Source organism: Parus major, chromosome 2, assembly GCF_001522545.3.
Source record: "Parus major isolate Abel chromosome 2, Parus_major1.1, whole genome shotgun sequence".
NCBI classification, from domain to species: Eukaryota; Metazoa; Chordata; class Aves; order Passeriformes; family Paridae; genus Parus; species Parus major.
Genome location: NC_031769.1, coordinates 133,254,004 through 133,383,410, shown reverse-complemented (window position 1 = coordinate 133,383,410; position 129,407 = coordinate 133,254,004). Strand labels below are relative to the sequence as shown.

Below are 129,407 nucleotides of genomic sequence, written 5' to 3'. Positions count from 1 at the left end.
TCTATTCCATAGGTTTATTTTTGACCTAACCAGTACTATTTGTTAGGGCTGTGCCTTCCTTACTGCATATGTAGGGAGAGGTGTATTTCAACTCCTTTTCTTCCCTTTTCCATACTTCATATTGCCTTATAAATTTCCCTGAAGGATCTAAAACTCAGGGCATTCAGGTTCCAAAGCTTTGAAAGTACTTATTGGAAATTATTAGTAGGAAAAAATATAATCCAATATTTTGTATGATTTGAATATAAAACAAATGTTACCCAGAATGGGAAATGTCAGATAATTTCTGTGAGTCTCCCTCCAGGAGGTTCAAATTAGGTTAAAAGTAACAAGAACACTCATCTATTTTGGCTTTCAACAAGGTTAGATATTAGTTTCCTGGATAAATTCAATGAGTGTTTTCAACAAATACAGAGTTTAAACTATAATTGCACATCTTAAAGGTACTAATAATTTGCAGTGTCCCCGCCAAGTAAACAGCATTTATGAGAGAGAGGTCAAGCACTTGTGATTATTGAGTTGTTACTGGTATAGCCAGCTATAGATTGAGGAACTTAATTTAGACAGCCACATCATTTCAAATTTTGGCTGCATATACTGGAGTGATAGAGGAGTCTTTTGGATCAAAGTTGCCTTGTTTCAATAGTACAGTGAAGGAATACTCCTGATGTGAAATGAGCTTTCCATTTTGACTTCACTCAATCCTCATCCCTCCAAAAACGATCTGACTGCATCTTGTGTATATAATTTATCTGTCAATTCTCTCAAAAAGGAGAGTTTATGTTACTTGGAGTGCCTTCATGCCAATTCCAAAATGAAAAGCAATACACACTGCCAATACAGCAATTGCCTGCAGGCTTATTGAATTTCTTTCTTCACTCATACTCACCACCAAAACCAGCTCAAGGAAAAAAAAATCCCCCTAAAAAGCTTGTTAGAAGTCAACATAACTGAAAGCTGATAAAATATTAAGTGTTTTGCTGGGGAAAAAAAAAAAAAAAAGGAAAAACTAGATATTAAACATTACTAATGAGCTATCATCTATGTGCTTTGCTCTTGAATAGAGCCAGACTCAGCAGGACTGCTGAACATGTAGGCAGGGGGAGCCACAAAGAGATATATGTGGTGTTAGTTTAAGGCCACATATTCCAGTATCCCACCATGTTCTCTTTATCTTCACTACCCCTACAACTTCTGACTTGGTCCCACGAAGGGACAACACAGCCCTCCCCTTCCCTCTGCTGGTTAGTGCTACACTTGTGAGAAAAGTAATTAGGATATAAGGGGATATCTGTCAGCTGGCAGGCTCCATCTAGGTAGCAAGTGTCATCCATCCACTAGTTAAATATCTGTGATGCAGGAACCATCAACTCAGTATCTCTGCTTCTGGAGTAGCAGGGAATTTGAGATGCAGTATTTTCCCCCTGTGGTTCTTCCCATCTGTATTGCTCTCAAGCTGAGGAATTATTATGGACCCATTTAAGGCAGTAAAGATAAAGGAAGTGATGGGAAGTCATGGGAGAAGCCTCTATTCCAGAAGAGTGTTTGAAAAGGATGTCTAAAGAAACAGAAGGCAAAGGGAGGAGGAGCCTGGGGAAAGTACAAGGACAGTGTGAAACAGCATAGAGCATACTATGAAAAAGAGAGAGAAAAGAAGCTGTCAGATAAGAAGAATCAAAAAGTACTAGGCAAAGTTTGGAAGAAATTAGAACAGAGATACAGACAAGATAAAAATTCCAGATAGCCACATATAGTCTGGAGAAGTGTTAAATTTGTATCAATGCATGGGGAACATCGGCCAGTGACATTGATTGAAATGTAATTTCTAAATATTTGTTGGTATTAGTGGTAATAACTGGGACATAAAACCTGGATAAAACACGATGGGAGAACAAAAAAGATGAAACATGCTCTGCTGTTTGTCTCTTAATTTTATCTGTTTTCTGTGTATTGGCTCATTAGGTATCCTGCCTGCCTGCCAAGAGAGAAACCATCTTGGGTTTGCATAGTTGTAACCATATGGGGAAAAGAAACTGTGTTCTCCCTGAAAAAAATTGTTTTCTCTCTACTGTAAGATAAGATATTTTGGATACACCATGCTGTTTGCATATTACAGCTGAAGAGTTACATGGCAGAAACAGAAATGGAATAATAAACTTGAGAGAAGTAGTCTGGTTGGCAGCTTATTGGAGGTTTTGGTTAGTATTTGTGACAATCCAAAGGCTTCTAGTACCACAAGCGTCTTTCTTTTCTTTTTGGTTTATTTGTGATGAGAGAAGAATGACAGAAAAGATCCAATTTTAAATTTCCAACATATTTATATTTTTTCTCATGTGTTTGGAATGGTGATTTATTAAGTGACAGGGAAGAAGATTTGCCACTAGGGGAATGGCACACTACAACTCTTGCTATCCATTGGACAAAGCCTCCAAGCTCTAATTTGCACAGGAGCTCTTATACAAAATGCCACAAATAAATAACATAATGTGGGGATGGCTGAGAGCAAGAAGTCACTGCAGTCCAAACCTCTCTGAGCTAGAGAAGTCTGGCTGAACAAACCTTTGTTTCAACAAGGGATAGAAGGCTTCTCATGTTGGGGCAACCTGCCAGGAACCTTAAGAATCAATTTATTACTGCTAGACTGATCTTAAATGAGGATAAAAATTTCCAGAGCATAGTTGTTCCAAGTGCTATAGGTGGCTTGTGTGCCTTGATGCTGTCAAATGGCCTGGAATATGGAACTGGAAATGGAGTTGTTGTGTAAGTCAGGAGCTTTCAACTCCAGACATGCTTTCAAGATCTTCCACATGGTGCTTCCAGATGTATCTGTCAAACTTAGGGGTGGAAAAGGTATAAAGTTCATTGAAAAATTAGGGCCACAAGCCTATTTACATTCTCCTGATCTGCCCCTAAAAGTTTTAGTAAATAGCCTCAGGCTGCCTCATAAAGATATTAGTAGCAATGAGGGTGCTGTGTTGCAGGGCTTGGTGCAGATGAAGAATCCCAGGAAGGCCTGGGTGTTTTCAGCAAGTGTGCACAGCCCATGATGAATCCCAAACCAGTGGCACTCTGCTAGCCCCTGTCTGCTGGCTTAGCCTCGGAGCTTCACTTGCAATCTGTGTGTTGAAAGTCCCCTAAACTATAACAATGTTGGGATTACCCTGTAAATGTCAGAAAAATAAGGATGTGCTGTATTCCTGCAGTGGTATTGCCCTAGGCACACTGTTTCCAAAATTGTCTTGCTTTCAGGTGAACAGCATAGCTATCTATACTTTTATGTCTGACATCGAGTCTGTGACAAGTTTTCTGCAGTCTTTGCTCGGATCTTCTAAAACTGAGAGAATGGTGTTTTATAGTTTTTTGTTTCCACAATAGTTACTGATAAAGAAACCAGAGGAAGAGATGTGTTAGTTTGCAGAAAAGGTTATATTAGTTTCATGGGCAGAAATGTGTAAGAACACAGTATTCAACCACCTTTCTTCAGCCAGATAGTAGGATAACAATTAGTGGGGAATGTCTTTAAAAACATTACCCCAACTGTCACCACCCAACAGGCAGAATTAGTGATAGAAGATCATTTTATTTTCAGGTGCCTACATCCAGAGTTTAAACCTGCTATGTCTTCTACAGCTGCAATCTAACCCTTGAGACTTCTGTATTCCCCATGTAGGTAAATTCCCAATTTCATACATGCAGGCTGAAATTTGCAGGAGCTGAAGCTGTGTTCCTTTTCCTGGCATCCATCCTACCTGAAGGGCATTCTCTGAGACCTGTCCTATCAGGAAAACAAAGAAGGAAGATAAAGAGGGATTTATCAGCTGTATAGCCCGAGTGCATGCCTAGAACATTTAGCACCAGGCTTACATCCCTCTTTTTCCTGATTTTAGAACAAGGATTTCAACCTCAACATTTCGCCTCTCACAGAGCACTAGGATGCTTTTTTGGTTTTGCAATTCCTAAATGATTTTTGGATCAGGTCTGCTCCAGCAGGTTTGACAACTGCTCCCTTATAATCATGTAATTAATATAATTAGTGTGATTAATACAATAAAGTTTAAGTGCTTTTTTCAAAGCAAACCACCTATATCTTTGAAAAAGGAACTATCTATTGTTTGGAAATCCAATAACCCCAAGATAAGTTTTCTATACCTTGTATACAATATGATGCAGTTTATGGAAAGGGTTTGGTATAACAAAAACTTTCCAGCAGTGTAAACAAAGTGACCAAGTGGATTTATTTTAACTGAGGTATCAGCTAGTGATATCTGAGAGATAAGAGACATCTGCAACAGGAATCGTTCTTAGCAAAGCTATGCTAACTGCTTACTTCAGGTGATTGACTCAAAGGGTGGCTTTCTTCTACTGTTCAAACAAGTAACAAAGTATTGCAGGAAATTTTGTCTGCATTCTCACACTGGACATGTATGATGGATATAGTTTGGTTTTTTAACATTTTCTTAAAATAAAAATATTAAATTATTTTCATTAGCTACTCTGGTGTATTTTCTCTATTAACATACCACTTTCTTTTAAGAAAAACTCTCCACTTTCAGAATATCTTGCTGGAAGATTGAAAAAGCAAATCATGAAAATTACTATGTTGTCTGTGTTGCAGAGCCAAATGGAAAAACAGTTGTTGATAATTTGGCATTTAATTAAACGTGCTGCAGCTACCTCAGCCAAATCTCTCACCCAGTGCAAACAACGCTACCAGGTTAGATGTTAAAATAATATTTATAATATAATTTTTATGGCCTCTGTTCTGCCGGGTCTGGGATTGTGTGGTTGTGACAGTTTATCAGTCTCATTAGACTGTCCACAACCAGGTTCAGAGCTCCTGTCCTCAGACTTCCTAAGCAGTCTCAGACCTGACCCCATTTCACAGAATGAAAAGTGTTCATTTTTCTTTCTGTGCCAGATCAGAAAACCCACCACTCATTTTCCCAGTTCAAGAGAGGCACAGAGATGCTGGAGTGAGCCCAGCAGAAGGGGACCAGAATATCTCACCTGGGAGAAGAGGCTGAGAAAGCTGTGACTGTCCAGTCTGGAAAAGAGAAGGCTCAGGGGGATCTTATTCGTCTGGATAAATAAATACCTGGTGGGATGGGATGAAAACAAGAAAGCAAATCTTCCCAGGGGTGTCTGGTGACAAGTTGAGAGGCAATGGTCACAAAGCTAAAAAAACAAATTCAATCTGAACACAAAACCCTCCACTTTTTTTCTCTGAGTATGATCAAACACAGGCTGCCCAAAGTGTTCCTTGGAAATATTTGAAAGCCATCTAGGCAAGCAGCTGTTGCTACATGAGCAGGGAGGCTGGAGCAGGTGACTTTCAGATGTCCATTCCAACCTCAGCCATCCTGCAACTCTGTGATAATTTCGTCATACATGAGACCACTGAACGGAAATGTGCCAGTACTAAACACTGCAATATGTAGCCAGATTTAATACAAAACTATAACATGGCAATGCAGCTGTTCCAGAACTAAAGTCAGGCCCCAGAAATTGCTAGGAGTGTATTCTCCAAGGCTGGCATGACATGGGTCCAAGGTCTCCCCTACTACAAGCCACACACACAACAATAATTGAAAATGTCCAAAATAAATTTCTCCTGGCTATTTCAATTTGATTGTGGCCAGGATCTGGCACAGGACAGGACAGGGCTGAGTTCTGATACAGGTCTGAAAGAAAACTTGGTTTGATGGGTCCTCTGAAGATGGAGTAGTATCTTGCTTCTGTTGTGAACATCTGAGTTATATTGTGAGCATAAACATGAATAGGAGTCCTGGAGGAATCATCTTCATTTAAAGGTAGTTTGAATTTTGCATTTTACAGGAGCAAAGGGTTTTTTCAGAGCAAAGCATTTTTCAAGAGCGAACTTTAATGTAAGAATGATATATGACTAGAGAGAGTGAGAAAAACATCAGTGAAATGGAAAAATCTGCTCTAAGTCTTGCCAAGAGTTTCATGATTCTACTCTACTGCTGCTACTGACACTGGTAAGCATGATTTGCTACCTTCCCTCCCCGTAAGCTTACATAAGCTTTTCAAAACTTCTCCCCTCTTTCCATATTCCCTTTTAATAGTGGCTGATCTTACAGTTGTGAGCTGTGGTTTCCTTTGTTTTGACAGCTGCTGGATGCCCTGCTGCTGGCTGGGCAAGAGCTCCTGCTCCTGTCCCCTCCATGGATAATGCCATTTATCTTTCTCCAGACTTCCTCCAAGCAGAGAGTGGTCATTTTGGATAAAAGGCTAGCAGGATAGTTCCCTCACAACGCTGTGATCGTATTGTCCTGGTCTTAGACATCTTCTGTGCCTACTGCTTTTTTTGCTCCACCTTTTTGCCTCACCTCCAGTCCTGGGGGCAGTTTTGGCTGCCACAATGAGAAAGATATTAAACTATTAGAGAGTGTCCAAGGAAAGGCAACAAAGATAGTGAAGGGCCTTGAGGGGAAGCTCTATGAGGAGTGGCTGAGGTCACTTGGTCTGCTCAGCCTGGAGAAGAGGGCATTGAGGAGAGACATCACTGTGGTTACAGCTTCCTCATGAGGGGAAGAGGAGGGGCGGACACTGATCTCATCTCTGGTGTCCAGTCACAGGACTCAAGGGAATGGTCTGAAGCTGTGTCAGGGGAGGTTTAAGTTGTATTTTAGAAAAATGATCTTCACCCAGAGGTTGGTTGGGCACTGGGAACAGCTCCCCAGGGAAGTGGTCACAGCACCAGCCTGACAGAGTTCATGGAAAATTTGGACAATGCTCTTGGGCACATGGTGTGACTTCTGGGGATGGTGCTGTGCAGGGCTGGGAGCTGGACTCAGGGATCCTTGTGAGTCCCTTCCAACTCAGCTTATTCTGTGGTCCTGTGATTCTGTGATTCTGTGATTCTGTGCAGTAATTTACAGCCTGAGCCACTCAGTTGTGGGGTGAGTGATGGTTACTTCAAGAACCTTCTCAGCCTCAATGTACACGCAGATCCACATCCACTGCTCCCCAAGCACTGGTAGCCGTGTGTTTCCCTAGCTGGAATCAGCAAGAGGTGCATTCCTGCCTTCACTTACAGCAACTTCACAGACAATGTTTGCAGACAGAGCTCGTAGTGAGCTGATTGCCCCAAAGGCAATTTATAGCTGAGGCCTCTCAGCCCCCCATTCCAAGGTGGTTTTCAGTAGTGGGACACATGTAGTATTTTAGGCAGGAACTGATAAATGCAAACATAAATCTTTTGGTGGACAAAAATCAGGAAGCCATGCATGGATCTTTCCTATAATGTTGGCTTCTTTCTCCTACTTCTTTCTAGTCTAACAAATCCTGATTTCCTGGGATTGTTTACATCACTTTGTCCCCATCCTGCATTCCACTACTGATTACTTAGGATACATTCAGTGATGTAGGTTTTGATATCATGAAGCCACCAGGAAATAATCAGTTGTGTAGTGTTAGGGTACTAACACCAGTACTGTTAGGGTAGTACACTAGTACTGTTGCTGTCTAACGAAGAAGTCACCACATGTTTTGCAAGGACACCATTCCTGGATATTTTCTCAGAATGCATATAATAAACCCCATTGGCAGGGCTAGAGGCATAGACTGAGAATAGTGATACACATTTCATGTTTGTTTTGCATTTAAGGTTTGATAATGTGTCTGCCTTTCACATTTGCCAGTTTGAGATAGAAGCAAAACCTCCAGGATCTTTGAAATCAAGTTAAATGGTGCTATGGAGCTTAAAACCTCCAGCTGAGAAGCAAGCCAAGATAAGGGGGTCTTTTTATTATTGGTTATTTCCATTTTGGATTTAGGTGCAGCAATTCAGGTAAAATTTAATTGCAGACATTCAAATATATTTTTCAAGGACTTAGCCCACAGTTTCTATCCCATATATATAAGGGACAAGAGACCTTATCTTTCCCTAATATTTAAAAAAAAATCTTAAGTTTTGAAGGTGACACTTTGTAAGGGGCCAGCAATAGCACAACAAGAATTCCCTTTTAAAAATCCCTTGCCTGAAATGGTCCCAGCCACATCCCTCTGCATCCCTTATGAGGGGCAGATAAAATGTGGATTTTGAGACTTCAACAATTGCTTACTGTGCAAGATGCTGTTCCCCAGAAGTACTAAACAGCAGGGAGTGGACTTGGGCCCAGAGATATTATTAGTTGTATTCACCAAGCCAGCTATCAGTCAGAAAATATTCAGCTGCCAGCTGTGTGCCAAACCAGCACTGGGGTGAAGGAAGGTTTGGGACTGTCATGAGGGCATTGAAGATGATCAGTAGCTGTTTTTAGACTGAACCATGTGATTTGTAATAGTCCCTCTGTTAATTTTCATGCTAGTTAAAAAAATCCAAACTTAGTATTTTCCCCAAAGAGAAAAGTTGACATTAAATAATGAAAATCAACACAGAGGTCCAGCTGATCTGAAAATATCCCTCAAAGTGATGATAAAAAACTTCAGTATTGAGTTCAGGGGAAAGGAAAGTGCATATCTGCATTTGGCATGGCCTCACATACTCCTCTGCTTTAAAGGGCTCAGTGGACAGAAAAAAATGTCCAAAATAAAGTAGAAATTAAATCTTCTAGATTATCATATGTATTATTCTGCCAGTACATGACTGAGTCCTTTAATACTTATTTAAGCCTTTCAGTCCCTAAGGATCATGATTTATGGGCTTTCTGCTGATCATCAGAAGATAGGCATAGTTACAGGCTACAACTACTTACGTACTGTGGTTCATGCTTTTGGCTCCAGCAGTCTTCTCAGCCAGCCCCTGGGGTACTGTTGAAATGGCAGCCATCACAGCTTCTCTGCCCTATTCTCTAATTTAATTTTACTTTGAAAAATTGTTCTGAAGAATAATGACCTTAAATTTTCACTTTTTTCCCCTTACGGTTTATCTCTATTTTATTGTAAGGACAGAAATTAGTCTAATTTTGGTTCCAGAAGATAGATATGGTATACTTCTCCAAAAGTGCAATGAAGCAAAAGCTGACATTCAGCTCCTGTCATGACTGGCAGGGTATAAAGCTCGAACAAAACAATATTCTACTGTGGTTTATTGCACTTTTTTAAAATTAAAAGCTGTATTTTGTGGCTCCCACATTTTAAAAATATGTCTTCAGTTACATCTGCACAATTCCTCTGACAAAACTGAATGTAAGCTCTTTTGCTGCCCTTTCACCAAGATGCTTAGTTTCTTAGGTATTTGTACAAGGTCATGTTGGGGGCTGGCATCCCCAGTGCACCGAGATCGGCCTCCCCTTTCCCATTCCTGTCACCATTTACCCCTTCAGTGTCGGATCACCTACTGCTCCACGCTCCCTCCTGAGCTGGGCTAAAGGAGGTGACAGTGTTTCAGAGAGAATGCTCATGAGTTCTCTTCTAATTTGTTTTCCTGAGCTGTTTGTTCAATATATAAGACAAGGAGTAAGCAATGATGTGACAGTGGAAAAGTATAATATTCTGCAGATTATAAAACTGTCTTGAACATATGTTTTTTTATTACTGGAGACAATTTTACTTTTGAAACTCGGTGTAGATTAACTGCACAAATTTTAGGATTTTATCTGAGAATTCTCAACTGTCCAGAATTCTTTTTTAAACTCCCTTCTTTATTATCATTTGGCAGAGATACTTCTTGTATATTCCAACAAGTATTGCAAGCACTTTATTGCTAAATAGATATGCTGGAGAAAACATGCACTTTACATCACAACATTTAACACTTAGCATTTATTAACATTAAACACTAAATATTTCTAAATTGTACTTGGAAGACATCTCCAAAGCCAGTTAGAAGGCTAAATTAGAAAGTTATTAAGAAAATATGTTGAATACAACATATGTCTATGCTGAACAATGCTTCTGTTACAAGAAAATAATCCACAAATTCTGACATTTCAATAAAAAAGTTTCTATCATATCACTTTCCTCATTTTGAGAACCACTTTTGATTGTCATGTCTCATTGTGGTAACAATTGTATTTACAGGTACACAACCATCTTTGCTCCCTTTCCTTCTGCAACCAGCAGAAACAGTGGGGAAAAAAAATAGGCATTTCAACATTATATGTCATTTTTAAGAAATATCTTAAATATTCTCTCCATTTGATACATATGTGATAAGGGAACAGAGGAAAAGCAAAGTAGAAATAAAAAATAAACATACATTTAAAACAGAATATATTATAAACAGAAATTTAATTTTATACATATTTATTATATATATATAATTCAATATATAAATATATATCTACAAACACACACATATATATATTAAGGTATAAAAGGGAGCTTATAAGAAGATGGGGTTTGTAGAGAAAAGCAAAAGGGCAATGATTACAACTTGTAATGAGGAAAGTTTTTTCTTGAGATACAGCAAAATTTTTCACTATGAGGATGGACAAGCACAGAAGAAGTCACCCAGAGAACCTGTGGAATCTTCCTCTTTGAACTTTTTCAAACCTCAACAAGATAAAGCTTTCAGTAACCTGACCTAACTTTGAAGTTAGCTCCGCTTTGAGCAAGAGATGATCTTCAATGGTCCCTTCCAAACTCAGTTACTCTATGATTTTTTGTGGGGGAGGAGTGGGTTTCTAAGTGTATGAGAGATAAAGCAGTGATTGCATAAAGCTTAGGGCACATGATGTAAAATCTTTGTAAAGAAACTGAGCAAATACCAGCTCACCATTTCATCTTTGCATTCCAGGTCCTTGTGAAGCCATTTTGTTGAGGCCATAACTGAGCAAATTTAAACCCATATCTATGTGTTGCAAACCTCCTCTGTAGCTGTAGTGCCATGAAAAGCTTTGCAAAACAGAAAGCCTGAACTTTGGTATACGTTAATTTTTCAGTAATTTTCTGATCTATATGCTGGCAAGCTAAAACCACCATTCTCCAAAAGAAGTGGACTTTCTGCAGCTGCCAGGCTGGAATTTGAACTCTCACCTTCAGAATGCAGTATTCACACAGGATACTGGCTCAGGAGGACACTGGCTTTGAACACTCTAAGAGGAACATGGTGTCCAAAGCTGGCAGGCAGGAACTGGTAGTCTGGTGCCAGTCAAAACTGGGAAAGGATACACAGTGTTTAGAATATATTTTTCTTACTATTTTCTGTGTATCTTTCCCTTTTTTTTTTTCCCCCAGAAAGAATTGAAAATTACATTTGAGAGCTACAGAAGTTATTTTAGAGATGTTATTATCCCTTTTCCCCAATCTTTTCTTCTCTGAGCCCTTACTTAAAACATGCAGCTTTGATGAATTGATGAATTTGTTCTTTGGGCAAAATATTCATGGACATTGTTGGAAGCTCTGTAAGAGCAAATTCTGCACAGGGAGTTAAAAAAAATTAGGAGTTTGATCGTGTTCCAGAGAGGGAGAAGAGTTAGAAGGATGACAATCTTTTGATCTCCCCAGGGTTTGAATGGAAGAGACGTGAGTGTCCAGAGGTAAGCAGGGCAGTCCCCTCAGCCTGTTTTGGGAGCTCATGGGTTTTATAGGATTGACAGATCATGAAGGTTGGCAGGGACCTTGGGGGGTTGTGAGTGCAACCCCTTGCTAAAAGCAAGTACAATCAGCAGAGGCCAGACCAGGCTGCTTAAGGCCTTGTTGTAGGAAGAAGAGTCCACAACTTCTCTGGGCAAACTGCTTCCAGCACTTATTCATCCTCAGAGGGAAAATTATTTTCTGTTATACCTAGCAGAAATCTCCCCTGTTTTCAGTACATGACCACTGTCTCCTGTTCTTCTGTCCAGCACCTCCATAAGGATCCTGGCACTTCCTTCTCAGTAACCTCCTCATGTGTGTGGAAAGGAACTATTTGGTCTCCTGTAAATCCTCTCCTTCAGGGTGAACAAACCCAGCTTCTTCAGCTTTCTTTCACAGGACTAGTGCTCCAGCCCCCAAACATTGTGGCTCTCCAGTAGTCCTGCTTTGGTTTGGGGACACCCCAAGCTGAACTAAATATTCCATTATTGTTATTATTATTTCAGATGACATTTTGAAGATCTAATGAATTAAATGTGTTTTGAGAATTTAAAGAAGGTAAAAATTGACTTAGAAATAAAAAGTTTGAAGCTGGGTTTTATATAAATATATTTATTTTTGAAGGTTAGATGTAAAGCTTGTCAGATTCATTTATTTCTTTCACTGAAAATAAAGATATATCTTTTCTATTGCAATGTAAGGCTGCTAAGACTTACATGTTATTGCTGAGATTCTGGTCTTAGGAAAGATCATGATTTTCATGTAGCAATGAGTTCCCAGTTATAAGAGTATGGAGAAATTTCTTTTAAAGTCAACCTTAGCATTGTTCATTTTAAGATGATGAAGTTAGGATACTTTCTGATCAAATCATATGGAGCCCAATAAAGGATGGAAAGATTCAATTACAATTACTTTATATTGCAAAAGCAGCAGTGCTTTGGCTTTAATACAGCTGAAATGTAGAAGGTAAGATCTTTTACAGTCAGTGAAACCTCTGTGGAGCACAACACATAAAAATTAATTTTCTATGAACTAAAGTTTAGATCTAGAAAATAATATTATTTCTCAACAGTGTGTAATGAATCATGTCAGCGCACTATTCAAACGCATTAATTTGGCTGCTGAGAGTTTTGAATAATCTATGTAAAGTACACCCATTCTTAGCTATCCCCATTGCTAAAGCTGTTTCCCAGACTGTCATCATCTGGTATTTCAATCATTGCCACATCATCTACTTGGGCCTTGACTAAAGCATTCTTTCTATGACTATGTTAATTGAACATGCTCAGATAATTTTCCCAGTTCCTCACTGTGACAAAGGCTGCCTCAGAATGAGTGCAGTGTTCCTTAGAGCCGCAGTACACACAAGGTGCTGTGCCTACAGCCAATTCCTCTCTGTTAATTGAAGTGAAGCTGCAGAGACGAAGGTCTACCATGTCCTACAGAACTCATCCCAGTACTTCTTCTTCCTCTGCTTTTTAATCTCTTGGAGATTAAAACTTCTTTCCCTCTGACTGTAAAATATGTTCTGGGCCCTGCAGACTCTGGTTTGGCTTCCAGGACACTGACACCAGACTCTGAGAGACGTCAGTCATCTTCAGTGCCAGCAGGACACCTGTCAGAAAGTCCTTTCATAGTGGGGAGGTCCTGGTATTACCATTTGCAAAAAGGACTCCAAGGCTTCAGATAACTGTTGTAGAGTCAAAGTCACACCTATGGGTTTGTAGATGTGAAACAGCAAAGGAGGTTAGTTCCTGGAATCCTCACGAAAGTGTAGTTAACATCTCTGTTTGATTTCCCCTTCTTGTAGTTTGACTCTGTCTCCCTGGCATTAAAGCTTGGGAGGATCTTTAGGGTGCTGGCACACGCCCTGTTTCTGCATCAGAAAATCACAAGCACATACCCTAAGGATAGTGCTAGTGCAAAAAGTCTCACTTTTAGCTGTCTAGGGTTCACAACATGTCTCATAAAATTAGAGTGGATACAGGGACTACACATCTTGGAGAGCTCCAGTTGATAATAAACACACTTGACTGAAATAAATTATGGCCTCAGTTGCAACAAGTTTTACAGAAAATTTCACTGTGTAAGTAGATTGGGGAAAATAAAGACCATAAACCACATGGCACATGCCTTTTTTTTTTGGCATTCTTTCCCTTAGCATCCACTCCAAATCCACTTGGACACTGACACTGAGCTGGACTGACCTTGATTGACTGAGTTCTTGATTGACTGTGTTAATCACTTGACAGGTAACACCTTTGTAATTCTTGTATTATGACAACACTGAAAGGTATTGGTGCTCTCTCTCACACTGTAACCTCATAATGACAGTTAAAATAAATAAATATTTTGCATCAGAAAATACTCATATCATAGAATCATAAAATGGCTTGGATTGGAAGGGTCCTTAAAGAACATTTAGTTCCAACTTTCCTGCCATGAGCAGGGATATCTTCCACTAGACCAGGTTGCTCAGAACTCCTTCCAACCTGGCCTCGAGCATTTCCAGGGATGGGACTGCCACAACTTCTCTGGGCAACCAGTGTCTCACCACCCTCAGAGTAAAAAAAAATCTTTCTAATAGCTAATATAGAACTACTCTCTCTCAGTTTGAAGACATCCCCCCCCTTACTACAGTCCCCTGTAAAAATTCTCTCTTCTCTTTTCTTTTAGGTTCCTTTCAGGTACTGGAAGGCTACAATTAGGTCACCCCAAATTCTTCTCTCTTCCAGACTGAAAAATTCCAATTCTCAGGCTTTCCTGAAAAAGTGCTCCATCCCTCTAATCTGGACCCACTCCAACCAGTCAATGTCTTTCCTGTGCTGGGGACCCCACAGCATTCTAGGTGGGCTCTCACCAGAGCAGAGTAGAGGGACAGAATTGCCTTTGTTGACCTGCTGCCCACAATGCTTTTGATGCAGCCCAGGACATGTTTGGCTTTCTGGGCTGCAAGTGCACATTGCTGTATCTTTTCCAGACTCTGATCCACCAGCACCCCCAAGTTCTTCTTGGCAGGGCTGCTCTTGTATTGGTACTGGGGGTTGCCCCAATCCAGGTGCAGCACCTTGCACTTGGTCTTATTAAACTTCATGACATTCCCATGTGCCCATTTCTTGAGCTTGTCCAGGTCCCTCTGGATGGATCCCATCCTTCAGGTCTGTCAGCTGCATCACTCAGCTTGGTGTCTTCTACAAACTTGCTGAAGATGTAATCAATCCCTACTGTAATGTGAGTTTAAAAAATCTCTGTATTTTATACTAGTGATTAAACAAGTGTAGTGCTACTACTATACACTAGAAAAATATAAAGAATGGCAGCATGGGGATTACAGAAATATCTGAGAGCTTGGGAAACTCAGGATACAGTCTCATACGCCACTTTTGATTTCAGGCAAGTTTTTTACCCTCTTTGTAAGTCAGTGTTCAGCATGGAAACTGACGATACTGATCCTTCTCTGCTCCAGAGGAATATTATACAGTAAAAGCAGTCAAAAATTCCGAGGTCTCAGGATGGTATGGCAAACACTGTACAGTCAGACTTCACTTATCTGTGGTTAGATTGTTCAGGCCATGGATGAAAAGCCAGCATGGGTCTAACACGATATATTAGCTCAGGCACAGTGCCACATGAATGCAGTTATGCTCTTTCTAAGGCCAGCTCTGCCGTGGAAAGAGTACATCTGCTTTTGTGAGAACTTAGCTGGCTCCATCCCGAGGCAGCTCAGGTATTTCAGCACCAGAATTATTGGCGGAGGTTTTGGGGGAGGGAGCAAGAAGGAGGAGGTGAAACACCCAGCACAGACCGAGCCTCAATCCTGGATCCAGCTGGGTTTATAAGACCTGGATTTACACCAGCTGTACCAGATCCACGCTACCTCCCAGCTTTTGCACCTGCTCCATAGAGCTCCAGGTCCTACGGGGCTCGTTAGGTCAGGCACAACGGGATGAGCAGCACAAGAGTCACGGTGTGTCCATACCTGTAGTGCTGGGACACAGGCTGCGAGTGAGGAGCAGAGAAATAAATGGCACTGTGGTATCAGTGGAGTGGATGTTATGACGAATTAACAGACCTTCTCATATCAAAACTAAATTCACTTGGAAACTTTTGGCTTCCCCTTGTTTCAGCCTTCCTTATCTGTACTATTGGGATTCCCATTTTAGTAGTTTTATAATACTTTTGCCAAGGAGAGATGTGGCTAGAAACCAGTACAAATCGCTTACTGAAGTCACACTAAGGACTTCTACAGCCAACTTGCCAAGACAATGAAAGTGGTGTTTCAAGGAATAGACTTTGAAACGTGTGAGATCAGACTTTAGGAGGCCAGAGGAAAAGGGGTGGGGAGGAAAGGAGTGGGCGGAATAAATCAATCAAGGTCTTAAATCCAGGATTGAAAGACATAATTATCAAGAAGAAAAGAAAAAGGAAAGAAAAAAAAAAAAAAAAAAAGCGAAAGAACAGGACGAGAAGAGAGGACTAGGTTTTCCCAGGCTGTAAGAAGGGCAGAGAAAGAGAAAGGACGAGGAGGCTTCGCGGGAAGAGGGAGAAGCCCGCCGAGGAAGAGCCTCCAGGCGAAAGCATCAGCGTCTGACGGGCCGGGCTGGCGTTAGGGCCCGGCGGAGGCGGGGGCGCGGGCCGGGGCGGGCGGCGCCAGGGCTGGGCGGCGGGAGGGCCGGGGCCGCGGCACCACCCACGTTCCGCGGCCCCGCGCATCCCCGCGGAGCCCGCACGGCCCCGCCGCCCGCGCCCCCGCCTCGCCGCATAAAAGGAGCGGGCGGAGGCGGGCGGCCGGGGGCCCGGCGTGGCCACCGCCTGCATGTGCCCGGGAGCCCCCGGCACCCGCCCCACCGAGCCCGCCTGGGGCTGCCCCGCGGCGCGGAGCCGCGCTCGGGAGCCGGCGGCGGGACGGGGCGGCCGCGGGGCCGCGCCGCGGGAGGTACGGGGGGACGGCTTCGCCCCGCCGTGCCGCGACCTGAGCGCGTGTGGGCGGGGAGCCCCGCGCCGGGATAAATAGCGCTGTCCCCCGGCTGACAGCCCGTCCCGGGGTGCGCGGGGGCCGGCGGCAGCGCTCGCCCGCTGCGCTGGGACAGGCTCGGAGCTCTGGGGGACTCCGCTCCGCGGCCCCGCTCCTGCCACGACCCGCGTTGTGATTTTTCTCTATCTGTTTGTTTTTGGGGAGAGCCAGAGCAGGGGAGACCCCTGGTCCGAGCTTTTCACCTTTCTCTCCCTGCAGCACAGGGGAGATGCTGGAAGCGGCGGTGAGTTCGCAGCGCCGGAGAAGGGCGGCAAGAGGCGTGTAAACTCCTGCGGTCCCCAGCGGCAGCCGCTGCCCCGCGACCCTCCGCCGGCCCCTCCTCGCCCCGCACGCCGCCGGCCTCGCCGCCCCTCGCTGCCGCCGGAGGAGGCTGCCCACCCCAGCGGCCCAGGATGCAGTTTCGCCTCTTCTCCTTTGCCTTGATCATCCTGAACTGCATGGATTACGGCCACTGCCAGCCCGGCCGCTGGAGACGCAGCAAGAGAGGTGAGTGGCGCCGGCTGCTCACCCGGGACGCCGGCGGGGGCAGCTGCGGGAGCGCCCGCGGGGAAGGGCTGCTCTCCGGCAGGTGAGCCGCGCTCCGGCTCCGCGGGCACCGGGCCGGCACGTGCGGCGGCAGCGGGGGCGAGCCCGGGGCGCGGGGCCGTGCCGGCGTGGCCACCGCTCCGCGGGGCTGCTCGCCGCCGTCCTGCTGCGGAGGTCGAGCCGGGAGCAGGACGAGCGGCGTGGACGTGAGCTCCGATGGGATGGGCCCGGCCGGAGCCCCGGGCTGCCGGAGATGAGAATGTCGAGCCCCAGGAGCACGGCCCCGGCCCCCACGGTCCTGCCCCGCGGGGCCGGTGGAGCCGGGGTCTCGCTGGGAGCTGCCCACCGCGGGAGGGGCCGTAGCGGGCAGGGGACGTCGCTGATGTCGCCGCCGCTCCTCGTCCAAGGGCTCACGGCTGCCGGGGAATCGCTGTTAGCCCGCGCGGTTAAGAGTCCCGTGTCCATGGGACGGACTTTGAGGCTGCTTTCCGTGGACATTTCCAAGGCAGAGCGGCGGTTTCTCCCCTTCCCTCCTCCGGCATCGCCGTGCCGCTCCCGCGGGGCTGGCCGCCGGGAGAGCCGCGGCGGCGGAGCCTTGCCCAGCGCCCAGGGGATTTCTGTGCAGCCAACTTTCCTGAAAACGTGTAGATCTCTTTGAGGAAAAGACATAAACGGTGCGTTGGGGCTTCATCGGTTTCCCTAGACGCTGGTGTCGGGATGCCGGAGCTTGGGAGCTGGGGCGGTGCAATGTGCCAGTACAGCTCCCGTGTGGACGGAGAGGTTACTGCAGCCGGCTGGGCAGCCTGGCCGAGGCTTCGGCTGTTCTTTCTTGTTTGTTTGTTTTGTGATTTTTTTATTTTTTTTGAGTTGTAGGGTAGTTCACCTTGTTATAAAATGTTTTTATTATCCACTTACTCTGAATTATTTTTCTGTCCCGTTTCCTGTTATTTTCTCGGCCATGCATCCCCTTCACACTTCTAAGTTAGCTGAAAATCAGGTTGCTCAAGCTGCTGAGAAATCTGTATTTCCGAAAGAATTTCACTTTTAGTGGTATTATTTGGAAGGGGGGGGGGACTTTACATCTCTAATGTTAAGCTGTTACAAATAGTAATAAAACTGTGAGAAGAAAATAGTTTGCACTTTCATGCATATGTCACCTTCAGAATAGGTGCAAATAAAATTGTAAGGCAGTTTGGTTTTGATGGTTTTTCAACAGATGGTTTCCAGAGTTTAATTTATGTGTGTGTGGCTAAAACGATAGCAGTCCTTTAAAGTGACCAGACTATCTGTGCTAACAAAGGGTATACTGTGTCTTTAATTAAATGTGGAACTACTTAGAGTGCTGGCTAGACAGCGGAGGGTGATAGTGGTATTTCTGCTTTACAACAGAGCTTAAGGGCTGCATTGTGGGAGTACTGAAATGAATAGACATCTAACTCAAGTTGTGTGAATTGTCCTCCTACAAAAACTTAAGCTGGTTTTAATTGATCTCATGTTCACTGATTGATCCTAGAGCAATTGTTGTGCTTGTTGAACAGTTGGCTTTTGCAAAGGGGATTGATTTAAATTAGTTTTTAGTTTAATTATTGGATAAATACAATCAGTATTGACAGTTGACTTACTGGCACTGTTTTGTGCTGTCACCTAAGGGTTTTGTTTTGGGCTTTGAAGAATGCAGTCTTTTTCAGTTAATAAGTCTAAAGAAGTAAGCATAGCCAGTTCTAAGCACGGAAAGCACAATCTAAGAATGTATTCAAATTATAATAGATATTTGCCATGACACATCCAGTCTGAAGTAATGCTTTCGTACAGGACCCAAAATTCCAATAATTTCACAATTTTTCCATATCCCATCTGCAAATAATCAGGCAGTCACTATGGGGTACTGGCAGTTAAAATTTCTCTGGCATTCTGTTTTGTCTGTTACATGATCTCAGATGCTCCATAATATCGTTTTCTTAATGAAATACAATTTTTGGCATAGATTAAGTCTCCTGTGTGGTAGGAATCAATTGCATTCAGTCTGGAATTATGGGCAAATATCAAGTGTAGCAGATATTTTTTTTAAGCAGCTAAATGTACAATAAAAGTGTATATGCCTTTACTGGCATTTGCACGGATTTGTTGCTGATGTAGAATACTCTAGTAAAGAAGACTTAAGTAAATTTGGGGAGATGTTCCCAGAATTCCTCATTCACCATCTGCTTGCAGCCCTATCCCAAATCAAGACTTGCAACATTGCAGTAGAAGCAGAATAATAAAATAGGGTTTAGAAAGTGGTCCTTACCTTGCATTGATTTGTGTTTTGTTAGTCAATGTCACTTTGCTCTTTTTTTTTTTGATAAATATATCATAATCAACAGGCTCTACTTATTCCACTGCTGCTCTTAGTTACTTTTTCAACTCATTAAAATATTGCTTTGCATAGTTGCTCAGAACAGAACCTTACTTTCCTTAAAACACCCCACCAAATTGTCCCTCTGGAATCACTGCCCTGAGCAGGTAATTATGGCTGTTTTGCCTTTCCTGCAGAAGATACTTGAAAACCTATTTAAGGCTTACCTAGCTTAAATCTCAGTGGTGTAGTATCACAGCTGGCTTAGCCTAATCTTTCCTTTTCTTATTGGATTGTATAACTTGATTTTTTTGTTTCTCTTGTAAGCCTTCTTCAATGAAAATTTTTATCTCTGTTTCAGATTTCTCTTTAGCAGTTGGTATAAGATGGGCAGCTTCATCTCTTAGCATTTCATTGAACAGCACAGGGTACATGAAAGACCTGTGATTTTTCCCTTTGGGATCTAGTGAAATCAACTGTTCCAAAGAGTACCATAAGTCAAAATGGGGATACCTAGAAAGGAAGACTCTCAGGCTGGCTTACTGGGAGGCATGATGTATTGCTAATAGTTTTGACAGAAGAGAATATAGGGGTCATTATAAATCCTCATCAAAAAACAGATGCTAAGAAATTCCCCAAGGGGAAAAAAAGTCAATGTGATAGCAGTGCCTGCATTGATGGGAAGACTCAAGAGTCTACAGAGAGTCTCTCTACAGTTGGTAATACCAACATTGGAGTAATAAAAAAATGTGAATCGGACACATTCACAAAGTTAAACCAGAAGTTGTTTATATCCAAGAACTCAAAAACTGTGGCTGTAAAATACTGTCTTTCCATTTAGCTCCTATTCATGGAGTGTAAAGAGGGCTAAGGTGAATACTTCTCTCCTAGATGCTTACTCTGTGTTACAGGCACATAAAGGCGGAATACCTGTGGCAATGAATAAATAATGAGTGACAGTGGTGATGGCAAAATATTCAGAAGTGGAAACAGGAGTAATACCCAGGGCAGGAAATTCCCCAAGTGTTCCTCAGACCTCAGTATAGCTTTCTGCACAGTGTTTATTTAAGAATATGCATGTATGGAGGGGCACAGTCACTGGGTTCAAAATTACATGAACTGAATTTTTATCCTCTTAATGTAAGATGGGAATCTTGACCACAAACCTGCTATTATTATAGGAAGCTGGTGTATGGATTTTCAACTAGAAGGAAAACCTGCTTGGATATTGGGGATTGTGATTTAGCATTCCTAACAAGGTACTTACCTGGGATAATATTGGAACCTGTCTCAGCTGGATTGTATGGTCAGGCTTTGGGAAAAATAGATGATCTGAGTACCAGGGAAAAATAAACTATGTTGGAAATACTTGACTGAAACAAATACCACATCTATTTTTACAAGGACTGTACTAGTTCCTAAAGAGTAATTTATCTCAAAAAAAGTCACACTGCATGGTTTTTAATTATCTAGCATTATCTAAATATTCTAGCTATTATTAGCTATTCTATCTTCCTCTCTTTGAGGCTGAAATATGTTTTATGTTTGAAGGACAGTTAACTTCTTATCTGTGGCTTAAGACTTAAAATCCTATGTGGAAGCTGTACTTTGAGATACTTTCTTTCCTCAGGTGTGACATTAAGCAGTTGTAACAGAACCTGTAAAAGAACTGTTATGTGCTAACACAAGTAGTTTTCCAAACACTCATGATCAGGAGAAATGCTTTGGCACATAGCTGCTGTTCCTCTGACCTGTATTTAGGATCGTTACTAATCATTCTTTATACACATGTCATTACTGCAGCAGTTAGCATATCCTAACGCCGTAACCATTGGAAAGTTAAAACTTTTAGACTTTTGGCTATTTACACTTATTATTGGGTACATCTGAGGAAATTTCTTAAACTGCCAGAAATCAAAATTTCTGTGGGAATGAGTGAATTCTGAACTAGCTAATGATGCAGTGTTTAGGTTCCATTGTAGGTCACTTGGGGTTGGGGTGCTGGGCTAGATGGATGTGCTGGATCGGACTTTGAAATCTGTGTACATGCTTTTGTGTTAAAACCTGCTGTAAGATTTACACTATGATGAAGAGCTTAGATTTGTATGCTTGGTAAAATTATCTTAACTGTGTATTTTCCCCTTTTGGGGGATGGTGGGGATGCACATTTTCTAAGGCTTGGCTGAAAACTCTCACTAAAGCAGCTCAAAATGTGTGACAGATACTGAAAGTGAGTTTTTACACTAGTATAAGGACATTATGATGATAACAATAATGAAGTTTCTCAATTCAATGTGACATTTAGAATATATAGGTCAGTATAATTATTATGTTAGCATGGTGTTGTTTATATAAGCTGCCTTTGAAAATACGAAATGATTTAAAAGGTACAAAGTGGAACAGGTGCTTGCTATCAAAATTCAAAGAATAAAGAAATAAACAATGGGCTATTTCTTAGAGTTTTTTGCTTTCTCTTGCTCTTTCTGCCAAGACTGACTATCCCACGGAGGTCTGCATTTCATTTCTGATCTAGTTATTTTTTAGTACCAAAAGCTTGGTACTCTAGCTAACTAGAGGGACTGTCTAGTTAAACCTGCAGATTGACAGGTTGAAAATATTGTCCAGCTTACTGTACCTCCAACTTGAAAGCTTATAGCTCATCATAACATCCTTTCCATAAATGCATCCTTGATTTTGAATTCTGGGGTGAGATGCACATGACCTCAGGTAACCATCTGGAACATTTTCTTTTACAGTTGATGTAGTGCTAATTGGTGCAGTCCATCAAACTGTTGGTACAATTTAACTCATCCGATGGTGGGTGCCTGCCTTTGATCAGATAAAGCATACTAAATAAATAAGTTTACTTGATTACCTCAATCTGTAATTGAAGTGTAGTTCAGCTGTACATGTCTTCAGTGTCAGCCCCTGAATGGAACCGAGATCAGCCCCCAATGAGAAAGGATCCCCAACCTATATTAAAATTAAATGTTGGTGCAGCTCTTAACAGATACAGTCCCTGAAAGTTCTAATCTCTCCTTTATTAGAGATTGATTTAGTTTCAGGTATTTTTAAAATAAAGTCAATTCTTCAAGCATGCCCTTTCTTTTCACCTCAAAGTTTTGTTCAGTCGCAGTTGGAGAACCTTCTGTATTTGTCTAGGCTCCAAGAATTTGCTAATCCCTTTCCTAGTGAAAAGCATGACTTCATATGTGTTGGCTGTTGATAATGCACAAATGTAGCTTGATCCTTTCATCATGGACTGCTTTAGACACTAAAATTAGGTGCAGACATGGTCTGTGTACTCATTGTATTTGTAGTATGTGTTTAGCCGATGTAGTGCTTTTCTGTCAGTGTGGTGCTGCAAAATAATTCTGTGCAAGAGGAGTAAATCTATCACTTTTCGGGACAGTAGTGATGGGTTTAAACCTGTTCCCAAGTAATTTTTGGTGTAGAGAATGGAATAGGCTTTGTATCACTTTTTGATGCTTGGATTCTAGCTAATACATCTTAGGAGGTGAGGTGTTGAAGCGTCACTTGGATCTCACTTGTGAGCACCATAAGGCAGATGCTGAGCTCTCTTTCCTGCCTACACAGTGGCTTTGGTCAGGCAGCTCCATCCACAAAGATCACTTACTGATCAGCCATTACACTTGTTGAGCTTTGCATATCTGTGGGCAGTAAGGTCACTTGTAAGTCTGACTTGAATTCTAGCTGTGTCACTTTATTCTCTCAATATTTGGCTCCTGTCTGTTTTTGCTAATACTTTTTAAAACTCTGAGGAGAAATGAAGTTGAAAGGGGTCAGGGTGGCTCTCTCTGCAGCGTATGCCCCAAAAAGGCAGATGGTGGTGCAACAGTGTCAAGCATAGCAGAGCCAAGAGTGAAAGCATAAGTTTGCCAGCACTCTAATGTCACCTTTCTGATGTAGTTTCTGCAGTGGAAGGGCTGGGTGGGATGTAGGAATTACAAGAAATTGGTATTTATACATAATACTACTTCAAAATAATTGGTGTGAAACGCATGTTCTGAATATGGAATGGAAATGACAAGTGTAAGTCGTGTGAAATGATAGAATATAATGATATTTTACTTCTGTATATCTTCCTCTGAGCCTAAAAGGATTTGAGACTTTAGTTGTATGTCTTTATTTTGGGATTTCTATGTCTTAACACTTTAATTTCAAACAGCTACATGCATCTCTGACCTTTGTCTATCAAACTGGTCCATGGAGGAGGTGCTAGCATCTTCTGAATGTGTAGAGATCACAACTGCCTCATCCTTCTGATTATACCTAAATACCCTTGAATGAAGCACTCCAGTGAACTTATATAGCTCTGCTTTAATCCTATTCTATTTTGATGCAAGTGCTTGTTAATTACATTCAAATTTAAGCTTAAAATTTATTTTTAGGAGCTAGCATGCAAAAGATTGGCAGTTAAATTTTCTAAAATTTCCTCTTGTTTGTGGACTTGACTATGTAAACTGTGAAATGCAAAAGGATATAAAAAAGGAATAGAACCATGGAGTGGGGAAGAAATTAATTTTTATGGGAAAGCAGAGAAGCAGTTAGTATATGAGGTACCTTGATTATGTGATCAATGGTGGTTTTTAAGATCCCATCTGCTAAGATCTGGTGAGAAGTACAAAAAACCTTCACGTTCTTTGTTTCTATAATTAATCTGTAATGTATTTATTTTTGAAATACAGATTTGGTAGAGCCAAGCACTTGATATATCTCTAAGATTTTGTCCTTTTATGAGGAAATGTTGTCTCCTCTCCTTCCTTTTCTTGTTGATTTTATGGGATGGTCATAAGACTGTAACTAGAGAATTTTAAATAATTACAGGTTACACACAAAACATTTAGAAGAGGTGTGCAGTCCTGTAATTTTGTTTCAAACACCACTGCCCAGCACACTTTCAGTGCAATTATGTGTGTTATTTGATGGAGGATAATGGTAAATCTCATGTATAGTTAACATCAATCCAAGATATCATGAAAGTACTTCTACTGTGATTTTCTGTTTGTAAAAATATTTTTTCTCGCTAGGATTAAAATCTAAAAATTATCAAAAGAATATGGTTTAGGGACTGAGTCTCAAATTTACCTCGCAGAAACTTTTGTCTGTATTTTTGTGAGAATTGAAAAGATTTTCTCCATCTTGGTGAAAATCAGGCCCAAAAATGTAGTGAGATGGAGGAAGGGACATGGAAGATAGCTAATGTTTGTGATGTTGGCTTTTAGGTTGGTGGTTTTTTTTAATCACTGGACAGCTGCATGAGCACTAACTCCAAAGTAGACCATGTGCAGCAATGAAGACAATGTTTGTGCCTTTTTATCTTGGAAGATACTTGTGCTGCTTTTACACTGCAAAGGGACAAGTGCATTTGTGTTAGAGAACTGCAGTGCTGCCATAAAATACAAACTTCCTGATCCAAGCACATTATTTTCTTTTTTGAGTTGAAACGCTGGCTGAAATATGTTGCACACACTCATATATACTGTGCAGTCATGAATGGTCTTCTCTGCCGTATGGTTGCCACCTTTGGAATACCAAAAAACCCCAAACTAGCCACATCAGACAAATGGCTGTTGTGCATGCACAGATTAATCTGCACGTGTATAGCAGTGCTGACAACACCCATCACGTCCATACTAAACTTTATGGGCAAGATGGAAACAACTGAAACAGCAATTGTGCTTAGTAAAGGTAGGTGTTATTGATTTGCTCTCCTTTCTGGAATTACTCAAAAATTTTGGTAGATACCATATGTTTTTATTATAAACCTTCCAACTTACACAATGCTTCCACTGCCAAGCATGTGGCTGTGGCTCTTTTAAATGGGCCCTAAAGTTCCATCATCTTTTGCTTTATCTGTATTGAGATGGTACTTGAGGATCCCAGCTGAGGTGAGGGCCTGTAGAGCTAGCCCTGCTGAGAGGACAGCCTCTGAACTAAGGTCACTGGAGCAGAAATCAGAAATCTGTCCTGGATTCCCTTCCTATAGCAGATATGTTCTTTGGCCTTTCATGCAAGCTAGTTCAGATCTGGTTTACGTCTCAGTTTACACAGTGCACACCATATAATTAATTAATCACTAATAATGTGATGGGACTGGGTTTGGTTTTGACTTGGCAAGAGTAACTGAAACTTGGCACAATCACTGCGATGCACACGAGGTGCATTAGGTTGTGCTCACAGCACAACACAGCAGCTGCTGGTTTTAGTTTGCTTAAAGCTTTTAGCATTTACTGTGAAATGCTTACAACTAGCCTCTGACCTGGGATGCTTCAGTCTTGCAAGAAACCTAAATCCAAAGAGCATTGCACAGAGGGTCTGCTTATTTCTGTCCACATCAGGTTGCATGTTTTACTTTTCACCAGGAGCATTCTCAGGAGGTGGTTTTACCTCTAAATTTGGTTTCCTATCTTTTCCAAAATGGTCAGCGTTCTCTCCCCTACTTTGTTGAGTACAAAGAAAGCTGACACTGAAGGACAGCTCTGAGAAGGCACCTTTTGGAGTAGGGTAGTTGTGTGGCTATGCTGTTGTGATCTCCTGTGGCAGCAGGACAGTCCTTCAGCTTAAGTTCCTTGCCTGGGCCATGCAAAATATGCCTGGTCTGCATGCTTGGTCTTTTTAAAGTTGTTCAGCAACTATTGATTGCACATGGGTATGATCATTATTGTACATTATATGTGTGGTTTTACCTGACATGGTTCAATGTTGGGAATTCTGCCTCCCTGGTAAGAGGGTACCTTCAGGATGTCAGAGGATTGCTTTCACTGTTAGTCTTTCTACGTGTAAGACTTGTGGTTCTTATATGTATACATTAAATGCAAATGGTAACAGAAAATAAATTCAACTTTTCTGTAAATGTTAAGCAGCTTTCCAGTGTGAAATGTTAATATTATGGCAGTAGGGATGTAAATAATGTCAGCATCTAATTGAAGTGGTGCTTCTAGACAGGTGCTTTGGCTTCCAACTCCATTTCTTACAGCACTATTGCACTGTGCTGGAATGCAGCATCTTTGCTGATGCTGAAATGACACTGGGTCATGGTTTCTCTTTTTAGCTATAATGGAGTTACAAGTAGTTATCATAGTTCTTTAATTAGTCACAGAGTTTGCTGAATTTTATCTGTGGCCTTTAAAGCTGTTTTGGAATTCAGTTTTAGGAAATGTGTATGGCTGTAGTTAGGAATTAAAATGAGAGAAATCTTCAATATTTTTTGAAGTGTTTAAAGTAACTTTTTTTTTCTCTAAAGCTTACTTTGACTTCATTTTACTCTGTTTTGTTTTTTTTTTGTGGTTGGCTTTGTTTTTTTAATATAGATTCTTATAGAAGTAGAAAACTCTGACCTTCTTTCATATGCAATGTGTGGTGTGAAACTGAGAAGCAAATCTGAAAAAAATTTATATTTAGGTGAAAAGGACTTGTAGACCACCTAGTCTAGTGCTATACAGATGTGGAGTAGAAAAAATATATATACTCCTTTTGAAGGATTCAGGTAAGCAAAACTGACACATGGAGAGGAAGAAGCAGCATAGAATAACCTTTTTATTAGTGGACAAAGTTGTGTGTTTGGTCTGTAGTTTTGATTCTCAAATACATCCATATTCACTGGGTTATGTAGCCCCTCTGTGCCGAGGGCATGTGCTTGCACAAAAAAGTATTTCCTCCATTTCAGATTAGTGTTCACCTCTTTGAGCAAGAAAGACCATTTTTGTTATCATTCTGCATTCATGCTGTACATGCTCCACCCCTCTCTTTTGCATGCTCTCTGCAACCCAAGACAGAGATTTGTGTTTTGAGTCAAAGAAAATCTACTTTTGCTCAACTTTGAGTGCAAGAGGATGATACTATCTGTTCTTCTGCTAAAAATGTTATTTGCATCTTGTGCCAGCAGTATTCTGGAAAATACCCCCAATCCAAGGGATATCAACAAGCTGCAGAAATCAGAAGAAACCTCATGAAGTTCAACAAGAAGTGCAAAGCCCTGCACCTGGGAAAGAACAACCCCACACACCACTCTAAGCTGAGGGACAATCAGCAGGAAAGCAGCTTGGCAGAAAGGGCCCTGGGGGGAATGGTGGGTGCTATGCTGGACGTGAGCCAGCGATGTTCCTGCGCTGCAAGGAAGGCTCACGGTGTTCTGGATTGCCAGCAGGTGATCATTCCCCTTTGGTCAGCCATGGTGAAGCACAGCTGAATGCTGTGTCCTGCTCTGGGCTCCTTGGTACTAGAGAGAGTTCATCAAAGGACCACAGAGATGATTAAGGGACTGGAGCATCTCTCCTGTGAGGAAAGGTTGAGAGAGCTGGGACTGTTCAGCCCAGAGAAGACACAAAGGGGTTCACATCAGTGTAGCTGAAAGGAAGGGTGCAATTAGGTCAGGGCTCTTGCCTGGTGCTCAGTGACAGAACAAGAAGTAATGAGCACAAACTGAAACACAGGAGGTACCCTCTGAACAACAGCAAAGACTTTTGAGGACTGGCATGTGTTGGCCAGAGAAGTTGTGGAGTCTCTGTCTGTGGAGGTTCTCAAAAGTCATCCACATGGGGTCCTGGGCAGCTGCATTTGTTTGGCCCTACTTGAACAGGATAATTGGACCAAATTCCTTTCACCTCCAGAAGTTCCTTCCAACTTCAGCCATTCTGTGAAACATGGTTTGGAAATGTATTGGGTACCTGGTTTGAGCCTGCTTTTTTCTTTCTAGTAATTGCCAGCTGTGGAGAGGAAACAGACATTCCATTCTATTAAAGAATCCTTAGAATAAGTTACAGAATCATGAGCAGTTGCAGTCCCATTAATGCTGTTGGAGTACTAAGATCAACCCAGAGAAGCTTTTTGGTATTTAGCAGTAGCACAGGTTGTCATAAAAACAAGATTCTATGTCATGCTAGTTTTGCATCCCGTTAGTTCTTTGTTCCCCCATTTTTCTTCTTTCAAGTATTTACAGATACCAAAGAATGCACTGTGAATGTAATAATTAAGATACTAGACCCAACACTGGTCTCCCTCATTTTTTTGTAAATCTGGGGGAGGTGTCAATCTGTCTCAGGCATGGCAGATATTCCTGAGATGTTGCTTGCTCTGGGACATTGTTATCAATTTGCTGATGCTGTATTTGACAACTCTTTAATTACCTTAACTCTTTCATCAGACTCCTGGAAAAAAGTCTTGCTGCTTTCAACTTTTATTTTAGTTATTGTAATTAGCAGTGGTGTCAATATGTAGGGGTTTGTTTCAGCTTTGGAAGAGGGCTTTTTTCTAATAGCTTTCCAAGCAGGCACTAAGCGAGCCTACTGCACATTGAGCCTGATGTAACATGAGGCTCATTGGGTAAAATAACATTAGTGTGTGCTACTTAAACACACTCTGGAAGGCTTAAGGAGGAGAGGAAGGAAAATATTTGAAGAGATCAACTGGATGTGGTCGAATACATGTAATGTCACCTGAGAAGGATTAGAATTTGCCCAAGCTTGACCTGAATGAAGACCTCCATTTAGGGCTTGTGTTCCAACCAGATCAACTGCAGTAGTTTCTCTATGCACAGCTCTCTACCAGCAGTCGTAGACTGAAAGAGTCCAGTGATTTACTTGGCTTCTGTGTCTCAGCTGTAAGTTAGTTAAAAAAAAAAAATCATCTCAGTTTAACATTCCTTCTCCTTATTAGCTGCAGCTGGCTTTTTCTAATTACTAAAGTCAACATTTTTTTCATCTGCATTCTGTTGCTTTTATCTTTGCTGGGAGCTCAGTGTATACACTCTAGCTGATAAGGAGCTACATGTGTAGTTCACATACATAGATGTGAACAGCTTAAAAAAAATCATGCACTGACACTTCAAAATCCAGCAGAAAACCCAGTGGAGTAGTAAATAGCAATGATACTTCATCCACTGTGGTACTTGCTTTCTGATTGTGTGGTGTTAGCAAATCTAGTGACCTTATTCTGAATAACATGATTACTGTTATTGTGTCTTTGAAAATCCTATGTTCTTCTGTTTCATGGTAGTGTTTTAGAGTGCTCAGGATGCTTTCCCTTGCACCTCTCTGAAGTCATGGGTGTCTCTTACAGGTGTGGAAATGGAGTCCTGGGGTTACAAAATGAAGTAAAAGAGAATGACAATTGGAGATGCATAGTACCTCTGAAAAAAAAAGTCACAAGTAATCTCTTTTTACTCAAGTCTGCTACAGAATTGGGATAGAGGTTGAAGAAAATTAAATGATTGTGCCAACATCATGCAATTAGATATTCACCATAACAGGTCTCTATAGTCAATTCTGCTAAATCTGGGATTTAACTATTGAATGGTAAAGTAGGTAACACTTTTACGTAGCAATAATTTTTGGTTTTTTTATTGAGTATTTTTAAGAGAAATTACTTAATCTCATGCTTCTAGATATAGACTTGAGTATCACAGACTGGGAATACTCTTAACTGGGAAATGAATTTGCCTTTACCAACAAGAGGTTTCCGATACCTTTCTCTAAAGCATTGACTGCTACTGGAGTGAGCAGTGCTTTTGCTCAGTATAAAAACTTCCACATAAAATTTTTGTTGCAAAGTTTCTTTTTCTACACAAAATGGTAATTGAATCTATATTTTTGGGTTTCATAGCATAGCATGTGCCATTCTGGGCTTGATCTTAAAAATACTTTTAGTCACAGTTAAGTTTGGCGGATATCTACTGAGAAAAAGCACACAATGAACTGCAGTGCTGTGGAGGAATAGCATGTCTCTCAAGAGACTTATATTGCAATGATTTAATGTCAGAACTATTTAGATTTAACCTTCTTTTGCATTTACATCTTCTGTCACTAAATTATGAAATTGTGACTAAGATTTAACATTTTGTTTAGCCACAAACATAGTTATCACTTCTTGTTTCTTGTTTTTGTTTCTTGTTTTTGTCATTCATTCTTAGTTTGTAACAAAAACACTATCCTTGCAGTAATCATGTAGAGGACCCCATGATATTCTCTTGTGTGGAATAACTTTTCTTTTGTTTATGTATTTTTAGCTAAGAAGAAATCTGATTAGTTGAATGCTCTTGATAATATTCAAGTACGTCCTAGAGCTTTGCATTTGCTGTTTGATGTTCCATTTTACAGCTTTACTTAAATGCTCTGCAGGGATTGTGGTTTAGTGGTGAGAGTATGAAATTTGAATCCAAGGTGCCTGGTTCTCTTACCAACAGAGCTGGTCAGTATGTTTAAAACCAGATTCTTCTACCCCACCACCCCATAATGGATTTTTGCATGTGTCTACAAGCCTTTTTTTTTTTTTTCTCTCTGCTTTTCTTAAATAAGTATTGAGCAGCTTAAGCAGGCACTGCAAGTCTGTCTTTCCCTTCTGTGCCCCAGTACCTCTGGTGTAGTAGTAGTGTTTTGTCACAGTGCAGTTTAAATTGTATCAGTGATCTGCATGGCTAACAGGTTCTAGAGTGTTAATCTCTAGGCATTTATATGGTTATTCTGAAGGATAATAAGCACATAAATAAGTTTCCTGCTTCCAAGTTTATTGACTGAGCACACACCAGCGTGCAGAGTGTTGCATTCATGACAATGATTTAGGAGCTTTAGAAAGCGCTGGCTCTGTCTGATGTGAAGAATTTTGTGCTGTCATGTCTATCAGAACTGAGATAGCAAAATCTGTTTGACTCTAGATCAGTGTTCTGCAGTGTGCAGAAACTACTACTGCCTGTTTGCATTACTAGGTAAGTGTCTGAAAGTATTTAAATGGGGTTTTATCCTGACATTTAAACTTTCAGGTACAAAGGCTGGAGTTCTTCAACTGCAGGTAGGTATTTCCAATAGTCTGACTTAATTGTTATATGAAGAATTTATGTATTCGCAAAAACCTCCCCAAATTATGTTTTATTTCCCTCCAAACTGAGGTAACTGTGTTATCAGATACTTCAGAATTGTGAAATTAAGATGTGTCCAAGAGGCCTACAGTTAGAGTTACTAAGCTGAATGCCTTACTAAATTTACCTTACCTGAAAGTGGAAACATAGCTTTAAAAATTTAAGGTATTCTCAAAATTAAGAAATGTATATTTCTTGCATTAAGACTATAAGAAAAGGAAATACAATTTTTGTCTTTGTCTCCTCAGTAAAGGGTAGCTTCCGCTATCTTTTCTTTAATTTTCTAGTCTCTCATTATTTGCATTGCAAACATAATCTGTGTAATTTCAGCCAAATAGCTTTTAGTTTTTCAGAAACATATGACCTGTGTGTTTTTAAGACAGTATTTTCATTTCCATGGAATTAAAAAAATAAATCCATAGGCCCTTGCCAAATACTAATTCTTATTTGTGTTTGAAATGTACTGAATGGTAAGCACTCAGAGTACACAAGTATATTTAATACATTTTTATTTTCTTTATGAGGGAATTCTCACTTGAATTTAAAAAAGCCCTGTAGTCATTAAGTGCCATTTTTCAGGAAGACACCCAGCCTGCTCTGATTTAAGTGGATCTGAAATACAGAAGCTAGTACATTTAATTTCATTTTTAATAGTATTCCTGCAAGATGTGGAGATAGCTGTATGTATCTGAAAAGCAAATATGCTCCATCTGTTCTAGTTCAAGATTTCTAAGTCTGGTCTATCATCTTTGAAGTCTCAGACTGATGCCTGGGGTTGACAACAGGGAGGATGACAGAAGTTTTGGTGAATGTTTTGAATATGGCATGTACAAGCAGGATGTAAAGCTCGGTGATATTGGATTGAATTAAAGTGATGTCCTGCAGCTAAGTGTAGGTTTGTGTAGTGTGGAAACATTCAGTTTGGGTTGTCTTTTTAATATGTCTTTTTCTAAATCACATACTTAGATATTTTCAGAGTTCTATTTTTTCAATTTAGTGTTTTTCACTACGTGTAAAGACAGCTATTCTGTTTTTCTACCTTCCCTTTTCTAATTAAATTGTTTTGCTGCTCCTCTTCTCAGCCATGTCCAGCTGTGCCAGTATAAATAGCATTTATTCTTCTTTAACTGTTTGTCCAAATGTCTATAAATGCTTTAGTTTGCCTGCAAATCCAGCATTTTCTCAGAGCATATAGCTGAAAACTCCATATTTGAAATACCACCTTCTTGTCTCCCAATGTCCAAAAAACCTCTCTTTATTAAAAGTGTTTTCATTGGCTCATTTTTGCCTAGGAAGATAACTTTGTAGGAATTTTTGAAGTTTTCTAAATCTAGTAATTTGAGTTTTATAGAGAGTTCTATGAATTATGGTTTCACAATGGTTATGTTCAGTTTTGCTTAATATTTAGAGCAGGAGGACTGCAGAGATAAGAAAATCTCTTAGGTGCACAGAAGATACATTTTCATTTCGTCATTCTCAGCATGTGTGACCTTGGTGAAGTTGTTTGGAAAATGTCCTGTGTCCACCTTTCTTTTCTGGAAGATGGGACATTTACTCCTTGCATGGTCTTGTAGCAACTCTGCAAGGATGAAGACTCTGCATATCTAAGAAATAAATTCAATTCTGTTGTCTAGTGTTTTGGTTGCATTTTGCTACATACTTTTTTTTGTTCTCATGTTTATAACTTGGAAGACCTGTTCCTTAGCATTATATATTTTCTTCTTTTAGTGCCTTTATCTGGAATGTTCTTTGGAAGTTTTCTTCCTAGAAGCAACAGAAAGGTCAGAATCTCATGCTTGGACTTTAGTATTTCAGTTTGCTTCAACTGTTCTGTAAGTTCCTTCAGGCAAAGACATAGGGAGAATTCTGGCCCCGTGAGAAGAATTTCTCGTCTTATGCTGACCTGAGTGGAATGAGAATATCACCACTGATTTAGAAGTGTCAGATGAAATGTAACAGTTGGATGTATTTGTGAGAAGCTTTGCTTATCCAGTGTTTTTCTTGGGTTCTGGTAGGACTGTTCTCCTTATTTTCCCAGTAGTTTCCACATCTTACGTAGATTATAATGAAGCCTTAGGTGCCTTAGATGTAGCTGAAGTGAGCTGGAAAACAGGCTATTTCCAATAGAGAGCCAAGCTTGTTACTAATGCTCAATAAAAATAAGAGAATGGGATTTCCTTCAAGTTTCTGAATTTTATTTACTCAGCTTAGTCTTAGCATGTAAAATCTTATGGGCATGAATGAGATTAAGTAACACACGCTCTAGTTAGCATTGTTTCAGACTTAGCAATAAAGAAACTTTGCTCTTTTCTGCCTCTCAGTAGATAAATGCTTCATATTTTATTAGAGCAATTTGGCTCCTGACATGAACTGTAAGCCTGTTAAGCCTGTAATATAGTGATTAAAATTGGAAAAATACAGGATGAAAATATGTTCTTCATTATGCACTTTAATGCCAACCAGATATGTAGTGTGCAGTCTAGAACATGATAGTTGGAGTGTACTGAGCAACTAGCAAATTGTTGACAAGGCTCATCTGCTATTGGTTTGTGTTGGGGTTAGGAGCAAAAGACCTTAAGAAATTTCAACTGTTTGACATTATATGTTGATGCCTGTTGCATCTGGCTGGACACAGCTTAAACAGGCAGGGCCAGTACCTTTATTACCTTCAGCTGAGTATTCTTCATTGAAGCAAGAAACAGGGTGAACTAAGGAATATGTGAAGAATTCATCAGTAAATCTTACAGAAGAAAAAGTCTCCTCAGCTGTGAGAGTGGCTACTTTTTTACGTTGGGAATAATAATAAAAAGTAATTTGAATCCATGAAGTGGTAAATCCAAGCTGTTCTATTTTACCACGATCTTTTAATATGGGACTGGTTTTTCTTCCCAAATTTAATCGGAGAGTTGCACAGATCACTTAAAAGGTGGGAAAGAATGAATTCCTAATGATACTATACCATCTGCTGTGAGTATTTTGGAAGTGATGGTAATGGTCTCAGTTGCCAATTAATGAGTTGGTCAGTGTGGGAAAATCAGCCTCCAAACACTGGTCTCCACATTGGAATCTGTGTATCTTATCTGTGGGGAGCATGCACATGGAAAGGAAGCTTGGAAGCCTTTTGAATACAGTTTTAATTTTCCCATGCACTGTTTTCCTCTTGGATTGCTTGAAATTTGTCAAAGACAGAATATTGATCAAGAGTCCTCATTATATAATGGAATCATAAAGTCATTCAGCTTGGAAAAGACCTCTAAGATTAGTGAGTCAAGCTGTTAACCCAGCACTGCCATGTCCACCATTAAGCCATCCCCTTAAACATCACGTCTGCATGTTTTCTAAATTCCTGCATTGATGGGGACTCAAATGCTTCCCTAGGCAGCCAGTACCAATGCTTCCTTACCACAGCTACAGGAAATATGCAAGTTTTCCATTTCTGTTGATAACTCAGCAATAGAATTCTGCACTTGCTTGGATTTCCCTGTGTAAGCCACTGTCCAACAGCTCCCCAGCCTTTTTCCATCTCATCTGGCACGGCCTCGCCACGGAGAGCTTGGAAACATGGCCAGCACAGACCAACCTTAACAAGCTTTTCACTTGGTGCCAAGGACAGCTTAGACCCCTTTTTAGATCCTCTTTGCTGGATTAAATCAACTCAAGCCCCTCATGGTGTACAGAATGTGTGGGCTGGACTCACACCTCTCAGCTGCTTTCAGGAGATAGATGTTCACTCCTCCAGAAATCCCACTCTGTAAAGCTGGACATGCCCCAGGGGACAAATTGTCCCTCAGCACTGTGCACCTGGACAGGCCCTTCCTCTGGCACAGGACAGGATGCAGAAAGGGCTCAGCTGAGCCATGGCCTCCACTCCAACACGGCAGAGCCCTGAGATCCTTGCTGGCCCTGTCTGTGTCTCTCTACCAGGTGCCCAGGACCAGACTGCCCCCTCATGCAACTGCTTACTGGGGTGATTTGTGATGTTTCAAAAGTTTTTGAAGTCTGCAAATGGACCTGAACCTGAAATAGGTTCTTTCACCTAGAGTACACCAAATCCACTGTGCACCGCAGAGATATGTATTGTTTATACTGACAGCTGTCACGGCTTCTTAAATAAAGTTTCCCTTTCTACTCCATGGAGTTTGTGCTGAAGATAATTCTGTGTGTTGGCTTCCAAGCCAGACACACTTCTAGTACATTTGCATCAGTGAAAGGACAGTCCTTTTATAAATGGAGAAGACATTCTTTTGAAATCACCAAATTAATGATAAATTAATTATTGATTTAATAATGCAGCAAAATTAGTGTGCATTAGTGTGCTGCTTTATTATTTCCTTTCTCTTACAAGACAGCAGAGCAGAGATTTCAGGTCTTCATTAAGGGTTTTTGTAAGAATCAGACAAGTTCCATGGCACTGGCAATTGAGCAGTAAGAGATATGGTAAATCTGTACCCTTACTTTGTCCCTTTCTTAGTCCTCAGATCCCTCCTTTAGGACCAAGAACACTGTGCTTCCACAGCACAGAATGTGGAAAGGGTGAAGGAATCAGTGTACTTGGTGGAGGAAATTAAAAGGTGCTATCTATTGGTGGTCGTGGTTTGGCAGTAATAGGAAATCATAGGAATATATAATAGATGTATTAAATAGGAAATGAAAAAAAGCCTTTTTTCATGAAAAGCAGACAACTATTGTAGGAAGTATCATTCAGTGAAAAAAGAAACAATTGCCAAACGAGATGTCAGTCTAGAAGCAAGCAGCCCCAGAAAACTGTGCCAAATTCATTGGTGTTGTATTTTGGGGTGCAGTTTTTATAGGATCTGACAAAGTGTGCTGTGATCTCTTTGGAATGAGACTTCACAGAACTATATGAACAGCCTGCACACAGATTCAGAAAACATTCCTCTATTTGAAGTGGTTTAGCAAAATTAATTTATCCAAGTGGTTTAGCAAAATTAATTTATCCATTAAATCAAGAATTGTGTTTAGGCTGCAGGACCTGATGGTCCCCATAATGTGCCCTGGGCTCCTACCAGTCATATGTAAACTGTCTAATTGGTCTCATCTGTGTTGTAACAAATAATTGGAAACTGAATATCCTACCTGTAGCTGTAACAGTAGCAGATATTCCCCTTACTGATCATTAAAAAAAAGATGAGAACTCTCAAAAAAAGCTTGGGTTTTTTTTTTCCCCTGCTAATTTTAAAAGCTGCTGTTGCAGCATGACTTTCCTGCCTGTCATCCATGTTGCATTGTTTTTCTTGAACAAAAGCCAGTCGCCTTTTTGGCAAGTAGCTTGCCAAGTTTGCCATTTGAACAACTGTCAGTGGGGAGAGATACATTTCTGTGTTGATACAATGATGATTTTAACAGCTTGCTGATACAGTGGAGGACACTCCAGAAACTTTCCTGGAAACAGAGATCTTTGCTGCGAATCCTAGGGTGCTGTATGGTGGTCAGCCCTGCCCCATCCACCCAGTAGCCTTTCATGTCTAAAAAAACCAGTAAACAGCCATGGTAGTATTTGATGTTATTCCTTGCTCATTTTATTTCTGTGGGATGCAAAAGCAATGAAAAAAGTCATACCCGATGTTGTGTAGAAGCATTGTTTCTGTTTTTGTAACGTTACCTGATCTATTGGAATTTTCCAGATATTGAACTGGAGAACACAAATCTGCTCAAATGTTTTACAAGACCTGGGAGAGTACCCTGAAGGCAGGGCTGTGGCATTAGTTGATAGAGCTGTGCAGTCCTCTCAAAAACATAAAGGACATACTTGTGTCAAAAATTGGAAATAGCTGAACTAAAGTTGTAATGAGATCTCTTGAAAACTATCATTACGTACACTTTCATTTTAACTCAAGTATGAAATGAGAAATCTTTTTGTTCCTTCGTGGCTGTGTCTGAGCAGATGTAACTATTTTGGTGTTCTATAGTTAGCCCAGTAATTAGCTGATGATTGCTCAGCAAAGAAACCAACAAATCAAGAATGTAGAGAGTACAGTGACTCATCTGAGAATATTTGCTGTGTGTTATATTTGATTTTTAATTCTTGGTTATATGATTGCTGTATGAAGTATCCAAGGTTTTATAACTGGAGAAAGAAGATAAAGTGTAAGAGCTGGTTTTCAAAGGAAAGTATTTTCTTAGGTTCCTGTGGAGAGGATCTTTCTATTTCACATTTAGGGTAAGCCAATGAGGCCAGAACAGGAACGAAAAAGCTGCAAAAGTGTCACTGTGAAATTGCAGGTCATAGTATGATTTAAACATTTAATTGGGAACCTCACATTCATCTAAGTCTAGCTGTGTTTGTAGTGTTTAACAGGTGCTGATGTGTATTAGCTACCAGCATCTTCCAGGATATGATCACCTGCTCTTGGTCTCCTGCTGAGCTGAGCAGATGATGAGTGAGACGTGGATCTGCCGTGAAGAACCTTGCCCATTCTTTGTGGCCTTGTAACACTCCACAGGCTGCAGGCTGGCACGTGAGCAGAAGTCAGTCTTAAATTGTAGACTCATAGAATGGCTTGGGTTGGAAGGAAACTCAAAGATCATCTAGATAACCCCCCTGCTGTGGCAGGGACACCTTTCAGTAGCCCGAGTTGCTCAGAGCTCTATCCACCCTGGTCTTGAACTTTTCCAGGGATGGGTCATCAATAATTCTCTGGGCAACCTGTTCCAGTGTTAGGGAAGTATGGTCTTCTCTTCCCTCCCATTTTCTTCAATGCATCTACTTCTAATGGCCAGCATTTCTGTGAGTTTTTTTATTTGTGGACTTCCAGATTCTCTTAGAACTCGTAGCAAGAGCTGAAACTTCTTAGTATTCAAAGTATGTTAAGTTGAATCTGGTGGTCATATGGACTTGAAAATTTATAGTTGTTAGTAATAGAGGGGAGTTAGTTCCTTTACTTCCATTTATCACTTTGAAAATATTCCTTCTTAATTACTTGACCAATTTACTAAATCTTAGCATTTTAACTACATTTCCCAGTGATAAAGGGATGAATAAAAGGAAGTTTTCATGTGCTTATCTTTTTTAGTTACCCTCTGCTGTGATTTTGGCTGGCATACATTTTGATTGACAGTCTGTATATATATATATGTATATATATTGATATATATATATATACATGCAAGTGCAGTGCAGCTATTTTTCTAAGCACTGTTTAAACTTTATTTCCATGCTGTTCATTATTTGGGTAGGATGCATTTCAAGAACATGGTTCCTTTAATCTTGATCGTGCATTTCGTTCCTTGCCTCTTTGGCTTTTCTATTGTAGCTCTTATCTTGAAATTAGGTATAATGCAAGGTATTTTGTAGGTCTTTGATGAATTCCACTGAATTCAGGAACCCCATGTAAGATCAAGGTCTAAATACTTTAATCAGGAAGTCCTAAAGAGTATAAATAGCGAAACAAAAGTGGTAAAAGATGATGCTAGTGTAAGGGAGCAGAATGTAGCACCAAATGGAAAGAATAGTGAAGAAGAGAGTTTTTATTGTGGAAGGGAAATCAGTTGAGTTGATTAGTTTCATATGTGACATTCTTTCTTAAAATATTTGTTTAAGAACTAAATGGAAATTCCTTACTTAGGAATATTGTGGTGGAGCACAATTATGCATGTGTGACAGATAACAATGTATACATTAAAAAAAAACTCCAAACTGCTCAAAATATCAGGGGATTAACAGAAGAAGCACCTCTTCATTGACTTTAACAGCATCTGAATTGTGTGTCCCTTACTGAATTAGTGTCAAAGTTACTTGGATCTCATCATATTGACCTTCTATTTGTAACAGTTAACTGAAATACAATTCTCAAGAGTGTTTAGGTTTTAGGTGCTGATGGACAAAGTTTGTGCATCTTATAAATTGCATGCACTGTGTAGAACTCTTATTAATTGGTGGTGGAAGTTACAATCCATATTTTAAATAAGTAGTATAATGCAGCCATTCAGAATTACACCACAAAAAAGAGAGGGGTTTAATGGACTCCATATGTCTGCTTTTAGAACTGGTTAAGTAAAACTTTGTTATACCACATAATGGTAAACCATCAGTGCTATAATGTCCTTGGGGCCTTTTAAGAACCTCCTTTATAGACACTCTTCTGACAAAGATTAATTCATTAATGGATTCAAACTAACAGGAATATAGTTTATATTGCTACAATGAACAGGCATCAGTGTTGGTTGCATTGTCCCTTTATTTAAAGGAACTGGAAAGTTTCCTGGAAACTGAAATGCAATATCCTTGCTCATGAGGAAGAACTAATTTTGAACAAGCAGCAGCTTTTCACTTGCATTTTAAACCAGTCATTTCAATGTATACTTTGGTTTATGCTCTTTCAGAATAAAGACTAGAATAATAGATGCATCTAGGAACACAGGAACATAGAATGCAATCTTCCTGTATCAGTGATAATTCCTGATATGGAAATGTTGATAACTGTTTCTTAAAAGTTGTTTCATGGTTAAGCATTTAAATAAAACGGCTCTATTTATAACTTCTAAGTTATAAATAGCTAAGGTACTAATGGGTAGCTAGCCTAGGGCCACATTATTTAAATGGTTTGATGACCTGCATCTCCTTCCCCCCACCATTTCCCGCCTCCCCTGCCAAAATCGTGCCTACACTTGGGAGTGTTTCCAAACCCAGTGGCTGTACATGTGTGCTGCCTGGCCTAGCCACTTCTTTTATATTGAAAATCACTGGATTCTTGATCAATATTCCTGTGGGGAATACAGTAATAAACTGTAGCAATTTGCTCTCCTTCATTTGCACCCCTGGGGCACAGGCTGGTGAGAAATGTACGCCCCCACACCACATCAGGATATTCTGCTTCTCCATTCACACCATCTGGGTCTGCTGCCCTGGGGATCAAAACTGCCCAGTGGCACTAACACATCTTCTAGGGGGCTGGCAGAAACTGTCAGTGGAAGTTGACTGCAGGAATTCTGCAAACCCATAGGTGTTCCCTCATGAGACAAGCTTGTTTTGGTAGAAAACAAAGGCCGTGGCTCTATTAAAAGGCTGGAGACAGGAAGCTAATAATCTGTTTTTAAATTAAAACGATTTGTGCTTTTCAGAATAGTGTATGTAAGTGTGTGTGTTTGTAAGTATGTGAGCACATACAAAGGAGTTACTGCTTACTGTTGAAGTTCTTAATATGTTCTGTTGAGGTGCCAAAATTAATAATTTTACAAAACAGGCATATAAAAATTGTCCTTTCCAAGAAACTAATAAATATCAATATTTTTATTACTTTCATTCAAAACCTCTTTCATATTGAATTATTAATTCCATGAAATGTTAAGCTTCTTTTAAAAAGTAGACTGGCTTTGGAAGAAACTGTTTTACTACACGTAGTTGATCCCCTCAAAGTCATATTGAGAGCACTTTGTTCTTTTCAGAGCAGGTGCCCCATGTTCAGATGCATCTCCCACTTCCATAGTCCACATTCACAGTTCATCTCAGGATGGCTGCATGTGTCTAAGCGTGGTGGGGTGACCTTGGCTGGAGGTCAGGTGCCTGCCCAGCCACTCTCTTGCCTCTGGTCAGCAAAACAGTGTGGGGGAAATAAAATGATAAAGCTCACAGACAGAGATCAAGACAGGGAGATCACTTACCAAATTAAATGTTATTTTGCTATGTGGGAGTAACAGCAGTGGGAATCTGCTTTTAACTCCTGGAGAGACAGAAGAGGCATGTGAGTCACTTCTTGAGTGATATCACAGTGTTGCCTTGTCATAATGAAGTAAAACAGTTTCCTCAAAACTTACTGGAATTGCTGATATTTCTATAAAGCAAGGGAAATAAATTAAAAAAATTGAACAGTTCTTCTTGGTCTGTGTATCCCATGCATTTTTAGGGTGTTATACAATCTGACTGCAAGCTTTTGGGGTTTTTTTAAGCAGAAAGAAATGCCATTTCTTGCTCTTTTATTTATCAGAGGAATCCAGGACCTGTATATTTAGAATCCCATTCTCCCATTTCTTAAGTGTTGACAACTCCTTTGGAGGTTCTGCATTTCACCAAAAAAACAGTTTGCTGCTGGAAAGGAAATACATAACTAACAGAGAGGGACAAGAGAGGCCTCCTCTAATGCAAATTTATTTATAAGTCATCCTTTCTCCTTTCAAAAAGGGCTGATTTTAATTAATTAATTTTGTTCTTCGTAAGTTCACTTTTTTCATCAAGCAGTAGTTACTATTGTAACAAACACAATACATTAATTATTTCAGATGTTGGGATTGAATACTTGCTCCCAATTACCTTCTGCACATATGTAATACATTCTAGCTTTTTATAAGGCTGTTGGTTACAAATGGCTTTGAAATAACTACCATGCCTTCCAGCTATAAAATCCCATAATAATTAGTCATTATATCATCATCATTTTTATTATGTTAAAAGGGATTCTTCCACACCACAGCAGAATGTTGTAGAAGAGATTTCTTTTGCCCACATTAATTCAGGATTGTTCAGTACTGCAATACAGCCATATCATCTTTGTTTTAGGGAAAACTGAATGGAGTGAGAAAGCTGCTCCATGAAACTTCAGTAATTGGATTCATGTTTAAATAACTTGGGCAAAAAACCCCTTCAGCTTCCTAGCTTGATTCTTTTTATTATCTACATGTAATCTGAGTAGGTTCTAACTAGAAGTTCTCTAACAACTAGGCTAGCTGGCTTTATAGCTATAATTTAGGTATAGTTGAACAGACCTCTGACAATTCCCACTTCCTGTTACATATTCAGAACATAAAAGACAAAGATGTTGAGATGGTAATTTGTTTCTGAAAATGAATTCTGATTATTTTAACCCCTCTTCCTTAAGTTTTAAAATTATTTCTGGAGGTTAAGGCCATTTATTTGTGTTTAGTTTTTTTTCCCTTCTCTTTTATATTTAAGACTACAGAAACAATGTGATTTTAACTTAATTTTAATGTGGTATATCCTGTTATAACATGCAACTGCTTAAGCATATTTTAGGCTATAAAATACACTCATTTAAACTGCTTTGGTTCCAGAGCATCTGATTTAGATACTTGTGCATTCACTTCTTAAATAAAGTGAAAGCATATTGTGTCATACAAGATTATTTTTTTCTTCATTATCTGATCCTTATGCATTTGAACTTGGGCTTCTGTGACAAAGGCACAGTTGTTTGTCTGCTGATTGAATTTAACAAGAAGCTGGTGTTCTCTAAGTACAAGTCCTTCATTTCCTACAGCAAAACAGTACAGTAATGCTAAGGGCACATATGTACAAAAAAGCATTAAACTCCAGAAAATCCCCTTAAATCTCAAAGCTGGAAATTCAACCACTGAAAGGTAATTGTACTGAAATTTAAGCCCAAAGTAATTTTCTTACATGGTTAAGGAGTTTTAAATGTGATTAATAAACTGCAATAAAAGGGATCTTTAGAGGCAACTTCAGGGAGATTTTATGAATTCATGTGCTGATCAGTGATTATAGTTCCCAGCCAAATGTACAGCAAGAAGATATTTTAAAGCTTATTGAGAAATAATAATAATAATCCACATTTTACTGAAGCTTATCAACTGCTCCTGTTAGATATTTATGTAAATGAGGTATTTTTTGAGATGCTACCTAATAAACAGGGTCTATTGGCAAGTATCTCTCCACCTACCCCTGAGGTGTAGCATCCTTGCATTACAGCAAGCACTGGCTTAGATTAAAGTACAGAGAGCGACCCATTTCATTTAACTGTAGCCATCTGAAGGTTAGGCTCTGTCTGATTTAGCCATTAGTGAAACAAAATGGGCAGTTCAGCAGGGATGTTCATTCCCCTTAGCTTTTAGATTCCTCTCCAGTCAGTGGAACATGATGAGTGTCTCCAAAGGTAGTTTTATCCCAAAAGGCTAACCTAAGAATGAATCCTTCAGGTTTTAGCTGCTGAAGCTAGGTGAAGTATCATTCCATTATGATAAAGGATTACGGTAGAAAACCACTTTTAAGATTAAACCTAAACATGTTATTTTACATGTTTCCTGTTCTTCTTTCCTGTATTTTCTAATCACTACCTTCACAAAAGTTGGAATCAATATATCCTGCTAGCCTTCAAATGCACAAAGCTAGCACACTTCTGTGAGTGACTTCCTTTTTCTCACAACTATTAATGAACTGATGAAAATGTCTAAGCCAATGAAGAAAACTGCTTGTCTCTAATTCTGTTAAAGCAACATGAAAGTTTCAAATTATTCAGCAGTATTGTTCGTGGAACATCTTGCCATAGTACATTAAATTTCTGGATTGCCTAGACAGACATTCTGCTAAACTTCTAATCTTGCTATGTCCACTTGCACAGCAGAATTAACTTTCCCATAGTATTCTGTATCTGTAAATAGGTCATTGTTTTTCTCTGGTTCCTGTCTGGCTCTACATAGATACTACCCTGGGCTTCTTTTTGGTAGATGGGTGGGGCAATGGATTGGCTCTTAAATTGTTTTGCTTTTGGCACTGGTGCCTGACTGGCTTCTGCCTTCTGTTTAACTCCTGTTTTTTTATTTTGATTGTAGCCACTGTTCTTTATCTCTAGTACTTCCATTGTGATGTGTTTGTTTTAGAGTTCCCGCAGTGCTCGATAGTTTGTTCTTTGCATAGTCCCATATGTTCACCTACTGACTTGGACAGCAAAGAGGAAAAAGGAAAAAAATAAAAAGGAAAGAGCATATGTATTTTTTTCCAACATTTGCAGTCAACACAAAATGCACTATGGAAAACAGTTATTTCAACAAACTCAAAGCTGAGACCTGGGTAAAGTTTATAGTTTCAATGAGACTCAAGGGAACATGTTTTTGTCTGCCAACTCTAAAAAGACTTGAAAATGTGTTGAAATCTTATATTTATTGTATTTGGTTTGTCTGTGTAGGCAAGTGTTTCTGTGTGGCCCCTGTATTTCTTGATGTTCTCTACAGTTGACCTCATAGGTGGGTTTTGTGTCTTGATCCAGTGTTGATCAAAGGGAGTTTCTAAAGTGCTTTTGAAAAGTTCTTAATTTTTATTTGTATGAGGAATTTTAATTTAGTTTCTCGAGTGTTAGGATTTTTTTCCCCCCTCTCTACTGCAAAAAAAATAGCGATTTCCAATGGCATTTGAGTGGAAAACTGAGAATTCACATTTTATGATCCAGTTCCATATAACTGAGTGTGCAGTTTTGCTCATGATAAAGTTACTGGTCACATGCAGGTGAACATATTAGACTTGTACTCACCTGTACATTAAAGTAAGATGTTTAGAGTGGCGTGTGTTGCAACTTCTTACACGTCATTAGATTAATTAGTTCTTCTTCAAACACCTATTATTCCTGTAAGCAATTTGTTAGTAAATGTTAATGCAGCTAGGGAAGGATTAGGGTATTCAGTTGTGCCACTTCAGTTGTCAAGGGGGGAACAGGTACCTGCTGTTTGATGTTAAGTGAAAGAATTGATCTCTGGACTGGCTCAATTGATTGATTTATTGTCCCAAGCATGTTTGTTTGGTACCATATATTGCCTAAACTCTGCTGTAACTTTGAAAGTTCCTTTCCATGCTCATGTTTCCAAACAAATTCAGATGTGTACAGACATAACTGATTTTAAATATCCAGTGTAACAAGGCTGGTTTCAAGACCACTGGAAGTAAGGAGTGTCAGTATGGTTTCCATTTTGACCATGTTGCAGCTGTCTAATGAAATTGCTCAGTGAGGTGGATTAAGTTAGTAGTGAATTCCTCCAACTACCAGTGGAGCTGAGCAGAATTTAGCCTTGTCTCTCCATCATGGTGCTTTCTTCACAAAGTTGCTGTTTTTAATCTGTGAAAAAGCTCTGCACAATAAATATGTAAAGATGGGAGCTCTCACAGGAACATACTTAAAACTGCACCACATATGTAAGCAGATGTTATTTTGTGGTTTAGAAACATTAACTTTTTTTTTTTTTTTCTCCAGTTGTATAGCAGGATCTTCCGTTTGTGCACTTTCTGGATACAGTCAGAAGTTTATGTATCAGTTTATCAAAAAACAGTCTGTTCTCTCTTGTATTTGTGCCTGATATTGCCAAAGACACTTAGATACATTTAGATGAACTTTTTCATTTTTGGATGAGATTTTATTTGTTGATTTTGATACATGATATTTTGAGATTGCTGCTCTGCAAGAGCAGCAGCCAAAAGGAGATGAGACTAATTCTTTGTTTAAACAGTTCAAAGACTAAACTGATATAGTAACTACTTTTAGACTCTCCCAACTACTTTGAAACAAAAATAATATATTTAACTCTCTCCCTCTTTTACTAAATGCAATTTTATTTAATCATCTCTATTTGAGAGTGAGGTGATTTGGGGTTTTGTGATAGGAGTCCATGTCAGTCTGGGTTGTTGTCTGCCTTTTTTTCTCTTTAGTCGCACTGAGTCATGGTCTCCCCTCTTCCTAGAAGAGCAGGTCTCTGCTACCAGTAGTGGGCCTGTTCACCCACAGAGCTTGAGTGTGTGTTTGTGTGTGTATGTATAGCTTTCGTTTCTGGGCATTGTTTTCTGAAATTTGTATTAATTCCTGTTCCTAAGGTCAGGTACTTTTCCTTGTATTCTCTTGTATTGCAGTGTCAACACATACCTACTACCAGCAGGTGGAGATCGATTAATAAAAGAAATCAATTGGTTGATCAATCCTCTTTATCAAAAGTGATGTTTTCAGATGTGTTCAGGATATCTAACTTCTTTTTTGCTGTTCTAAATCCCACTTCACCATAACCTGTGAATTTCTGCTGGTGGAACAGTTTATGCTGAAAGGGCATTTGGAGTGAGATCTCTTGAGCTGCAGAAGCCTTTTAGGAAAAGCTGATGAATGGGCAGAAATATTGCAGTTGCCCAGGAGGACTCCAGTAACACTTTCTGTGCCTCAGAGAGCTTGACAACTCCCTGCATTTCCATATGAGTGCCCCTGTGAGACTCCTCTCCAAAGGGATGGAAAACATTCAAGATATCTCTGAGTTGTGCAAAGTGTCATCATCTATCCATCCATTTGCTACTGTAAAGCAAGAGGTTTGAGAACTTGCATTAGCAGTTAATAATTTCAGCCTTTTTGATCTGATTCCAATGAAATGTTTTTTTGATCTTCTGTTTTGAGGACTTTACAGGTAACATATTACCATGAGAGATCTCATGGTCAAGTTTTTATTTAGCCTAAGGTGGTCTGGTATTAACCACTAGGCATGTGAACTAGGTTTGGGTTTCTTCTTGGGAGACAGCAGCATCAGAAGCTCAATGAAACCTTGAGCTGTGTTGGAGGCCAAACTGTCTTGCTTCTCTCCTCATTGCCCCTCTGATAAACAGCAACTTGTAGTTCTGCTGACTCCCTTCTTCCCCTTGAGAAAACTGCAGTGCTCAGGTTTCTCCAAGGCTGTGATGTTGCGGGGTGGCAGATGCTCCCAGCCCAGCTGTGCGAGAGGCAGCTGGCTGGTTTGCCTCCTCCAGGGAAAAGGCACTGAGCCAGATTCAGCTTGTTAACTTCCAGCTGGATCTTACTAGCTAGTCTTTCCCAACATCATGTAGAAATGGCAGCTGACATTTAGGAGGTAAGCATAGAACTGCAGGTGGTTAGAGAACATACTCTGACAAAATTTGAAGCATTGAGACAACTTTCATATTATGAAGAATTCATCCAATAATCCATTGTCAGCTGTGCATCTGAACTGGGATAGGTGGGTCCTGAAGTCAATCAGCACTGTGAAACAGACTGTTAACAAACTCCTTGACTGGCTTTACCGTAGTATTTCTTTTATCTTCCTTTTTGCATGAGAATTTTGGTCTACATCCACTCCTCTGCTCACCACTTTCTTCAAGAACCTTTCTTTGGAGCCTGAGGAAGTGGTTTAACATTGGATACAGACACAGGCACACAGACACACACAGGCATAAAATCCCACTGATAGAAAAGGAGTGTGACTTCCTGTACACAGCAGGATTGATGGGGGTGGGAATGGCACAGCTTCTAAAATGCGAACAGCGGAAAGGCAATCCCTAAAGTATATAAAATTCCTATGATTTAAATGACTAAATCAGCTGAATGCTGGTAAATGTTCTACTGGTTCAGTGCAGAGTTTAAATGCATAACCCGCAGCCTCTCCATCAACCAGAGTTGGACTGTGGAGCCAAGCATAAAGACCATGGGGGTGGATTATAGAAGAAGGTAGCAGGAATGATTTCAAGTAGCTTACTACACAAACTTAATTGCCATTTTATTGTCAAGTAGATAGGGAACCTATCTGCAGCATACAAAACTTCTTTGTTCTTTGTTGAACTTTAGCCTGGGCTTCCGTGTTGCGGAATTTCTGCTCTCTTGTTAATATGCATCTCATACAGTAAAGAACTGAAGTAAAGATGCAAGTCAAATGCATCCTGGCCTGGAGTAGGGTTGCTTGTGATATATCCAAGGTGGAATAGCAGAAAAATGTGTGAATGTGATGGAGTAATTTTCATTTTTAATTTTTTTTTTTTAATCTATACTTCCTTATACATGTTCTCCTCCTGTAAAAATGTTGCACACCCATCTCCCTACAAACTGGTTGAAACTCCTTCTGAATGCCCTTGATGCTCCCATGTGCCCTCAGCCCAGCCAAGCTTATGGCCCTGTGGGGTAAAAAGTTGATGTGACTTGCTTCTCTGCTACAGAACCCATTTATTCGGGTACTTGGACATGTGAGTGTCTTGCTTCCTAACTGAGACATTCCTAATTCTCTGTGCTCCTAATTAGAAAATGCAGGTTGTTCCACAGAGATCCATGCATTGCTAGGTGGTTGTACAGGGGCTGCAGGAGTACCTGGCAAGAGACCATTTGTCTGTACATTCCTTTATGAGAAAGGAAAAGGGCATGCTGATACAGCAGAGAGGTTTCTGATGGGCCAGTTGAAGGCTTTAGAAATGTTTGTCTCTGCAGCAGACTCTAGTAGTACCTGTGCCATCAGTAGGACCAAAGCTATGAGAAAGGTCATACTCCTTTTTACATAGAAATGAAAAGCAATCAGCTGAATAAACCCAGAAAAACTCTCCAACTTTCTCATTACGGGCCAAGGCATTTCTTGCTTCCCAACCAGCTATTTATGGGGAAGAAATCCATTCTTGAAAAGTGGCATTGAAAAGATCATTTCTTTATCTGAAACTCCTTCTAAGCCTCGTGGTGGTACAGATTTTTAAGAGAAGATCTTCGATTGAGAGAGTTAGGACAAGCTTTTCTTTCTCTCCTAATAACCCGATTCTTCAAAAAGACTGTCCCAGTATCACTTTTTGTTCTCTATTTCTTTTCTCTTGTGTTTTTTGAGTATGATAAACTAAGTTTCACCCTTAGATAACCTTGTGTCCCTACAAAATTTTATTTAGAGGTCTGCATTCCTAAAAATAATGCATGAATGAAGCGTTCCAAGCAGCATACCGCAGCTTCCTGAGGTATCAGTGGCTGTAATGCAGTTTCTAGTTTAAGGATTTTGTTTTATAAGTGATATAACATTGCAGAGTCTACATCCAGTATTACTTTGCTGTGCACTGATTGTGGTTTTTTTTTACCATTTTTGGGTGCAAAGCATATGTCATTTAATTGACTAACATAAACAGAAGATTACTAAGGTGTGTTTTCTGTGATATGCGTGCCCATTCCTTAATAAGGATTCTTATCTATATAATGCTTATAGCCTGCAATCAAAACACTGCCCACAAGTTCTAGTCATATATTTTATCACTTGCATAATGAAAGTGCATTTACTTTTGTAGAGGATTTGGTATATTACTCTGATTCTAGGTATAAATTGTTTTTGTGGTGTCAAAAGCCATGTTTGCTAAAGAAAACTCTTGGGAAAACAAATCTGACTGGGATTCAAAAGCCAAAAGTTTTTTGGAAAGGCATCATAAATGGTAAATTATGATTTAAAGTTCATTTGTCTGGGACAAAGCCAAACACAATAGGTGTTATGTTCCAAAATTAGTTCAGTGACATAGAGTGGGGAGAGGTGAAGGGGAGAGTGAAGTGATAATTTGGCAATACCAAAGTACTTAATTTTCTTAACAAAGTTCTTAAATTTTAACACAATTCCATTGTTTGGACAACAACCATACACTTTTTAATTACTGGCAGTAAAACTAAGGATTTAAGAGCTAAGAGTGTTATAGTTGGAGGAAGCTGTAATTAAGGCCCTGTTTTCTTAAGGAAAGCTGAGAGTTCCAACAGAGATCGTAGTTATATGTGAACTTCTATGCAGACTATGTATTGATAAATTCATGTTCTCTACTCTTACTCCAGTGAGTTCAGCAGTAAAGTGTATCCTAAGTAACTTCTTAATTTGTGTCTCCCAATGTGCTGTTTCAGCTCTAAGGTGATTTATCTAGTAATAGTTATAATTTAATCTGATTGTAAGTCAGAATTCCTTAATTCTATATCTTTTATTGTCAACTGAGAAAAAGAGGTGTAGAACAAAGTAAAATTTAATGGATATGGTTAAGAAATAGGCTGGTTCTAAAATATGCACTGTGTATGTATTTGCACTCTATTGTGGCCTGTCTGCTTCCAGAGAGTCAGGGAGACACTGCTACTACTGAACACAATAACTGGAAGATTGTTACTTGACAAATAAATGTGGGTGTACTTAAGTATTGTCAGTCAGCAGGTCATTACATACAACTCAGTCTAGACCATCTTGGAATCACTGCAGAAACCACTGGCATATAAATCCCTCTTAGTCTGATGGGCTTCCCTGGGGCAATATTTTTTAGCTGGGAAAGATGCTGTGGAGCTGGAGCTTGGAGTAGTAATTGCGGCAGCTCCTGTGTGCTGGAGCTCTCACTTTACCACAACGTTCCAGGGCTGTCAGGGTTTTGGCTGCTTTCTCCACTGGCTTCCCAGGCATTGTGGAGAGAGCAGACTGGTGTGTCCTGGTGCTGAGATGTTATGCTGGAAGGGTGTGAGTGCCTGGGAAGCCCTGTGATGCCAGTTCCCAAGTGCCTGTGGTCCTGCTCTCAGTGCAATGAGATACTCGTGTCAGATGGGCAGCACCAGAACTTGGCTTATCTTTGAATTAATTGTTCCTATGTTATTCTGCACTGGAATGAAGACTGATTTTGACACAAGGAGGTCTGTAAAGTGTGATAATATTTTCTCAACATTCCTGCAAATGAGAATGACTGTTTTTGTACCATGGGATTTTGAACTATTAGGTAGATTCAGCTAGAGTTTGTGTAGTTAGGGAACAGAATACCTTATAGAAGGATAGTGTGACATATAAAATTTTATTCTACTTTTTCTGTATTTAACAATTATTGTTGGACTGGTAGATTAATTGTTGGTTGCAGAGTCAAGCATTTGTGGTGATTTTATTTGAGTTTTAATGGGGTAGAGTTCATGTCTCTAACATTAAAGTTTATTTTGTGAGCGAGTTAGAGTAACCAGAACATCTTGTGTGAGTTGTGTGTAAACAGAGAATTTTGCATGTGAGATAGTTTGGCTTTGAGGCAACTTCTTCAGAATCTAGTTAGAGCTGTCTGTAGATAAACTGCTGCAGTGCTGTGAAGAGGATGTGTGGTCCACAACTTAATGTCCTGGTGGACAGTGGTGGCAAGTGGTGTCCCTCAAGGGCCCACACTGGGCCCAGTAGTGTTCAGTATCTTCATTATTGACACAGAGGGATTGAGTGCACTTCCAGCAAGTTTGCAGAGGATACCAAGCTGAGCAGTGTGGATGATGTGTCTGAGGGAAGGGATGCCATCCAGATGGACCTGGACAAGCCTGAGACATGGACCCATGGGAACTGCATGAGGTTCAGCAAGGTCGAGGGCTGGTGCTGCATCTGGATTGTGGCAACCCCCAGTATCAATCCAGGCTGGGGGATGAAGAGTTTGAGAGCAGCTCTGATGAGAAGGCCTTGGGGTGCTGGTGAATGAGAAGCTGGGCATGACCCAGCCATGGGCATTTGCAGCCCAGAAAGCCAAATGTGTCCTGGGCTGCATCAAAAGCAGTGTGGCCAGCAAGGAAGGGGTTTCTGCCCCTCTACTCCACTCTGGTGAGATCCCACCTAGAGTGCTGCATGCGGCTCTGGGGCCCCAACATAAGAATGATGTTTGTGATAGGACAAGGGATAATGGTTTTAAATTAAAAGAGGGTAGATTCAGACTAGTTATAAGAAAGAAGTTTTTTACAGTGAGGGTGGTGAAATACTGGAACAGGTTGCCCAGAGAGATTGTGGATGTCCCATCCCTGGAAACATTCAGATTAAGCAGGGCTCTGAGGAACCTGCTCTAGATGAAGACGTCCTTGCATACTGCAGGGGGTTGGAATTACATGACCTTTGAAAGTCCCTTCCAACCCAAATGAGTTTGTGGTTCTGTGAAATTGTTTTTCTGTCTATTTTTTTCATATATGAATAATTTTTAAAAGCTAATGTGAAATGAACACATTTTACAGTGCTTGAGACAAAGCAGAGCTAAGCATAGCACCATGTTTTTGTACAGGTATGTGCCACAATTATGTTTTTCTCTCCAGCTCTGGAGATGAAGGAGGCAGCTGTTCAATGATGACCATAGTGGAGAGTGAGGGAAAACTGTTCTTTTGGCACCTGGGTTTCTTTTCCAGTTTTTGCATTTAACCAACCCTGGAAAAGCACACAAAATGTTGAAACACAAAGTGTTAAGAATGACTTTCCAGGTCACAGGTTATGTTTTAAAGCAGACTCATGTTGTTATGGTTCCTGATAATATTTTTGGAATTAGAAACCTGTCAGTGTTTCCATTTGGAGATAGGGAGCTATAACTGGCTATAAAAATACGTTCCCAGCCAAGGCATGCCATATGAGGTTGTTGCTGAAAAGCAATTAAAGTCTGGCAGCTTTGAAATAAGAGGCACATCAACAAGATTGGGAAATCTGCAGTTTTCTGTTGGTGCTGAATTTCCAGGAGTCAGGAAATGTATGACGATAGGTGTGTGGTGGCTGTTCAGTGTCTGCTTTTATGGGTCACTGTGCAACATCTGGTCTGGGTGGAAGATTTTGGTTTGTCTTTAGTGTTAGGTTTTCCTTGTGCTCTGGATGTCATTTCACAAATTAAGTTCTTGATAGATATTTTAACACCTTCTATCCATTTCCTAAATCTTTTGTGCAATTGGTCCTTTTCCTTTGGTTCACCACAGCTTTAAGTAGCTGCAGCACATTCCTCCAATTTACAACGCTTCCCTGACTCACCAGCTGGGCTCCACACATAGCCTTGGTGCTCCAGGAAGGAAGACTTGGCATCAAGTGAGTCTGGGGTTAATGAAAGCCTGGAGTGGGAAGTTATAAAAATCAGATGGTTACAGTAATTTTAAGGGGCTGTACACTGAGTTTAATTGCTCTGTGGGGAATGGTGATATGTATATATGAGGAGTGGAGAAGGAGAGACTGGGCATAGTAAGGTGCCATTATTTCTATATATTAATGTCCCTCTTCCCTCTCCCCTCTCATTCCCTCTTTTCAGGAGATTTGTATATTTTGGCCAGAATCCTAGTCTGACCTGACTGCACTGCATCATCAAACGATCCCTACAGAAAGCTTGCAGAGAAGGGAAGCTGCTTTCAAGATCCAGTTTTCTCCTCTGACTGCAATAAGATATTTAACTCTGATAATCACACATGATTATCTTTCCTGCATTTGCCATGGAAACTCTAAATCATCTACTTTATCTTTTACCTTGATCAGATACTTACCTATTTCATTTATTTTTTTTTTTCAGACAAATGTAAGATAAGTTTTTTTAAAAGGAAAACAGTCCCAAAGTTAACTCGGATTTTGGTTTGCCCCAAACCCAGGGTCAGAATCACATAGGCCAATGCTCCTGCTCAGGTGGAAAGAGGTAGTGGATGGAGGCAGGTAAAGGGCTGACTGTAATCACAAACTTCTCATGAAATTGCTGCCTGCAGTGCCCAGTGTGAAGGCAGTGGTGCAGACTTGGGAGTTCACAGCTCCCTGTGGAGCCACTGGTAGTTGCTGTTTGTACAGGGCTTGATGCTTCCATCCTTGTCCCTTTGTGGAGCAGATGCTTGATCTCAGTGAGCTAGACCATCAAATCTTGTCCCATGGCCCTTACTGTAAGGAGATAGTGATGTTACTTATAAGAGATCATGAAAATGAGGAGTGGCTTCATGCTTAGGGTTATTCTGTATCTTAATGATTGTAATCTGTGGAAAATGAGTGTTTAGGTCACAGTGAATAGTACTATTTGAGACATGATGATTTCAAAATTAAAAAATATAGATAATATAACCTTGTAAATATAAAAAATCTTTTATAAGATCTTCTGTGGGACTGTCTTGAATTCATTCTCTGTCATTCTAACTCCATGGTTTTTAAAGGTGGTTGCTTGTCTTGCTGGCTTTGCAAAGTCAGCATTGTGACAAAAAATTCTTGTATAGTTCAAGAAAAATGAAATAAAATTGCAACCTATATTCTGCTTTTGCTTACATCTTTTAATTATGAAGGCCATGTTTTTAAAGTAGTTTAAAAGAAAGCATAGGGAGTACAGAACCTTTGAGGGAAATACAAGCCCTTTTTATGACATTGTTTAATTAGTTATTTTGTAGGGCTGGTTTTGGCAAGCAGTATAAATGCATATGTACATGTGTGCATGTACATAGATGCACACACATGCTCATAACTTGAGCAAACTATTCTGGCAAGTCCTTGAGATTCAGCTGTGGAACACCACTTGATTGGTTTAGCAGTCATGTTTTGGAGAGGAACTGTACTGTGAAGGATATTCTAACTTCATCATTTGTTCCATTTTAAAAAAATATATTGATGTTAGGATAGCTTGTGTTCTGTATGCTTCACTATGTCAGAAAAATAAAAAAAGCAAACAAACAAAAACCCAATACTATAGAGATTATGTATCTTGAGGTTTCATTTTAAGTAAAGCGTTCAAATATACATTTGAATATAAACGTGTTTAATGATGTTTTCGCAGAGGCAAAAAATGTGTTCTGACTTCCTAAAAATATGCTTCTGGTGGTAGAGATGAGAATGTCCTTATGATTCTCAGCTGCAGCTTTATAAGTTACAAATACCCCTAAAAATCTTAGAAACTAAAAACTAAATCTGAGCTACAAAGCAAGAAATTAATTTAAATATATTGCTTTCGTCCCATGAAATAACTATGAAGAAAACAGGCTTATTAGGGGTCATTTGAGTGTACTCTCCTTCCCAGGACACGAGCTTTCATTTCACATGCAATGAAATAAATCTTTTCTCAGTCATTTTGACATCTTGTTTTGGAGCCCGGACGTACCCACATGAAGGCTTTTTTTATTACACACAGTTTTTGTGAATGGAGAACCTTTTTTTTTTTTTTAGGTCTTAGGAGGTATGTTTAGTACTATTAATTTTTAGGCTTCTCTTGTTAAATAACAGTGTGGCTAGGATTTTCTTTTCTTAGGTGTTGTTGGCTCCATTTGGGCTCTCCACAGGCTTTCTTGAGAAAGAGTTTTTGCCTATCTTAATAGAAAACACATATTGTCTGCTTTCACTGGGAATTTATTTTTCTTCCAGTTAGTTACTTTGAGTCAAAATGTCTCATAATGGGAGTTGTAATCATGAGCAGGTTGGGTTAAAGACCATAGTTGCACCAAGGCTGTACTACACCATCCTTTCTTTCTGGAAAACTACCAACAAACATTTATCATTCAGAAAACTGTACCAGGAGACTTAAAACTGGAGCATTCCTGACTGCTACTGTTTTAGTTGAAATGACTGGAGTCTGTTGATGTACAGCAATCTTGAAAACAAACCTGTTTGAATATCTATTTAGCTGCCAGATTTTCAGTGCCTCATTGGAAATTTTTTCTGCATTTTTCAATTGGTGTTTTTTTCAGTGGCTTATGTAATTTTTGTGTCTGGTGGTCTCTAGAATGAAATGTTTTGAGAAATGATAGGAGAACTGTGGAGGAATAATTTCTCTTTTATGAAATGCTCCAGAAATGAAATTGTTCTGTTTTTAATAGATTTAACTCTTTTCTCTCTTTTTAAAATAAAATATAAGCGCATGTAACTTCTTTAAGCCACTGACCCTCCTTCCATTTAGAGATAGTGAAGTTCTATAATCTCACTTTTTAGAAAGAGGAAAGAGTAAGAAAGGCTAATTTTATTTATCCAAGTCATAAAAACAGCTATGCCCAAAATATTGCTTGAACTTAGGTGTGTTTTATCCTAAACTGAGGGCTCAGTGAGCTAGTACATTCCTCCTCTCAGAGGTACAGCCTTTGTAATAAAAGGTGATAAAAAATAGTGATTTATTGAGCATATTGTTATTTGTTTTGTTTCGACCAGGAAGGACTGTTACTTAAATATGTTGACGAGTATTATTACCTTGTACTCAGATGTATGCAGACTGAAGATTCAAACCTGGCACAAAGCACTCCAAAGGTTACTAAACTATGTGTCACAGACTACAGCAGGGACCAAGCAGCCACAAACAACTTCTGGTCCTTGGAAAAGTGAGAATTACCTAAATTAAAATTGCCCAGATAGTCCCAGCTAGTAAACCATGCCACATGCTGCAAGTCTGAGCTGATTTGATGAAGAAAGTTCCTTTCTGTATGTAATCTGATAACTAGCTTGACTCTGAGTATGTTGGAGACATATATGAATTAGACATGAGTTTTGATTTAGCATATTTTTTTCCCCTCATTTTGGTCAGTCTCTGATCATTCAGAGGAAGAAAAAGAATTTTCCTTCATTCTTGGGAAGATGTATTTGCTGGCTGCATATTAAGGTTGATAACCTTTCAAGGTTATTGGCTGGGCCCTGAAGTATGAGACTATGTGTAATTTATAAAAAAATGTGTCTCTGCTCTTTTCAAGAGCTATTTCTGTGGGGAATTGTTAGCAGGTTATTGGCTAGTAGTGGATATTGTCTTGCTACTTCCCAAATTTCATGTCATTTGAGCTGAGCTGTATTGCTGCCTATAGATCTTTTCCTCTGGTAAGCAATTTTTGTCTCTTAAGATGACTCCCTTTATGTGGGAAAGGGTATTTCCAGCTGTGAAGATACCCTTTTTGTTACCTTATTTGCAGTTACAAAACATTTCTAAAATGCTTTATTTCTATTTCATTCATTGATGCTTGTTGTCTCCCTCCATGGGAACTCCTATGTAAAGAAATACACTTAGACATTCAGAAAACTTTGCATATCCTCATGTGCTGTTATCTATTCCTCCTCCATCAAAGTGTGTTTCACATCATGTAGCTCAAGCTGCCTCCTTCTTCAGGCAAGAAGTGAAATCCGGTACTTCACATGAGGTTGTAGGACCACAGGGTGAGTCCTGTGGAAGTGACCTCTCTGGCAAGATTTTGGACTTCCCTTAGCAGGACTTCCCTGCTTGAAGCAGGGTCAGGTATGATGCCAGACCAGGTTAATTTGGAATTATCTATTTGGGGCTTGAAACGGCTGTGCCTTTGTTCAGCTGTTAGGAGTGTTGTGACACCACTTGGAATCTTGGAACTTAATGAAACTGAGTAACTGTTGGAGTAATCACAGCATCCATACAGCTTTGAATTTCCTTCTTGGGCAAGGATAAGATAGTATTTCCTCTCTGCCTAGTGTTTCAGGAAAATTTTGACAAAAATTTGACTTGAGTTGTAATGGATTCAGCCCAAGAACACAACATGGAACCTTAAGAGCTCTCAGTTTTCTAGTGCAAATATAATCATTATTTACTCTCTGCCAGCTGCCATACTCAGGAAATGCAGTGCTGTATCTACACAGTACCCAACTCAGTTTCTCTTCAGACAAATCCTGTCTACCAGGAAACTACTGGCTTAGTTCTTCACAATACTCTGAGGAGCAGTTTCTTTCTGTGTGGTCAAATCATCCTCAGCCTATGATGCCTAGCCTGAAACTCCGGTTCCCTCCATCAGGCTTGGACCTTTGGAAAATCTACCTGTACAGGTGCTCACTGAAGCTTAGGTCAGAGCTAGGTTTGCTCAGTGTAAGGAGCTGTGGAACATTCCTTATGCAAAACTTCTGATACTGTGAATATAACTTTACATGCATTTTAAATTTCCCTACCTAGATATCTATATCTAAGGACATTGAATCTTCCAGACTATTCACAGCTATCTAAACATTGAATTTCTTCATTCCTAGAGGCTACCACTTTCTGTACCTTTCCATTTAATAGTGTTTTTAAAAATGAACAAAAGCAAAGCCTCCATTTACATGCTGTTCACTAGTTCAGATGTTTGGTATTTATGAAACACTAAGCAGCGTGTTCACTGCTGTATAATCTGGAGAACTGAGGCATGTTCTTCACTGTTACAGATTTACAATTGCTGTCAAGCATTTATTTGTTTCCTTTGTCATTTCCCTTATGTGCCAGTTCTGTTGAACAAATTAAAATATGACAGTATCAATAGCTAAGGTGTGGTCATTAATTTACTGGTACCTAATATAACAATGCAAATAACTACCTAGTCTTTGCTTCTGTTTATTTCTGCAGGAATTTCTGTATGAGTCCAGATTTGGTATCTATGAATTTTAACATATGTTTCATTTCATCTTCCAGGAAAGGAAAGGAAAAGAAAGACTTCACTTAAACTCCTTCTCTAACTACATTTTTTTTTTCTGTTCCTCAGTCTTTTCTACCGTTACTTTTTCAATAAAAGTATGAAAAGGTGAAGTGAAATATCAGCCATCATGCATAAAGTCTTCTTGTATGTCATTGTACTTTGTGTCTTAAGCAGAGTGTTTTGGATCTTCACGTCTATAGCTTCAGTGCTGCCAACAATGTTTTGTCTTCTGTGGTTTGGGTGGATCTGGATTTGGAACTGTGTTTTTGTTGGAATGCCTCTACATTGGATCCCTGCAGTTTTCAGTGCTTGGAAAAGTTATAACTTACAATGGAAGACAAAGTAAACCCACCATCAAAGGGGAAAAATTAAATCTCTGTTTATTCACCTGCATACTAAGATGAATCTTATTCATAGCAGCTAGCTGAAATATTCTAGATATTAAAAGACTTGGGAAAAAGTGAATTTTTTAAAATGCCTGGGACTTTGTTCTAATAGGATTTGTGTCCCAGATGTTGATTTGCACCAGCAATATTCTGGATGAAATTTGTGTTGAATATGTTATCAGATAGTGGCACAGAATATGTACATGGGAAAAATGCATTTCTGTGCAATTTTTTGATTAAGGAATAGGCTGTGACAGCCTCTGCATTTCTGAATGACTATAGCATGGGAATCTGAAATGGAAAACTCTGAGAATGGTGTCCAAGTGGCTTTTAACCATGTGAGCAGTGAGAAGACACTGCCTTGTGGACTGCACTGGCCAGGCCTCCCCACTGGCATGGTAAGAGTTTGCTGTTTTAAATTTTGTTTCCCTTTGCATCTTTCACACCAGAACTATACAAAAAGAGTTGGTCCAAGGTATAGTAAGTCCAGCTTCTAGACTTCTTCTAGCTTCCAGAAGAAGCATGACTTTTTTCTGTATTAGAAATGTAACTACCAGCCTCAGTTTGAGCTGGTAGAAGCTCATGCTTCCCAATGAAATTTATTTTCAATGGAAGGCAAATAAAACACACACTTGAAATAAGCTGGGGAACATGGTGGTTTTCATGTACTGTCTGCCCTGCATATCTCTTCCAATATACAAAGCCCAGAAGGAGCTCCTGTGCCTCATATATGGGTAAGACACAGTAGATGTAAGTGAAAAAGAGATAAAGCTGCAGTTGAGGTATGTGATTTTTCAAAAACCTGTTTGGGAGGACGCAGCAGCTAGTTTTGAAAACCCACAATTTCTCCTGTAGATGGCTTAAGGTCAGCTCCATGCAGGCTCCCTGTCTGAGCAGCCAGGCTCTTCAGTAGATACGCTCCTGGTGAGATGCACACTGTCTGCAGCAGAGCTGGGACTGGTGAGTTACTGTGTGGTGGCCTGATGGAAGGGAGCTGTACCTACCTGTCCCTTCATTGAAACCAGCCTGCTGAGCCGCTGTCCTGTGAAAAGAGGAGATTTCCTCAACCCTTAGTATTTCTTTTGTCTGACAGAGTCCCAGGAAAGCTGAGACCCTCGTGCCCAACCAGTCTGTCAGTGTCCTATCAGTGTCCCATTACTGGGACCCTTCACTGAGCAGTCCTGGATCAGAGGGTTTGACTGACTAAGGCAGGGACACACCAACAGCATAAAGGAGACCCCCCCAGTGGCTCTTCCCACTCTGAGTGTGTTACCTGCTGCCAGTGACTGCTTGTGCCCGTGAAGAATTCAACACCAACACTTTACAGATTAACACTCTTGATTAATATAAAATTGTGACAGATTAAGGTTTGAGCATTGCCAGTGATCTGACTGAAAAAATCTATTCCAAGCAATATTGCTAGTCCCCAATAAAAGTATTTAGCATGCATAGAGTGTGGTTCTTACCCTCCAGGTGTCCCTGTGGGGGGAAAACAGGTTCAGTCCATTGGCTGATCACAGCAGTTATGGCGGAGTCTGCACTAATGTTTCCCCATTCTCAGCTTATTTACTATTCCTTTATATTTAGGTGGAGCTTGAGTGGCTCTAGTCATACATACCTTTGTTACTGAGTGGTGTAAAAGTATCTTGCTTTGCTCTTAAAAATGCAGTAAAAAAATGTAGAGCACAGTGTGAGGGGTGGTCATATCTTGGAGTCAGGTAACTTTGGATGGAGATTAATATTATAGTTAGGTTACAGTGAACAGAGTTCATCAGAGGAGAGCAGTTTCATCACACTTGCTGACTCAGCAGCTGGACATCTCCTGTCTCCCCTGGCTGACAGGTGCTGTGTAGTTTATCAGCTGCAAAGTACCATCAAGTTCCCCTCCCTGCAAGGATTTCACAGAGCCTGGCTGTGGTGTCTCCATTCTGCTCCACCCTCTTTGCCATCCCTCTTGGTTGCAGGTCATGTGTACGGGGAGTCATTGTGGAGCATTCCAGCCAGGGAGCAGCAGCTGTATTTTACCCTGTAATTTCCATAGGGTTACAACTTACGTTAGGATGTGAATATAACTTCTCAGTTTCTGCTTATTTTACCCCCAGCCCTCTTTCCAGTGAGACAGAAGAGCCCTGTGGATGTGATTTTCTGAACCTGAGAGAGTTTCAGCCTGTCAGTGGCTGATCTGCTTCTCAAGGGAAAGTCTTTTGGGAAACTTTTCTCTCTCAAGGACTGTTGTGTAAATAAGATTTTAGTTCTCAAAACAATGACACAGATGTTCTGAGAGGTTTTTTTCCCTCTTGTCCCACCAATGGGATGAGAGAGGTAGTGTTCCTTGTACCAATCAGGTCAACCTGTATCGGAACACCTTATAAAAAGGGTTGAAAACCCCGAAATAAAGGTTTTTATCTTCTGAGAAAATAAAACCTCAGCTGCTGTGATATGAACCCTCGCTTCCTATTTTGTGTCCTTACACAGAGCCCCATCATTGCATGAAGGGCATTTCAGAGAGGGCTGAACATTGGGGTAGATCTGAGGGGTAGAACAGACTGTCTGTCTGGCCTCTGTCCCATCACTTGATTTGGCAGTCTTCATCAGATATAAATAATCTGTGCTGTGGCCAAAAGTCTGATTGTGGTGCTCTTCCTCCCTGTCTGAATTGCTGGGGTTTGAGGAAGAACAGCATCTTCTTTTTAATGTGTGGTTTTGGGGGATTTTACATTTTACTCTATAGACATGTAAAAGGGAGAAAATGTAATTGATGTAAAATCTAAATAACAGCATTTATGAGACAAGTTATCCTTCAAAATGTTAAGAGTCCTCTTGAGTTTTATGATTGGAATTTCTTGAGGTTACTATACATGAAGCTACTGACATTTCATCACATTATCTGTGACTTATAAAGTAAAACCCAGTGGGAGTTTATGCAAAGCTTATATCATGAATACTTTTACAGAGACTGAAGATGCCAGAAAAAAAAAAAGACTTGAGATTTGGAGTAGACAAAACTGTCCAGAGCTGTGCAAATAGTACACAACTGGAAGGTATTGTCCATGTTTAAGTACTTTTAGACCTATAGGGTTTCTAAAAAAGCATCCATATATGGATGAAACAGAGATCAGCTTGGAAGGACTCTTCTCAGTGCGATGAAATCTGAAGCAGACACTTTACAAATCAGCAACTTCAGTTGATTAAAAAAAGCAGCTGGTTAATTTGTTGTATTAATGCAGTTTCTTATTGTATCTGAAATGGATTGGCCTATAAATTAAAATTCAGAAATGGGATTGGCAACATGCACATGAATGTGCATCATGTAAGACTTTCAAATACCAAATGGGAATGGGTGGGGAACCAGGCTTCAAAAGAAATGACCTGTGAGTGGTATTTGTGAACCATTTGGTTGGTAAGGCTTGGTGGTTGTTTTTTATTTCTTTCTGGACAGGCTATTTATCTGTCCTGTTTGCATGAACACAATGGAGCAGGGCTTTTCCAATTTAATTTTATCTTTTTTTTTTTTTTTTTTTTTTTTAATCTCTGAGTATACTCTGTGGTTGTGATACTTGGATCTTTTATCACCAGAGTTTCAAGTGTGGATGTTGAATTCCTCTCAGTTACAACAGGAAGACCCTAGAATAAAACTGGTGACTCTGTGGACAGAAAATATCAATAAAAGCTAACATTTCCTAGGACATTACAACAGGGAGTGTGACACTTTATTTCTGTAGTTGTGTTTTTTAGGAAGGCAGGTCATGGGGTGGTGTTTGTGACCTGCAACAGATGTTCTATTTTTTTTTTCCACCCATGGACTTCCCATGGATAAAATGTAAATTGATGACAGCTCTGGATTTCCTTACTGGAAAGTACCATTACTGGGGAACACCAGGGAAATGCAGGAAGTCTGAGCAACCAGGCTGCCCCATTTTCAGGGAAAGAGGAAATGTCTAGGAGCTAAACAGAGAGAAATTGTTGAAGAAATTTCTCATCCCAAGTAGAAGAAGGAAGCAGCATTCATTAGCATTAAGGCAAATGAGGATTGGTAGACTGTGAGCAGCGGGCAGAAGAGGACAAGAACAGTTAAATGTTTCCAGATGACAGTAGGTATTCAGAAAGTGAGCAGTGAGAGATACCTTTAAAAGCTGCAGATGGTCAAAGGAAGAAAGATGGCTGAGATACCTCTGTTAGTAGGAGTTCATCCCAGCTGGAAAGAAAATCAGTAATGTTCTTAAAACATCTAGGTAACCAAGCATCCTGAGACCAACATGTCATTTTATTGGTAGACTTCTGAACTTGGTAGTCAGCATGCAATGGTGCTACTGTCTAGAGTCACTAAATATTGCAAAATATCTCAACATGTAGGTGATTTCTTGAGACTTGCCAGGGTGCTGAAGGAGTATAATATCAAACTGATTCTCCATGTCATGGTGGTACGGAACACCATACAGAAGATTCTGAAAGTATTCAGCTGGATAGCTGTGTAGCAGCAGTAAATTGTTTTGATTTGGAGGTGGAATAAAATACCACTGTCTTTTGAGTGTAGATGGAATGAAGACAAGTCTCTTCGATGCCTACGCTAGCATAACCAGAAGGACATGATATCAATAACGAGATAATGAAATGAGCTGCTAAGTGAGAGTAGTTTAAGCTTGAAATTGTGATATTGAAAATGTAATGAAGACCTCCAAAGGAAGTAAAAGAATAATAACCAGGCAAAATTGCTCACTTACAAGCAAAATTTGATGAGATTTATACCAAACTAATTTAAGAGAAATGCCACCCTACAGTTAATTTGTCTTCAGAGGAAGAGTGTGGAACATGGGTTTTCTCAGTTGTGGAAAACTTTAGAGAAAACGATCCTGAGTGGTGAAGGCCTGGTGCCCTGAGAAAGAACACCGGGTGATCTCCCATATAACAAAAAAAATGGCTGTGTCCTACCCAGAGCAACATGGTACTTGGGAAATAGTATCTTCGTGGTCCAAAAAAATTACATAACACATGAATGTTTCAGGAGAATAAAATCTAGGAAAAGTAGAGAAGTTATATCACTTCTTTATTTGGTATCAGTACATTTGCTTTTCCAATACTGAGCTTCTTTTGAGTATCCATAAGCCTGTTGATAAAATTGTAAGGGATTGATCAAAGTACTGGTTACTTTGCCTTGTGGTGAGACATTCTGGAATCTTGCTTTGTTTATCTTACCCATGTGAAAGCTAAGACTTGACCTGATCAGAGGGTCTGCACTGGGAAAAAACTTTGAAAGACTATTAACAAACTGGCAGGCAAAGATATAAAAAGGTCCAGTGGTTGGTCCTTGAAGTTCAAAATTCCATTGCACATTTTTAACAGTGTGAGTGATTAGCCCCTATGATATCTTAACAAAGGTTGTGGTGGTTTCCTTACCACTGACAATTTAAAAATTAAGATTGAATGGTTTCTTAAATGATATGTTTCAGTAAAGCAGAAGTTCTGTGGCTTCTTTGTACAGGGCACTGGCCTAATTGTTCATAAAAATCCCCTTTGACCTTGAATTTTAAAATTTTCTTAAAGATAATTACTAGAAACAAACTAGTCTTTTTCTTTTTTTTTTTAATAAAACTTTTCTGCCTAAAACTTACTTTTGCTTTTACAAAGTTCTAATGAAAAATAGGTATTTGTCTTGGCAAGATCAGTTAGTCAGATGTTTTTCAGCTGTAGTGAACTTCCAGGGTTACAGTCTTAATTCCTTGGTACACTATGTAGTATTGGTTTATCTATAAGGCTGTATATATTATTCAATTCCTTGGTGCCCCTGAAGACATAAGCTAAGCACAGGTGTATTTTATTGATATATGTATGGGATATCTTCAAAACAATTATTGAATTCAGGATTATGAAATCTACTACTTTGCAGTAAGCACAGCTTGTAGTTCTCATCTCCTCTTGAGTCCCATCTGCACATCTCATGTTTACAGTGGTAAGTGTCTTGGAGACATTTCTGCTAGATCTGTACTAAAATCCAGTTACCAGCATTCCTGTGGCTGCAATCCCAGTTAGGGTGAGAGTGTCATTAAGCTGGCCATTGTATCACCAAGCTCAGTTTCTGACTTCAGAGACTTTAAAGACTGCCAAGAGATACACAGCAACCAGATAGCAAGTGATACTAGGAACATAGTGAGCATGTTAGCCTGGCTATCTAAAGAAATGTTTAGGGATTTAGACTTTACTGCTTGTTTCTCTGCCAGGATCTCCTCTTTCTCCAACTGGTTTTGGATTCATTTGTCTATTTTAGCCTGGTTTTTACAGAAGCATAAAAATATCAGGTTCTTGTGGTGAGCTGGAGCACCAGGTTCAAAAGAGCTTTGTGACACCCAACAACAAGAAAGACACAAATTAGAAGCAGTTGTAGTATGGGCTGTAGGACAGTAAGATCACAGAAAATCAAATGCTCTAAGTTCTCTTGCTTACAGAACAACTTGTATTCTTGTGGGGAACAGGCTAGACTCATTTTGATTCTCTTGTGATTTTAAATAGTCATAACAAGTCAAAACTGCTTCAGCAATGTGGCTTAAATACATTTGATCTAGACAAGAGTTAAAGTAATTAGCTGACATTTGATTTTACTTGATATGGATCCAAACCATGAAACTTTGAACACCCTTAGGGTTCAGAAGTGTTTCATTCAGTGTTTGGGTACTAGTCTGTGTTCTCAAGTAACCTTTTGAAACTTGGCAAATTTAATACCAGATTTAAAATAAAGGCACTACTTGGGGAATTAAGTCTGCAAATGCTTTAAATGTAGAGGTGCTCTGGACAATAGCTGTAGAAACAGAAGGAATAGAAAATGTGTTACCTGCATTAAGGTGTGTGCTTGTGTTTATATGCAGTGTTCACACCTGTGTACATACTTATGTGGCTGTACAAAACATTATTCCTGCCGCAGGACCTTACAGTCTTAATAGAGAGCAATCATGTGCTTTGAGAGCCAGAGGATGGTGCTAACTTACAGCATGTGTGCATTTTCAGTTTTATCATGTGATGACAGCAGCACTCTGACACTGGTTAACATTTGTGGGCCTTGTGGAAGGAGCAAGTCTCCATGTGGGATTTGGCTGGAGGAGACCTGCCTGCCTGGCGCACAGAGATGAGGAGGGTGTTCCAGGCAGGGTTGAAATAAGGATGAGTAGCATGATGTTTTTACATTGCATGAGATGCAGTCAGTAATCTGGAATGTGATAGACCATATTTTATTAGCTTGTTATTTTTTCTTGCGAACAAATATAGAGGGGAAAACAAAATAAGTTATGAAGAAATTAAAAAGTAAGTGTATAGAGTTTCTGTTGAAGGCGGAGGCATTCGCTTCCTCTTCAAAGAGCAATTATATGCAAAATGGAAAAGCTGTATGTGATAGCAATACATCCAGTTTGCTGTGTTAAGAAATTGAGCTGGGAAGGGAAGAACTTGAGGCAGGGAGGATTTTGTAAGATTTAATTATGGCCTATGTATATAGGGCCAAAAGAGGCACAGTTAAGTAGGTATCTTCAAGATAACATTCTTACGTGACCCCAAAACCAGTGCTATGGTATTTGATTTGTTAACGTATGTGTTCATTGTCCAAGAAATTAGTTAGTAGATCATATCACAGTTTTCCCTGACTCTGGGAGAAATTGAAATAATGGAAAGGTTGCAGAATTCAGAGCTTCCCATGAAGCTCTGAAAAGAAAACAAGCAACAACAATGTGAAAGAAGATCAATTCAATGGTACACAATTTACAGTAACTTAATTACATGCAAATTACCCAGAAATTATTCAGTTTAATGCCTATGGAGCACAGTGGGAAGTTTTCAGATTCTTTCACAAAGTTTGCTCTTTCTAATGCAACATACAAATCAGATTATTTTCCCTTACCATTATAATTCTTCAGCGATTTTTAATTTCTTAATGTGCTAAAGACAGAAAAAAAGCTAGGAGACCAACAGTGAAATTCATCAATATGTGACCATTAATTAAGTGATGATTTTGAACACTGTCCAAATTCAATGTGTGAGTTAAATAATTGTTCATTTAAGTAACAATAAATACAATATATCTGAGGATTTCAGAGTAGTTTACAAGTTTTGAGGTTCACAGCATAAGAAAGTAAAAAAATACAGCTATAGAAGTAAAAAAATTAATTTTTTAAGGAGGAGGGTCCAGATGTCATGATTTGAAACCTCTATTAATATATTACCGAACTCTTTAATATATCTTGAGTTGACCTTAAGCTGTGAAAGGTGTGCCATTCATTTCATGGACAAATAATAGCATAGGAGAATGGAAGATCATTTTATGGTGTTAATTCCTTTTCTATGGAGCTGAAGCCCAGATGAGTCAGCATAATTCAATTTTCCTGCAGAAAGAAAGGGTTATCAATAAAGACATCTAACCAGAAATAGACAGAAAAAGTGCTTGGGAAGAGTAACATGTGGCAGTAATAAAGGAAAATTGGACAGTAGAGTCAAACTCAGACACATTTTGTGGCCAAGAAATCAGGATTTTCATGGAGATCCATGAGAGAAGGTGGCAAAGAAACCTACATGGAGGCCTGATATATATCTGCTCCAGAGCCTAATTCTTGCTCCACAAGATCATGGAATCGTTTAAGTTGGAAAAGACCTTTAAGATCATTGAACACAGTAATTAACCCAGCACTGCCAAGTCCACCACTAAACCATGTCCACCACATCTACATATTTTTTTAATAACTCCAGGGATGGTGATTCAGCAGCTTCCCTGGGGAGCCCTTTCCAAGGCTTGACAACCTTTTCCATGGAAAAATTTTCCTAATATCCAATCTAAACCTCCCTGGCACAACTTGAGGCCATTTTCTCTCATCCTATTACGCTTGTTACTCGGGAGAAAAGACTGTACTCCAATTTGCTAGAACTTTCTTTCAGGTATTTGTAGAGAATGATGTGCTGTCAGACCCTCCTTTTCTCCAGTCTATACAACCTCAGTTCCCTCAGCAGCTGGTCATAGGACTTGTTCTCCAGACCCCTCACCAGAAACATAGCCCTTCTCTGTACATGCTCCAGCACCTCAGTTTCTTGTTATAAGGAGCCTAAAACCCAATGCAGGTTTTGATGTGCGGCCTCACCAGTGCCCAGTACAGAGGTACAGTCACTGTCCTGGTCCTGCTGGCCACACTGTTTGTGACACAGGCCAGGATGCCACTGGCCTTCTTGGCCACCTGGGCACACGCTGGCTCATGTTCAGCCACTGGGCAGCTTTCCAGCCAATCTTTCCCCAGCCTTTAGCATTGCATGGGGCTGTGACCCAAGTGCAGGACCCAGCACTTGACCTTACTGAAACTTTTACTATCAGCCTTGGTCCATAGATCCAGCCTGTCCAGATCCCTCTACAGAGCCTTCCTACTCTCCAGTAGATCAACACTCCTGCCCAATTTATGTCATCTACAAACCGACAGAGGGTACCCTCAATCCCCTCGTCCAGATCATTGATAGAGACATTAAAGAGGGCTGGCCCCAGTACTCAGCCCTGGAGAGCACCACTGGCAGCCAGCTGCCAGCTCTGTTTACCATCACTCTCTAAGCCTGGTCATCCAGCCTGGTTTTTTCTGAATAAAGAGTACACCCATCCAAGCCAGGAGCAGCCAGTGGGAAATGGTGTCTAAGACTTTATGAAAGTCTGTGTAGAAACATCCACAGCCTTTTCTTAATTTATTTTGTGGATTGTCTTGTCATAGAGGAAGATGAGGTCAGCCAGGCAGGACCTCCCTTTCATATCATGCTAGCTGGGCCTGATAACATGCTTGTCCTGTGTATGCTGCATGAAGGTACTTAAGATGATTTGCTCCATGACTTTGCCCAGCTCTGAGGTCAGACTGATGGGCTTGTAGTTCCTTTATAGTCCTTCTGATTCATCTTCTAGATGGGTGTCACATTGGCCATCTTCCAGTCAGCTGGGATCTCCCTGGCTGACCAGTAAATGGTCCTCCACCAGCTCCTCCAGTATCCTTGTGTGGACTTCATCCACATAAAATTGGATGGGTCTAAGTGGTGTTGCTGACCATCTCCCTGTGGATTAGGAAAGCTTCATTCTGGTCTCTGTGCCTGCCTTTCAGCTCAGGGGGCTGGGTACCAGAAAAAAACTGGTCTTATTACTGTTACAGAGTGAAGAAAAGAAGACATTATGTACCTCAGCCTTTTCCTTATCCCTTGTCACTGTGTTTCCCCCCACATTCAATAAGGAATAGAGATTCTCCTTAGCTCTACTGCTGTTGCTGATATATTTATAGAAATATTGTTACTGTTGTTTATGGAAGTAGCAGATGAAGTTCTTATTGGGCTTTTACCCTTGTAATTTTTCTGTGCATAACACCATGATATCCTTGGAGTCCTCCTGAATTGTTCCCCCCTTCCTCCAAAGGTTATAAACTCTGATTTTTCCCATGCTGCCCCCCCCCCCCCCCCCCCCCCCCCCCCCCCCTCCCCCAGTTCCTGCCAGAACTCTCTATTAAGCTAGTCTTCTTTCCCCCTGGATCATCTTTTGGCGTGTGGCAACAGCCTGGTCCTGTGTCTTTAGGATTTCCCTCTTGAAGACTTTCTAGCCTTCTTGGACTGTTGTCAAGGTAGAGGTTTTGGTGACCCCCTTCATTACTTCACCAAGAACCAGAAACTTGCCATTTGGTGATCACTATGCCCAAGATGGGCATAGTGACCTCCAACCATCACATCCCCCACATGTCTTTCTCCATTCCCAAACAGCAGGTCCAGCAGTTACCTTCCCTAGTTTGCTCCCTCACCAGCCCTGTCAGGAAGTTAAGTGCCCCCATGTTCTAGGAATCATCTAGGCTCTTTCCTCTTTGCTGTGTTGTGATTTGAGCAGACATCTGGTAAATAGAAGCTCCCCATGAAAACAAGGGTGAGTGATTGTTAAAGTTCTCCCAGCTACTTTGAGAATATTTTATCTGCTTCTCTCTTCTGGCTGGGGGGGTCTGTCACAGACTCCTGCCATGACACCTGCCTTCTTGGCCATCCCCCAATTCTTACTCACAAACACTCAACCCTATCCTTACCATCACTAACCTTTAGAGAACCAAAACAACCCTACTTCGAATGAGAGAGCAGACTGATAGACCTTGCTAGTACCTTGTCCCTCTGGCGTTGGCATACTGCTCTCAGACTTCAGTGAGCCTTGTTTTATCCTTTTCTCCCTTCAAATCTCTTTAAAGCTCCTTCAGTGTGATTTTCTAAGTGCTGTGGAAAGATCTTTTTCTCCCTTTGAGACAGTTTTACCTTGTCTGTTGCCAGCAGGCCTGCTGTTTACCCTTTAGCTATATTCATATGTATAGCAGTTATCTGCATCCTTATGTATATATCCATGTATGCACACAGACACAGACACACACACATAGAGTAGCCTTTAGCTATATTCATGCTGTTCAGCAATTGGCCTGGCCCTAAGTCAAAATTATATACATGATTTCAGCTGTTTTGAACTCCAAAAAACACTCTGAGTAGTGCGTAAGTTCAGGCATCTTGCATCCTTGCTTTTGCTTTTTTTTAACTCTTTTGTTATAATCCTGGCTTCTCTGAGGAGCCTTGAATAAGCTGGAGGTAAAGGTTTACTGAGAATGACATCCAAGGAGACTAAAAGAGAAGTCAGAAGTCTACAGGATTGCCCACCATGTGTTAAGCAACAATTGCTTTGGCATACATGGTCACATTTGATGTGGTTCCAGTAAGGCAATCCCTGCCGACAGTGAGAGGAGGGATACATTCATGCCTAGTTCATCATTTGTTTGTTTGTCTTGTATATCTTTGAAGAAGTGGGTTGGGAATGAAAACAGTTACAAGATGAAGTGTAGGAAAAATTTTATCTCAAGTCTTTTGGGCAACAGGAGATGGGAACTCTTTTAGGGGTGTAAGGCTGTGGTCCGTTAAGGAGTCTCATTACAAAAGGGTTAACAGAGTGCTGAAGAATCATACATATATCATAAAGGGTAAGGATTCTTTTCCCATCAAGAGGATCTCACCTAGTGAGACTTGTACTGGAGGACTCCAACACTCAGAAAATGTCCCAGTGACTGAGCTGTTTCATACCAGATTGCTTCACTTCTTGTCCTGCTTGCCACCCACTAGGATTGTTTGTACAAGATTGGAGTTGAATGCTGTCATGCTGAACTTAGTGAGTCCCGTGTGGGGGATGGGAGCAGAGAGGGAATTGGAATGTGGTGTGCAGATGTGTGAAGGTGAGAGTAAAGCTTATCAGCTACTGGTTCCAGAGGGTGGTGGGCTTTTCCTTGTTTTTTTTCCTGACTCTGCTGGTGAAGTCATCAATTGAAGAACCTCAATTATCCAGCCATACAAGGTAAAAATATCAGATCATTACATATGGGTGTAAATAATTTTAAATATTTAAAAATATAAGAATTAAACATAGGCCCTTTTGGTGAGCTGCTCCCTGGGTGGCTGCTATTATAAACCTCTTGAGACCCCAAAGACACTTTCCTTTGTTGCATAATAATTTTCTTTTGTTTTCAGTAAACCAGGTTTGAACGGGCAAATTTCTGTCCTGTAGCCAATTTAATATTTAAAACAGACCTGCAAAGTTATGCTGGCTTCAGGAATGTCTTGAGTCATCCTCCCTCTGCTAACCTACTGTGCTGAACCAGCACCTGAGAAGGACTCAACGGCCCATGGGGACAACGGAGTATTCTGCAACTCTGCAGAAAGGCAGGATAATAAAAGCTCATAAGAACAAAGAATGATGTGGCTGAAGTTTGTGTTGCAGTTATCAGCCAAGTAATTTAAAAGAAAAAAAGAAAATAATTCAACAAAATCAGAGCATAGACTTGATGAGCACAGCAGATGGTGACCTAAAATGGTAACCTGCACTAAATGTGCTCCTTTGGTAATGTCTGTGCATATGGTTTTCAGCCCACTTTGAGTAAAAATTTGTAGAAGGCTCTTTAAACTTAAGACTGCTTCTTTTAAAAAAGAAAATAAAAATTGTCTTTATACTCCAATCAAGAAGAGTCATCAAGAAGACAGCTCTTAGGACCCTTAGGAGAGTGAGGAGACAGCCCCCATTTCTAGTGCTGTACCTGTTCTGCAGAGACTTCTCTACCCTGAATATTGCTGACTTCACAAATCAGAAATTTCATTAGTGGTGTTGCTCAATTTCCATGGGCATATCATTCCATGTGCATATATTAGGCTACTGAAGTTCTTGTTTTTTGTTGCTGTTGTGTGTTTATGTCCCCAGCTTCAAACCATAATCCAGCATTGTAACTTTATTTAACTTTATACTTTGAGCTTTATGTAGCTTGGTCTCTGCTTGCCTGTGCCTGTATTTTAAATGTATGTAAAATCATTAAACCGCCCTACATACAAATAAAAATGTAGAGATTGTGTTTCTTTTTATTCAGTGTCAGTGCAGATGTCTGAAAGTGAGTGCACTTTCAGAACTCTCTTTTCAAAACTTTTTGTAGACATGCAAAAGATGAGTAGCCTTTAAAGGATAGAAGACCTGCAGACAAAATACTTTTCAAATTATTTTAAAGTGTAATTTATCTTCTTATTTTGCAGCTAACTATGGACCAAATCCAATTTGCAAAGGTTGCTTGTCTTGTTCAAAGGATAATGGGTGCATCAGATGCCAACACAAGTTATTCTTCTTCCTGCGAAGAGAAGGGATGAGACAGTACGGTGAATGCTTGCACTCCTGCCCGTCGGGGTACTACGGACTTCGAACGCCAGATATGAACAGATGTTCAAGTGAGTTAGTTCTTGAACCCTTACACTTACTTTTGTAGGAAGGCCATAATTCATGCTCAGTTTTTAAGATGGTATGTTGTGAAACAGAGTTGTATTTTCACAGATGTCTCAAGATCATCTTAAAACTTCTTTGCTAAAGAAGGCCTCAGCTCATTTTGAGATATAGAACATTCAGCAGGTTAAGTAGTTGATTATTTGACCTTGATTTTTTTGTTATTATTATTAATTAGATGGGTTATTTAGGGAAAAAAATATATGATTCATGCAGATACTCCTAGTTTAAATAAACAAATTCCCTCTATATGAAAATAAAAAGGATTCAAAAGGAATTTAACATGTAGGTACTTGTCAGTTTAAACACTAATATATGGGTGGGCTTCTTGTGATATTTTTTGTTCCCACACAAATTTCAGGTGACCAGACACCTCACACCAGACATGTTTTAATATGTAAGTGTTGCTAATTTAATAAAACAGATGTACTATTAAAAACAAACAAACAACCTTTCACTTTTAGTGAAACATTTTATTTGGAAATTTACAACCTGCTAATGTGCAACAAGATTCCCTGTTTGCATGTTTGTGCCTAGAAGCACAACTGTTAAAATCCACGAGTGCTCTGGTATCTCGCATTATTTCACCTCTGTCTGGCAGTTGTGCCGATTCATATTGATTTTTCCATATGCTCATATGTGGAGTATTACCCATATGGATTATTAATCATTGCACTTACCTCTAATTCCTGTTTAGGGGGAGAATGTTTTTGTCATAGTCTAACCAGAATCAGGTCACCTGCCATAAGAACCTGAAGTGAGAAATAGCTTTTCTTCGTTTCCTGCAATAATCAAGTGTCTGTTAAATGTGTGGCACTTTTCCTCTAATGCTGTGCCATGTCATTGGGAACACTGAGTTGTGAGAAAGCCTGTGCTGGTTTTCACATCACACATAATCTCAAGTCTCACATGAGGTCACTCAGTGGCAGTCTGGGCTGGATGACGAGCACTTATGGCCATGCTTGGACCTCTCCCAAGCTATCCCACCTCTTTCTCCCCGTTCCCTGCGTGGGCTCCATGGATATAATATATCCAAAGTGCTGTGTAATATTGCAGAGTGCTGCCTAATCTGTACCAGGTGGTTAAGTTTTGATAAAAAAATTAAATGAGACAGTATATGGTTTATGCATCCATTCTGTAAAGTAATTTAGAATCTTGGTCTTAATTTTTGTAACACATTTGTGAAAGCCAACAACTTCTGTACTCGAAACCTTTCAAAACTGGGCTGTAAATACCCCCCCATGTAAAAATATTTTTGAATATATTTGTAGGGTAGGAAATAGATTAATTTATTAGTATTAGCCTGTACTGTGCTTGTGTGAAAGGCAAAGTAGTCTGTATTGGCAGTATTCTTTACTTTCTTGAAAAGAAAAAACCAGAAAAGTTAATTGAAGAAGGTGGAGGGGGAATTCAATGTAATATTTTTTTCTGGTTTTACCACTTATGGAAAGAGGCCCTTTCTACTGAATTACAGGACTGATTTTGAAAAGCATAAATGCATGTTGTGTCTAACCCATATTGGTGTGTGTTGACCACTTGATGTTTATCTCAGACTCATGCCTTTGACACTCTCCCTCTGTGAAAATAATGATACAGTTGCATTTATGGATCAGTCATGGTTCACTTATGATGATTTTTGTATTGTGTATTTTTATGTTAGTGTACCTGCTAACTGGTGTACTTATACATCACTTCTCTTTTTTTTTTTTTGTCTTGCTTCAGTAATCTTGGTTTGCACATATGAAACATTGTGGAGACACAGACATTTTGTTGATTGAAGCTGAGTTGAAATAGTCATCCTTAAAATTTGAATAGGTTTCTTCCTACTAGCTCTTCTTAGGTATGCTTACAGATTCCATTGCTCAGATAGTATTATCTCAGCTAAAAATAATAAAAAATTTTGGCTGTTAAAAGCCTTATGGGAGTTATAGGGCTTGAATTGCATAAACTGAATATAATTTCTGCCATAATAATGTCTTCATAGGCACAAAATATTTTAAATATTTTTTTACTGGAACACTTCACCATTTTTGTTAGAGAAGCTAGAGAACATATTTTTATGGAAAATGTTGTCTTGATTTTAAAAGCCAAACATGATCAGTGCCAAATGTAACACAATAAATACCACAACCAATGCAGCAGCTCTAAAATGATGGAAATTTTGGATTAAGACAAATTTTCTTTTCTACATGTAAACAATATGCGTGCCTAGAATCTTCTAAGTGGTTCTAGACTGTTTTTCTAGTAACAGTGCATTGTGAAATTTGAGACTGCTTGTCTCTAGAAGTCAGTGTGGAGTATGCTGTTGGATATGATTTCCACCTTGAACACTGCAGCATGAGAATGCAGTCCTTTTGGACATGAACTTGGAAAGTGTTGAATATTCTCTGTAGAAGAATGCCCAAGAGATGAGCTATGATTTGTTAATTTTCCAATAAATTTTTAATAATTAATGACTTCGAACTCAACTGCTCCAGCAACAGATAATCTCATGAGAAAAAAAAAAAATAGAACTGAATTTAAAGAGTAAGATGAAACCTGTCAGTTTGATGGTTGGACTGATTAATGGATCAAGCCTATCTTGAACCTTTCAATTTAGTCCATGGTCACAGTAACCTTTATAATTTTAGGAGGAGAAACCACTCAGAGGTTAAAAATTACAGCTCCCTTCAGATTTGGTTGACTACTTATTTGTTTGTCTTTCTCCTAGGTGGGCCCAACATTGTAATTTCCCCTTCTATTCACCTTCAGTAAAAATGAGATAAAGAGAAGCTTTTAAACAAATTGAGCATTTATTAAACATGTGTAGTTAATTCAGTGCATTAAGAAAGGTAATGATTTTTTTTAACAGTTACAAAATAGCAAGGCTTCATTTATTAATGCTGTTGCTTGAACTATACTTACATAAGATAGTAGAGCAGTCTCTGAGCCTGTTGTAATTGCAATTGTAGCAGTCAGGGGATTCAATTGCCAAAAAATTCTGGAGAGAATTAGCACAGAAGGTGTTGCTGGTCAATGACAAATCCGTGCAGAGTGCCAGAGGACACTTTGGGATGGCAGTGTGAAGTCAGATCTGTAGCACCAATGCTGTCCTAGTGAGCAGCAGAGGGATGGGAGCAGGAGTTGGAAGGAGTGTCATGGTCATGGGGACAGTCTGGGGATTGGTGAAATTTTAAAATAGTCAGGTTGTTGTCACTCCTAGTTTATCTAAAGCTACACTTAAATTATCATTATGATTAGCACTCAGTAACCCTAAGCATTATGATGAATATTGCTCTGATGAATTAATATTTTAATTTCAGAATTCTTAGGTATTCCTGATACTCTTTCACTATTTTCCCCTAAATTGCAACTGATACAGATTAAATTTGGAGTAGTTCACTTTCATAGGAAAAAAATGAAAATAAACTGTCTTGGTGGAAATCTCCACCCAAACCTTCAACCAACCCTCACACCACCCAACCTTCACCTACTAAAGCTTTTCAAAGATAGTTATCTCAAGGACTCTACTGTGACACAAAAGGAAACTGGGACTGCAAAGAAAGCAGAAAATACAAACAAGATGGGAGTTATGAAGTATGATCAAAACTTAGAGGATTTATTCATTCATTTAATGTTGAAATATGGGTTATTCACATAGGTACTTATGTTAAATAGTGATAGTTTTATGGAGGGAATCCCCAGTGTAAAGTGAGGCTGGCTTCCACACGCCAAGTGTGTCTGTATCATATCAAACAGTAACTTCTGTTGAAAGATTTTCCTTTATCCCCTCTTCCACACACAGAGAAAAGCTTTTAGCATGTTACTCCCAACATGTTTTTTGAAAGCAATAGTTAAAATGTTGTTTAAAGAATGTTGTGTCACTGAGATGCAAGGAAGGGTTGCAAGATGCTGATTTTTCTTTTAATGTTCTGTTCTGCATCTTATCATTGAGGCTACAGGATTTGTAAAAACCTTGATGTCTTTTCAAGTGTCTAAGGTGGGTGGGCAAGAGGCAAATGTTTTTTCTGAAAATCTAAATACACAGGATGTTTGACTCAAGTGCTGCTTTTAATAAAATACTTGCAGTACACCTTGAGTGTAGCAAACCAGATTAGCAGTTAAGTATTGTGGTACATCTCCAGAGCAGCTCACCTAGTTGGTTTTGGCTAACAATTCATTAATCTAGGAAAGTGATTTTGCAGGGTCACTGTGTAGACATTGACCAGGATCCTGTTCTTTAGGGACTGGTTTCACTCTTATGAAAACGAAATGATTATTCTAAGAAATTTCCTATAAACTGAAGTGTAGACAAGAAGCCCAACTTGTGCTGCTTATATGAACTCGAGTTTTAAAAGCCCCTTTGAAAAATGCTGGACACAGGAGTTGGTAGCATTCCAGTTATGTGTGGTTGTGTAGGAATAGAGCCAGCAGAGGTTATCTTTGTCAGGGCAAGGCTTCAAACTGATGCTCACATTTCTTTTAATCAAGCAAAGGTCACCACTGCTTAAAATATACATTTTTCTTTGCATTAAATCTGACTAATTTGTTTTCCAATGCCACAAGAAATCTGATCAGAAGTCTCATATTTCCCTAATTGCTAACAAAGAATTTTACACATTCACATACACACACTGTTTAAGTATTGTGGGATGCCCTGTTTTGGCCTGCTGAAGTTCTGGAATAAATATTAAAATCTGTTTCATAAAGATTGGCTAAATTTGAAGTGTTGATTTGAGATATTTACTAATTGCTATTTCAGAATAGTGGCCTTATAGGTTTTTTGGTTTTTTTTTTTCATTATGAAAGAATGCAGAATGAGTAACAAAATTACCAAAATTATTATTATATTGTTGCATGACATGAACAAAAAATACTTCTTGCTGTAGCTTCAGATATTTGAAGAGAGGATACAGTTAATATAGTTTATTTAATTTTTTTAGCTGAAGGATTCCATTTTTTAAAAATTAATTATAAAATTATCATTACAGTTCCAAATATAATGACATCCTTTTTAATCTTTGGTATATTTTTCCCTGATATTTTTTGTAGGTATGTATTGTATACATATGACCATTGATAACTAGTTCATTTCCAAGTCAACATGTTTTAATATGTAATAGGATATTTCTGAAAAGCCTACACCTGTCATCTATTGCAGGTCATATTCCTCTTAAATTTTCAGAGAAATCCAGTATTTCATAAAGGCAATAGTTGTCTTGTTTGGTTTGTTTGGGATTTTGTTTTCTTTTTTTTTTTATCTATTGGTGTATATCTCCTTACTTAAGAATGGGTTTTTTTTGTGGATTGTCTCAATAACAGAGAAGTTAAATCCAGAAGAATTGAGGCTTTTTGCACATTCATATGTGTAGACATGGATATCAGATATACTACACGAAAGCATCCATTCAGCTATTTATACAGTCAACTCACAGAAAAAAAAAGTATCCTGCTTTCAGTGATAAATTATAAACTCAAAACAGTACATATAATACATGCATATTTTCCAAAATAATTTGTTGCATCTCAGTTTCATCATAATTACTTACACATGAAAATAGTTTATACTGAAAATTTTTCCTCCAAAAAGATGTCATTAACTCCAATATAATTAAACTAGGAGTTTTATCTACAGTTTGATTTTAAAAAATAAGATTAGAAGGACATAAATAAAAATGTGGTAAACACAGTTACCTCTATCTTTGTCTATATACCAGATGGATTTCAGGATGATAGTATGATAACATTTCTGGCTTTTCTGTTTTATTGATTTATAAGTCCCTTCATTTTCAGTCTTACCCTAACTTTGCTGTCTCATTGTTTCTTCTGATTCTTTTGATTTAGGATGCAGAATAGAAAACTGCGACTCCTGCTTTAGCAGAGACTTTTGTACCAAATGCAAAACTGGTTTTTACTCACACAGAGGTCGCTGCTTTCGAGGATGTCCTGCTGGATTTGCAGCCTTGGAAGAGCTTATGGAATGTGTGGGTGAGTCTTCTAGCACAGCAGTGCTGCTGAAGGAGCTCTTTTGCCAGGTGGCCACATTCAAATATGGCACTACATTATGATGATGCTTAATATTTCTTACCAGGAAATATTCAGTAATGAATTATTTTTTATTTCTTTACTGATAATACTACTAAATTTTTCCAGCCTTTATAATACTGCTTCATTGGGAATGCCACTCTGTTGTGCATCAGAAAGTTCTGTCCTCTTAACTGCAAAATCACTTTGTTTGAAGATTTGCAACTCAGAATTGTTTGAAAATTTGCAATTCAGAATTTGTAAGATTTCAGAACTGTGTTAGAACAAACTCTTTCAAGATTATTGCTTGAATTTCATGATGGAGAGGACTTGGAAATGTGATCTTCTGAAGTTTTCAAACCCAGGTGACAACCAAATAAGATTTATATATTAGATAGAGAAAAAAAGTCAAGCTCATTGTTTTAGGAAAATGTTTGGGTATCTGGGACTGTCATAGTATATCGAACATAGAGTTTGATATTCTAATTGTTCTTTGGTTGGGTTAATGGTAGCTAAAAAGATTCAGGTTCTGTAAGAGATTTTAATTTTGTTTCTAGCTTTTACCTTCTAATAGTAAAACTGTCAAGTGTTGTTTTCTAACATTATACAGTGTATTATAATAAAAAAAAGAAAAAAGAAAAAAAAAACCCAGAAGAATTGCTCACTTGTGTTTTCTTTTGCTTTATCAGAAGGCTGTGAAGTGGGTCAATGGAGTGAGTGGGGAACTTGCAGCAGAAATAACAAAACATGTGGATTTAAGTGGGGCCTGGAAACAAGAACAAGACAAATTGTGAAGAAGCCAGCAAAAGACACAATACCATGTCCAACCATTGCAGAATCCAGACGGTGTAAAATGGCCATGAGGCATTGTCCAGGAGGTAAGTGCTGTCCATGCCAGAAAAATCTTTATGAGCTGAAGGCCAAATTCTGTCTCTGTTCTGTCAGCCAAGGCTGAAAAGCAGCAATACTGCATCATTTCTAGTCTGTATAACGAGACTCCAGGGAAATGCTCAGCATGGGAGCAATCAGTCCTTCAGCAGACTGTGAAACGATGTTTTTCCTGCTGTGATGCTGAGGGTTTTTCAAAGAGGTGCCTCACAGAAGAACCATAACAGGTTGCATTTTGAGCTTCGGCATGAAAATGATGCTGATGGTGGAAGAACAACTTGTTCTGCGCATGGCAGGAAAGATTATGATTCTAAACCTCTCTTCAGATTGCATACACAGTGTTGGTGTGATGGGTATTTAAATTAATTACACATGGCATTATTAGCTAGAACTATTGGCTGGAACATGTTATTTGTTTTGAATATTGTAGAGAGAGGCCAAACTAGATGTGATACAAGTGGAATAGTGATAGATATCAGGATTTTCAGCATGAAATTCCTATGGCAATTGTCCCAAGTAAATAAAATCAATTTCTTTATCATGGTGTTGCAAGACTTAAATGGCAATGCTGATATGAAAAAGGAAATCGAGTTTCAAATTTGAGCTTGGTTTTTTAGATCCCAAACTGAAGATAACATCACTGGTAGAAGCTGAAAAGTTTAACTTCTCAGTTATGTATCCTGACCACTAAAACAGGTCTCAAAATTTGTAGGAGAGGTGGGTGATCAGCAGGTGATGAAGATGCCATTCCTTTTGGAATCACAGGGTTAAATAAAGAATGGATTTCAAGAGATCTCTAGTCCAACCTCCTACTGCTAGCTGGGTCAACTGTGAAATCAGACAAATAAAAAAAAGAAATAAGGGGTTGAAGAATCCTGAGGAAAGCCATTACATGATGAATAAGATAAATCTGATACAGTCTTAGAAAAGGTACTTAAATAAGTTGCTTTATATTCTGGGATTGTTGAAGATGTCTTTCTTGGTTTGAACATTCTGCCTACCAGTGTATACACTGTATACTGAATACACAGTATGTTACACATAGAGCTTAATCTTATGGATATGGGTTAAATCTCTGTAAGCTTCATTTTTGTCTCTAGGACTGCAAGACAGTCTGGAAGAATATATAAAGTTGATTCTCTGGTATCCAGGTTGGCAGTCTATGATGTACTTTGCTTCCCCGTCCCACTCCCTGTATTCATACACACACTGATGCACACGTAGGGCACAGTGGTACAGGGGTATATCGTACAGCACAGTTCATCTGCAACCTAAATAAACTTCTCAAAGGCACTGAAGAATGGAACCTACAAAACGAGCATCTCTATAGGAAAGAGGAAAAAAAGGTAAAAATGAAAGCTGATTTGGGCTGCCATGGTGTGTGTCATGGTATCTTTGAATGTTAGTCTGCTGCCTCTTCATCAAGGTAGCTACACTTAGGAGTGCTTGCAGCCTGCTGAGTGATCCAGTTACTTCTAACAGACTGTGAAGCCCAAATGTGGTTAATAATCTGATCAACTGAGAAAATGTTTTACTGCTGAAATAAAAGGAAATAAAAAGGGCCCAAGTTCTACTAAATCTCCAATCAGTGTTTTTTTTTTTTTTTTTTCTTTTCATTTGTCCTCAAATGCAGGCAGTTTAGCTTGTAGTGGAAAATTTGAGAAAATTGTAGATTTTTTTCAATTCGACTTCATGTGGTACAGATTTAGTCATTTATGTACTCAGTGTGTATAAAGGGAGGTATATTATGGGTGCAGTGTCCAGCTTCTATAAAATTCCTAGCAGGTAGAAATGGGGGTTTAGTCTTGATAATTTAGTTAGGATAGTAATTATTCAAGTTGTTGTAAATAGGTTGAGAAGTGTGCTTAAGTGAACATTCAAATAATATTCAAAAATTCTGTAGCATGCTCATATTAATTTGGAGCTATCAAACATTCATACCTTTTTATGTCATACTCTCTTAGGTTGTTTCAGATTTTCTTGTCTAGAAATTCAGGTCACTGCTTAAAGATTTACATCTCAAATTTTCTTTTCAAAGGTACAGTGACTTTCCTACGAGTGAGAATATTTATTGCCCAGTGTCCATATTATCTCTATATTAGCATCTCTGATAAAATCTTTGCTTTTTTTTTTTTTTTTCACCACGTATCAGGAAAATTGTTGCTACAAATACAAATTTAGTGTAATACTTGTAGTACTCTTTCATGGGCTCCAGAAAATCCTAAAGATTACAATACTCCCATGGTGTGGAATTCCCTGCATCTGAGATAAAAATAAATGTATACAAAACTACAGGTTTAAACTCTCCACACTGAATACAGCGTTTAATATTGCTTCTGTGCATCATAGAAAACACCTCCCAGAGTATAAACTCCTTTCTCTCTCCAAAGAAACTCCTGAGAGAGTGTTAGTGGTGTTTTAAGTGCCTATGGTAAGTCTTCCCCAGACCTGGTTATCTCTGCAGGTGAGGAAGCCACAGAGGCTACCTTGAATACAACTTTGTAGTATGTTTTAATTTATACTATATACAGGGCTGGTCTAAGACCCTGCTCCTTTATAATATTTTAGTTAGCAGGTTTTCCCATTAGGCACTCAAAATTTTTTATTGCCTATTTGATCACTGTGACATAGTGGGAGGCACAGACATGGGTTACAGGTTCTGGCTGCTAAGGAGGAGATTCTGTGTCTTTAAAAATACGATGTTTTCCTAATGTTAGGAATTTTGTAACTGAACTTTTAAACTGAGGAAATAAGAGAAAAAATTGTAAGGTTAGCACTTCTGGGAGACTGAAGAACCGCAATCCCCTGTAAATGTCAGTTGAGAGGCTGTTAATAAATCCTTTCATCCTAATGTTCTCAGTACATAAACTCACACAAATGTGGAAAATAAGTATTGGATTATAAAGCTAAGATGATTGAAGATTATGAAGGATTAAGCTGAGTACAGGAAGTAAGGATATTTTCGGTAGAATAGGTCAAATAAAGTGCTTTTGTCATGTGCTTTCTACTTCTGTATAAAGTTTCTATTTATGGTCCACACTACAGGGAAACTTCCAAAACATATTTTTATGCATTTGCAGGAGAAGGAGAGTTAATTCTGTTTTCCTACTAACTATTTCAGTTTCATATATTTAAGGTGCTACCCAGCTGTCCATATGGCTGTGATACAACTCCATTTCTTGATGAATTATTTATCTTTCACAGTATCTGCAGAGTTGTAGAGATACAAGCTGGAATACAAGTGAAAGATGATTTAACTTCTTTCCTACTGAAGCCAGCAACATAAGAATAACGTTGATTTCATATTTGTTACTTAGAGATATTTTCTTAGATTGATTTAACTGTTATTACCGTATGGACATTAATACACATTTGTGTATCTGTTAATGTTATGTAAGTTATCCTGTGGTTTGACTGTAATGTGAATTCTACTTTGAGAGGTTAGATTTAGACAAAAGAGACTTGGATTGTTCAGGCCACCTTCTTCTTCATGCTGGTCTCTTCCTGATAAGGAGTTTTCTTCTCCTTAGTTCCAAAAGACATTTTTTTGTTTTGTTTTTTGTAAAAAAAAAAGTGGGAAAATCAGACAGGAATGTACAATAGACTGATAAATCTTGCTCTTTTCATGTTTTCCCATCTATTTACTATAAATATTTTATTTGTATCTCTTATTTGTATGTTCCTCATGTTTACCTTATTAACTGCTCCTCTTTTGTTTGTACACTCCTGGAACCTGCAGGCTGATTTTTCATATTACGTGTTACATTAGCAAGCAAAGCAGCTCACTGCTATTTTAGTGTTTGTCAAACTGCAGTCATTCAAGCTGTCTGAAACTTGAATTTATTCTATGCCAAACTAATACTTCTGCAAATGCACATTGCTAGCCTGTGTCCAGCCTCTCATCCTCCAGCATCCCCAAGTCCTTCTAGCTCACCAAAGCTTTTTTGTTTTCCAGGGTCAACAAACCCAGTTCTTTTAGTCTCTCTTCCCAGGGTAAACACTTCAGCTCCCCAACCATGCTTTTTTTTATTATTTTTTTCTTTTTTTTTTCTTTTGTTTTGTTTTGTTTTGTTTTAGAGTTTTGTGCCAAATTATCGATATTTTTCTGTCCTTGAACTAGAGGACCCAAAGCTGCATATGGTATTCTAGATGTGGTCTGATGAATAATAAAGGGACATGATTACTTCCCTTAATCTGCTGTCACACTATATTAACAGGTCAGCAGATTGAAGGAAGTGATTGCTGTTGCTATGGCACAAAGTTGGCTTACATTTAGTTCAAGTTTCATCAGGACCTTCCCAGGAGAGCTGTTTCCCAGACAGTCCATATCCAGCCCATATTCTTCAGAGAGTACTTCCATCCCAGATGCAGGACTTTGCACTTGGTTGAATTTCATGGGGTTTCTTTCAGCTACAATGAATCTTTTCCTCAAAAGTGTGAAATAAAATACCAGTCAAAATAAATATAACAGCAGAACTCAGTGAATGATCTTTGTGATCAGGCAAGTTGATCACATTCTTTTGAGCTTTGTGATACATCTACATTGTAGCACCCAATGTTGAAAAGTTTGTAGGCTGGGACTCTTTTGAGACCTTAATTTATACATTACACCAGTAGTCTGTCTCAGTGCCATATACCTACAAACACCATCTACCCTTTGAGTCAAGGCTAGAGCATTCTCTAGGTGGGTCTCAGCAAACATAACCACCGTATTTTCTGTCTCTATTGGTCATGCTGTATTGACACATAAAAACAGATAGCTTAAGTGGCAAATGCTGGCCCAGGAGCAGCAAGAACTGTTGTCTCCTCCATGAGGACTGCCAAGCATTTGGCTGGATTGGTCCAGTAGACTGTGTAGGCACCATCCTTGGAAGTTTCTAAGACCTGACTTGACAAACTCTTGAACAATGTAATCTGAATAGTCTCTACTGTCCTACTGAGGATGTTGGGCTGGTGTGCTGGTTTTGCATTAATTGATATTAGGTGAGGAGGGAAGAAGCCACCCATGGAAATGATTTCTCTGAGAAGCTGTTAAGAGCTTCCTCTGTGCCTGGCAGAAACCAATAGCTGGCTAGCTCTGAGAATTGACAACCTAATTGAAAACCATTTAGAAGGTAGATCCACCTCTGTGAGATTACATTTTCCTGGCAAGCCCAGGAAATCTCTGTCTTGCTTTGAAGAGGTAACTGGGGGCCGATCAGGCCAGCCCTGCTCTGATGTGGCCTGCATGGCCTGGCGGGGCTGGGCCAGACCCCAGCGGTGTCTGGGCAGGGGACAGGAGGCTGAGGGGCCCTGGCCGAGGCTGGGCAGGGCCGCAGCTGTGAACATCTTGCTGACACTAAGCCCTGTCCTGCCACTGGCCTGGGCTGAGCTGGGGTCCGCCGGGTCCTGGGAGCAGCTTTGTGCCAGGCCAGCCTCCCTCCACCATGGCCTGTGCAGCCCCAGCCACTGCCGGGCAGAGGGAAGGGAAGGCATCGGCCCGCAGCTGAAATTGAAGGAAGCAAAGGCCAGAGACCAGCCATGTGGCCACGGCAGCCGCCACCATTCTGGCTGGACCCCCTGAGATCTTGGCACAGCCCTCAGCATGGCCCCAAAGAATTTCCATCATAAGCAGCTTCGGCTGCAGCCTGGCGGAGATCACACGACTGCCTGCAGGCCTGAGTGAGATATTGACTCTCACTGCGCAGATGGAACTTGAAAAATATTGATCCTCTCACACGTGAGAGAAGAGGACAGAGTGAAGACAAGTAGAGGACAACATGAGGACACCAAGGTCAGTATAAAAAGAGTCAAGTCCCAGATGGAAGGAGAATGAGGAGATGCCTTAGTATTGGGCTGGAATTCTTCTGGTAAGGCTGTGGAGAGGGACTGTGATACATTAGAATATCCCCTTTAATTCATAAGAAAGTATGGGGGGATGGAGTTTTCAAACTGCAGACATGAGCAGAGGCATCTGCTCATGAAGCAAATGAATAATGAAGCAAAGCAGATGTTGAAGTATCTGTGATCCCATGAGAAGCTTGAACAGAGAGAGAGATGTGAGTGATGAAGACCCTTTGTTCCCAGGGAAAGAAGAAGAAGAAGAAGACCTCCGTTCCCAGAGGAATGCTGCTTTTGAGCAGCTCTTCCTTAAAACAGTACCTCCATAAGCTGACATGGCCCATTAACTCAGCTGTGGGAAGGCTGTGAAAAAATGGGAGGAGCTTCACGATTGCAGATTTTCCAGGCAGTGGCTATTCGTGGAAATTAGAAAACCACAAGAGAACTGTTTCTTGTGGAGATGTCTCCATGGCTTGGTGAGAGAAACTCCTCTCCCTCCAAGAACTGATGAAAGACTATTGTAGAGGTGGTAGCTGATTGAAAATCCCAGGTTTTGTCTCTACATGGTCAGTGGGAAAGAAAGGAGGTTGTGGGGAGGGGAGGAGAAGTTCCGAAGGCTTTATTCTGATTCTTATTTTTATTTTAGATCTGTTAATAAAAGTTTTTATACCTTTCAGATTTTGAACCTGCTTCGTCCTCCTCCTAGTTCATATCTCACAGCAGGAAATTAGTAAAGAATTCTAGTAGGTGCCATTTTAGCCAGCTCTAAACCCACTACAGGATCTCAGTCCTACTGATATTTGGACTGGGGAACCAGTCTGAATGATTTTGCCTGAATGGCAGAACCTGATGAGGGTAAATGCTGGAAGACCACTGTTTGGGTTTTTCAAAATTTCTGATAACTTCTGTTCTGAATTACAGAAAAGCTGGAATGACTGGATGTAGGGAATAGGTCTTTACTGTGGTTGCTATAGTGCTGAAATATCTTAATTTGGCTTATTTTATTCTAGTTGAAATTATATGCAAAGTATGTGTCATGTTTTGAATACAGTCCTAACTGTTGTTTCATGCATTTCCAAGTTTAGCCTTAACCAGGATAAAAGCTTAGTTCAAAGTGCTGATTTTTTGATTTATTTCTTATTATTTGACCTGTTCACTTAGTTGTTTTTGGCTGAATGCTGCACACTTCTAAATCAAAATTATGCATAAAAGATCCATAGTACAACGTACCTCTATTTTAAGTTAATGCACTATGGCACTGAAAACATTGGAAGACCTGCAGAACTATAGAAATCCAGCTATAAGGCCAGATTTTGGAGTTGCTGTGACTTTTAACATCTTAAAGAAAAATTTGATCTTTTTGACATTTTTAGTAAAATGAGGATTTCATTCCATTGGCATGACATAAATGTATGTGTCAAGTTAGGCATAAAAGAAAATTCTCCAATTTATAAAAAATTATCTTATAGGTTGAGGCATGATCTCATCAGAGATGGTAGCAACCAGAAACCTTTGTGGTTTAGGGAAAGATGACAAGAGTTACAAACAGATTGTACTACTTTGTTAGTATAGCATGGTTCTTTAAGACATTGGAATATTAATTATCACTGTAAAACTAGGATTTACAAGACTTATTGGTATTTTAAACAAGACTGTAGACATAGAATATACAATTATACTCTCATTGCCTACTGCAGCTCTCTGTTAATTTTGCAGTTGCATTGGACCAAACCTGCCCTTGTTTGCAGTCACCAGACAGGTAGAAGCTGCATTAAGTGTAGCTCCACTGAGTACTGGCTCTGCTAGAATCTTGGTGTCACCAAATGGGTTTTCCTCCTTGATGTGTGTTTTGCGTGCCACTCTGGCCAAGAAGACTTGTCCTTAGCTTGTCTGAAAATATAACCCATTATTTTAGTTTACAAATCATGGCTCAAATCTTTTGAAGAAGCAAAAGAAAACCTGCTTCAGCATCAGTTTACAAGAAGTAAACTGCACCAAAACCACTTAATTGCACAGTGCAGGGTGGGAAAGCAATGGTAATGAGGAAATATTTTTGTGAGTATTTTAGTTGATGGCCATTCTGCACATTTTGTGAAGGACCTCATAAGTAGGAGCAATAAAGGACAAAATAGTAGTCTGATGTACTTTGGAGGCTTTCCAGGAAACAAGAACTGTTTTACAGTGTGGCTTAACCCTCAGAGCCTGGCATGCTTGTTAGTACATTTGTTCAGGAAACAGGCTTTTGTCAGCTGCAGATTCTGCTTGTCTGGATCGTCAGCATCTACTTTGTTCACAAAATGTTGTGCTGCAAGTATTAAAATGTGTGTCTTTTTCTACCCTTTTGCCGATCACATTCAAAAGGGACTGCAGCTAGTGAAAACTAATTATAAAGGAAGTCTAGACCCTGAAGAAAATGAAACACATAATACTGCTCATTTCAGTGGGAGTGCCTGCAACTATACTATGTATTTTAATTAAGGCACATAGACAGGAGCTATAGTTATATCATCAATAGACAATTAAGTTTGTACCATCTTCTAAGAAGAGCATAAATGTTTTCATCTCTGTTTAGTAACAATAAAAAAAGTGAAAATCAAATCATAAGTAGTTTCATGTTGGAAAGGAACACAGAAAGTCATGTAGTCCAGCCTCCTGCTGAAATCAGGTCAGTTGTGAGAAAACCAGGATTAGCCACTACTCTCACAATCCTCAGACATTAGACAGTGTCCCTTTTTTGGTCTTAGTTCCACTCCTCTTCATATGCTTATTTCAGAGATGATGATTTACAAGTTGTTGTTTTCATTTGTTTCAAAGTGGAAAATATAGAAATGCACAGCAAATTTGTAGTTATATTTGCATGACATTCGCATTCATTGACAGTTAGATGTACATGCATGCATGTGCCTGTACTGGAGCACTTCTGTACCTGATGCTTCTTAGATTTGCAGGTAAAAGTTAGGCAGTGTACCTCTCAGGTGATAGCATACTATCAAGTAACTCAAACGAAGCAAGAAACTCTCAAGATTTCTTTTCTGCATTAAAATATCATGTTTTCTATAATCTTTCTTCTTAGAAACAAAAAATTACATGGATATTTCTTGTGAATATTTTTGGGCTAAGAGAGCAAATAACTCTTTTATACATGCATTTGATTCATATTCATTAAAATGAGTTCAAGTGAAAACTTACTGTGACATTTAAACAATTGCTGTTATTTTTCTTTTATATTGTTGGGAACGATCCATTCCTGAGTTATTTTCCAAAGAGAAAGTGCAATCCAATTTGACTCATATTTGGAAAGTAGTTAGAAATAGTTATTATAAGCCACATGAACTTGAACGTCAGTTTGAGTAGCAGTCATGTTCAATTCCAAAACCAAGCACGGTCCATCAAGGACCAACAGGCAGATTTTGCAGGAATCCCTCCTCTTTGCTGCTGCTAGATGACATCACATTGCTTGAAGGTTGAGGTAGCTCTTAAAATTTTGTGAACAAGATATAGCTGTTGACTGATCCTCCTCCTTTTTCTATGTGTTTGGAATTGGGTGAGTTAGAGCAAGCAATTAAACAATGAAGTGCTCTGAAAAAATATCAACACTTAATGAAAATAGCCCTTCTCAGATTTAGGTCATTTAGGTAATTGTTCAGTGTTTAGGTTTGTATTTTCCTTGAAAATGGGATGGTGATTTTTGCATGGGAGCTGAGGCAGCTTGTTATTATGTCACTGCTCCTACAAAACTTTTTTGCTGTTTTTGTCTGGATAAATATTACTATATGTTACAATTACAATTATTAAAATTTGTGGGTTTATGTGAATGTGGTGCAATAATGCATTACTTACACTGAAAACGAACTTAGCTTAGATAGACATAACTACCCTGAACTTCCTTGGAGTGCTGTTGTAGTGAAGTGTGGTTTTGGTTTGCTTTTTTAACTGATGGATTAAGTTTTAAAGCTTTTAAGGGACTTCAGTCTCTTTGAACGAAGCAGAATTTAAAAATGCATAAACTAGAAATTAAATCTGTTTAAAGTGACCTGTAGAGGGTACCTTTCATGACATTAACAAAACACTTTTGTAGAAAAGCATTGTTGTAATTTGATTTCTGTTTTAGTTTTCCTCTTCAGTACCACTTCACAGAGAAAATCTTATAATGGACTATATATACTGAGTGCAAGGTTTTAACTGTAAGTATTTTATCAGGATGATTCAGCCTATGTAAATTTATGTATTGTTTTGTCATATTAGCAGGATACATTTTCAAGTTATTTTTAAAGGCTTTCGAGGGAATTATGGACTGTGCACAAAAGCCAACTCAAGTCCATTTTCCCCTTCCTTCTGAATATAAATTATCCTTCAATCCTCCTTTTTAATTTAAGTAATAGGAACTATTTTCTTTGGAAGACATTAACATAGTTTTCCCCAATCATTAAAAGGTAATATGTGCAATTTATTTATTTATTGCCATTATTATATCTTAGACCAGATAAGTACTTTTAACATGTGTGTTTCTTTAAGTATACCATATTTCAGAAGTAGCACGAGTATTGAGTGATGCAGTGTCTCCTATGGGAGTTATCTGTTTTTAATGAATAACTGAGTGTACCACAGTGTAAATCCTTGTAAATGACCAGAGTATGAGTTAGAATGGTCCCATGGCAATTATACAATTCAGGGTTGTTTAAAAATACTGAAGGAGAGCCAGCTGCTAATCCACGTGGAAATACAAATACTGAAAAGAGCTGTGGCTGATCCAAGTGCACAGATTGAATTTGTCCATAAAAGGTACTTGATGGATTTTATTGTGCATACCCTTGTGAAGTAACTCCTGTTGGGTTTTTGTCTCTTGCTCATTCTGAAACCACAATCCTCTTGTAGGAGGAAAAGCCATATACATACTAATTCCTAATTCTTGACCAAAGGGCTATTTTTGTACATTATTGTGTCAGCAGTTTCAGTCACAGCAGAGAAACCAGCAAACACTCACCTGCCTGAGATTACATCTTCCTCCCTCAGGATCAATCAGATGCAGTTCTATGCATATCCTCTGCCAAACCACAAGCCTGGGTATGGCAGGTCTGGAGAGCCATCTGCCTCAGGTGTGGCATGACTAGAGAGCAATCAGTTTTTCTCAGGTTTTAAAGGTACAATAAGGCTTTCTTTGAACAGAAGTCTCTTCTTAAGTAATAAACCTCTTAGGCTATGCAGATAGTATTTGTATTCACAGCATTGGTACAAGGGCCACATCCTGACTGTTCCATGGTATCCTCAGGCACAAAGGTAAAGGTAAAGGTGCCAGCTCTGTATTTCACAGGGTTCTGCCTCCTGCACTTTTTAAAAGTGCGTATAGTATTTCTTTTTCTTCAGTCATCTGGTATTTCATTTGATTGCTATGATTTTTCAAATATCATGGAGAGTGACTTGGTGACTACATCAGCCAATTCCCTCAGGATTCTGGGCTGCATCTCATCAGGCTTATGTACATTCAGGTTCTTTGGGCAGTCACGAGCCTGATCTCTTGCAGTAGGATGGGTTTTGCTCCTCCTGTCTTGCAGTCCATTCAATCAAGGGGTGTGGGAAGAGAGATTGCTGGTGAAGATTGAGGCAAAAAAGTTGCTGAGTACCTCAGTGTTCTCCTCATCTGTTGTTACCAGTCTTTTCAGTTTTTCTCATCAGGGGGGTATACTTTCTTTGACCTTCCTTTTCTGGCTGATGCGCCTCTAGAAGCCCTTCCTGTTATTCTCTGTGTCCCTTGCCAAGTTTAAGTCCAGCTGTACCTTGCTCATCCTGACTCCCTCTCCACACAACCAGGCAGAGTGCCTATATTCTTCCCAGAATACCTGGCCCTGCTTCCATTGCCTCTGCATTTCCTTCTTGCTCTTTAGTTTGATCAGTAGGTCTCAACTGAGCCATGCTGCTCTCTTGCTTTCCTTTCCTGATTTCTTACACGTGGGAATCGTGAGCTCTATGTGCCCTATGGAAATCATCCTTAAAGTTCTACCAGTGCTGTTCTACTGCCTTGTCCCTGGGGGCAGTTTTCTGACCAATTTACTAGTTTACTGTCCAATTCCTTGACCAGCTGGAAGCTTGCTTTCCTATAATTTAGGGTCCCAACTTTTCTCTTTGCCTGACCCGTATCTCTCAGGACTAAAAACTCCACCAGTGCATGATCACAGCAGCACAGGTTTCCTCCATCAGCCTCAGTGATCATCTGTGTTAGTGACCATCAGGTGCAGTACTCCTTGTCCAGTACCAATGCAAATTATCTAAGTATAGATCACCCTCCCACTTGCAGTAGGCCAGCAGTATACACAAGCTAATTGCTGCTTGACTGTTACGATAAAAGCTCATTACACTGCTGTAATTGTGATTGTGATGTTTTGTCTCAGACCCTTCATAATAGCTTTGTTATTCTGGAGAATCATTTTGAATGCTCTGTGGCCTGCTTGCTTGACAGCTTGTGGCAGCCTAGAGGTAGCCTAGCACAGGAGCCTCACAGCTTCAGGCAAAATTCAGCAGAAGTTATTCTTATCCTACAGCCAGAGAGTGCAAATGTGGAGGGCAAAGAATCCAGGAAAGAGAAGGAGAGAATCTGAGAAATAGAGTGAATGCTTCTTCCTCTTCTTTGGTTCTTTAGGCAGAAAAAAATCATGAAGATACAGACGTGGTTTCTGATTAATGGCTTTGTTAGCCAATGGGAGAAGGTAAAGCATATTCACACATGCTGATTCACTGAATGGTTTCCAATGCCTTTTAAAGTCAGACAAAGAGAGTGCAATTCTACAGTGATGTGTAGTTCAGAGACTCCTAAGCCAATGCTGCATAAAGTAGCTCAAGAAAGGGACAGTTTAAAAGTGTCAGCATAATGCTGTGCAGGAGTTAATGGTCCCTGCTGAGACATACAATTTATTAGATCTGGCATGGTGCTGTGCAGATATAATGTTTTCAGGTCATGAGGTGCTATGTTTGGGATGAAGAACTGTGATTTGCTCTGTGGGTGCATAGATCAAGAATGCTAACTTGGGGGACTCATTCTCTTGTGGGATTTATTCCTGTCTAATGATTGCAGAGAAGCTCACAATAACTCTGGAAGGGCACACTGCTCAATGCCTAAATGCAGCAGCTTCCAGCACTCTGCTGCAGGCCAGATTTAATTTAATTAACTTGCAGCAGACGGCTAGAGGAATGAAAGGGGAGTGCCAAGAGGAATTATGTGAAGGAACAATCTCCTCAGCTGCTCTCACTTGCATGACCACCAGTGCTAGAACTAGGCTGGAGTCAACTGCACTGATTTTTTAGGCTGTGCAGTGAAAGCCTTTCACAGAAAATTTCTATATATGTCTGCATCTTTACCTCTCATGCACAGCAGAAGAAGGGCAATAGAAGAAGGGGAGTGGATGAAATACTATTGTTTTCTTTTTTTAATTGTTGCTTGGTTTTGCCTTTTTTACTTTTTTTTTTTCCCTTTTTAGAGCTTTCTGAGATGGTTTGAGATAATTTTATTTCAGATTGAAAAGTTTGGCCACCACTGATTCCTGTAGTACTTTTTGCTTTACACCTCAGAGGTGAATGCAAAGAACTTCCTCTTGAACACTTTGAATTCCTGATTCATTTTGAAGAGCAACAAAAATACTGCAGATATGCAGATATTTGGTGAAGGAGTGGGAACCTGAGCATAGGAAAAGAGTGAAAGCAAGAACTGCTCATGATGAACAGGGCATCCCCACTCTGTATTGATGTTATGTGGTATTGTGCCCATTAAAAATAAAGAGGTTTTAATAATTTTCTGAGCACAATCTTAAAAACAAATTAGCCTAAAATGAGTAGTACCATATAAAGAGCAATGCAATACCATAGAGATATCTCAGTACTTTCCCTGTGTCAGTATAGCATTCTGCACCAAATGATTAAACACAGAAGCGGTATTTCTTATGATAGACACAGTGCAGGGCCCCTTTGTGCAATAAATCCTCTATCTTAAACATATTTATTTTGTATGTCTAGACTAATGATGTTTAGATTTCAAAGGGGCCCCAAAAATCTGTTTCAAAGTGTCCTCCTCTGAGTTCATATCTTACATCATCTTTGCCATTTAATGTGAGAGTTTCTCAGTTTGTGTTTCTTTATAAAGTGTGAATCAGGTAGAAGGCTACTGGAGTTCAAATGAGGCTGAGTTTACACAACCTTACACAGCACCTTCAAGTTTTACTCTTCAGTCGTATGTTGTGCACATCTATTTACTGCGTAAATAGCAAATAGCAGACACGATAGCAAACTTTTAGATCATGTTTTAAGACTATTCTTCTTAAACAACTGCATTAGCTTGACTGTTTATATATTTGTCTATTTTAAGCCTTTTATTGGTTTCCTGTGAGCATAACTGGGCATTCTCATCATACACATAAGTGTAATGACTTTTGCAACCCAGTCAGAGGTATCTGGTTGTGAAGAGCAGCAGCAGTAGGACACCAAAGCAGGTGCTTTACATCATGTCAGATTTATTAAAAAATTTAAGAAGTTCAAACAAGGGGCATGACTTGCAACTCCAACATAGCTGCTTGAGCTATCATGGAACATGAAGATCACAAGGATTTCCAATGACATCAATATCCCATGTTAACACCATGGCACTTGTTAGAGTAACTCCTGGTGAAAATGGAAGCCAGCTCTTAAATTACTCTGCTTCTCTGTCAGATACAAGTATGAACATTTTGAATGAGTTGCCAACTGAACTTACACAAAAAAAGTTCAGCACAGTAGAAAGAGTACTATAAAAACTCTCAAACTCTAAAAACTCTCAAACTCTTTTAATTCATTGCTTTTAATGTTGCACAATGAAACCTTAGCGGTTGACTAGAGGCAAGTGCCTAGCAGCTTCGATCATATCTAGCACAGCTGCCTTAGATTGCATCTATAATACTGTAGTATCTTCAATAATGACAAAGTTGCTACATTTATCTACTACTTGACATGACAAATGTTTAAAGGGTTTCTAAAATAAAGCTAGTTATAAAGTAACAAAAAGATGGTTAAATTCCTGCTTTTTATTTTTGCTCTGAATTTATGGACTAGATCAGTTTGTTACCTCCTCATTTACAATCTGTTCCTTATAACATCTAAACAACAAGAAAAAAACATCTATTAGGGTTTGCAAAGTAAAAACACAATTTGGTCAAATATAGAGGATAATGTTAAGTATTGAAAAACATAGTGCAGGGGATATGCACTAAAATTCAGTTTGCAACTCTGCCATATAACACTGAGAGTGATATATGAGTAGGACTCTTTGAGCGTTATTTACAACAGGAAAAAGGATTTTGTATTTGATAACTGATGGCTGAAGAAATTTCTGGGCCATTAAAACAGATGAAAAATATCCACTGAGCAAGTCCTGTGTCAGGTTTCAGGTCATTGCTCTGGTTAGGCCACTGGAATAACTGGTGGGAGGTTTCTAGCTAAGAGAAAGTATTGTGGCAAAATAAAGGGAGGTGAGTCTGAAGAAAAAGGAAGTTGTTTCAAGATCATTACAGATTGTGTCAATGTGATAATCCAAATTACAGACATTCTGATGTAAGGTCAGAATGAGTTTTTCACAGTCACTGTAGGTGATTCTATATATGTTTTCTGTAGGATGAATAGATGCTATCAGCTGTAGTTCCCAGCACCTAGCATGTGATTATTCTGCCACCAGACTTTGTTAATCGTGTCTGCAATCCAGTGCCAGCTTGAACATAGGCTGCAATAATTTCTCTTTTGAGAACAGGGGAAGCCAGTGGATCATGAGCCCTAGACATTTTTTCTTGCAGCTCTGGTAAGGTAAAAGAGAAGATTTATTATTTCTGCAGAACTCAGAAAGAGAGATGACCCAAAGAAAGACATAGTGTTTTGAGAGAAGTTTTATAACATGCTGAACAGTTCTTTCAACTGGAGTTTTTAATTAAATAATTTTTCTTCAAATTTCAAACTCTAAAAAAATAACTTAATTCATACATCTTTTCCAGAATAATGTCTTTTTGGTGGAGTATGTTGTAAGGTAATATTATTTTACTTTTCTCTAAGTTTTCTTCCAAACATCTGAATTATTTTTTCAGAGATATATTCCATTTCTTCTTTCAACTTTCTCCCCCTTTTATTACAGTGTCATAGGTTTACAGAGTCTCAGACTGACTCAAGCTTATAAAGCATTCACCTCCTAGTTCTTTGGGTGAAATGCTTATCTGGAATAGGTTGGTGGTGTTTTATAGATGAGTTGCTATTATTGTCTCATAGCTCTCATATATTCTCTCATATTGTCTCATTATTCTCATATTATTCTCTCATTGATGACTATGAACTTCTTGATAGTTATTGCCAAAAATCAGAAGTCCCATCACAGCCAGCAAAGTTTAATTGCTTGGTTGATTCAAATGAGAAGCAAATCTATCTATTTTATAATTATTACTTGTTCCATGAAGTAATGGGATCTCAGAACCTAAAAGTGAATGTAAAATAGGAGCTAAAATAGAACTAAAGTCCTTCTCTCTTATTGAGAAATTTTAGAACCTCTTTCTAATTCAGCAAAGGTTGTCCTAGAAGAAATAATTAAAAAAAACCTCAAGAGTGATACACTTTCCTCAAAAGAGTATAAATAGCATTGCTGGATTTGGAGTTATAACTACATCAGTGCGTGCACTTCAAAGCTGGGAGAAACATATTTCAATACAACCACTTAAAAATTATTATTCTTTAGAAAGTTGTTCAAGTCAGCATCTCTATATTATCTTTCAGGGCTATAAAAGATGGGTGTGGATCTATAGATAGGAGTTTTATATTTCTAAGTGAACCAAAATTTCATCTAGTTGGAAAATTAGCTGTTTACATTCTCTAGAATTGGTAGAGGCTTCATGTCAGCTCAATTGCAGCTAAATTGGTGCATTTACCTTTTGTACCACTTACATTAATTTTTCTAATTGTCTTGTTCTAAGACAATAACAGACAAAAGAGTAGTGGAGGCCTTCTGAGAACAGTGTCACATGCAAACTTTCTTCTTCTCCCTCAACCAAAATTGACTGATTTTGGAAGAACATTTCTTTTAGGGAGTGGAACAGCAATGCTGGCAGTGTGGCAATGCTTCAGCTGACAAAAGCCCTAGCTCTGAGTATTTGCTCCTTGTGGATGCTTTGAGGAAGCTCAGGTACTTCCTTCAGCGGAACTCTTTGAACTGTGAAATTTACCACGTATCACTTGCAGGAATTGTTATAAAAAGGTTTTACCTTATTACTTCCTAAAACAATTTAGAGAATAAAGTAATAATGAGGACATTAATTAATACATACTTGTATTACTTTCTTGTGTAATTTTTGTCACCAGTTTCCTGATTTCTTAAAGCTCAGCTGCTGGAACAACTACATAATAACATTTTCAATGTTTTAGCTGTTTTTCCAGTCTTTATAGCTGCAGGCAAAAGCTGGAGAAAATGGACACTTTGAATGCTTCAACACCAGAAATTAAATGAAAAGCTCTGGAAATTAATTATTACAATAAAATCCAGTGGTTTTAAGTTTTACTTGCAACTGGCTTATGGTTTTTGACTCAATGTGGTTGTCAAACTTTTACCTGACATGCAGCCCCAAAGGGAACATATTTAGAGGTGCTGGTTTAGAGTTTTCAGTGTTTGCTAAAACACTGTGTCTCACTTAGATACTCATGTGAAAACTCAGATGTATTTCTGTGTGAAAACATTTGGTTTTCATGTTATTTATGTAAAACCTAGTCAGCAGCAAAAAATCAAGTGTTATTAGTGAAGGAACATTTCAGTGCACTATCTGGTATGCTAATTTGAGAAGATTAGAAATTCATATTCTCTGTTAAGCTCTAAAAAATGAGCTAATGCAATACATTGTGACTGAGCAAAAGAATAGCTGGTAATTTACTTCCTTGGTTCCTGTCAGCAGTTTCATTTGTCTTGAATAGGTATAATTGTGTGTCCAAAACGAGACTGCATTAAACCCGGTTGTGATATCGTCAGACTTTCCAAATCCTGTATTAAGCACAGCAATTTCCTGCTTCAGATAAAAATACTTTGGTCTTCAGTTATATTTGCATTCTTCTAATAAAACATAGCTTCCTTTTAAAATGTGCTACTTGTGGTCTTCGAAGCTGAGTTGATTGAGGTTGTCCTATTACAGCAGTGTTCACATGAATATGGCATTCAGCTGAGAATAAGTTAAAATCAAAATAGCCCATTTTAAAGGACTATTGAAGGGTGGTGGTGTCACCACGCTACCTCAGGTATGATATTTGGAAAGGAAGCACTTGCTGATTGTTTAACAGTCATGAGTTGTCACAAGGGTCAAGTGTGGGAGGTCTCAAACCCAGGCCATTTTACAGAAAATGAAGTGATAATAGTTACTACTGTGAGCCATATGAATCAGTAGTAACTCAGAGAAACATTGTTTATGCTTGGCAGAAATTAATACTTAACAAGCTCCATAATCTCATATTTGCTAGCAAACATATTTTTCCATAAAAAGGAGCTAAAATGTACTTATGGTGATCTTACCATTCTGAAGATAAATGCAAAAGGTACTTTGCCTAGTTTGGAAGTTTTGGAGTGTTTTTCTGCCAGGTATATAAAAATAATGATAACGAAAATCAGATCTAGGTTTTTCTTGCATTAGGCTTCATACAGTGTTTATTACAGTTTAGCTTTATTTTGATGGAAAAATACTAGGAAATTCAGTATCTAATTGTGTATATAATGTTAAAATGTAGAAACATTTTTGTCTGAGTGACTGTACCTCAAGGGCCAACATTTATTATTCTGCTTTTTTTTTTCTACCACTCAACACATTTAGCTAAGATATGGGAACTTAGATTTTGTGTGTGCTTAGATTTTTTCTGATTAAGTTTGGTGTATATAGTATTTTACATTTATACCTAAAGCTTACTGTGTTATCCCAAAAAGCTGAAACCCCAACATTAGAGAGATTGGGACAACAGTCAAGATTCCAGGCTTGCTGGTATTTCCTAACTCCAGAAGATGCTTGCAGCTAGAATAATTTTAGTCTTTCACTATTGGTGTTTCTTTTAATACACAGCTGCTGTTGTTCAGGCTTTCAAAAACTTGTTCCGTAACAGTTTGTAGTTGTTGTAGTTTGGTTATTATCATGCCCTACGGAGTGCTGAGCACTTTTGAACATTTGCTACTGAAGAATATTCTTTAAGAGGGATGAGTGAGTTCAAAGTTTCCTTCAGCTTCTATAAAAAATGCTTTTCTGACTTCTAGATGGACTTGCTGTTCTAAATCCCTCAGGGGCTTGTGAAAATGTTCATCGTAAAGTTAGTCTTTTCTGCCCAGAGTAATGGTATTGCAGAGCATGCTGGGAGATTTTTGTAGTCTTATACTTCTCCACACTAAATTTCTAGATTATAAAATGGTAGATTACAAACAGTCCCATAAAATCATATTCTCTTGTTTTCCTCAGAAGCAGTATCCTAATTTATGAAATGCTTCTGACTAAGTTACAGTTACACATATCAGCCCAAACAAGACAAATAACTTAGTGGCCAGATGTGCTGAACATGCCACAAGGAGCCCTCCCTGACTGGTTTTGAAATGGGAGTTTGAAACAGTTTGGCAGTAAAAATGTTGTTGCACTATTCTTGGAGTTGCTTGATATCAGTGAAAATATTTACAATTTATTCTCAAGTGTTAAATACCCTATATTTGCAGGGCTTATATCAAGGAATAGAATAGAAGGAGAGAGAGTTTTGTGTTGTAGCTACCTGTGAATTACATATTAGTTTGGAATAATGGTAGCACAGTAAATCTTTGAATACAGTCTGGATATTAACCCACAGCCCTAGAATCCTAACCATGACCTCAAGAATATTTAGCTTTCTATATCATTGCAAAAAGTCTTGATCATTATTTAGTTTGTCTTACCATTAAAAAGGAATGTAAAATCTCTCAAAATCCTGCCATAAGAACAAACTTTTTTTTGGAGCTTCCAGTACTGGTTAAAAGTAGGAATTGCAAAAGTATATGAAAATATTCAAATTGTGGTTAATGGATTGTATTTTGTTTTGTATGATTATATTGCTATTGTACTGTGTATAATTGTGATACTTGATATACAGATATTTTTCTAAATGTCAAGATGTGTCTACTAAATAACCCTAGAATTCCAATTCTTGGTTACTAAAAGAAGTGATTTTCAGTGGAATAATGCAGTTTGGAGAGGAGACATGTCTGTTTCTCACACTGTGCATATTGGGACATTTCTACTTCTGGGTATTTATTTTTTTTTTATTTAGCTCTCTAACATAACCACAAAAAAATTTGATATGTTTTCTTAAGTTGCTTGAAGAAAAAGAAAATTCATAGTGTTTCATAATATTCCATTCAAATCATGTGTATTTTTTCAGTCCTGTACTGAGACAAGATTTGATATTCCTGTTTGATTGAGAGACTCTCTACTTGGGATGCTTGTACAAAGATAGATCCAGTCTTACACAGTTGCTGGCACAGTGCATATTGAAAATCACAATTTCAAGTATTCATGAAATTGTTGTAGCTTCACCAAAACCTCCATTTTCAAAGTTTCTGAGCTCAACAAACATGCATAATGACGTGAGTTTTCTACCCACCATAAATATTTAATTTTAAAAACATTATATTAGATTATGAATTACTTAATTTGGTGGATGGTTACAAAAAGCATCACTTAACACAAATTCACCAAAATGTCAACATGTCAGCATTTCTTCTGTCATGGCATTGGTTGTGTCTAGTGACTACCAGGCTTCTAGCACTTTGCAAAGTTATTTCTGGAGACCTGTGTGCTTTCTTCTTCCTTCAGTTTTTGACACATTTCTCCCTGTTTGGATATATTCCTCCCCACTTCCCTAGTTTAATTTTGCTTCCTATGCTTGTACTTTGTTTTTCTTCAATGAGCAGTTTTCTACTCTGTATGTCTTTTTTTCTTTACTCATTAATGCTATAATTCACTCTTTCAATTTTGCAAGCTCTTTCGATCTGTATAAAATAAATTAATTGATGTAATTAATCTAGAGTGATAATTTTTATCAGTCTGCCCAATAATTTTGATGGTTGGTGATAATACCACTTCGTATTTAATAGGTTATCTAAGTGAATGGGATATGTTTATCTAGCCTTTAAACAAGAAATCTCAATATATTTACGTATTTGAGCCAGCAATGTCCATTACAGCCTTTACAGCCTAGAAGGTGAATGGTGTCCTTTGCTGTACTAGGAGAGGTATTGCAGTGGGATGAGGGAGATCCTTGTCCTCTACTCAGCAGTTCTGAGGCCACAGATGGAGTAGTGTGTCCACCTCTGGGCTCCTCAGCATGAGAGAGACATGGACATGGAGAGTTCAGTGAAAGGTTAAGAGATTGAAGAAGCTGGAGTCTCTGCTGTGAGGAAGAGCTGAGAGAGAGAGGCAAAGCTGTTCAGCCTAGAGAGAAGGCTCAGGGGGATCTTACTAATGTGTTTAAATACCTGAATAGAGAGTGGAAACAAGGCAATGGGCATGAACTGAAACACAGGACGTTCCTTCTGAATGTCAGGAAACACTTTTTCACTGTCAGGCAACCAAGTGCTGGCACAGGTTGCTCAAAGAAGTTGTGGAGTGATGGAAGCCATCCAAAGCCATTTGAACACAGCCTGGGGCAAATGGCTCTGCAAGGTCCCGCTCAAGCAGGAGATGTTGGACTAGATGACTTATCTTTTTAAGCTCAAAGTCTTTTCCAACTTCAACCATTCTCTGCTATGCATAGCTCAATTTCAAATTTGAAGTGGTGGTAAATTAATCAAAATTGTTATACTAGCTATCTTAAAAAGCAAGCATATTGCCAGAGGTAAAAAGTTAATGGTTTTTTATTAATTACATGGTTCTCCATTATTAGTAAAAAAAAAAATGGGATATAACATGTGCTGTCTTGCTATGTAATTTAGAGAACCTGACATTTTGTTCCACCATTTTTAGTCTGTTGCTTTACCAGGGAAGGACAATTTATATGACTAGATGACTGATGTGAAGCTGATGGGAAGCTCACTGGAACGCTGAGGGTGATTGTAGAGAAAATTTCTGAAACTTGCAGAGCACTATGGAAAAAAAAATGGTGGGAACTTACATGAGATATATAATGCCAGCAAAATATATGCAGTTTACTTGATGTAGCTGAAAGTAGAATGTAGTTCTTTATTATACTGTGCATGCTCTTTTCTTACAACTGAGACATTAACACCATTTTTGTCTCTTTGTTACTATCCTAAAATAATTCCCCTAATTTTGTAGTCACTCTATCTCTCTCTGCTACAATATTAATTAAAATAAATATAGTAAGTGACTAGAAACTAAGAAGATTCTGTCTGCCTTGAAATGTCAGTACAGAAGCCTGAAATCCCTTACCACTTGGCCTTTGATTTCTTAGTTGACTTAAATCTTAGTCTCTTCAAAATTACATTTACAAATGAACATTTGCAGTGTTGGTGGTTGAGGCAAGGGGCACTGTGCTTAAAATTCTCTTTTATAATGGTTATTAAACACACCAACATCTTCTGTGTATAGTTTCCTACTTCAAAAAGCCCAGAGGATTTGGTTGCATTATATTCCACTGCACATCTGCAATAAACTGTTACCATTTGCATTAACACAATAGTTGGCTGAATAAGCTTGCCTCACAACAGAATATTAACAGATGCCTTTCTCTTTTCTGACCCCATTTAATCACAGTGAAAATAATTTTCTCTTTTCTTTCCCAAAGGTGATAGAAGTCTTACTTCAGTGTGTTGTCAGATGTAATCAGCTTATAACAGGAGTCTTAACCCTTCTCTTTATCAGAAGTTAATGTCTCTACTTGCTTTCATATTTTGTAACTACCATCCTGGGCCAGTCTTTCCAAACTGTGGTACTTGAAAGCCATATGCAAAAAATGCAATTATTTTTTATAGTAGTAAACTTCAGATAATGAAATGCAGGTACTATGTGCCTGATTTGGGAGGCATTTAAATTAGAGATGGAGTCATGCACACTTTTTTGTATGAGACACTATGGAGCTACAAGTTTTAAGTGGCAGAAGTAGATTCACAACCTAGCGTGTCAGGAATGGACCTGGCTTTCAGGGCATAAGATAATGAATATCCTGATTTTTGTGTGAAAACACTGTCCTGGTGAGCTGTATCTCCACTCTTTCTTTTACTCTCTATTAGTGCAATCTCGTACAGCAGTTCACATTTTCTCTTACTGTTTCTGATCTCTCATGTCTCTGGCAGTACATGGGAGACTTGCAGATTCAATCCATGTCTTGAGGTTTTTTTAAAAAGTCTTGCTTTCATAGATTTTCAGTTTCATGCGAAGTCAGCTGTCCTTTTTGTGCAAAAAAGTTTGTCCTGATCTATTATCAGCTGAAAAATCAGAAGTCAGAATGTCGTAGTTACATGGTCCTAACCAGCTTTGCAGGATTAGCATCATGAAGTGGTGAAGAAGTTCCTGAGTGGCAGAAGGTCAGGCTGAGGCTTTCACTTACAAGAGTTCCACCAGGACAAATGTTCCCCAGCAGAAACCTGTTTCCAAGCCCTTCTGCAGAAAGTGCCTCCATATGACCATGGACATGCCAGGCCTTACTTGTGTTAGAGAAGCTTCTTGTGAAAGGGAGTTCATGTCCTTGTCCTACTTTTATGCTATTACTGACATGTTAGTTTTGGGCTACTGCTGCAGTAGTGGTTTTGGTGGATCCTTGGTTGACCCAGAGCAGCCACTTTCATGTTTTTGTATTCGAATGCCACAAGCTGACTCTTGCAGCCCATAACATTATGCACATAGGCTTTAAGGATTTGTGAAATTTGAGTTTCAGTGATTGTTCAAGACTTATGGCCAGCATGGAATGAGCAAAATTCTGCTAGCAATAGTAACTTATATCTGGTCTGTTGTTTGAAAGCTCAGTTATGTTTCCAAGTAGTAATTCTTATGCATAAGAAGAGAATAAATCAATTCTTCAAAGATGACCAAAATTTCATTGCCAGAGGAAATTTCAGAAAAGAATAATTTATCAAAACAATGTTTTGAGAAATGATGGGATCAGGCTAGTTAAGTTGTTTATTATGTAAATTATGGGTGAAATCAATCCCATCTACTATAATTTAAAAAAAGAAAACCCTATCTTCCCACTTAGTAACATATTGTATTGTTCAGCTTTAGTTTTAGCTTCTGTACTTGGCCTATTCATAGCTCTACAGCCCATTACAGTGGCGCCTGTTAGGGCAAATACTATGAAAGTTTTGCCAACTTTTCTATGATAAACCATGTTTTCCAGGAATTCATACTTAATCATAAAAAATCCCTCACAGTTGAGACTTGGCTTGGAAAGTCTTGATTCACAAAAATTTCACTTGTATGTTTATCCAAATACTCAAAACTAAATCAGTCATCTAATTCATAAAATCAGAGGTGTTTCAAAATAATGTATTGTTTAAAGATCAGAGAATTGTATTTGTTGGAAACAGATAATATTATGATCACTTAATCTAAATAGACACATTTCCTGACAATGAGTAATTGATTTGTTGCTCTTACCTTACTAATCACTCTTAAATGTGCCTGTGTGTTTTGTTGGGCAGATCCATAGTTTAAAATGGTCAAATTTTTTCAGTATTGTAGAAATATTTAAATATTTGAGATATTTTCCTTTGAAAAGCTGACTGTGTATCAGTGAAAATATAAATATATAAATAACTCTGTAACTTGTGGTATGATGTTGATATTACATCCTAATGTATATTTTAAAACTTTCTTCTAGATGTCATGCTCATATTGCTGGTGGCAGGATTTTTTGGTTTAGTTAATTACATATGAATAATAATTAATGCATGTTGTGAATGTTCAGCATGGGGATATGAGGGTCAATCTGCATTGTTGCTCTTACTTAGGATGTTTCCATAGTTGTGATAGAAACAAGCTTTAACACTGGCAGTTTCTAACTAGTAATCCAAATAATTGTACAGATTTAAATTGCCTGTAATTGACAGACAAACCAGTGAGAAATGCTTATTCTGTACTACAAACATTTCTTTTCAACTGTGTGTTAGTGCTTTACATTTCCTGTTGAAATTAGGTTTGAGGAAAGAGCTATTACCTAAAGTTTATTTACACAGAAGAGCAACAACAGAAATCACGTGGTCAAAACTTGTCTGTGTGGAAAGAAGTTTAAAGAAGAATAACTAGTTGGTGTTGGGAAGTAAGTAGTTATTTAGCTACACAGAAGGAAACTAGAAGATATTACCCATAACTGGAAGGAGAATAAATTCAGACAGAATTTTGAAAGGATTTTTGTGAAGTCAGTAAATGAGAAGAAAATGCTTCCAGTCTGAGCTGGAGAGAAGGAAACTGGCTGTAATAGTGGTTTAATTGTCTCAGTAGAGAAAATAAACAATTGAAAGGATGCTTGAAACTAATTTGATAAGTATGTCGCACCCTAAATGATCCAGTTGTCATCCACTATCAATCTTACAAGACAGTTTAAATCAACATATGGAATAGATTGTGATGAATGTGCTGGCCAAGAAATGAGTATTTGTTAACATGATGAAATAATTAGCGTTTGGTAGAGATCAGTCATACCTCAATGTGAGAAGCTGATAATCATTCAGCTGAACTTGGTCCAAATTAATAGTTCCTTCCAGCACTTAAAATGGTATCAGCCAGTTCAAGTATGTAACCAAAGTCATACATGTGTGTTCATTTTCTTCATTGTAGCTGGTACAGAGCTCAGATTTCGGATGATAATGCTGATAGCACACTTAGGTGTTGGTTGTTGCTGAACAGTGCTTACATTAAGGCGAGGACTTCTCAGCTTCTCATGCAGCCCTGACAACAAGGAGTTGGAGGTGGCACAAAAAGCTGGGAGGGAACATAGCCAGGACAGCTGACCCAACCTGAACAAAAGGATATTCCAGACCATATGGCATCATGCCAAAGAAAAAAACAGGGAGGAATTGGCTGGGGGCTAGCAGCTGCTTCTCAGAGACTGGGTGGGCAATTGCACTGTGCGTCACTTGTTTTCTATATTCTATCATCATCATAGGTGTTATTGTTATTTTCCCTTCCTTTTCTGTCCTATGAAATTGTCTTTATCACAACCCATGAGTGTTACCTCTTTTCTAATTCTCCTCCCCCATCCCATTGAAGAGGAGTGAGCAAATGGCTGTGCAGTGTTTAGCCTAGGTTAAACCACAACTTGCATGTCTGGTTTTTAGGACCATGTATTCCAGTCCAGGCATTTATCACTCATGCATCTAACCTGTAAAAAATTTTTCAGCTTGAAAAATAGCTGTAAATTTGAAGTTAGTGAAGTCTCAAGGACTTAGGTGAATGTTTTATCATCTCTTAACCTTTTGCAAAGAACAAACAAACAGGAAAGTAGCATTCTTGGAAGACAGTTGGCACATGCCAGGAACCTGTTAGTGTTTCAGGACTGTTCAAACCTGTGCTCTGGCTCTGTTTATTTTCATATAAACTTAGAATGGTTTGGATTGGGAGGGACCTTAATGACCCTCTAGTTCTAACCCTCTGCCATGACCAGGGATGCCACCCACCACACCAGGTTACTGATTTTATTCATAAGATGTAGTGCTTGCAGCTGGCCATCAGTTTAGCAAGGATTCTGGTTTGTGCTGCTGTACTATATTCCAGTCTCTGGCTGCTAGCCTCAATATCTACTTGTGGAAGTACCTCTGGTAGACAAGAAATTATTAGCATCAAGCATTTCTAAGCAAAAAAACCAAAAACAAACAAAAAGAAAAAACCCAGAAAAAATATCTTGAACAGTTTCAATCTTTAATAATACTGTCACAAAATAATAAAGACAAGATCTCGCATACATTAGCAGCTTCCCCAAAGTAGCCATAAGAATCTGATGATGTGGAGCTGGAATAGCGCATACATTTATATTTTTCATATGGTTAATTAAACCCATAGAATCATTCTGTACATACTAGGGTTTTATTGGTATTAGAATAAAGAATTTCTTTAAAAAAAAAACTGAAACTGATAATTGCTTCTTTCTGTGCTTCTAATCAACAGTCTTTGATGTACATCTGTTTTTTAGGCACATCTGTACTGTAACTTCCAGTCAGGAAAAGCCTTTTATGGCAAGTAGCTTTTAAGCTACATGCTGTGTTTATTTCATGTATTCTTTTTCCTTTTCTTCTTAAGAAAGTATCCACAAATTTTCCTTCAACTTTCAGTTGAATTTTCAGTGAATATATACTTTAAAATTTTTCATGCAAGAATAACTTCAGTTTTTCAATTTAGTTTTGACATGTTGTTTAAACTGATGGTCGAGGTTATAGCACTGTCTTTCTTGCAGATACGTCTCAGAATAAGAAGAGAATCTGTTTCTCCACTCCACATGTATTATTGGACACCATGCTATATTGCCTCTTATGTCATGTGATGCCAAGTGTGTCTCCAGCTGCTGTGTATATGAGGGGGATCTGAAAGAGTCTGTTGTGGTGCTGAAAACATCTACAGTGCTAGGCTGCTGTAACAGAGATGCTGCAGACCATTCATTCATTGATTCTCCTGGCAAATCAGTCTCTTACCTCTGGAAGGGGAAAAAAGGCATTTTTTTAGTTGTGTTCTTCAGGTCAGTGCTGAACGTAAAAAATACATGCTTTTAAGTACAATGTGTTTCGACACTGATGCACTTAGGATTGAAATACATACTCGTTATTTAGCATATTTAAGCATATGAATAGTTCCTGTGGATAAATTTATTGCCATGGGCTTATTTCAGTTTAGTGAAAAAATATTCAGCTAAGCCTTTGTTCAGTTCTGGGTGCTTGCTGTACGTGAGGCCAGCACTGCCCTGCTGTAGGTGTTCCTGCAGCTGTGGAGGAAGGGACACAGGATTGCACAGCTGTCTGGAGAAGGGACAAGGGAGTGCACAGCTGTCTGGAGAAGGGACAAGGGAGTGCACAGCTGTCTGGAGAAGGGACACAGGGTTGCACAGCTGTCTGGAGAAGGGACACAGGAGTGCACAGCTGTCCAGAGGAAGGTACATGGGGCTGCACAGCTGTCTGGAGAAGGGACAAGGGAGTGCACAGCTGTCTGGAGAAGGAACACAGGAGTGCACAGCTGTATGGAGAAGGGAAACAGGAGTGCACAGCTATCTGGAGAAAGAACATGAGATTGCACAGCTGTGCCAGATGTCCTATAATTCTATATCCCCTGTCTCTCTATAGCCACCATCCACCCTGCAGTAGCCAGGGAAGCAGGGGAGATATTATAGCATAGAACAGAGAAACTAAACCAAGGCCCTTTCCCTTGCTGGATGGAAGTGCAGCTTTATTGTTCTTGGGATCCCGTGGAGAAGGAGAGCAGGAGGGAAAGAAAAGAATATTGATAAGGGCCTCTTTTTGAAGGCAGGGGGAGGAGGGTAGATTACATTCACACAACCAATAAGGGGAACTGGGGAGAAAGAGATAAAGGAAAGAAACTTATGTTCTGCATTTCAGGGGTACATTCTCTTGGGTTATACCATTTTTTCTAAATGCAATACTGCAAGATGAAGGGACACAGGAGTGCACAGCTGTCCAGAGAAGGGACTCACACATGGACAGTTGTCCATCCAGCCTCCAACAGCACTGGTGGAGCTGATCCTTTGTGCAGGCATGACGCTTTGGTTCTGTGGGCTGACAATTTTAATATGGCCTCTCCTGCCTGCAAAGCTGGGAGCTGAGTTGGTGGGCACTGAGGAAGAGCTTGGACAAAAATGTCCCCAGCAGCTGCAGCTGGATTCAGAAAAGGGGCGTTCCCTCTAATTGTAGTTATACTGGTTTCATTCTGAAATAAAGCTCAAGTCTTGTGGCTTTTCCTAGACTTACATTCCAATAGTAAAGATAAATAAAGACTTGAACTCTGTGGCACCACCTTGAGAGTTCACATCTTGCTTGTTGCAGCTTCTGATATGAAAGGCTTATGGTTAAGTCCAACCCAAGTTGTTTTGGTTTTTTTTGTTCGGTTTTTTCATGCCATCACAAGAGTTAAACCAAATATAATTGCTTTAAAAACAGAATTTCTTTTTGTAAGACTAAGCCTATACATTCATGTATGGAAAGCTTCTGCAAAGTTTGTTCCTTTTGGAATAACATTTGCAGCCATAGAAATGAAGCTAACAGGAGCATCTCAGGAGTCATGTCCAAGTCTACCTACCATACTTGAATGTGTTCAGACTTGTGACATTTATAGACCTATTGAATTTTCTTTATCTTTACCACAAAATAAAATTAAAGCACTTGCTGGCTGGATGGCTAGGAAGAAGTGGTGATGGCCTCTAAATGTATCTGTAAGCATTACTTACTGTTTTAGTCAGTTATATAAACATTTTTTAGATAAAGAAATAATCTGAGGATAATGGTAAACTATACTATAGAGTAGACCAAAAGAAAAATTTAGGTTGCTTGGTAAAGCAATCACAATTACTTTTCATGTAGTTAAATGTAAAGTTTTTCTGGAGAATCAGAGTTTTAGAACTAGGAAAACATACCTGCAGGATGAGCAATGGCATCCAAAAAAACAGCATTTCTCAAAATAAATAATTTGAGTCCACTACAATATATAGAGAAAAATTTCAAATGCAGTTCCTTTCTGTATCACTTTGGTAATAAGGAAGAAGCAAAATAAATCAATTTCAGAATTCTGACATCCAGACTAAGACTTGTATTTTAGAAGGTATTGGAAAACTAAGTGGATAGTTTAGTTGGAAACTGCAGGTACAAATAAAAAAGAATTATACGAGGACTACAAAATAAAGTTTAAAGAAAGGTGAATAAAATCTGCCATATGTTTAACTTCTCAGATGAGTAGGAAATATTTATCTACAGTCTGATCTAGGACAGCAAGGAATAATGGGAAATAATACTTGCATAATAAAATTCAAGTTGGGAATTGGGCAGAAATGCTGGTGGTGGAACAATTAACAGCTGGAACAATTACCAAAGTATTGGGCCCTCCACCTCCTCTTGTCTTTGTATTTAGATTGGAAAAATTTCTTCAAGAAGTTAGTAGCCTCAACAGAATATGAAACTAGTGTTTCATTTCTCATGTTTATGTAAGAGATCTCACTAAAGGTTCTCTTCACCCAATTCTCATTTTTAATCACTGCATCACTTTAAGTTTTAAGCAATAAAACATTTTTTCACCTATTTTAATGTAAAGTGTAGGCATTTGAAAAGAGACATGTATTACCTAATTTGCTTATATATTTATTATTTAGTCTACAGACTTTGAAAAGGTATGCAGGTATGGAATTATTAGGGCCTCATAGTCTTGGGAAAGTGTTTCTCATTAAGCCAGCAAGAAAGCTACTGTGACACATTTAGGGATAAAGCCACACAACTCAGAAAATGGCCACAGTTGGTAGATAGTCACTATCTCTACAGTACTTCTCTAAAGTTGCTGGGGTGTTGCCTGGCTCTGCACCGAGGGGCACAGCTTGTCCACATCCATATTTTTTGGCTCAGAGCTCCCAAGCCAGGGAGATGCCTGCAGGAGCAGCCCTGGCCTGTGCTGCCTCTCTGGGATGGACAGTGCTGCCCCAGACCAAAGCATGACAGACAACTGAGATAGGGTCTGGAGAGGTTCTCTAACACTGCTGAATTTAGTAATGCAGGCCTGGCACTATGACAGAGAACTCTGTGGCCATAATGTGTGGGATGCACAGGGGAAGGAAAGTCCTCAAAGCTAAATTTGGATCACTGGTGTGATCAAATGTCTGTGGAGAAGAGAAAGGTGTGCACTGTATTCAGTGCTGGAGCCACGGATAAACGGAGACTACCTGACCAAATTCAGACAGGCACTGTGAATATCCTGAGCACTCTGACAGTGGAAATCCAGCAAGTGTCAGTGAGCAGTGCAGGTGCAGCAGTTCATCTGCTACACTCTTCACTGCACGAGAAGAATGAGGCAATAATTTTACATCATATTAGAAATATCACACTCATACTCACTTTCAGTAATTATTCAGGAGTCTTCCTGCTGGTCTGTACTTTAATTTGTTGCCAGGTGTTTAATTTAGCCTCTTTTCTTCCTGAACATCTATAGGATTTACTGTGCAATACTTAAAGAGCGGCATGAGGGATAATAAAAATAATTTTTGAGCTGTTTCAGTTATAAAAAAGGAATAAAATAAAAGGAAAAGATCCTGGAACAAATTTATTCCTCAGTTCTTGACCTAAATCCTTGAAGGGAATTAAAAAAGGAATAAGTCTTCATGACTAAATACCATTCCACAGAAGAAAATATCTTTTAAAACAAATTAGCTTCTCAGTATAATCTTCCTCTCTGTAAGAAACCCTTCGCTGAATCAAATTTCCAGTATGAAATTAAACCTTGGAGGTGCCACAAATAAATGTTTCAATAGAATTCATTTTTATTTCCAATATGATGAGAGAAAAATAAAATTAATTAAATTCACTTGGAAACAGGAAGAAAAATAAAGAATCCATTCTGAAATAGAGAACAGAAGGAATTTAAAGTCAGATTACTATCCAGTCAAACCAAGAGAAGTTCAAACCAATTAGTTTTCAGCTGTAACTGTTGCCTGTAGAGTTAGAATATATGTGTATATATTATATACATATACATGTGTATGTATACTCTAAACAGAATGTAAGTATTTTATTATTTTTAAATTTGCTTTATATTTCTCTGTAAAAAGGAAGGCAAATAAACAAGCCCAAACCTTTCATTGTAAATATTTTGCTTGGCTCTGCTTGCAGAGTATCTGATCTGACATGGTGTTAAGATAAGAATAATGAGTACCCTGCATGCAACTGATATTGATATTGTTCGAATTCTGAGCTAAATTTACATTAGACAAATATTTTGGCTGCAGTGGAGACTCACCTGTTTTCATGCAACTGTGATTGAGAGGACAGTGGTATCTAACATTTGAGCATCTGTATATTCAGTTAATATGGGTCTCCTATGAGAGTTTTATAGAGTTTCCATGTCCCTTTGAGTTTACTAGTTTTCCCTAAGAGTGCTTACTCTTGCTTTCTGCTCTGAGTATGTTTGTGAACTTCTAGTCTTCCACTTTCCATGTTCTTTCATGAATATGTGCTTCTACAAAGGAAAAATAATATTCCTGGAAATGTAGGAAGTACAAGCCAGTTTTCAGTTCATATCTCACTGCCATCTACTGTATATGCTGGAAAACTGCACTGTGGGAAATGCATTGCAGTTCAGTTGTGTATGATGACTCTTTTCCCAGTTAATTTGCTCTAAAGTTGAGGGAAAAAAACTACTGAACATTCATGTAAATTCCATTCTTTGTGTAGGAATCAGTATTTCTTAAACAGATGGCAGTGTCTGATGATACTATATTGTCCAGAAGGAAAGAACATCAGATTATAGTATTGCTTAGTTTGTGTTCAAGCCAGATGAAAAATAGATGCGTAGTTTGGGAGAAAAAAAAATACCTCACTTTGCTTATTCTTGTCCTAACTACTAATACCTTTAATTTCTTAATGGATATGTCTAAACAAAAACCTAGCAGGATTTAAATGCAGGGACTTGAGATATTTTGATATTTCTTTTAGCTGAGGAATTAGTTTTTGAATCTTGTAAATTAGCTTTCATCTCAGTAGCTGATGTCTGGTGCATGCAAACATCAAGTATATGCAACACTAAGTGGTGTTTGGGGTAGATATAATAATTTACCTAAAGTATGACATTATTAAGTTGAAAATAAATGATCAGGATTCTGGATGTGAGGAACTGTGTAAGATACCACTCAGATCAGCTTTGCACTAAGTGCTTTTGTAATGGTTTGTGTAGAAATTGCAAGGTTTACTCAAGACAGAAATATTTCTGTTTTCATCAGGAAAGCTGACATCAAATAGACAAGAATGCACACAGAACATCAAACTCTGTGTTTGCATAAGTGAATTCCACTTTGCAAACACAGATTTGTTTTGGAACAATAAGTCCACTATTATTAATTTAGTTAGGCTGGGAATATATATTTATATCATTAGCTACCAGTATTACACCAAAAAGAATAAAAGAAGACCAGTAAGCTTGCAAACTCAGGCATTTCAAAGCTGAAGAAGTGCCTTCATTTGCTTCTTATTTTTATCTGTTGTGATGATGGCTGTAATTATGGCATGGGTATTTTGTATTCTTATTCAATAATTGTTCTAGGACATCATTTGCTGAATATTATTTAACTCTTGCAAATGAAGAAAGAATGATTTAAGAATTCCTTACTTTTTGTGAAATCCATTGTTACCATGTTTCAGTGCTTTGTTAATGTTTATTAGCCCACCTCTACACATTCTGGTCTTTGGGGGCTTGAAGTGGTATTGTGGGCAGCTGATGTACTCTGTGTGATCATTCTGTCCCTTCTGGTGTCTTCAGAGGCAAATATGGGTTCACAAGACTTTGTCAAATGACATCAGAAATTCACCCAGGAAAATGAGGTTTCTCATTTTCAACGAGGAAGTGGCTTCTGACATTTGACCCTTTCTGTTGCATCTCCTCATCCTTATTTTTATCCCAGTGTCACCATCCAAGACCAAATGTTTTTCACTCCTTGTCCAAAAGGGTATTTTACTTTGGCTGATTTCTTCCAAAAGCACTTATTGAGCACAGCCAATTTCAGCCTAAATGTTATAGCATTTAAAAAATCCACAACTGAAAACTAGTTTAGGAAAATTGTCATGAATTCAGTAGCAGGTGAAATTGGTAGAGAAGCTCATGAGTTTTGGTTTTCAAAGTTATTAAATCTCTGTGTGTCCCCTTCTTGTGGGCCACTTGTCAGTGTCGATTTGTAAATCATGCTTTAGGAAGAGGATGACTCTGTAACAGTGAGGAATTATTTTTTTTTTTTTTCCATTGAGTGTGTGTTTATAAGATTTCTTAAGAATTTGTGCATTTCTCTGGCAGTTTTGGTATCCAGAATTTTTAACTGAAATCCCTGGGAAATAAATTATTTCTGGGGAATAATTTCTGTACTGAATTCTTTATTTGCTTGGTTTTGGGATTTTTGCAGTTGGTGTTTATGTGTAGCTTGATGTGTGGTGTAAATGCAAAGCAAGTGATGAGGCATTTGTGGGTCTGTGCATGACCAGATTCCTGCCAGAGGGGGCTCCTCCAGAAGCTGACTTGAGGAATGGCTGAGGCAGCTGGGGGTGTTTCCCTGGAGAAGGGGAGGATCAGGGAAGATCTTACTGCTCTCTGCAACTACCTGAAAGGAGATTGTAGCCAGGTAGGGGTCAGGCTCTTCTCCCAGGCAACAAGTGACAGGATTAGAAGACATTGCCTCAAGCTGTGCCAGGGCTGTGTTCAGGCTGGACATCAGAAAGAATTTATTCACAAAAAAAGTTGTTAAACTGTCTTGGTTTGAAAAGACAGGTGTCTGCTAAGGAAGGCAGAAACCTCCCTTGAAATGGAAAAAATGTAAACTCACCCTCCTGAATTATTATAATCTTGAAATCAAGGGGCTGTCAGGCAAAGATATGGAAATAGGAATAACAGTTATTTACTAGGAAAATTAAAATAAAATGAAGTAGTAAAAAAAACCCCCAACCCATTGACAGAGTCAGAATACAACCTGACACCCTGTTGGTCAGGTGTTGGTAGCAGTCTGATTAAATGGTGGCTTCAGCCTCCTTGGAGTGACAGATCTGTTTCTGTTGAAGCAATGATCCTGTAGAAAGGTGCTGTTTTCCTCTGGAGGTCTGGTGGTGGTGTAGATGGGTCCTGTTTTCCTCTGGGAATCCAGTGGATAAGGCTGCCTATGATGTTCCCAGTCTCAGATTATATCCAGGTAGGAATGCTTGGCTCCTCCCTCTGGGTGGAGCATCTCCCAATGGGATGATGTAATTTTATCAGTCATGCAGTGAGACCCAATGGCCCATTAACAGAAGATATCCCTCTGGAGGGAGGATGGCTGGGGAAGAGATAAAGAACACTGCCACACCTGGTTTTAACAGATGGTAATAGAATACATACTCTGGTTACATCTTGCATTGCGGTGGAGTCACCGCTCCTGGAAGTGCTCAAGAAAAGACTGGACATTACACTTAGTGCTGTGGTCTAGTTGACAAGCTGGTGAATGACTGGATTCAATCTTAGAGGTCTTTTCCAGCCTAAATGGTTTTGTGATTCTATGACTGTAACATGGTTTAGTGGCAAACGTGGTGGTGGTCCTTTATCAGTTGTTGGACTTGATGATCTTAGGTGACCTTTTCAAGCTTAATAATTCTGTTCCATGATTCTATGACTTGCCATCTTTCTTGTCAGTTGATCTCGTTGACTGGTGAACCACTGAGTATCCATCATCTTTCCACTGCTGTCATTAGTTCCCTGATGTTGCCATCCTTCAGTAATATCACTTAATAACTTTTCTAGCTTCCCACATGGATGAAATGCTGCCACACGAGGTCTGTGGTAGAGCCGTGGCTGTAGGATCATGATGTACAAATGTGCAGCTCCTAAGAGGACAAGTGAAAGGGAAGAAAAGACAAAAAAGGTGTATTTAGCAGGGTCTGCTGTTATCTTAGGACGCCCCTGTGCCTTTGCTGCCAGCAATGAAAATTCTGTGTATGAAAATCCACAGAAGGGAAACAGGCACACACATGTAAATCACATCATTGAGTAATTATCAATAGAAGAGAAAAATGTTTTAAATAAGGAAGGGAGTACTAAGCATTCTGATAGCTCTAATATGATGATTTGTATGTAAGACTGCTGAAATTACACTGTGAAATAAAACTGCAGATGGCTGTTTTGTTTTGTTTTTCCCTTGTATTAAATGTTTTAAAGCTGCTGCCCTCCTGTGGCTGTATACTGTACTTTCTCTGCTGAAACTCCCAATGGACAGCATTTGTTAGCAGCAGTACGTGCAGCAGTGTCTGTACACCAGATGAGGGACAATTCAGACCCTGAACTGGTCTGGCTGAGTCAAAAATCTCAAGAAATGTGGCTGGGAGTCCCTGTGAATACATTTGCTGCCTTTTAACTCTGGAGGGCCAGGACTGCCCTAGGTGTTAGGAAACTGCTGCCCAAATTCTGTCTGGAGAAAGCTGCCTTTGCAGCTGTAAGAAGGTGATAAATGCTCCTTCTGAAGCAGGTGACATGTATCCCCAGTTGACCAGGTGGGTCCATCCAGAAGAAATATGCACTATTTCCAAGCATTTTTCAGCTTGGGGTATGAGACAAACCAGAGAACTGAGCACAAGTGCATGAATTGTACAAGGAACACTGATAAAATGGTACAAAAGCTACCTAAAATGAAGAAAAATAGCCCAGCAAGATCCACCTTAAGGTTCTTTTTGCAGTTATTTTGTAGCTGTTATTCTTTGGTGTATAAACAATTGCTGGGTCTAGTATAAGAAATGTTTTTTTTAGGAATTCATGTTATAATTGCATGGTAACCTATATGCATGTCCTTATTGGACAATTACCTTTATTTTTCCATTAAAATACATGGTACATAGTTAGCTAATGATAATATTTTATTGCATAGCATATTAGTTTCCCAGCTACCTAGCAGAACTAAGTGGTTCTAACAGAAGTTTTATGAATAACACTGTAAAGACACCACCCATTGGGATAAGTTAATAAGAAAATAAAGACTTACTCATAGGAAATTTATAAAGCAAATTGCAAAACTGAATTTTAAAAATTGGAATAAAGAGTTTATATTAATAGCTTTACCAATATTGCTTCTGCAAAAATAACCTGTGCAGAAATGCGAGATACAGAATGATAGACTGGGCTTTCAAGGCTTTTTTTGGTATGTAGTTGAACAGTGAATTCAGCTACATTTCTCATTTTTCTTGGGCCCTATATATTTCAGTGTATACATATGACTTTACAGAGAATTAAGCAAATTATGTAAATCATCTTCATAGTTGACTTTGATAACAGAAATTGAGGAGCCTGTTTTTAGACAGTCAGAGACAAAAAATGCTTTCCAAGGAACTGCTAGTTAGCTAGTTACTATGCAAGGGAAAACACAGTCAAAATAAATATAAGAATGCTGGAACCTGAACGGTGCTCAGATATCCTGCTCCTTGCATGAATTACTTGTATTTGCTCCCCTTGCTGCTAGCGTTAAAGTCTTAAAAAAAAATAAAACAAAGATTGAAGATGAGGCCTGATCTGGAGACCCATAACCCAGAAAGCATAAACAAGGTGCAGGCATTTGCCAGCTGACAGATGAGCATCCTTCCACTAGGAAGGAGGTAATGTCACTTAAAAGGTAAGTGTTGACTGTGGATACTAGGGAGGGCAACGGATTGTTTGCTTCCTTGGATACTGCTTCCTATTAGGAGGGGTTTATAAGGCAGTTGGATCAGACTTAATATTTCAGATAGTCATATAAACATAGAATGGTTTGGGTTGGAAGGGACATTAAAGATCATCTAATTCCGTCTTGCCATGCATGGGCAGGGACACCTTCCATTATACTGGGTTGCTCAAAGCCTCCTCCATCCTTGGCCTTGAACACTTCCAGGGGTGGAGCAGGTACAACTTCTCTGGGCAATCTGTTCCAGTGCCTCAGCACCCTCACAGTATAGAATTTCTTCTTGTATCTAATCTTAACCAATCCTCCTTCAGTTTAAAGCTGTTTCTTCCTGCCCTATCACAACATGCCCTTCCTTGTGAGAAATCCCTCTCCAGTTCTCTTGTATCATCACTTTCTGTCCTGTACAATAATGTTATAGCCTATTTGTGGTGGTGATAAAACCCCTCTAAAGAGACAGAGTCCTTTCACTCACCCTCCTCATCTGCTTCAGTCAGGAATTACCTTTTTTGTTCTACAGCAGGTTCTGGACTGTAATACAGTGCTGCTAAAAAAATCCACTCCTTTTCAACTACACAGCAGAGCCAAGCATGGCAGAGCCCTGCTGCTTCCTATGGAGAGATAACTTGGGGTTAGGGCTCTTGCTCTAAGGAGCAGGAAGTGAGCGTGGCAGGGTGTGGGGAAGGTTGTGCACACAACCTGCACGTGGAGTTGTCCACACCTGACCCATGACACGGAGCAGAGGTAACTGCTGCCATCCTTGTCCCAGGGACAGTCTCCTCCTGTCCTCATCCCACTGCCCTCCAGTCAGGGAAATGGCTCACAGATCTTCTCAGAGAACCTACTTTGCATATCATAATGTTCTTCAAAAGATGTCTGTAACAAGATATTCAGAAGATACTTCTGTTCACTGTGCTTCTGCTGATAAACACTGTAATTGAAGTCCGCATTTAATAAAAGTTCTCATGAATGGGGATTCCAATAACATGCATTGTTTAAACTCTAGTATTTATAATCAGTTTTTTCTTGCTAATTTCTAATCTCTGTTGTGTTCTACTAACAATATGGGAACTGATGGTTACCCAAGAAATACCTTTTATATTCAGTTTTCTGGTTAAAATGGTATGTGGAATTTGGGAATCTTAGCATCACCAAATCATCTGGATTTTCTGTGTGATTTAGTATTGTCCTGAAAATAATGAAACATAATCTGTACAACAGGGCAATTTGAGTTATAAGCTCCTAACAGAAGTTATTGGTGGCTTAGGGATGCTGTCTCTGCATGGGTAGCTAGTCCACAGCACATGCAGAAGAAGGTAATTCACCCTTTGGTGTCCCTTGGAATAAGAAGGCAGGTACAGAGAAAATTGCTGCTTCATAGTGTGCTTGTTGCATGGTGATGTCAAATCATAGAACTCCATTAATTTCTATTTTAGGCATATCATCTGGGGAGTGTGCTGGCAATTTGATTTGATGTTTGTGTCACAGGAGTTAGTTTCTAAGGCTTAGACAGAGATACCAACTGTGTTGTGTGTCAGTTTATCATCTAAAAAACATAACTCGTGTTTTTTAGAGGAAAAATAATAGGATCTTTCATAACCTTAAATTTTTAATAAGAAATTAATCTAGTTGTCTGGAGGAGGTCTTAGAGAGACTAGATGAGACACTGTCTGAAGTTTATATTTCTTTTACTGATTGGTCTGTTTAGTGAAAAACCCCAGAAGGTAAGATCACTGAGCAAACTGGGTAGCAAATTTCCACTAAAGCTCCTATTGATTCTGCTGGTCTTGTGAGCATCAATTGACTAGCATAATTGGTCACTTTTCTCGTATTATTTCCTCTCATCTACTCATCCTTAATAAGCATTTCAAATATTTGGGTAAAAAAAATTTAGAATATTGAAAGTACAAGTTAGAATAAATACAGTGTTGAATAATACATTCCTGCAAGTTCTGATGCCTTAATTTATACCAACTAGTAGAATTCCATAAGTATATATTGAAGTTTCTATAATTCAAACCACCTTATTGTAATGTCACTTTGTGTCAAGTGTTCCTTCCCTCTGACCTCATTAGGTGTGCCTTGTCATTAGATACACTGTTACTAAGGAGTTTTAACTTAAAAGCTGCTTTGATTAATGCTTGGTTGGACTGAGGATTTATTGTGTAGGATTACCTAGATTTAAAAATGGCAAAATGCCATAGTAACTTTAATGCCAGACTTTAATGAGAAGCAGAAGTAAACTCCAAGGACCCTTATGATTTTTAATATGGACTAAACTCATATGCTGGTTACCTTAATGTCCTGCCCTGTTTTATATACAAGTACTTCAATAATTCCTAGAGAATAGTAGCCCAGAAAGTGTACTACAAATATGTAAGTATGTATATATTTTTAATTAATCATAAATTTTGATAATTTTAGAATCAGATTTATTCAGTGTTATTATCAAATAGAGAAAAAACTCTTTGCACTGGTTTGGGCCTTTTTAATTAAGAAACAAAGAGAAAAAACAGACTGGCAAACATTTTTCCCAATTAATAATGCACTGACAATGTAGGTGGAAAATGCATTTTCTCAGTTTTATGTAATCTGCTAACTGAATTTTTTTTACTGTTTTCTTAAGTTCATTAAGTGCTCCTGAAAATTTACAAAATTGGTGCTTCTAGAGTTTAATAACCTTATTTTTTTACCATTGATCACATATTTTAGTATATGATACTGCCAAGAAAATCCAGACCATTCTCACATCCGACAACATTTGGTCGTCTCCTTAAATCCTACTAGACTTGATAGGATTTAAACATATACTTAAAAGGTAATGCACTGCTCAATGAGGGCCTTTGTATCTGACATTTTTTCTGTCCATGCTATCTGCTGAGATAACCAAAGGGCACTGATTTATTATTAGAGCTAAACAGGAAAAACTTTCTTATTCAAAAAGCTTGTAAACTTTTTTTTTTTTCTGAATTGACCCTGATTTCCCAATTTTGTTTATTTTTCAGTGAACTTCCAATAGTAGAAGCATGTAATTAAATTTTTTGTTTCTGCACAGTTATGTACTGTGAGAATTAGGCACAATGTACTAATAAGCAATAACAACACATCTTTGCAGAGGTGGCACTGTCTCTGCCAAAGCATGTAGGGTGGCATCCAACCAAGTTCTTGGGCTGTGATGCCTCATTTCTCATTTAAATCACACATGTATTGGACATGACTTAAATAGGATTACTCACTCAAGCAAATTTACACAGGGGTCTAAGGCATATATCCAGCTTCCAGTGAGTAAGGAGTCTGCATACTCATTTGGCTCTGGGCCTTGGGCACTTGCATAATGTTGCTTGTGTAACTCCCCCTGCCAGAAATGAAACCTGCATCAACATGGTTACTCATACTAGAAAAATTGTGCCTGTGGACTAGTGATGACAGTCGGAGATCCTGCTTCCTTTTATAACACATTGAAAAATTGTTTTCACTGATCATTGAAGCTCTTTAGCCAGCGTTACCATTGCAGTCCCTATTGATAATTTTGGTACCACTGAGTTGTTTTTGTTGGGGTTTTTATCACTTCTGGATTCTTTACTTAACTAATTGCTATTATTTGTTCTTCCTTTTTAATTATTTATTTATTTATTTATTTATTTATTATTTTAGGGAGAAGGCCAGCAAAAACGAAGGACAAAAAAAAGAAGAAAAAGAATTTGATGGAAAGGGCTCAGAAGCAGCACAGCATCTTTTTAGCAACCGATAAAACAAGCCAGTAAAGACTTGATTTTCTTTAATGTATTTTTTTGCAAAGTGCACAAAAGCTGCTATATGCTCCTGCCCATGGATGCACTACAATTCAGCTGCTTTGACAGTATTGGTGGCAAATAACTTGTGAAAATAAAGCCCACAAGCTTGTTTGTTTTATTTATATATTTTTTATTTTATTTTTTCCTCTCATTTTTGACCTGAAGTCTTCAAGGTCGGGAGGGCGCTAAGCTGGATCAGTGGAAGTGGTCCTGAAGTGCATCAGAGATATTGTTCTGGTCAACATGCTGACAAGGAAAGAAACCTACGCAGCACCAGTAGGTGGACTTGTGCATATTTAAATAAATAAGCAAAAAAGGAAGTCTTGGAGGTGTAGGTACAATTGCATTTATGGCCTTTGTTTCCTATATTTGTACATTTCAAGAGTAAATGGATATGACTTACCTGCTTAGTGTTAATGTACATTGTTCTCCCACCTGCTACGTTGACACAGTTGTATAATAAAACTGCTTTAAGACAACGTGCTGCAGGATTCACTGCTTAGACTCACCGAAGCACAACAGACTCTGTGTGTACATACTACTCTGTCTACATATAAATGAACATATTTACTGTACATCTATGCATTTTTATGTATAATACTTTATACATGTTTAAAGGTATGTCCTGTTGGTTCTAGTAATATACTTTTGAATAATCCAGTAAATGTTTACTTTTTGCTATGTTTTAAGTATCTTCTCATGTTCCTCAATAGCTACAAACTGGATTTTTTTTTTCTGGATTTGAAAAGCACACTCATTTGCAAAACTACCTTGCACTCACAATGGAGTGTCAGCTCTGAAGTATATTTGCCAGAGCAGTAATCCACAAATTCTTTCTGCTATTCAGTACTTCTGTCTCAGCCCCATATATTTTGTCTCAGAAAAAGAAGTTTAATGTTTTTTAAGATGAGGCACAATGATGATAGAAGTTTTGAGTGTCAGGAGAGAAATTAATTGTAAAGTTCTTGGTATCTAAGACTGTATGTGTAGGTTTTTTTTGTTGTTTTGTTTTTTTTTCCAATGTAATGCACAGTGTTTTATTTCAGTTAGTCCTGATGCGGTCAGATAAGAACAAAAATACCTGAATAAGGACGAATCAAAATAAAAGTCATGTGAAGTCAACCATTCAAAAGTATAGAAAACACCAATGTCCCACTATTGCCAATTATTTGTAGAAGCTTAACAAATTTATTCTGCAGCTGTTGTTTGCTTTGTGACATTTTTTCAGGGGAAGAGGTGGAGGCAGTTTTCTGTGTAGGACATTAAAATCACTCAGGATATGTAATTTGGTAATCTAGAATTATTTGGCTATCATTCAAGGTGATTTTTGGATACCCGACAGGGAAAGCATACACTAAATGCATGTTGTGTAAGCTGACACTTAAGAAAAGAAAAATTATTTCACTTTTAGAGCTGAAAATTGCATATGACCTACACAAAAAAATGAAACAGCAAAACAGACCCCAGACATCCACATACCTCTTTTTGACATATACTTTAGAAAAATCCCACAAATACCAGTTTTATGGGTTACATGCTTTTCAAATAAACTAGGAAAATAAAGCATCTATAAGCACAAATATATCTGTGTTTAGCTATGACAAGTGTTACTACCAAAATGTGCAGTAGTTAGACACATATGAATGTTCCATCAAACTGCCTGTGGACTTCCACTCAACTGTGAGGTTTTCACTGTATGTTCATATTCACCTAGAACATAATAATGTTACAGATAGCAAGATTGTTCTAATGCTGGGATGCGATTTTGGACATAAAATGCTCACTTCAAAAAAAACAACAGAAAAAAGACAAGAAGAACTGTAGCTGTCTGTTTGCTTATTGGTTATCAGATTTGGCTGTAAGTGCAGTTAATGCCCTCATACAAACCTTTCAGTAGTGGTTACAAATATTGTATTAGGCATGTCATGGAAAGAATGCTACAAAATACAATAAAATGATGTCACAAGCTCCTGAGTAAAATATTTTTGGTCCTTTTTAATTCAAATAGCATATTCTTTATGAATTTCATGCATGTAGAAAAATTGCAGAGGGTGGGGAGATGCAGATTTTCTTCCACTGGTGTAAAAAATGTGAGGGTTTCCCATACAACTGTTTCATTTGAAAAGATACATTATATGAGACACTTCTCACATTCAGAAGACATTAGATATACATTGATTTCTCCTGTCCCAGTTCACCTTAATATTTAGAGCTGGGAGTGTAGAATTAAAAATATTATCCCAAAGTAGCCCTTGGTATTTCCTCCTTTGTCCTAGACATCCTGCCTTTGCATGGTGCACCCTGTCAGTGTGTTCACACCACTGGGGTTTTGTAGGACCATACTTTGGAGGTTGGAATCAACAGTTCCTTGGACATTAGGAAAAGGGTTTGCACTGAGAGAACCTCTTTGGTCACAGGCTTTTCAGGGAAGGTGGTGATGGCACCAAATTTGTCACAGTTCAAGGAGTGTCTGGACAATGCTCTCAGTAAAGTGGTTTAGTTTTAGGTACTCCTCTGAGGAGCAGGGACTGGACTCAGTGATCCTTATGGGTCTTTTCCAACTTGAGATATTTCATGATTTGATGAGTCTATGACCTTGAGAGATCAGCTGTCCAAATATTTGCTTGAAACAGGTCTACCTTGAAGCTGTCTTCAGATACTGTTCCTTGATAAAATGTGCCCACTGTGTCTCTTATTTCCTTTAAATTAAATTAGAAGAGGACTTAAAAAGATTTTAGTTCTTTTCTGATAAGAATTGACTAGGTACAAATACTATCTTTTCCCCCTTTTCATAACTATTACTGCTTTTTGAATCTGTTTCTCTCAAACAGTCAAAGGTTTCAGAGCAGTGGAGCTTTTGTGTTCACAAGGCTTTTATGCCTTAGTTTAATGATTCACTATTGGAAATTTATTTTAAACTACAAAAGATTCAGATTAGGAGGACCAAACACTTTATATGCTGTAGTCATTGCTGTAGTAATTTAAAAAGCTCTTGTGTTGCTATGATGAGTAGAATGTGCTTTTTCAAAACCACACACTATTTTATATCTTATTCACATGTCCCAGGAAAGACAACTGCATACTGCACTGTGTATTTAGGATCTCTCTATTCCCAGTTTGCCATAGTTTATCCTGGTCTGTTAATATCTGTCTCTAAATTAGAACAAAAGAAAATCAAACCAAACAGAAAAAGCAGAAAAAAAGAAAAAAGGAAAACAGCCCCAGGTACATCTTTAAAGAAATTATTTTGTGGCTGATTGGTCTTTATTGCATCTCAGCTGCCCTTGTTAGTGAGAAATTATTGTTATATGTCTCCTTTTTTATTCCTGGGGAAAAAAATCCCTATGTTGCATTACACATTGTGGTAATGCAAAGCTTCCATATTACAAATATCAATATAAGGAAATTGTTCTCTTACACCTGTACGCTCAATATAAAGATGTCAGCAAAAGAACTGTGAATAGTTATAGAGCTTACATGACATGTCTCCATTTATCAGTGTGAGTTACAGAAAACTGCAGAGCAGAAAAAAAAGTGGATTTTCATCCATATTAGCTAAAAACAAACCAAAAATCAATGAAGTGCCATGTTAACTTTTTTAAACAAAAATATTGCTAAAATCCTGATACCTTATAAAATGAGAAGACAGATCTTTACCAGACAGATTAAAATCAAATTCAGTCCTTCAGCTTTGTTATGCTGATGAAATAGAATATAGACTAAAAATTACCAGGTATTTCCAGCACCAGTGCCATGTTTTTTAAGTGAGTGATGTTACTGAAGGCTGATGCTGCCACTTACCAGAGGGTATGAGAGTTTTTTGAATTCAAACTCTCTCTCTTCACCAACAAAATGTATTTGTCTTTTGACACCAGTTCACTTTCACATCCAATTGTGTAAGCCAGCATGAATTCCAGTAAGCTCTAGACTGAAGTTATTTTGGACTGAAACCAAGAAGAACAAAATGTACCCTTCTGAAAGTGTAACCCAGAAACCACTGTCAGCTTTTTGTTTAGTTCTTTACCGAAAGCTCTGTGCTGAACCTGGCATAGTTTCTTTTATGAAAAGCCTCTGTCCAGGACTGAGGAAAGGACATTAACTTCAGGAAGTATTAGAGCAGCCTGATCTGCAGGACATCTGGGAGAAGAGCAGCCCAGTATTTGAAGTTCAGCTCCTCTCAGAAGTGAAAAAAATTTAAGAAAAGTGTGACTAGAGTGTCCAAAATGAGCCCAGCCTTTACTCCATTGCCAAACTCTTCCAGACTTCAACTGATTTTTTTAATGCAAACTAATTCTGTTTATGTCTAATAAACTCAAGTCTTCAACGCCAGTGAAGCTGTAAACATACTTAAAGGGCCAGTAATACATCTGTGGTGGTGGCAGCTACAAAAATGCTCCCAGCCTCCTTGTTTTCAAATTGTGTCTCCAGTGACACTCATGTAACACTTGATTTTAACTGGGCAATACTGATGAAGCTAACTGACAGTTCATAGACCACAAATGAATTAACAGTGAAAATGAGGCTGCTTTGTTCTACCCCTGTGACTTTTCAAAATAGAAGCTCAGCTCAAGAAAGCCAACAGTAGCAGTTAGAAGATATGTCTTGGCTTGCAATTGTTTCTTCCCTTCAGTCTTTCAGGGGCCTTTATGAGAAAGATAAGAGTTTTGGGAGTTTAGTGTACATTATTTTGGTGAGAAACTGCAGTGAGACTTTATGTTTGCTTTCTGTTTGCCATCTATGGAAGCTAAGGACCACAACTGCATGGGAGCTCTTGTATTTGCTCAGGAATTGTTTCAGTCTTTTATTTCATTGTCTTGTGGTAGGTGTTTGAAGTCTCAGGGACATGGAGTGCAGCCACAGGATTTCTCTGTCACTGTTTGGTGCTCTCCTTCTGGCCCCATGTTCCTTGTTATGCTGGCTTCAGCAGGAGCAGTGAACAGTTTTTCTACCATAAATGTCTTCTAGTTTGCATATTCTCTTGGCTAGAGCATGATTTCTAACTCTGTGGCTGATCCTAGTAACTTATTTTGTGGTCAGATATTTTCTCTCTAGAGAGAGTTAAGCAGAAATTCAAGGACTAAAGGCCTATAAACAGATGATGAGAGAAATAGGCAAGTATGTAACCTGTCGCACCTATAAACTAATCCAGGAACAGGTAAGTGTACAGGTAAATATAATCACCATGCCTGATCCAGTGATTGCAGATGCTGAGGGAGTATGAGATGAAAGAACAGTAGATAATGGCTCAGGTATTACACAGTATTGTCCATTGCCACTGTTGGAGACAGAATATTAAACTGTTGGTTAGACTTGTTAGAGCTTCTCTTTTAGGCTTTTGTGGAAAAGTATGTTGTGTTTGTTGCTCTGCTAGGATAGTATAGATAATGGGTTTTGGTTCATAATGAATTTATAAATTCAAATCAGTTTAATCTCAGTTTAGTGGGATTATTTAAAATCGAAGTCTTCAACCAGTTCTTTTGGGATTGTTGACAAAGGCAGTCAGCGATCTTAGCAGGGAAGGTAAAAGGTCTTTATCCCCTAAATGTATATTTGACTTTGAACCAAAACCATGACAGCTAATGACAGGGTGTTAGCTTGTAGAAACTTGGCAACAGGAAGAAAGATGTAGAAAAAATATTTTTCAGTGTTAATTTTATATGCAGTAATGATAAATATGTGTGAATGACGAATGAAAGTATTTTAAAGATCCATAATGAGATGAACAAAATTATGTTTCTTCTGTATGTGACTGCAGTTCTGCAATGCTGATTAACTGAATGAGGCAATATATCTTAATTTTTATTCTAATTTTGGTTTTGTTTTAATTTTATTTCATGCTAACAGTACAGCACAAGAATTTGGGGGTTTTGCCTATACTTTCTTCCCCTCCCCTCCTGCTCCCTGGTGCTCTGTCGGCCATAATTCAAGGGATTCCCACAAGACTTAAGCTGCAGATTCTTTACAATATGCAATTGACTTGGATATATTTTAGCATGTATTTCCAAGTTACACAGCCAGGCACTCTGAAGAAAATCCAGATGTTATTCTGAGAGAGAAAGTAGGTAGCACATGCATTCTAGATAAGTATATTAATTCTTATTTCCCTAGTCAGCTTCATTCCTTTAGGTGTGATGCAAGAAGAAAGGACAGATATATTTTCTGGGAAGCCTCCAAATCCACTTCTTAGAAAAGCAGAGATGTTTTACCATACTAGAACGGAAAAATATTGGTGTGGTTTTAAGCATAATGCTACTATTGTTGTGCTGAATAGACAGAGGAGATAGCTCTGCAACAGAACTTCATGCCACAAATAACCTTATAATAAAATTACCTTTGCTCTATTGAAATGGAAAATAACATAAAAATATAAATGAAGGCTTTTTTGAGCAAATAAAGTTCATTTAAGGCTCATGGACTCTTAGCTAACAATGAAGAACATGTGTGCATTTCAGCCTGGACTACTGTACCACCAAGGCAGTATTCGAGACCAGTTTTGAATCCTAGGATTGATTTTTTAAGATCTGGAATAAAACTTGAAACATAGAGCAGGCCAATTTTAATTTATTTAGTACAGTATCATGGAATCATAAAATTGTTTGAGTAGGAAGGAACCTTAAAGATAATCTAGATCTTTAGAAATAAACTCTCCAACCAGTTTGATAGATTAGAAAGTCAGCATTATTTTATTCAGCATTGCAAGTGCATGGGGATAGCTCCACCTAACATACACACACACTTTCAATACTTTTCATTATTTATACATTTTAGCAAACAGATTAATTTTCATTTGCTATAAATTATGTAATTTGCTTCATTAATTAATATTCTGTCTTCTATTAGTTATTGAGTTCTCACTTCTCATGCTAATTAGTCCACCCAGATTGGATTTCAGGACAATTGCTGAATTGTCCTAGTCAGCTTCTTTTTTATCTCAGGGCTCTGAAAAATGTCTTTGTGGTCCATAAATTCTGCATTTCTTGTGCCCAATTTCAGCAATATATCTCTCTCCCAAGGCTTTGTTAACCTCCTTCTAGGTCTGAGAGCATTGAAGCACGTTAAGGTTGATTACAACTGCTTTAGTAAAACTTAAGAGCTTCATTAATTTTCCCAAACTGTGGTCCCACAATAGCAGCTTATCACAAACCTTGCTAAATGCTGGCTACAGTGGGATGTGACAGAGTGGATTATGATTGTTTAAAGCAATTTATGTTTATGATTATTTAAAGCAATTAATAGAAAATTAAAAACAATTAATTATAAAAGTTATTAGGAAAGTTGTATAATTTACTGTGCATTGTATGGTACAAAACTAAGCATTAATCATGGCAAGGGATGAAACAACATTGTGTTAAGGTTAAAGAAATTTTCCAGTGTCTTCCCCCCCTTCCCTTCATTTTTAAAGAAATACAGCTTGTTCTGTAACATCCTGAGGGACTAGGTGTGCATATGGCCAGAAAGAAGGGCAGTTCACAGCCGGTAATTTTTAATTCTTGAATAAATGTGTCTTTACAGTTGAGAAAGTGTGGCTGAGGACTGAGACACAAGCCTTCTTTGACTTAACTGTGGTAGCCAGATACTTTGGAGTTCCCACTCATCTATTCCACAGATTCCAGGGATCATCACTATTAAGGAAACTTCCCTCTCAGACCATCCAGGACCCACTTTGGCAGTCACTGGCACACCACATCACCTGAGCTGGCCCCTTCATGGCTACACACCCCACACTCACACAGTCAGAGCAGGTTTCCTCACCAGCTGGACCCTGGCTTCCCCAGAGATGTCACCTAAGACCTCACCTAAGACGTGAGAAACCTTCAAACAATTTCATAACGGTGGAACAATTAACAAAGCAACAGCTTGAGATGGTGCCTACCAGAAGGGACCTCCAAAAAAGGAGCCCCTGGGCTTTTATACCCTCACATCCCAAGTCCACAAAAGCCTGGGGGCCCTTGGCTCCTGCTGAGTCTCTGAGTGTCCCCTGGCCAGGCCACGGTCCTCATGACATTTGCTGTGTACAGGGTCAGCATTTGATGGCCTCTTGCCTGGGGCTGTCACCACACAGAGCTCAGTCTGCAGCTGGCACTGACTGCACACTGAGCTACCCTGTGAGTGCCCCCAACAATTGTCACCAGCCCTCGTCCCCAGCTGTGCTCACAGGGATCCATGTGCAGCCACTGAAGCTGAAATGGATGGAAATGCATCTGTGTTCAGCAGTTCATAAATGACAGCACCTCAGAAACAAATGCATACCATGTAGTGTACTGCTATTAATCTTCAGGGTGGAACTGAGACTGACGTCCAAGTCAGTCTGCAGTGTCTCCACGTGCTTTGTTGGACCTTGTAGCTGAATTTGTAGATCTTGCTGAGGTGAAGCTATCAGACACCACTGTGTTCATCTTGTTGGTGAGCTCTCAGAAGGCACATAGAAAGTTGAGTGAATTACCCTGAGTTTGAGCAGGCACAAATCTGTAAAAATACAGATTCATCTGGTGTTCTAAAATATTATCCCATTTTTTTGAGAAAAACCATACTGGTATTCAGTCAGATGCGAGCAAAGATAAAACCAGACACATTCCAAAATTTCCATACCAAGCTGAAGAACAGTATGATCTTAAGGCAGCAAGAATCCTACCCTTAACCCTCTTGGAAGTTAACAGATGTAATCAGCAGCACAGGCTCACAAGCACTGTCAGTCAGTGAAGTCTCTCCATGGGTAGCTTCTATTTAACTTTAGACCCTCAGACCAAAGCATATCTAAAATGTTTCTTTTACTCGTATCTTTAACAACCAATTAACAGCAGCAGTAAGACATGCTATGGTGCATGCATTGAACTAAAAATTGAAGTTACACAGGACACAGATCTTAAGAGGAAAGGAGGAGATCTCACAGGCCATGCCCAGCTGTATCTGTAGAGCTGTTTGAAGTTATGTGCCATACAGGGAAGCATAAAGCACATTTAGATAATTTGTTGAAGATTAGACACCTGGATGAATCTGGGCAGTATTTTCTTTTTAAATAAGAGCACAAAGATAGTATTTTATTTTTAAAAGCTGGCCTTATAGATGAGCTCACCTTTACTTCTTCCCATTTGGTGTGTGTAGGTAAACCTGTTGCCTTCTTGTGGAGTAAGTCCTTTGTCCTGACTTCATAAAAAAGAATAATTGTAGGGGCAGTTTTTCATTAGTGGGTGACAACAACTCAAAAACTAGTATAAGCTTAATAAACCCTTGACTTTCTGGAAATCCCCACATTTTTTTCCAATAGAATTATTTTAACCAATCCTGGATCTCAGGATGATGGGAGAGATAGAAACCATGTGTGCAAACATGAACTTCTCAACAGCACTGGAAGCCATCGGCTTGGACTCAATGCCTTACATTTTCAAAAACATTTCAATGCCAATTATGCAAATTGCTGCTTAGAAGGCTGAGAGTTTCATAATTGTTACTTAGCTTTTTAATGAAAATGCCAGGTTTTCAATTTTTGTACTTTCTTGTTTGAAAAAAAAAAAAAAAAAGAAAGAAAATACTATTTCTACTCAGAGTTCTTTATTTCAGTTAATAATTCAAAGAGACA

The 129,407-nt window shown here is 38.9% G+C and overlaps 1 protein-coding gene across 1 annotated transcript; it reads left to right on the top strand.

The window, feature by feature from the left end:
• Positions 1-16,515: 16,515 nt before the first annotated feature.
• Positions 16,516-121,796, top strand: RSPO2 (R-spondin 2). The gene is made up of 5 exons (XM_015650023.3): positions 16,516-17,005; positions 71,765-71,953; positions 77,829-77,972; positions 78,698-78,886; positions 119,691-121,796. The coding sequence occupies exons 1-5, from the start codon at positions 16,912-16,914 to the stop codon at positions 119,798-119,800; spliced, it is 726 nt and encodes a 241-aa protein (XP_015505509.1). The 5' UTR covers positions 16,516-16,911; the 3' UTR covers positions 119,801-121,796.
• The last annotated feature ends 7,611 nt before the right edge of the window (positions 121,797-129,407 follow it).

Bases quoted from the DNA above. Each gene is read 5' to 3' on its own strand.
- RSPO2 (XM_015650023.3), top strand. From the start codon at position 16,912: ATGCAGTTTCGCCTCTTCTCCTTTGCCTTGATCATCCTGAACTGCATG. The intron at 17,006-71,764 runs GTGAGTGGCGCC...CTTATTTTGCAG, and splicing joins CTGGAGACGCAGCAAGAGAG to CTAACTATGGACCAAATCCA. The intron at 78,887-119,690 runs GTAAGTGCTGTC...TTATTATTTTAG, and splicing joins CATGAGGCATTGTCCAGGAG to GGAGAAGGCCAGCAAAAACG.